The following is a 144,179-nucleotide window of genomic DNA, read 5'->3' on the forward strand; positions in this document are numbered from 1 at the left end:
TCTCACATTTTTACCAACCTGTGGAATCCCAGTCACACAAAAGCATCATTTGCACCAGGACAGTCAGGCTTAGGGGGAAATCCCAGAGCCTGGGATATTCTGCTGATTGGGAACGGTTTATTATGGAAAGGAGAGACTTGATTTTTCTCAGAATACTTTAAATGATCCCAGCTGAAAGTTGTGTTTAGACAAACCATAAATAACATTCTAAATGTACTCTTCCAATCATCTGTACAGTTTTGGTTTGATTTCATAAGTTCCAAATGCTGAAGAAATTCAGTATAAAATACAGGCACCTATTTTTAGTGGGAAATCACACACTACCATCTTTCTACGACTTAGAATGTAAGGCTGCTGACATAGATTCAAATTATCACCAAATCCTGCAATATAATATAATATTTATTATGCTTTATTAACTCATTTGCTTGGGATGATAAACTCAATCTATTTTTTGTTGATTTCACTATGGCTGCTTGCAGATGGTGGTGAACATGAAAGTCGCCTAGAGTGGGCATTTATGTTTGAAATTGGTTCCCATTTTAGATAAAATTGAGCTCGCAGGATTGTGTACAGCAGGAACACATAATTCCACTTGCCCTGTGCCTTGTGAGGAAACAGATTATCCAACCACCATTTCCTATTCAACTTTTGAAAGTGAAAAGGCTTTGAAATTTCTTTCTACAAAGCTGAAGAAACATCCAGAATATATCAGGTATTTTTCTTCTTCATTGTCATGCTGTCAAGAAATGTGTTTTACACAAGAGCAACCTTTATTAACCAAACTGAAGACATTTTCAAGAGATGTCGGACCCAAAGAGTTACTATAATTCAATGGCTTCTATTTTATTATTTATTTCATATATCTATATACTGTTTAATACTAAAGCAGCAGCTCGAAAGAACGTGAAGTGCAAGTAGATAAATAGGTACCGCTCCAGCAGAAAGGTAAACAATATTTCTGTGTGCTGCTCTGGTTCTCCAGAAGCGGCTTAATCATGCTGGCCACATGACCTGGAAAAACTGTCGGTTCCCTCGGCCAATAAAGTGAGATGAGCGCTGCAACCCGAGTCGTCCGTGACTGGACCTAATGGTCAGGGGTCCCTTTACCTTTAAACAATAAACTGGGAGAACTACAAAGTATGCGAGTCCCACTATCTGCCTTTTCGCTATATGAAAATTCACTTATCCAAACATAAATAATTATGCCCAAACCTTGCTATACACACCACAGATTCAGATATCTGAACAGCCAGAGTTTGCCTACTTCCTTCCTTGCTTGCTTGTTTATGCTTTGCTGGTTGGTGACAAGGAGGGAGCAAGCAAGATCAGACAAATCAGCCGGCAGGACAGTTGTTTCTTCTTTGCCTTTCTTTTGCTGGTTGCCTGCAGCCATTACAGAAAGAACCCATTGAAAAAGCAGGGGAGAGATCAGAAAAAAATCCAGATTAGAAATGCTCCCATAGGAATCTTTGGAAATTGTGGACTCGTTATGTGAATGCTTGCCTAACGAATGATTTCCAGGCAACACATTGTGTTTGGTAAGCAGGACCTGTGTGTACAAAATAATACAAAACTACAATATAGTACAATATTAAACAATAAAATCTCCCAAATCTCCCAAAAGTAAAACATATAGCATCACTTTGTGAAAACGTTTTGAGTCAGGGATCTCTGATCTCTGATCTCTTCACCCAATATCCTCCCCCCCAAGCAAAAATATATAACTTCTGCAAGGGTAGTTATGTTGCCCTGCAACAGCAAAAACACAGAGGCACCTTTGAAAAAACCTAATAGATTTATGGTAACATAAGCTTATAAATCACAGGCTCTTTAAAAATGTTTATAATCCAAAATAAATTTTAAAGTTCACTCTTCTATAGATGAGGACTCCTTAGTTTATCTTCATTATCACTGGAAAGGTCTCTGATTTTATCAACACTAAAAGCAGTTTTATTAATGATTATGTTATATTAATCTTGTGAAGATCAAACTATAGAAGATCCGTGCTTAGATCTCACATTTCCCCTACTGTTTATTTAATGGAGCTGGAGGAGGCTATGGCTTGGGGGAAAGTTCTTAACTCTGTTCCTCCTGTGACATTTTCTAATCTACCGTATTTTTCGCTCTATAACACGCACCCGACCATAACACGCACGTAGTTTTTAGAGGAGGAAAATCCGTAGGCATGCCACCCGTAGGCATTCCCTCCATAACACGCACAGACATTTCCCCTTATTTTCTAGGAGGAAAAAAGTGAGTGTTATGGTGCAAAAAATACGGTACTATTAGCTCTACTTGGCAGCGGGTGAGACTAGAGGAATGGCCCCCCATTGCCACTGCTCTGATCAAAATTGCACAAAACAAATGAATTCTAGGTTAATTTTTTCCTTAAACTTTTTTATTTTTGTTATTTATTTGTTATTTATTGTTTTGTGCAATTTCTTGGTTCTGTGACTGTCTTTTTTCCACTGATCAAAATTGCAGCTGCTTTTAATGAAAGTTAGAAATGCTATGGATCTTCCCCACCCTGTGCGATGGTGTCTTCATAACAACATTTTAATTTTACTCCTTCTGACATTTGATTACTGTTCACAAATGGGGTACTATCTAGCAATTAGTCACTGAAGCATGACAAATTACAGGGAAATGTTTCTGTTCCCAAGTGATTAACCAGTCAGGATCAAACAAACATATTAATGAGTTTAACATCATAAATTAACTAATAGTTATCCATTGATTTTTCAGAAACTTTAAAAGGTAGTTTCAACTATTTACAGCCCTATTCCAAATATGTATTGTGGTATTGCCTCAGCTACCTCAGGAAGCCCAAACTGTGGGATCCATTAGCAGGGTCATTATGGTAATTATAACACAACAGGTTTAAAATGGAGAAGGTCCTTGAAGAAAGGAGTGCGAGTTGAGCCTTCATTTTTAGAGCTAGGATTGCCTAACATTGATTTATTAAACAAAATTTAATGGTTCAACTAAACGTTCATAAAAAAACCTATTAGCTCAGAATTTAAGTAATAGCTAGGCCAAGGTGAAGCACTCAAAGCTGGTCACCAGCAATCATTTGAACTGAGTAAGTAAATACTTACTATCTCAATGGTGTCATTTTTCATTGTTATCTAGTGATCCTAGGAATTTTAGTACATTTTGCAGCAACAAATGAGGGTTGCCACTAAGTGTACACTCAGCCCAGAGTTTCTGCTCACCTTATCTCTTTGGCACATGTACCTAAATGAAACATTCATGTTCCCAGGCATTTATCCGTTTGTCACATCCAAACATTATATTTTTAGAATCATATTTATTTTTAAAAAACCTGTAGATATGTGCTAAAAAACCCAAGGACATTATCCAGTCTTTCTGCCTACCTGGATAATCTGTTCCATGCACAAGAGTTGCCTGCTTCCCATTGGAAGTTACCCTTCTTCCCACTGGGATATTTCTTATGAGAAGACGCAGGGGCTCATAAGAACCGATTAGGCTGACGTTATAATATGTGAAAAAAGTGTGCTGCAGAATCAAATTCTATGTTCTCTCCACCTCCCCACGATTTCGGATTATTGTTACTTTGTTTAAAGCATGAATAGTATTTTCTGCAGATGGTGATGGCTAGATTGATCATCATGATGTTAATAAAAAGTAATAAAATTGCATAATAAAAGTGTGCCTTTATTATCCATAGGCGTAACCTTGTATATATTGACATTAGATATCATGATTTGAATTACAAAATGACCCGGCAGCAGAAGGCATTGAGTGTATCTGAGCTACTTGGTAAGTGACCCAAATGCACTTTAAAAACCCCTACATTTCTGTGTGATCACAGTAATGAAGTAGTTGTTGACATAATTATTTCTATGCTGCATCACATTATCCCTGTTTTCTTAATTCACATTATTTGGATCATGAAATATAACTATCTTTACTAGAGGATGGTATTCAACAGTGGGCAGTATATAGTGGGTAGTATATATTTTTTTTACTCAGAATAGAATCAATAAACATGACTAAGTTAGGGTCAATAATTTCAGTGGGTCTACTCTGAGTAAAAAACAGTTGAATACCACCCAGTATTTCTGTATAATACATTTCAGTTTGTTTGCTAACAGAAGAATCAAGTCTTGTTTTACACTAGGTTACAGCACAATAATATTTATTTAGAAGTAATTTCCACTATGTTCAATAGGTAAGTGTGTATGGTATTTTAGTTTCACTTTGGGCCCACAGAAACCTGTAGAAGTTATTAATAGATTTCAACAGGGTTGCATAACGGAAGTGGTCGTTCTGGTGAGTATTTTGTATCTGAAGCGCAAAATTTATTGAGTTTTGAAATGGATCTTATTCAACATTGTGCAAGTACATTTCTGTTTCAGCAAGGGTCTTCCCCTTGCTCTCTGCCCCAACAATGCTTTTTGGAATGTTCTGGAGCATATTTGGGGGCATGTTGGGGTTACAGGAGGGAGGATAGGAAGGGGAAGTCCCATTGTGATGACATAAGTCCATTTCATTAGAGGGCAGCCACAGTTGGCTTTCACTCAGTGTGTCAGTGATTTCAAGACTGAAGGCTAGCATCCCAATCCTGAACACATTTAGATAGAATTAAATCATACTAATGTCGATAGTATATAGAGGCACAGAATTGCTGGACCAATCTCTTTATTTCTTTCATTACAGCTGATGTTGGTGGCCAACTTGGTTTGTTTTGTGGAGCCAGTATGATTACGATCATAGAGGTTGTGGAATATATTTTCACCAACTTCTGTTGGATGTGTGTCTTTCTTCTACTGAAAGCACCAGAAGTGCCCAACTGGAATACAACAGATCAGAATGCACAAACACACAAAAGAAGAATACAAGAATGTTAAGGGCTTGCAGAAAGGGAATGGAAGAAGGTGAAATTTTCTTTTCAGTAAATGACATTTCCTTCTGAAAATAATGCAAGATAAAACAGTATTCAGTTCATACTTATTTCTCTGATGCAAGTCCAGAAAACAGATATTAGGGAAGGCAAGTATTTATGAATGCAGGGCTTGCTTATCCTGGTAGTCTGCACCGTCACAGAGAACACAGAATTTCCTCGTGTACAATAGAATTCACATTAGTCCACATTTATGTCAGTGGGATGTAGGTGTGCCTAATTCTCATTGGAGTGCACAAAATGACATTCCCCCATCCCAACTTATAATTGGTTCACTCTCTCTAAGTTTTATTGGATAACTTTCATAGGAAACTGAGTGGGGTGGGGTGTCCTAGAATTCTCCTAAGCTTGGAAAGGTCCTCCACCATCGCTATCCCTCTGGGTGGTAGCTTCCTCCCCCACCTGCCCTGCTCCTTTCCAGCAATTTCTCAACTGAAGAGCCAAAATTGGCCAAGACAATTGACCTGATGGAGGTCATGGATTCAATATGAATTACCTTGGTTCTCGTCTCAAATGAAGGCATCTGAGCATGCCCATGTTGATAGGAGTTCTTGAAATGGCCATTTTTATTTCTGAAGATGTATTTATCAGGAGAGCAATTGTACAGCTAAAGCGCATGACACAACTTCCATGTATCCTGCCACTTAAAGGCTAGCGGGTGCTCAAAAGGATGCCTCTACCTCCATCCTTCGGTAAGGAAGTTCCTTGTCATTCAGTAGTCAAGATGCGCATGAGATGTAGTCATGTAGCAAATTCATGATTATTAGATGTACAGCTGAACACATAATAGGCATATGCACATGTGAGCATGATTGGCACATGAGTGTGTATTTGATGATGCAAGACTGTACTAATGAACCTGATAAAGGTGCAAACTGAAATTATAATTCACTGTGAATTCGGCTTCATTTGGGATAGTCTGCTAATTTTCGCATGCAAAAGTCAAGTTGGACTAGCATAGCAAACTGCAGACCGATAATGCTTGCTGTTGGGTGCAGGTCATGAATCTACACAGAAGGAAGAATGATTTGGAGTGAGGGTTTCCCACTAAATCACTCTGTCACTGCTAAATGCTATGTGCTCATGCTTCCATAGAGATACAGGACCTCAGGCACCTCCACTTGCTGCCTTTTTCTCCTCCTGCCTTTCCTTAGAAGCCTTATATTGAGTCAGACCTTTTGTCCATATAACTCAGTATTGTCCACACTGGCGGCTGCAGCTCTCTCCAGGGATTCAGGCAGAAGCTGTTCCTAGCTCTACCTGGAGATACCAGGGATTGGACCTGGGTCCTTCTGCATGCAAAGCAGGTGTTCTACTCTGGAAAGAAAGTCCTTCCATATTTTAGAGTTGCATTGCAGCATTATAGCCAGCTTCAGAATGCTTCAGTTTTCCCATTCCGCCTTCAACTGCAGACAGCAAATCCTTGAAAAGCTTCCTAAAGAGATTTGCTAGATATATGGAAGATAGTGGCATGGTCACAGGCCTTCCAAGTCAAAGGGTATTGCTTCAAAGCAGGTTTCAGCTCTAGAACCAGACCTCAACAATTTTAGGAAATTAATCTCTGAAGCAAGTGAATAATATAAAGTAGAAACTATAGACATTATAAAAATAGTAATACTTTAATCAAAGGTTTAAAAAAGGGACATGACTGCAACATTTCACATAATGCAAAAACCCTTTTGTTAGAGAGAATTTAAAATATATTGTTATAGACAGCCAACTCACCCACACCCCAACAGGGAAATATATAGCTGAGGGGAAGAATTAGGAGAATCCCTAATTGCAATTTATGACCAGCAGATGTCCTACTTAGCTTTCTCTCTTTCCAGAATAAAATGAGATCTTTTCAGGTAAAGAATGATCTTTAAAACACACAATACCCATAGGTACTTTTTTGTGCTCACTACTGACACTGCAGTCCAGTGAAGCCACGTTTATGGTGTTCGGTAAGGGGAAGATCAGGTGAGCTGTGAGCCTCCTTAGTCTGATGTCCTGGTGCTCACTGTCAAGGGGCCTGGTCTCCCTCCATATAGTTCTTAATTTTAAGTTGCACTTGGGCCAAATAAATGACTTATTCAAATAGAGGACTGTCCTCCAACAGCCCTTCAAATCAAGGCTCAACTCTGTAAAGTAGGACCCAACACACCCTATGCGCAATGTGGCCCATGTTACTCAGATATATGTATTTTTGCCATTCTCTGCTTTCACTGAGAGAAAAGTGACGGTGTAAATGGTAGCAGAATTGTTATTTTGCAATCACTTTTTCTTCAAAGAAATATCAGTGCATGATCCAGTGGACTCAATGTGTTTATATGGCCTAAATGTCCTTGCTTGTGTTGACAGATATTGCCAACTCAACCCTGAGGTAACTCTGAAACTTACTAGCTTAAACAAACTGCATTACTAGTATTTTGTTCCACAGACACAATATCAAACTGACAGTGTATGAAGATTCACAGGGGACATACCGTAACTGTATACACAAAGTCCAAACAAAACTGCCCAAGGTGCCTAAACTGAACTGAGGATGTCCATTCATGTGTTGTCTCATTGTTGCCGTCTCCTTTTTCCCATCCTGTGGCTCTGACATTTTATTTTAGCATTGTATTTAGTGCTCAGCATTTGTAAGGACATGAACACACACACACCTCTTCCACCCCCCAGACTGCATTAATCTTTGGGGTAAGCAAAATCAAAGAACTTCCAGGAATGCCTGGGCGTGCTTTAAAGACAATGTGGCTGAGGGTTCCCACACCCGCCTGCCAGAAGGCTTTAATTCAGTAGTAGAGTATCTGTTCTGCATGCAAAAGGGCCCTAGGTTTAAAACCCACTGTCTTCTGAAAGAGCTAGGGAAGACTCTTACCTGAAATCCTGGAGGGTCTCCACCAATCTGTGTAGACACTGCTGAGCTAGAAGGACCAATAGCATCAAGCTATGTAGCCCTGTTCCCATGCGGAATTATGTCCTTAATTACAAAGGGTATGCCTCAGGGAGCAGCTGAAGTAGTGATACAGCTTTTTTTTCTGTTAAAAAGGAAAAACAAATCCCCCAACTACCTCATATTCAAGGACAGCACATCTTCACTTGAAAGTTTTCAATTCCTCCTCTCCCACAAAAAATAAATATTATTTCACAGAGTGGGTGTGGGTGTGTATCTGGCCCAGCTTGAGTTGTAATACCTGCAGGTGGTGCTGTGGGTTAAACTACAGAGCCTAGGACTTGCCGATCAGAAGGTCGGCGGTTCAAATCCCCATGACGGGGTGAGCTCCCATTGCTCGGTCCCTGCTCCTGCCCACCTAGCAGTTCGAAAGCATGTCAAAGTGCAAGTAGATCAATAGGTACTGCTCTGGCGGGAAGGTAAACGGTGTTTCTGTGCGCTGCTCTGGTTCGCCAGAAGCAGCTTAGTCATGCTGACCACATGACCCGGAAGCTGTACGCCGGCTTCCTCGGCCAATAAAGCGAGATGAACGCTGCAACCCCAGAGTCGGCCATGACTGGACCTAATGGTCAGGGGTCCCTTTACCTTAATACTTATTAACATTTGATCCAAACAATCAAAGTGGCATCTTGCTCTGGGCTCTAAGAGACACATTTCTAGCCAGATGCACAGGGGCCTGGGGCAGGAGAAAGGTGTGTGCATGCACGCGCACACACCTGGATTCAGCTATCATATTTTACCATCAATTGAAACACTCAGGTGAGCAGAAATGGGTACAGTATGCTGACCAAATGATAAGGCTCTTCCATTTCCATCTCACCTAAACTCAGTTTACATATCTACACCTTTCTTGATGTATCCTCACCATTTGATGGACATCTTGCTAATTCTGAACATCTTTCCTGTCGTGATATTTGTTTGAAATACTGAAGTTTCAAAATACTTCCATGATTCAGGTTTCACTGGAACTCTTTTTAAGAGTGTTAGGTAATACTTATAGGAACACATTTTCTTGAGAGCGGTTGACATTTTTAATTGCTTGGATTTGGATCCTAGTTTTTATTATCCATTTAGAATACCAAGTGTTATATGACATTCCTTGCCGGAAACCACATACACACAAAGGCTGGGTGGAGGGGGAAGAAAGAAACAGCTGTTTCCCCAAACTTACAGATATGTAAAACATGATGTCTTTAATTGATATCACAACCATCAGTCCTCTTCATTTTGATCTGTGTTCATGAGTATCTACTAAAATGCATGCAGCTGCTAAAGGGAGCTGTTTTAAAGCAACATTTCTTCAGTCTCAATAATACCATGAAACATTAAATTTAAGAAAGCATTTCTTTACAAAGTTAAAGCCTGGGTTATTAATGCTGTGTAAATATTGTTGCAGCTGTAGACATATTGCCTTCAGCAGTGGAAGCAACTACTGATAACCTTATATTTGTTTGCGCAATTTGTCCAGCCTAGTGGCTCTAACTACCTCTTTCCTTTAAGAAAACCATTTTTATACTGAATTCCAAAATCACTGGGCAACAAAAGAGGCCCAAGACACGAGACTATCTTGTGATTAATTTCAAGAAGCACAAGGACTTTGTTCAATACCACCAACCGTACAAGGGACTCTGGAGATGGCACCATTCCTCAAAGTGAACATGGTCCATTTGCTGTACCTAGGGACCATTTTTGCTGTGATCTTCCCAAATACAGTGGTACCTCGGGTTAAGTATTTAATTCGTTCCAGAAGTCCGTTCTTAACCTGAAACTGTTCTTAACCTGAAGCACCACTTTAGCTAATGGGGCCTCCTGCTGCCACCGTGCCGCCGGAGCACGATTTCTGTTCTCATCCTGAAGCAAAGTTCTTAACCCGAGGTACTATTTCTGGGTTAGCGGAGTCTGTAACCTGAAGCGTATGTAACCTGAAGCGTATGTAACCCGAGGTACCACTGTAGATATTTCCTTGTACCCCACTATTTCTCCATGGACCTCTGCGATGTTCCAGGTGCATGCAAGCCTGTCAAACCCACATAGCTTCAAACACAGAATTTATTCAAGAACATACAAGGCTATCTTATTTTGGTCTAGCTAACTCAACACCATTATAAGCCACCCCAATCTCTGAGTGGTGCAAGATTCCAGGAGTTGCAGATGCACTTCAACCCAGGGTCTGTGTTTCCTTTTGGACAATGAGGCACAGTGGAGATTGTGGTGTCTTTATGATTTATTTACACATATACACAACCTAAGTCTACCATGGAGCATTACATTCGAAGAGACTTTGGCTTCTCCCACAGCCATAGCATTGGATTCAAAACAGACATCAGCATCCTACTTTTTGACTCTCTCTCCAGCCCCTGCTTAGTAACTCTGCTGTCATTCTGAACTCTACTGTTTCCCAAAACACTGGCATTGTCTTTTAAACTAAACCCTCAAGTTGAGGGAGGGACAAAACCCACTCATTTGCAAATGAGATTTGCTTTTGATCCTTTGAGTCGCCTAAACAGCTCATTCCCAGGCTATCACCTCAAAATAAAATAATTTTACTTAATTAGCTTTTACACTTGGCTCAGTTAAAGGATTAGCAAGGTCTAGCACATGCTTAGATACACACTGGCTCTGGCTTAAATACACACAAGTCTAGGTATCACCTCCAAGCAAATTAGCTTTCACACCCCAAACCTTAATTACTAAATTCTAGCACCCATAAGACTATAACTATGCTGATTGGAAGTAGCCCTCCAGGGTTTCATGAATGAGCCTTTTCCACTCCTGCCATAAATTACCAGACACGGAACTAAACCTCTATCCAAAGCACCTACATCCCCTTCAAGAGGATTAGGTAAAGGTAAAGGACCCCTGGATGGTTAAGTCCAATCAAAAGCAGCTATGGGGTGCGGCACTCATCTCACTTTTCAGGCCAAGGGAGCTGGCGTTCGTCCACAGACAGCTTTCCATGTCATGTGGCCAGCATGACTAAACCATTACTGGTGCACGGAGGACAGTGACAAGTGCCAGAGCACATGGAAACACCGTTAACCTTCCTGCCGCAGCGGTACCTATCTGCTCACACAGGTATGCTTTTGAACTGCTAGGTTGGCAGAAGCTGTGACAGAGCAACGGAAGTTCACCCCATCACGAGGATTTGAACCACTGACCTTCCAAGAGGCTCAGTGGTTTAGACCACAGTGCCACCCACTTTACCTTAATTTGAGGATTATTATTATATTTTCCATTACTTTCTCCTGAAGGAGCACAACATGATGATGGCATGTAGGATGTGCGACTTATTTTGAACTAGTAAGTGGTCTGGCTTTGCTGTTTTTCAGCTGAACAATTAGTTCTTTGAAATCCTTAAGGACTGAAGGGAAACATCATGACAGCCTACGGCACTTGTACAACAGTTAGCCTGTGGAGTACACTGCCACCTCTTGAAATGTAACAGCACGGTCTGTGACTTTCTGCCATAGTTTAGCTAACTCAAAAAGTCACACAAACATAACCAGTGATCAATGGAGCTTACTGTTTACTGATCAGTTAAAATAAACAGATTGGGATCCAAAGGCCAGGTTTCCCACAGAAGCTATTTACATACCCTGAAATGTTGCTCCTGAAAGTCAGGGTAACTCCAAGAGTGGCATCAAGTGCAAGTCAAAAACAAACATCAAGAAAGTCCCTGTGTGCATGCAGATGCTAAAGGTGCACACAGGGGCTATTGGGAAATATGCAGGAAGGCTTCAGTCTAGTAGATCATCCATTTATTTAAATGCTTTCAGGTTTTAAACAAGCCACTGCACAGTTCTGTTTATATGAAGAATTGTCTTTATGACACAGTTTGTAATATCAGCACCAAAATCTGAGTCACCGGTAAACACCTCACCACTTCAAAATAGTTTTAATTATGTCATGCCAGTTTTGAGGTACAAACATTGTACAGCAGAATTGATTATGCCAGCAAGAGCACACAGCAGAAGGACACATCAACTAATGGTTAAATACCATAATGACAACTCAAACAGGCCAGCTGAATAAGAGAGAACATGACTTTTACAATAGGTATTGATTCTAGCCGGTCCTCCATTCTAAAATGCCAATATGCTTTGAATAGATTGTCTGCTGGGTCTTTTACTGACTTTTTAAAATCCCGTTAATTATACATTATTATGGCTTCAGGACAATAATATATCCTTCCTTATTTAGAAATGAAACTGAGTTTTTTGTTTTGTTTTGTTTTTGTTTTGGCTTAGCAACCATCTTCATTGCAACTGCCTGATCTCACCTCAGAGTGTGAACTCTGGAACATATGTCTGCATGTGGTTTTTCACAGAACTTCTCGAAAACAGTGAGGAAATGACCTTTCAAAAAATTCAAATATGTTGTGAATTGATATCAGCTATTCTCAGTATCAGGCTTCCCCATACCTCTAAACTTAACTTGCATTTTCATAGCAAGAACCTAATTACTACTGGAAAGTTAGATATGCTCCAAATTTAAAAAAAGTGTTCACAAGTATGCACAAGCTCTCCCCATCTGCTATTATGCATATCCTTTTCTTCCATTCTGTGAAGTGTATTGTTTTAGCTCAGCACAAAGTCTGTGGAATCCCAGTATCTTGACATGACATCTATTTAAACCCTGTATGTCAGTTATTGTTTTATTTCTAACTTTACAACCCACTCACATTCAGCATTTTCACGTTGGCTATTAATTTATAGACAAGTGGCCACCTGTGAATTTTTACGGAAATGAGGGAAAGACCCATTTCAGTTTTTATAGTGCAAACAACTCAGCCAACTGTACCATTAGGCAGAGTGAGGCAGATTTTTGGGGGTTGAAGGCAGTGGCAGCTTTCCCCTGGCTGGTCCTCCTGAGGTCATCCTCCAGCAACTCTTGTGCTTGTGGACTAGTGTCCTGGTAGCAGCAATTCTTACTTGTTGCTGGCCAGAACTGGCTGGCTATCTCACTCAATTGCCTGCTGAAGAACAAGTCATTAAGCAGTGATGAGTTAGTGGTGGTCTTAAGAGGACAGAACTGAGTGTGCAACATGGGCAGCACTGCACAACCTAAGCTACTTTGCTGCCCTTGGATGTGAAGGAGGATGATGTCCCTATCACCACTGTTGAAGATTTAATTGCCACCCTGGGTAGCTTCTATTACTGGAATGTGGGTGAGGGAGCACAACTTTCTCTTCCTGCAGGAAAAGTTCTTGGGGGTGCCCCTGCATAAGGCACATACCTTAAGCATATCAGTGGTTGATAGAGAGCCAGTGTGGTGTAGTGGTTAAGAGTGGTGGACTCCTAATCTGGTGAACTGGGTTTGATTCCCCGCTTCTCCACATGCAGCTGCTGGGTGACCTTGGGCTAGTCACACTTCTTTGAAGTCTCTCAGCCCCACTCACCTCACAGAGTGTTTGTTGTGGGGGAGGAAGGGAAAGGAGAATGCTAGCCGCTTTAAGACTCCTTCGGGTAGTGATAAAGCGGAATATCAAATCCAAACTCTTCTTCTTTATGTGGCAAGGGCAGCATGACTGGTACAAATTGAACTGAGCAGCTCTTATGGGACACCTGACAGCATAGTCAGCACTGCAATTTATGCCATGCTACAATGAATCTGATTAACAGTGCATTTCTATATACACGTAGTTCAGAGTTCGCCCCATTGCACTCAAAATGATTTATTTTTAAGCGATTATGCATAGGATTGTACTGTTAGCTCTATCAATGGCATGGTTCAGACTGTTGCAAGCAGGAATTTAAAATGAGAGTGCTGACCATCTTTTTTTCAAAAGCAATTTAGTGCCCCCAGAATCATGGTTATAATTAAGAAGTGTGTAATAGATTTGCACCAATGTTAAAGGAATGATGGTGCTGGAAACCTTAAGGCTCTTCGTATCTTGTACCCACCATGATTTGTCTCCAGCAGCTACCATTCCTGTCATTTTAAAGGCTTTGAACAGTTGTTGATAGCAGCTGTTTCTGGCATTAATCAGCTCTGCAGTTCTGATGCAGTATTATAGATTGCAATGCTGGAAGAAAATAAAATATACTTAGCTGGTTTAACTTTTATAGAAACTAACCTTATGTGAGTTTCTTTTTTGATGCCTTGTTTTGCAGGTGTGGAAAATTCTAGTATTTGCCAACATAGCACACAAATACAAACACTCAGACGTCAGTCCCCTAAGCAAGTGTGTTTGGGGCTGGAACCTAAATGAATAATGCAAAATGAAAAGATGTGTGCTCTTATAGTACAAATTTAAGCGCTATTATAAACAGGCAGGCTTTGAAAATTCTACTAAAGTAGTGATGAGGGAAACCTCCCCTTCCTAGGAGATGCAAAAGCGGTGACAGAGAAAGACGGGTTAACAAACACTTTCTTCTTGCTTAGCAGAGCATCCAAATAGACCCTAAAGCAAATGCAGCATGACATACACTAGCAGGCCCAATCTGGCCTATAAAATTCTTGAGATTTTTTGGGTCCGTGATTCATAGATTTCTGGAAATCAACCATCAAAATCTCAGCTCTATGGTTTGCAATGGAATGCAGCCTACGGATTCAGTGAGTCTACGATCAAGCCATGGGCTACAATAGGGGTGAATATAACCTTCTTCAGCCTGAGGGCCATATTCACCTCTGTCCAATCTTCTATGCATCATGTGCCAATGGTTGGTGGGGGCAGAGGCAAAAGTGGGAGGAGCAACACATGTAAACATTCACCTTTCTACAGCAGGCTAGCTTCTATGCAAACTCACAAACGCCATCCGAACAAGCAAGAAGCATCACTCAAGGACACATTCCGGCCAGGCAAAAACTCTTCATATGTGAGGCAGGGCCTAAGACTCCCCACCCTTGGATTATGATCTACTTAAATAAGGGAGACTTAATTCAGAAGATAGGGGATAAATTTTATTTATTATACCATTTCCAATATTAACATATGGTTTTCCACAGGGAGAAACCCTTTCAGTGAGAAAAAGCCCATAATTTAAAGACCTTCCTTATACACCTTAACATAAAACATTTATACATATATTTTATGTTGGTTAGATATATATATGTATATAAACTAGAGACTGACAAATTTTATACATTACATTCATATTTATGTATATATACATATATGTACATGTTCATATCTTATAAAGGCATCATCAAAAAATATGAAATGAATTAGGAGTCATTGTATTATTCCTACAATATATCTAAACTGAGCTCATTAGTTCTGACAGGTTTGGAATACAAGATAAGCAGAAGTTCATAAAAATACAAGTGCAGCTCACATTTACACGGGTCTATGTAGGCACACATATGATGAACCTGGATAATGAAGGTTCTTTATATAATAATGGACATACTTTTTTTTCAAGCAATAAAACAAGGCTTGATAACTATATCCAAAACATATCTTTCACTTATCGGGAAATACTATAAAATAATACCGTTGCCTCAATTTCACCCAAGAGAGCATTCTGACCAGATCCTGGGGAAAGCAAATTTCAAGGGGAATCTTCAAGAACGCACAGCGGGTTTTGCTACCATGCTAATTGTGGAAATAGGCTTCTTGCATATTGCACATCTGATCATTCCTGGTGCTCTGCCCAGAGGGACAGGGCAACAGAAAAGACTGTATGGTAGAAGCCTAATGTTTTAAAATTCCTAGTGCCTTTGGAGAGTGACTTCTTCCTTTAAAAAGTACAAAGCATGGCATTTTCTTCAATAACAATCTTACTTGTATTCTTGGATACTTTTGTGGGGAGGAACAGCTATTTGCCTAATCCATGCTTTGTAGCCTAACCATGCTGTGCATTCAGGGTCATTTTGCACATGCCTATACTGTATATGTCACATGGGACACTCTTTGCCAATGCCTCTGTATGGGCCTTGCAAGAAGCAGAATGACAGAGACCTGTGACTTATTATAGGTCTCCTAATTTCAGAATAAACTTCTGAATTTCAGAATAAAGCCCCCCAAATTTTTCATTATTATGGACCTCAAGGTTGGGTATCCAATTTTTTCTTTGAAATGTCCCCTGGTCTAAAAAGTAATATCATTATGCATTATATTAAAAGTTGTCCAACAACCTATTATGCAAGTATGCATGAATCATCTTTACCCCCAGAATTCAGTAGGAGAAATAGGAGAGAACACAATTAGATTTAGAACAGAAATTGACTCACATTTCCTACTATAACATAATATTAAACAACCTACCCTTCTCTTCCATGTACAAAATGCGTATGTTGCATCAGCAGACAGTCAATACATAGCAAAAGAGCAACCACCAGCGTACTGAAGCTACCTTCTAGAACAAACTGCAATATTTCACAATAGCAGATTGGAGGAAAGCAGATGGATTAGTATAAACTTTACAACAAGATGCCAAATCACGGCTATAAAAATATCAGTTCTCTGAGCTCATGATGCTTGCTATCAATTGGAATTTTTTCCCTCGCAGAAACAGTTTGAGTTACAGCATCATAAAGATCGTGGTGATTAGTCACTAAAGATGTAGATGAGAAGCATATGTGTGAAGCACTATATCCCTTATGGCATGTGAAAAAGTTTGTGTTAGATAAAGAATGGGAGACCAAAGACATTGAGATACACAGACCCACAGAAGACCTACTACACTATCAAAAGGGGAGTGACCAAAGAGCAGCATGGTGGGAGGGGGGGCAGAGGAGCTTAGTGAAAATGTTATTGTTTGGCACAGTTCGGATGAACAAACAGAAGAGACACAAATGTAGCAACAGCAGTCACATCTAATTACAAACAGGCTGTATTAGTGGCAGGACACAGTGTTCCACTCTGTTCTTTGTCCTCTTGCATTTCGCCTGGCTCAGTTAGCATCATGCGTTACATCCTTGAAGGCATGCGAGAAAAGTTTGAAAAGGAAACAGTTGAGGTTGTGGTAATAATGTCTGATAAGTTAAGATATATTCTCACATGGGTGCAACAAATTAAAACGGTGTTTGAGGAAGCACATACTTTATGTATCTTGGTAGTGAAACTAACCCATATTTAACCATGGGAGTTACTCTCAAGTGCACTTGATAGTTTAAATTCCTATAAAATAAGAAAATACCTCCAATTGCCTTGTGGAATCTGGAACATTCCACAATATCCCATGTAATGCAATTCAGTATTGATGTTTGAGAAAATTCCCATTTTAAAACGGGACTCTGCTGCTGTCATATGCCAGCAATAAGACAGCAATAGGCCCAATTCAGGCAGGTTCTCTGGGAGCTGGTGTAGTGAAGGGTCATTTTATTCATGCCACCCCCTTCTTTTGTCTTGGATGGCATGAGCGTTAGGGATGGAGCACTGGCTGTGCAGCTTCATCAAGCCCTCATCCCAGCAAGCCAAGGGTTAGGACTGTACCCTAAAGCAATTAGTTAGCTACTTCTGCTAGCAGTTCACAATCTGTTAGAATATAAATCTATTGCTCTATAGTAAAGCCTGCTCATTAGGATGCCATAATTACTATGCACTTTACCACTTTAAAGCAATTTATTTGGAGTGAAGAGTTTTCAACTTTAGAGCTTCAACAAATAGTGGCTTTCAATTTTACATCAGGCTAAATTGCAAATATGTTTTGGTAAAATAAATCCATTTCTGAAAAAAAATACTAAGGGGATGTTGTGTGCATATTACAGGTGACTGACAGCAATATCATTTTAAATGAAGAGAAGCAAGGTTAGAAATTTCTGCTACTCCTAGCCACAGACATTGCATAATACCAGTTCCAGCAAAGTAGGACATAGAAAGTGTGTGAGATTAAAATTTAAAGACTTAGTGCTCTCTTGTTGACTTTTTGAAGCAGAAAGCCTGATTTCTAACAAATGCATAAACACCAGGGACAAATTAATATATTGTCAAGAAATATATTAATGGGTTTAAAAAAGAGGTTAATTTCTTCGAGGGAACATTGAATTTTGCAAGAAAAACAATGTCTGTCATGAGTCTGACTGTTCATACATATTCTGTGCATCTTCTTTTTAAAATCACTTTTTGATTAGTCATACCTCTGTCTCTGTGCACTTTCTGGACAAAAACCAAACTTGCATTGGTTCTTTTTTACCCTTCATGGAAACGGGACCTCTGTGTTCCAGATGGAATTGTGGGTCTGAATTTTCAGGAGCCATTAGACACCTGCAAATAAAAAGAGATATAACTAAATGATTAATTGCAAAATACACTTTCATGAAGTGCTTTCAGGCCAAAACTTGCAATACACTAAAGATGTCAGAATACGTCTTAAAGAGACTATAACACCCAGAGTATCTGAAGGTGATTGTCTTTCTCCATATGTAATAGTTGCTCACACTAACAATGTAACTGTAACCCCCTGATCTTTGCAGCTGGAGGGTTTTAGGATTTGGAAGAGTTGACCTTCTTATGATCTCTGATGACAGGGGAGAGCTCCATCGCTATGGAGGTCCTCATTGTACCCAGTCAGATAGGAAGCCTCCAGCAGCATTTTTCCTGCATGTGGTAGCCTTTGGGAAGGCCTAAAGTGCCAGCAATTTTGTATCTGCCAGATCCAAAGTTTTATGGATCTACCAAAGGTCATAATTTATGTACCTCTCAACTGTGGCAGCCTGGAGTTGGTACAGCAAAAAACAAAAATCTCCCACCCTGTCAGATATACTCTCTCCACTCTGTCTGACTGTTCCCCAGCCAGGGGTTAGAATTGCTCTGTGATGCAGGTAAGTATTGGCAGTGTGCCCCCCCCCAAAAAAACAGCTGATATAAGGAGCTGTCTCTAAAATCAATGAAAAAGCGAGCCCATTGTTGTAAGAAAGCTGTTTTCTGGATATTGCTATAAGCCATCTGTACACTCAATTTCTCACCTGTAGGTATATTCAGAGACATTGATTCTTCCTTTCTCTCCAGTAGTTTCTGTTCTGCTTGTTAGATTAACGGTGTTTCCAAAAAGACAGTAACGGGGCATCCTTTGGCCAATGACACCTGTGACTACTTCTCCTGTGTGGATGCCTATTGTTATCTTTTAAAATGAACAAAAATATAGATGAACAGTAACAATAATAAAAAGATGTTACCAAGTTGTTTGAAGTGAAATTGCATTGCATTGCAATTTTGCATTTGCACAATAAACAATTACATAACTAGTGGGTAGAAGGCTTAGCATTTGTGGGGAGATAAATTTAGCCATCGCACAACTACTTTTAAATTGTTTTACTGATAATTTTAATATTTCTGTAAACGACTTAGAAGCTTCACTACAACAAAGACTTCGTTAAAAAAATAAAACAAACGAAGCCACTACCTGAGTGCTTGTTAAGCAAAAGAGCTTCCAAGAGTGATCCTACAAGAGGATGGAACAATGTTGCTGTATTATCTCAACCGACTTTCTCCTAATGTCACCTTCATCTGTCCCAAGCACCAGTCTTGAGGGAAGGAACAACCTAACAACCTCAGCATGATCCAGACCACCAATCTCAATGCACACTATCAAGGGGAAGGGGAAGCGCTGATGAGAACGGTGGGAAGAAATACGGAGTAATTCTCACATGGAAGTATATTTAGTTTGGTGGTATTCCTCAACCATTCTCTATTGCATTCTGCATCAATGCCCAATACTGGTCTTGTACGATCTTGCCCCATGGTTTCTAGGCTACACACACCAGTAGCATGGACCAGTAGCATGGCTACACACACCAGTAGCACCAGTAGCATTGGACCAGTAGCATGTTGTCAATTACTAACCTGTACAGACTCTCCATCAACTTGAACCTGTCCGGCGATTTCCATCATATCCAATGCTAAGTGGCAGATAGAACGCGCATGGTGAATGCATGGCTCTGGCAAGCCACTTACTGTCATATACTTGTCGCCAACTGTCTCAACCTAATAAAATGTGAAGTTGGAAGTTATTCCATTTTCTTGGTTACGTGGAAACAGTGTTAATACAAACACTAGCCATACCTTTGAAACAGAAAGGGCCCTTGCATTAGCAGATGGTACAGTTTAAAGGTTGCACAACAAAGGAATCCAACACAACAGTTGCATTAATAAAAGTTTGTTGTGCAATCTGTTGTGCAACCATCTTTCGTATTGTGCTTGTGTTTTCCCTAGTGTATCAATGTTCCAGCAGCACCAGTATACTGCCAAGTAACTTTAATTTAGCGCTCCATTGGATGCAACCCATTGATCTGTGCCCCATCAGAGGATGCTTTCTAAAAGCAACGTATGGTATAAATATAGAAGAATCAGAGAAAAGCAGTGGCGTAGCGTGGGTTGTCAGCATCCGGGGCAAGGCAAGTAATTTGCGCCCCCTAACCCTAACCCCCAGATGTTGCGCCCGGTGCGGCCGGCCCCCCCTGCACCCCCCACGCTACGCCACTGGAGAAAAGTACATTATTTTTTAGATAGGTAGCAAGTGTAGAGGCCTAGAAAGGTTAATGAAGAAGGAAAGGAAGGGTGGCACCAAAAAGCAAACAAAAAATGAAACCCAAGCAAAATTTCAGATTGGAAAATAGCATATGATATAACCAACCAAATACATTTAGAAGACAATCTTCTTCAGGGGCAAGAGTCTTGATCTATCTAACTCGCTATCAGCTAAAACACTTGGAGACTGTTCTAGCTATTGTTGCATCAAACAAACAAAATAAATCAGGGGTGGGGAGAGGCCCAAACAAATTGTGAACAAGTAAACATGCAGGTTCCTGGAGCAAAGAATGTAGTGGCTGCATTCCTCTCTCAGTCCTCCTACTACCACACTATCCAGAAGTAGGCCATGGTTTGGGTTAGCATCTGAACATGGGCCTATGGTTTGTTTCTCAAAACATGAGTAGTAAACAAAGAACAAACCTTGGCTACAGCTGATTTCTTGTCTCAAGTGAGACAGATCATGACTTGGACATGACACTAAGACAAATCACAGCTTAGCCTCAGGTATTTGGATTCAGAAAGAAGCATCAGTAAAGTGTTTTGGAGTCAGGAGCTCACTTTCCCCAATTTCTGTAATCAACATTGATGCAGCTATTTTGTCTTCAGAATAAATTTATTTCAGTGCGATGTTTTCTCTTGCCAAGAATTAAACCATTATTTCATCAATGGGAAATTCTAATACTCCATAGAACTGAGCTCAGATAATACACCTCTTTCATAATTTCATCATTACAGGGCTGTTTCTACATTCATTTTCATTTAATGCAGCATTATCTCAAACAAACAAAAAATCAGAAATGAAGCAGTGGTGCTTACCTTATAAACAAAGGGGTTCCTTCGTGAATCAGTCAGGATATCAAATCTTGTGTAAAGGTCATTTAAGAGATTGACAATTTTCATGGCTCCCTCTCCAGAGGCATGTTTACTACAGAAGGCATTAAACCCAACAATGCCACTAAAAAGTATGGTCACATTATCATAGCGCTTTGCTGGCACAGGGCGCTTGTGCCTCAGCTCATTGGCCACAGATGGAGGAAGGACAGAATACAGCAAGCTACATAATGTTGGATAGTAATAGTAAAGAAAGAAAAAGGAAAAGAAAAGCATGAGTCATTTTTTTTGTGTAATGAGGTTTTCATGTGAAAGCGGATTTTTTACATTTTAGGTTTCCAACAGTCACTTATTTAAAAAATTATTAATGGCAGAAGTAATACACTTTAAGCACCAGACATTGGTGTGCATTAAAAATGTTCCTAGAATACTGAAAGATAAAATGGGCAAAACTATATAGGTATGAGAAAGCACTGCTAAACTCTTAAGGACATGTGCTTAAATCTCTGTAGTTGAAATTGATGGTACATAAAAATACGTAATGTTCCATGGAATGTGCCCTTAATCTTTCGCAAAGAAGTCACATACTCTAGATTTATCTGGAGAATGGTTGGGGACAGGCAATAGCTTTAAGAAAAATGAAAATGGCCCAACAGAGGCAGAGTTAACCATGTTATATGTATTCATTTCCCTTGTCACCAATGCCTATGGTCAAACAAGCAACAGTGAGATGAATATACACACCCACAAGCACTTCCAGTCTGGATAAATTGATATTTCAGCAGAGATATCCATTATCAGCTAGAGGGTTATATGCTCACATTTTATTATTTACTGTCTCCCCACCACCACCCACAAAAATTACAAAGCACAATATTCACAAAAAGCGAAATGTTTCATTCTAAAGACTACACATAAAAGGTACTTAGATTGTATGGTTCAGACTAGATGAGATGCCATTCACACAATTAGGAATTATGTGAATGGCTTTTTTAAAGCAAATTGGAAGTGTGTGGGCCCTGATACAGATCAGAATCCTGACATGCAGCGTTAACCTTTTACCCCTAATAATTGCTAATTGTGTGAATCTTGTTTAGCCCTTAAGTTATGTGCATGCAAATTAAACAAAGATCTCCCGAGCCAGCTTTTTCCTAAGTTTTTATGGTGTCCAGAAATATTTTATTATTCTGAAAGCTCAACTGATTCAGGTTGTGATAGATAGATTATGTGCCAGTAAACAAACATTAGGATCCAAGACATAAAAGCTAATGAGACATTGAGGGAAAACAGACAGAGGGAAGAAAACAGAGAGAAGAAAGATAATGAAGGGAGATAACAATAAAAGGGGATGCTTTTCTTCAAAGATTAGTACATGAAGCCTTCCAGAATGCTTTCATTTTGAGCCCATTGAAATACAGTTTACACAGCTATTCAGTGACTTAATATAGTATTCTGAATGAGTTAATAGGTATTAATTTTCATTTAACTTGTTTGTGTCCTTATTTTCACATACCAGCTCCAATTTGTAATCATATTCAGATTATCAGAAGGCATAAAACTATTAAAGAGGGTCAGTGACTATGTCAAATGCTCGCTACTGTAAACAGTGATTCCTGGCCTACCTATGACATTCAGAACAGCTTAGAATGTGGACAGCCGCCATTACAATAAAGACCTGCATGCACCTGCTGGAATCTTCTGGTGGCTGGTATCTCTACAATCAGTGTGATGTGTGAATCAGCCCCACATCACTGATACCAAGACTGAGAAAGCTATCCTGTCCAAGGTAGGAACTCCTTAAACCAAAATGTCAACATTTCTAAAACGAAACACCATAGTTTCATAATAGTGATTCATAAAATATTAACTATTCCACTAAGTTAAACTGATAATCATTAGGTGAATGGCAGCCTCATAATACAGAAGGTGGGAGGAATAATACAGGGACATGCATGATCTAAAACTTTTAATAGGTCAGAATCAGATCTTAGACAGAGGTTGACATGGACATCCATTCAAGAAGTTCATTAAGAATTATGCAAGAATTATGGCAATAATGCATGTGGTAAAGAGTCACTGACTAACAGGACAATTCAAAATCAGATGTGTTAGTGAAGCCTCAAAATACAGGTTAAGACGGAAAATAATTCCACTACTTCCACTGTTTCTCATGTAAACTTGAGAGATAAACTCTTACGTGTCTGTCTTTTTCTTCTCATCTTCCAGTGCTCTTAATGTGTGCTGAAGCCTGTCTGTTAGTATCTCCAGCTCTTGAGTCAGCTTGTATTCCTCTCTGAACTGCTCTCCCAAAAGGACCAAATCACGGGTAGCATCATGCAGTGGAATGTCACTCAGATATAGCCCTCTTCTAGTTAAGTCATCCAAATTCATCACACTGTAATACAAATAATCAAAAGACCAGTTGGGGAAATGGTGGGTTAAACCTGGCACTCAGATTTGTCTTGCACAGCCATTAAAAACACTGATCAAGTTAATTTGCAAATATATTTTGACACTACTCCAAAGTAAGAGAGAACCTCTACCTCATTATTTAATATGCACTGAATATGCCGCCTTTTCTACCCTGTCAACACAGGGAGGAGAGATAAAGCTGAGAATGGAGAAGTGCGATCAAACAATTAAAATCACTACAGAAACACCATGATGTGATAGTACTGTGAGTTTGCCTGCTGCTCAAAGACCTTCTTTCACATATCATAACAGAGGGTTATAGGGAATAAGAAGGCACAGAGCAGATGCAGATCACTATATCTGAAACTAGCAAGTTCTGCCATTAATGGGCTTATGTTACTGTGCCAGAAGAATGTTGTCCTGGAAATGTTTAAGCCAAACGGCCAAAACAGAGGTGATTAAGGAGATCCATGTCTAGACCTCCCATCAAAGCAGTGGTGGTGAGAAAGAGGCTTTGACCATTTTCCCAATCTAAATCATTTCATGAAGCTCCTTGGGGGGGAGCAGGTTGGGGGGGTTTAAATAAACAAATGGAGAGCAGAGGAAGCCCACCCTACATTTATTCATTTCCCCCTGACCCACCTGCACAAAGCTGTGATTGTGGGCTTACTTGGCTTAGGGAAGGCAGTGTAAGGCAAAGCCTCCTCCCCAAATCTGGGCAAGAACTTACTGGGCATTGGAAAGTAGGTGGGGGAGGGACTCTAGGTTCCTGGCTTTATGCATTTTTAGAACCCCTGGACGGTTAAGTCCAGTGAAAGGCAACTATGGGCTTGCAGCGCTCATCTCGCTTTCAGGTTGAGGGAGCCAGTGTTTGTCCACAGACAGCTTTCCGGGTCATGTGGCCAGCATGACTAAACCACTTCTGGCAAAACGGAACACAGTGACAGAAACCAGAGCGCATGGAAACACCATTTACCTTCCTGCCACAGCAGTACCTATTTATCAACTTGCACTGGCATGCTTTCAAACTGCTAGGATAGCAGGAGCTGGGAAAGAGCAATGGGAGCTCACTCCATTGCGGGGATTTGAACTGCTGACCTTCCAATTGGCAAGCCCAAGAGGCTTAGTGGTTTAGACCACAGCACCACCCACGTCCCTGTGCATTTTTAGATATACATGTGGACTCCTAGAACCAAACCCTCATGTAAGATGTAAGTTACTGTACAAGTTTTTGTAACAATGCACTGCAATATACACAAACTGTGTTTGCTTACCTTGGAGAACAAAGAAAGAGAATACTATCCGCTTCTGGTAGGTAGATCATTTGACCCTTAAGGCGTAAGCAGCTAATTTCTGTTCCAGTTAATTCATCTTCGCACTCTAACTTTTCCACATCCAACAGCCCTTCCTTGTAAAGAAAAAAACCAAAACCCATAACTGCAGCTAAAGGTGTCATAGTTATGTCTGTATATTTTCATATCTTTCCACAAACTACTTTAATGCTATCCGCAGTCAAAGGTTGTTTTTACTTCTGTTTCACGCAAGCAGAAACATGTCAAAATTTGGTAAAGAAATTTGAGGTTCTATTGTTTATCCAAGTAAAACATGATTATCATTGAAAAATGGCAGGTGAACAGTATGGTTACCTTGCTCCTCAGCACAAAGACTGTGTTGATATGTGAGAGGATTCCATGGAAACTAATATCAATATGAGGCCGAACCAACGAAAACACTGACAAAAGATTGCAATACCCTGGCTGGAGCTGAAATATAAATGAGACAGACAAATTTCATTTCAAAGACCTGAAATTATTTATACTCTATATCATGTGTAGCATTTGAATTCTGTTTCCCAATGCTCTATCTATGCTAATTTATCAGTACAATGTTGAGGAGTACCCCCCCACACACAAACACATATGCACAGTACTAGATTTTACCACATTAATAAACTGTCTGACTAACGAGTCATATGACTCAAAATATAGAAGGATTTGGGACCTATGTGGACCTTTGATCAATTCCAACAGATGTAAAATAAATTAAAAATAAAAATGTTAAAATATTGGTTAAAAGGCTGTTGAAATGAAGGACTATGACACTTTATGAAGACAAAGATGGAATTAGTTAAAGGCATTAATGTGAAATGTCTTTTGGAATTCTAGGAGTGCATACAAAATTTGTCCATGCATAATAAATACCACAACCAATATAAGCTAGTGAATAGCATTCACTAGTTCACTGGGTGTGGTAGTGGGAGCACCGAGGAATAAAAATGTATACGGTTTTCAGGTAAAATAAGAATTCTTACCTGTGGAAGGACTCTGTATATTGCATTGCCACACTGGGTGACAACTAGATATCTATCAAATATAATATGGAAAGGGAAAGCTTTGCAAAAAGTATAAGGACTGATGCGAGACTCTTGAGTGCCATTCTCTTCAAATCTGTCCAGGTCTTCATAAAAATCTTCTTCCTTAGACTCCTTCTCTTCAATTAAAAACTGAATATGGTCACACTCTTCATTTCTCTGTTGAATAACCTGAATAACAACAAAAAACCCCGAATTACAACAACAATTATGGGCAATTTTACTTTTTAAAACATTTTTTTTAGGGTTATTCTTCTATAGCAATGAACAAGAGCTATTCTTGATTTTTATAATTCCAGATTTTGACCCTGGATTTGAGGGTCCATTGACCACAACTCTGTTTCATTGTTTTTTTGAGCAGGATGTCTATATAGAAATATGTTCATTTTATTTATTTTTTAATGCAAACATAGCAGAGAGAGAAAAATATCACCAGCTGATATTAATACTATAAAATGCTCCATCAATCCTGACTTAAACATACAAATTAATATATACAAAGAAGATTGACACTTTTAAGATTGACACTTATGTTCAAATGTAGAAAGAGCAGTGAGAGCATCAGACCACTGAGCAGCAGAAGAAATAATAAATACATTCCAGGCCATCTGAAGGCCAAGGCTGGTTTGAAATGAAATGGAACCCTAGGCAGTGCCACAACTTTAAGAAGTATTGACCACCATGCATGGCATACCTGTCAACTACCCCGGGACAAATCAGGACAAGTGAGTTTTGGACATCGTGCTCTCAGCATGGCACCCTGAAACACATGAGATTGCGAGCTCAGAGATTTGTGATCTCGCATGGGTCATGTGACTCAAGTGGGAGCAAGCCCGGGAAGATGCATGTCCTGGTTTCCAGCGTCAATGTATTGGAGGGTACAGCATGAGGGCCAGGTGGATTAAAAGTTACCCCAGTCTTCTGAGGTCTTGTCAGACTCTCAGTTCCTTTCTCAGGATGGAGAGCAGCCAAGGGTAAGGATCCAGTTTACAGCACAGAAGGCTACAGAAGCAATTAACTGGCAAGACCAGTTCCAAAATTAACTGAACCAATTCCACCTGTGGTTCACTCCATTGTAGTTAAGTCTCATAATTAGGACTGTGGAAAAGCAGACAATGCCCTTTTAAATGCCAAGATTTTGAAAATCAAACAATTCATCTTATCAGGCAAGATATAACTGTCTTTAAAAAAAAAACTTCCTGATTATATTTTCACCCCTCTTTTAATAATCCATTAAAACATAGACTGCCACTTCATTAACAGAATCTTAGATGACTAACTTTATAAATTAGTGGGATTATTAACTGATCAATTTATAAAATCTGCATAGACTTGTATATTAAAACAAAGCTACTGAAACACACTTCGACAGTTTTTAGGCAAACATGCACATGTCACAGCTTCCACCATCTTATTATTCTGGGATATAAAAAGGGGGTGCTTTTTCTAAGATGGTGCCTGCCACCCACAGCTTTTAATAATATCAAAACAAGAAATGAATAAGGGTTTTAAAATATATAAATAATCTGCTGCCTAATTCACCGGCTGCACCTTTTTAGATAAGACATAGGTTTATTGACTCTATTAATGCAACTAATTAACTTACTAAATACTGCAGCCCTGATTAAAATAAAATAAAAACAATACAAAGGTTTTACAAAAACAATATGGCTGAAGTGCTTAGCCTGCAATGTTAACAAATATTGCTTATTGATGGTAGGTCTCTTTCTATTCAAAGTCCCTGCCGCCTGGGATAATGCTGAAAATATAACAAAAGAAAACATGCAAGCCAAATGATTTGTACATTATAAAAGCCCCTGCAGAATACTAGCAGAATCCGCCGCCCCCGCCACTAAACTTATGAAACTGTCTAGTCTGTTTCAAAAAGTGCCACTATTAAACAGCAGCAAGTCGCCACAGTTTCAGAAAACCAATCTGCTGTTTTGTTCAAGTGCTCTGCAGTCTCCAATGACCTCTACCGAATGAGTATGTGTCAATAATAGCACAGTTGCAACTGTAATTCACAGTGCTGAATTGAAATGAATAAGAGCAATTGAGATAAAGGAGGAGAGGGAAGGACATGAAGGAGTCGGAACACTAAAAAATAAGTAAGTGCTTGAGCCAAAGCACAGCTGAAATCAATAGAAACATTTCCGTTGTATTCTGGAAAAAATGAAAGCAGTTGAGTGTCTGTTTAAAAAAGATGATGTGATTGGCAGAATACATGCTGCTGGGGGTGGCGGCTCTTAAAAAAAAACCTGCACCTTAAGTAAATAATGTCTCTTAAAAAGAATACTCTAGAGTTGAATGCAAAAATGTGTTTGAAAACTCCCAGAAAAAAATTGTATTTTCCCTCAGGAGTACGGCCAGTTTCACATCTACTTCATTCTCTTGCACTTTCCATCAAGAATAATTATTGTTAATTTCATTTTAAAGACGTATGTGCCTGTGCTGCTTACATGTCTACTCAGAAGCAAGTTCCACTGAGTCCAATGAGGCTTGCTCCTGAAAATACAGAATTTCTGCCCCAAACCTCCTCGTGTAGAACACTTGACACTATTATTTGTATTAGACTTGTTACTTGCTTGTTATTCAAAGATGTTCAAGTAACTTATAACATTTTCTTTTAAAAAAAACATAAAATCAAAACACCTAAGTTACACACACACACACACACACACACACACAAAAATATCTGAAGTTCATAGAAGCAGAATTAGATAACTCTTTGCCTCTCAAGTTTTATATGACTTCAAATAGGTCTGGGAATTTGCTAAACACCTGACTGTGTAATATTAAATAAATGAAAGAGCATCACCAGCAGCGACACAGCCAGGAATAAAGTTTGATTTTTGTTTCCCTCTGTGGACCTAGTTACCAAGTTACGTCAACCAATCATGCGTACGTACTCTTTCACCATGATAACAGCAATAAAAATGAAGACAAATCACTCTTTAAGTTTCAAAGAGATATCTAGCAGATTCTTTCTCCTGTGCTTCGCAATAAAATCTTCTGCAAAACTGATGTTCCCACTTGGCTGTGTGAAAAGTGGCATTTATAAGGGAGAGAGTTTTGAAAATGCCTTCAAACCGCTATACAAAAGGCCTTCAGAACAATTTTTAGATTTTGGGGAAACATTGATAGTTTTATATTGTTTCGTGCTTATGTCCATTGAGTTGCATTAAAGTTAGCTTTTGAAAATGCTATGCAATAGTACAGTATGTCCTATGTTTTCACTTTTTTCGAGAAAAACACATTAAGTAAGATAGGTATGTGATTGTTTACCATCATGGAACTGGAGATTTGTGGGAGAGGCAAGAATATATGTGAAGCAGCATTTTTACATGAATGCATTTGCTTTGAGTGTGTGTGTTGCAGTGGAGGGAATTCGCTTGCAAAGAAGGAGCCCTGTTTAGGTCAGACTTTTTTATGTATAAAAATTATAGCCCGCCTTTCCTTAACATACTCCAAGGCAGCTCACTAACAAATGATGGTGGTGTGTGTGTGCTTTTATGGTTTAAAAGAACAGATATGCCAACTGGATTTTGAAAGAGACGTTATGCTCCTGGCTTATGCAACCAGAACAAAGCTCCTGAGCTAAATTTAACTCATTGCTCAATTGCAGTAGTTTAGATCAATGGCAGCTTCAAAAGAGACCCAGCACTAATGAAACACTTCACCAAAATGGGTGTCCTTTGATGAGACAAAAACATCTCATCAGATGTTTTTGTCTTATGGGACGTAAAGACTTATTGATTTATCATTGATTTAACACTACATAAGGTAAAGTGGATTCTAGTCCACAAATGCTTGTATTAGAATAAATCCTTTGGACATTATGGTCCCACAAGACTGTCGTTTCAGCTGCAACAGACTGACAGTGGTATTACTCTGAAATGTCATGTGAGAGGGCATTCAAGCATACTGTAACAATAAACTACAGTTTATCATTATAGGAATGAACCTTCACAAACTCTCTTCCCCTTTTCCAGAGACACCCTGAAGAAGAGAAGCTTTCACTTCAATTACATCTGAAAACAATATGTCTGTACTATGGTTTACTGTAGCAAACCAACTACAAACCTTGATTTATGAAGCTGATTTGTTTCAAAAAAAATGTTAGTTATGATTGACCATATTTTATGGCTCAATAACATTGTTGTTTGCTTGTCTGCTTGCTTCAGGTCAAAGGTGGTCAGTGTCCCTACCATAGGAGCCAACTCCAGGGGGCCGTGCGTGCCTGGGCACCCACAATAATATAATTGTGGGAGCCGGGCACCTACAAAGTCATTGAGAAAAGCCGGCAGGTGGCAGTGGTGGTGCCTTCAAGAGAGAAGTTCAGCTCTGTCCTCCAGAGTCAGCCAGCGAGGTACCCTTTTCTGGATGGGGAAACTCAGACATGGGGGCAGAGTCTGCCTCCAAGTCTGAGCACCTCCCTGTGGAAAAGGATGCTTCGCCGGCTGCAAAGAGGAGCCACTGCTGCTGCTGCCAGCCACTGCAATGTGAATGTGTGATGTCACACACACACAACTGCACATAGTGTGTGTGATGTCACATGTCCATGTTGCGGTGACGGGCACCCACATTCCCTACGTAAAACATAGCAAGCCCCCAAAATATGCAGAGAAAGTCAAATGAATAAAAAATCAACTATTTTGGCAATCTTCCTTATACCGTAATAGCCTATCCTTTTGCCCTTGCATGTCTCCCATCCTACAGCTGCCTCTGTTCATTTTTCCTGAAGCTAAATGTGACAATCAAGGTGAAATGAGTATCTAGCATTCTGATTTCTAGGTGCCCTGTCAGGCTAAATATTTTTTGTGCAATTTCCCCGAGTTTAGTGCTATTGGGATAATTTTCTTGACATTTAGCAAAAGAAATGAATAAATCCCAACCTTTTAAAAATAGAAATCTATGAAGGCTGTAGACAAAACAAACTCTTTGCCAACTGCATGAAGAAAAATAGGAAACCAACAAAGATAGGAGTATGTTCCAATCTTTGTACTGCTCCAATGTAGACTTTTTTTTGGTTCCTTTAATTTCTTATCCACTCAAAAGGCTGTGTGTGTTTACTTCCAGATCATACTAGTATTTTTGTATTTCCACAGTTATGTGTCACAATTCTATAGATTGAGTTATTAGACATACTTTGACTTTCACATGGCCTCTGTGTTTGTGGCAGGCTGTAATTTGATTTTGTCATAGCTGTCTGGTACACAGTTCATCTGGTGTGGAAAATTTGAGCCTCCTCTGCCTTATATTCTCCATTTGATCTCTCTTCTTTGTGACACACTATGATTTTGACTATATATAAAATCCATTTATATGCATTGCCCTGCTGAAAAATCCACAAAAAAATCCGAACGTGTCTCTTCCCTCCTTATTGGTATCACATTTTATGATACCAGGTGAGGATACACTGCAACACTTTGTTGCAGATCTCACTTTTTAACATTGCTGTTGCTATTCCTTTGACTTGGAAACTAGTTTAGGCTACGCTGAAACCATTCTGATGCACTCTTTCATAAAAAAAACAAGTTCTACAATGGTGGGTTGTGGTGAGTTGCCAAGCTGCCATAAAGTGGATACTGGAGAAAATTTAACATTGTGAAAAGAGTGTGGAATGAATAAATATTCTGCATCATGACCTAGGACTACTGCTGCTTCTATAAATCAGCTCTTGAACTTTTGACTATAATAATTAGAGCAATGGAAACAGGCATGTAACATATAACACAGTGCATTTTTGTGTCTAACAATGGGAGAACAGCACATTGAGAATGTGGTGTTAATTCTTTTTCCCTCTGGGAACAAAATATTTTAAGTTAAACAATATTAAAGCACCTGTGGAATATATATTTGTGGCATGTGGAAAGTTGGTGAAACTTTATGCTACAACTTACCTTCATATCTATTTCTGTGCCATGAATTTGTTGAGCGACTGTTTTGATGATTCCAATTACAATGTCTTGGAGCCCTTCTCTCTCAGAATAGTAATGCAGAATGAGTCCCTTCCCCTTTTCTGCATCAGTACATCTAAAGGATGGGGCCCGCATACCTGGGTATATTGTAGCAAGGTGGTCATGAAGAGCATCAAGGTTCTGCAAGGAGATTATTTAATAACAGAAAACGATTAGAACCTATTTTCCCAGCCCTTTCACTGTAAAAGTGAATGGTGTGTGAAGGCAACATAACTGCCTGAAGAATATTTGTTCCAAATTCTGCTCCATACAGTAGCACAAGCACTGCTACCTGCTCTGTCTCGTCCTTCTGCATTTTCTAATGCCATTAATGTTCATATGGGCACTGATGTTTTTAAAACATAATAGATGATGACAATGTTTTATAAGAGCAAGCTGTATTACAGAGCATCTGCAGATCCTCAAAACTTTAGAAATAGCTTGAACTTTATTTTCTGTGAGAAATGAAAAGCCTCAACAGCTGCTTCTTCTCTTGGGAGGTCTCCAAAGGAAATGAGCATCTTGTAAATTAATTCCTTGGGCTAAACTCAGCTTAGAGCTTCCTGGTTTACTTTATTTGCTTATTTGAAATTTACATTTTATTGAGATGGTTTTTATCAATAGCCAGCATACTAACCCATGCATTTGTCTGAATGGATTACTATGATGGCTGTAGGGAAAGATCAACCCATTCCAAAGGTCTGTTTCAAGACTCTTTTGTTATTGAGAAATTCCGCTCTCAAGACTATGCTTGTATTTTGGTTTTGTCTGACTAAGGAGCGTGGCACTCTTCCAAAGGAGTCAGAGAAAGTGACCGTATTTCAAGCTAAACCCTTCACAATAAAGAAAGCTCAAGCTTAGTATTATGGGATAGTCCAGTGGCTCCTCTCAAGAATCCTCCTCACAGTGGTGCCTGTACAGGAAAATTTGTGTATGTGGTTCTAACTGGTTCCTGAAACTTTTGTCAAATCTAATGTTAAGTAAGAAACCTTACTTAGCATTAAATTAATTCTGAGCAGTAATCAAGGAGCACCATTCAGTAAAACCCTTTCCTGGAAATTGGATTGCCTAAATTTACATTTCCTGTGAAAATGTCCCAATGCAGATAACAGCATAGTCTCATTGGCCAGACTCTCATTGGCCCCCTTGCGACCTCCCTGCCACTTTCTAACAGGAAGAATCATTTTTGGTAACTAATGATAGCTCATCACATGCCTTTTTGCCATTCAATTTCCCTTTTAGCCAGTTCTGCCCTTAATAAAATTACCCTGTGTATCAAGATTCCCCACTAACCAGGATAACAGCTTGTCCGTCAAAAAGGGAGGGGGGAAAAGTAAGTGAGAAGTAGGAGTCTGGAAGAGGGATAATGTAAGAGACATTAGTAACAAACCAATGAAATATTCTGGATACAGTTCTTTGAGCAAATTGCAACCAGTGAAAGGTGAAAATGTGGGGAGGAGAAGGAAGTCAGTGCCCCATGCTCTTATTGGCTGGTGTTGAATGGAGCCAGTAGGGCAAACATGTGGCTATAACATCACCTGGGTGCTAAAACTCACCCCAAGCAGTAGCAGCCAGTGGGGTGAAGTCATGTTCCTTACCTGGCTTCCCAACATGGAGTTCGCTGCCAGTAAGCAAGAGTACAGTGGAACCTCGGGTGGCGGACGTAATCCATGACAGAGGCACGTCCGAAACCCGCAGCGTTCGCATCCTGAAGTGCCGTGTCTGTGCAGGCGCCGGTGCAATCCAGCACTTCTGTGCATGCGCAAAGCACAATTTAGCACTTCTGCGCATGCGCGAGCTGCGAACCCCGGAAGTAATCCATTCCGGTACTTCCGGGTTTCCTGCGGTCCGTAACCCAAAAACATGTAACCTGAAGCATCTATAACATGAGGTATGACTGTACTTGCATGTTCACACTTAGCCATGGGTTAACTGGCCAGTATGCTCCTTAAGTAGATAGGTTTGGGGTATATGCAGTGAAAGATGGAAAAATAAGCTCTGGGGCACATTGTTGGACATATTCTGCAAGCAATTCTTCTGAGTGTTGTAAAATGCCATAGAACATATACTGTGTTGCTAATTTTAAAATATGAGAAGGCAAATAAATTACTCCCTAAAGTATCTTAGGTTAAGCACCACTTGGTGCCTGATTGATTTTTGTGTGTGTGGTTATAACATAATAATGCCCTTGGGATTTCTCAAATTGCACTTAACTAAAAGCTGCCTCTCTTTTACATTCTGCTTTGTATTTCCATTAGTAATGCTTTCAGCCCTACATAATATAAAAAGGAAGAATTGTATATTTAAAAAAAATACTAATGACCGCTCCCCACATCAAATGGGGGACGCCTTTTGCATGGTCACGTGCAGCCCCTCCCCCCATGGATCCCATGCGGCTCCTGGCAGTATGGGCTGGCTTCGCCCTCCCCAGGCTGGAAACCTGGAGGTATGCACCCACCTCAGCCAATTGCCCAATCCCACCTGGGGAGGCGTTGCCAGGGAATCGGCCAAGTAGGGGGAGGGACCGCCCTGCCCACACAACAGAGGATGGATCTTACCTGGGAATCGTCAGTTGGCTCCAGAATTGTATATTTTAAAAAATACTAATTATATTTCTTTCTTTCCTTTTGCTTGCCTTTCAGATTAAGTTTCACATATTTGTATTCCTTTTAATTTAAATAATGTGTTCATGTGTAATTTAGTGTGCAACTGGAGCCTTAACTTGATATGGTACAAATGCAAACTGGTAGGTAGGTTTTCCTGAATGAGTGTGTTAATTCAGTTCTTAAATGTGAATTATAAAATCAGTTTATTTATGGAATAGGAAGTGCAGCAAAGCACTAATTATTGCCTAAGAGAATAGCCATAAATAGATTTCTCATTTGAAATTCTGTGAACAGGTACCACAAGAATTAAGTCCCATGGAACTCAACAGGCTTGGTTTTACTAAACATGCAGGCTCAGATGCAACAACCCTAAGGGATATAGGAAACAATAAATGACATGGTAACCTTTGGGGGATTGAAATGGCCACAACTTTACTGATTACAGTTGCAAGAAGGCTTTGGCTTAGGCATTGGGTATGTATCCTGGATCAGCCAAACATAACTTCCATGGCCCATTAGCCCCCATGTGGGCATATGGACAGAATCCTTCCCCTTGGGCCCCTTTACTAGCTGGGGCTGATGATGCTGACCAACCAGATGCTTGGAAGGTTTTTGCCTCCGCACCTCAAGTTTGCCCAAGGCCACAGTGGGCCACAACTGCTGCTGCCATCGAGAAATTACACTGGAATTTGACCATTAATGGTTTGCCACAGATTTCTTACCTGCAAAAATTCTCTAACATTGGAGCCCAACACACGCAAGATGGTGTCATAACCAGATTCTTGACAAAACACAAAAAACATCTTCCCAAACATCTGAAGGATTTCTCCAGCGTTAAGGTCTAAAGAAAACATGAAGCATTATGTACTACCTGAAGGCACTGAAGCCCCTGCAGAACCAAAAAAAAATCACATTTAATACTTCCTCATCAGCACTGAGGAACATGAATGCATTGGGCTTTTAATATTTTATTGCAAGATTCCACTGTCATAGAATTCTGTGAGTTCTATTTTTGTGTACTTCAATTTTGTTTTGATGCATTTGAAACGCAAGCACCTTCTCTTTCTTTTAACAATGAAAACTGACATTCCCAAGATGCTTGTGTGGCATGAAAAACTACAACGCAATAAATGCATTAATGCAAATCAACAAACATTGTGAACTAACTACATGTAAACTTCAGTTTTTCCTTAAATGTTAATCAGTGCTGAAGGAAATAAAGATATACTTACTAAGGACTTTGCTTGCCGCAGCAACCAGATCGTATGTTTTTGAATCATCATAAATAATTCTAACTAGAAACTGCCCTTCTTCATCCAATTGTGCCTCCCGCCTGAAACAAAGCACAGCAAAAATATAAAATAAATATATGTATGTGGGAAACATAGCCAAATAATAAATACTGCAGTTGCTTATTAGCTGAGAAAGTTCAGAGTATGCTAGGTATAAAGATACCATACAATCCAGAGACAGCAATCTTAAATTATTTGAAGGCAGTCTGGAATAAACAAACTACAGAGTTGGTTTTCATTTTCTATCAGGAGCTAACATACTAATTGGGACGTGGGTGGCGCTGTGGTCTAAACCACAGAGCCTAGGCTTGCCGATCAGAAGGTCGGCGGTTCGAATCCCCACGACAGGGTGAGCTCCCCTTGCTCGGTCCCTGCTCCTGCCCACCTAGCAGTTTGAAAGCACGGCAAAGTGCAAGTAGATAAATAGGAAGGGAAGGTATTTCCGTGCACTGCTCTGGTTCGCCAGAAGCGGCTTAGTCATGCTGGCCACATGACCCAGAAGCTGTACGCCGACTCCCTCAGCCAATAAAGTGAAATGAGCGCTGCAACCCCAGAGTCGGTCATGACTGAACCTAATGGTCAGGGGTCCCTTTACCTTTACCTTTAACATACTAATTGCTCAAAACTGGAAGATGCTCCCTCAATAATACCTTGAGAAATTATTTTAATTTTACCAATTTTAAAAAGTTTGGATAGTGAAAGAGATAGTGTGCTGACACTATAACAATTTTTTTTCAATATAGAAATGAGAAATGGATAATAGTTGGATTGATTTTCTAATTTTGTAAGTATAATGAAGTCTGCAATGTACTGTTATTCTGTCTGCTGATGAACAGATAAAAGGAAAAAATAAAGTAGGCCAAGTCCCGGCTCTTTGGTACTATTAATATCATTATCCATTCCTATCCTGTGGACAGAAAGCAGGTTTTTTTGCAGATGGAAGGCAAGTTTCTTAATTCTCTCACATGGAAGATGCCTGTTCAGAAACAGCCAGGTTTCAACCAACTGAAGAAGAAATGGAGCAAGAGAAGCAAGTCTCGAAATGGCTGTGTCCCATTTTAGCATTTGTGTGTGTGTGTGTGTGTGAATAGTTATATGAGCCACCCCGCTTTTCAGGTGCTATAACACAACAGCATTCAGCCTCACCATTAAGGAGAATTACCAAAGTAACAGAATCTAAAACTTTCCCCAAACTACAGTATGAGGAGTTGTTTCCTTAATCACTTGGCAGTATTACAAATGTCAAGATGTGCTTAGGAGCTTCACTCATCCATATCCCAGACATTCCACATTTATCAGCTGTGCAGGGCAAGGAACTTGCATTTTTCCTAGCAACAAAATGCTAGGGAAATGCTATTTTCCTAGAGGAGTGTTATGATGGAAAAAGACATGTTCACCTCATTGCATATCCCATTTAAGAAATATTTTATGCCTTATTATGTTCATTTTGGTCAGAAATGACCTTTTTTTTATATATAAAAAAAGATACTTTTAAGAAAGCAAATGTTAAAAACAATAGCCACCATAAATGGAGTTAATTATTAACTTGCAGGCTCCTGCACCTGCTTCCATTGTTTTTTTCAACCAATAAATCAGAACACACAAGTAGCATGGCATGAAAAGCCACAGCTTTATTTATGCAAACATTTGGGGCTGAGAGTGAGGCAAGGCAGCAATGAACCCAGAAAAACATGCCACTCCCAAAGAAAAGGAATCAGTTGTAATCATAGTAACTAACTTTTTTGTTTAAGACTGGAACATGTAGATGCATGCCCTCTCCTCCAAACATGTTGCCCTTGGGCTGGGAAACCTAATAAGCTCCATCAGTGATTTCATACAACTCACTTCTATGTAGTACTTGAACATCAAAGAACTCTCATCTGACAAGCAAAAAGTTGTTATCGCTGGAAAGCGCTCATCAAAAAGGAAAGATTGCTTGAGCAAATTGTCAATCGAAAAATTATTTCAGTTTCTTGGATAAAATGCTGGCCCAGAAACCATCTCAGTGAAGCCTGAGGAACCACATGCAGAACTGCACAAATGAGCGATGCCCCAAGCAGAATAGGAATACATGTAGAAAATATAATACAATTTTATAGAATAGCTAGAACACACAAATCAGTGCTGACATATGATCTCACAAAGAATGCATGACATAAATAATTCACTGCCCTCCAAGTGTTGCCAGGAGTGTGGAATGAGAGGAGCTTCCTTTTCTTTGCAATGGGAATGTCCAGAGAGATCGTGGTTTGCAGTTTATAGGAGTTTCTCAGATATGATTTAAACAAGTGCTCACCTCTGAATATTTGCTAGCATTTCTGGCTATCATGGGCCATTGAAAAAATATCTCTACATGAATTTGGTGTTATTAAGAGGTTGCGGGCATGGAGGTAGCATGTAACTGGGAAGTATAAGCAGGTTGTGCTGCTACAGGCTGGCTTGCCAGGACATGGCAACTGACACTGTCAGAATGATTAACTCATCAGAATAGGCTGGACAGAACTTCTTAGAAATATAGAGTGGTACTCAGATATGTTTTACTGTGTGCATCTTTCCACACTAAAAAAATATCTTTGTAAGAGTTGTGGACATTAGCTGTTTGTTATTATGTCCAAAAAATATAATAAAATGCATTGGGGAAAACAAAAGAGAAGGAATGAACAGTTATCACAAGCAGGGTGGTTATGTCTATCCTCTCTCAGTGACTCCTGAACCTTAGCAGACTGTAGACAATCTCATCCTACGTCATCACAAAGAATATGGGACTAACAAATCATTAGCCAACCCTTCATATCATTGTGTCTGCTTTGGAATGAGCGTCACAATGCAACGAATCAAGGGCACTGTTTCTGAAGTAGATACACACTTTCTAAATATTTTTAAATTGTGGGAACATGTACAGGGACAAGAAGAATTGTTTGCAGTAAGGGTTTGCATAGATAAAAAACAATGGGGGGGTTACCAAGATCCTGCAGAATACTTAGGGCAGGCATTGTGGATTGCTGAAAGCAAACTTGTAAAGGATGACTGAACACCTCTGCTTTCCACACAATCATGCACACATATGATTTCCCTTCAAACATCCTATCTAGTCCATGGATTAGAGTGATCAAGGGGAAAGCATTTGTGTGTGTGTGCGCACAGGAACAGGAGGGAGTTAGCATTTTTTGGCAAAGGGTTGCATCTCCTTCTGGAGGCTATGTGCCAAAGTGGGTGTGGCTCCCCCATGTTCTAACACACACACATCAGGACATCAATAACAGGACACACACAAACACACACATGTTCAACTTTCTTCCCACCCTACCACCATTTTCTCATTATACCACCTGGGATACAAAATAACTCCAATGCAAGTCCAGGTGACTGTGAGACCTCGGTTGTGAGCAACATAAATAAAAAAACTTGGTCTTAAACAAATTTAAATACATTTACACTAGTTAAGTATGGCTATAATAGTACTAACTTGCTGTTTATGAGTAAAATGGCCCACAGCAGAAATCCAATGGCTAAACCCAGCAAAGCCTTTAATTTTTATTTCATGTACTGTCTGCTTTGGGCTTTCCATGGGAAAAAGCATTTTTGTTTGTTTTGAAATACATTGCAATGTTTCTGAAAAGCTACTCTTGGGAACATGGTGCAATTCCCACTGATTATAATAGGAATTGCAGACTAAAATGCCAATCTGGCCAGTTGGCTCATGTTGATATTAATACATTAGAGCAGTTATGGATATATATTCATAAGAAATTGAGATGGATAAGTCAAGATATTGTGCACAACAGAGTGTTTGATTCAGGCCTCAAGAGAGTTTTCAAAACCTTGCTTGGCCACAACCACATTGCAACTCTCATATTTATTTCACTCAGGATTAAAATCAGACTCGCTGGGGGCAGAACACCAGAGAGTTGACACTTCCAAGGGCAGAAGAGGAGAAGGTGATTCTTATCAATCTCTCCTTCTCCATGAAGCCCCCAGTAACTCTTGAAAATCTCCTCCTAGAACAGTCTGACAGGTGATGGAAAGCGCAGTAGGGAACAATCTATGAAAAACATCTCCTCCCTGGGTCCTACTTCCATAGAGAAGCTCTAATGGATCTTGAAGCCATTTGCAATGAAAGGAGCCCTTGAACCTGCAGAAGGGGAAGTCTGGATCCAAACCTAAATACTGTATTACAAAGAGAATATTAGGAATATTACCACATGGAAAGATACATGAAAAAAGCTTGCCATAGAAAGTAAGGCTGAAATCTCAAAATAGAAACTTTTGTGGGGATCATAGTCTTCTGAGATTTCATCCATACTTTTCAATGCAAAATATCTTCAAAAGTTAGTGATAACTGTGGTGAAATATTGGAATCCTTATACAAATTGTAGGTTCCTAACCACTGAGGTAATAAGATCAGTAACTGTGATTGTCTTAAGATGCTGGTTCAAAACTAGCCTTGGGCAGTAATCTTTGGAAAACTCCCATCTGCAGCTGAGGTTGGTTTCTCATAAAGTTCATCCAGTATAGTAGCAAGCTTTTAATTTCTACGTGTGGGAGGTTTTCTTTTAAAATGGCTGCCAAGTCAAACAAATAGAAAAACAATGTGATTTATGATTGGTGTCATCTTTCTTTTCAAAACAGGGTGTGCTTCAGTGCTTAACTAGATTAAAGCACAAAAAACCCAGTAAATGTATATGGAAGGGGGAGGGAGATTAACAACAGCTCTAGAAAGGCGAAGAAAGGAGTTTAACTCCAGATCTCTGTGCATAATCAACTTGTCTTTTGAAAACACATCTATTTTTGAGAATATACTATGTTATTATGATAACCGTGCTGTAACTAAATACAAAGTATTGGCTCTCCACAATGTACAAAATACCTGCCAAGTATTAGACTATATATATAGTGGAGGTATTAATTTACAACCATGAATAAATAGTTCACAACTGTTTTCAAACCCTGTAATGCTTTTATATGTCACAAGAACATGAGAATGAAAAAAGTAACAGGAACTGATTGTTTTCATAATTGCCTTCTAGTTTGCAGACTGTATCTGCTAAAACGCTAACAGGAATTAGCCATTAAAAGGACACTGGACTAGCAAGGCCAAGAGTAATTAGGCATCTTGCAGACCACATCTAACTCATCAAGGCATTTTCTCTTGGCCCCCACTCTCCACAGCGGGGGGGCGGGGATTAGCTTTGAGGATTTGGAGACAACAGAGTTCAGTTGCAAGTTTGGATATGCAGCATAATTTCGCTATGTGCAAAAAGGATGACTTCAGGTTTCAATCCTAAGTACATACCCTGGGAAATAACCTAATGAGACATACTCCTTCTCCACATCATTTGTTCAGCATCCAACCACTTTTTCTCTCAGTGCCCAGGTGATTTTGCTGCTTGAAGCAGAGCTCCAAATGGCAACCCCCACAGCCAAGATAAACTTTCAAAAGTTCACACATCACTTTCTACCTTCACCTGTTCCCTAAATTTTATCACACATAGCAGACTGTTTCTTCTTACTGTATGATAGGGCTGTCCTCATTTTCTTCCAATTTATCTGATTTCTCCCCTACTTCTAGATGTTTTGAGGCTTACTCTGGAAAATGCAGAGAAAGCATGAGGGTGTTTTATCTGCTGGAGTTACATGGTCACATAGTGGTCATGATCTCCTCTCCAGAAACCATCACGCTTGTGCATTTGTACTAAGCCAAGGTCTGGATTAGCATTACGTGTAAATCAATTTGCAGAACTCACTTCAATGGACACAATTCAGACAAAGCTAAGCTCATTTAAGCTGTATTAAAGTCAGTGGGAAAGCTTTAAAATATGTGATCAACTCTCACACTGTAAATATGGGACTGAAAAGTTCTTCACTTTGGTCAGATGAAATCATGCAAGGGGGGTGAAAATACAATTTTCAGCTGAGGTCAAGCCACTCTGGTTGTTTTACTGTAAAGTAAAACTTTACTGCAAGTATCTAAACACACAAACCAGATCGCAATATATTTTTTTTGCCGTACAATTGTCAAACTTCAGAGCTTGCAGTGTTTCTCCTTACTGTGATTTATGGTTATGTTAGAAGCTTTTCAGTCTTGTGACATATAACCTTGACATTTCATCTATAATACATTTCCTATTCACTATGAAACTCCCTACAATAAATGTTTAATATAAAGAGGAAGAGCTCATTTGTAGCAATGCTCCCAAGAGGGCAATTGCAACATAGAATGGCTACAATGTTAGAAGGGTAAAAGAAAGTGCTACAAACTTCATAGATGTGAATATATTCAAGCTTCCCTGGAAAAACTTACGTACTAAGCTGCCATGAACAATTAAATATAGCACAGAACTGTATTCCCTTGCAATTAAACTTTTCCTGCGTATGTGTATGGCACTTAAAACACGTTCATTTTTAAAAAAAATAAATAAATAAATCCAAGGTTGCTTTTATATGTCAGGTATTGTTTCTGTTGGGCTTTTTGCCACTATTGTGTGTAAGTAGACCTTGTTGTTCAACAGATATTATCATGCAGCCATTTCAAATCAGGTTTCTAAAAGTCACCTCAATTCAGATTAATGTTCACCTCTGAATAAACCCCAAACAGACCCAGATGCATGCATGTAACATAACCTCATGTGTTACAGACTGGCTGCCAGAAGAATCCAAACTCACCACATTGGCTGAATATCTTCCTCCTTTGTATAGAAGCACAAAGCTTTGCATCTCACTGTATGTGCATGGCACTATATTTGGATCTCACTGACTTACCAACAGCATGGTAATCCAGAAGGCAAAACGATGGAGGCACAGCACTTAGAGGTCATCAACCATGGGAAGATATGGAATTTGAAAAACTTTAACGCTGGTCACTTAAGGTCTCTCTCTGGGTTCACATCATGAAATATTTGGTGATCTCTGTATATAGTGTGCTGGAGTACGATACCAGTGCTAACACCATAACAATAGCACACACCTAAAGGTTAATCATTCTGTTACAAAGAAAGCTTCTATTCCTGCCACCCCAACACAACTGTTCCAGACCTTCCTCAGCATGTTGCTGCAGCCAAGGCATTGAGTTTCCACATGGGCAGCTTCGGCACAATTCCCCACTTGAAGAAGCTCACACTGGGCAAATAGGTCTGTCAGCCTAACTGATCCCAAAGTGCTGTTGCAAAGATAAAAAGCATATCTCTGCTCTAAGCTCCTTATATGAAGAATGGAATGCAATTTTAATCTATAATTTATTTATTTTTTAAAAAACACCAGTTTAGCATCATCAAAAAAGAAAGCAAAAATAGGGCTATGTACTGATTAGCATCACCAAGGTGCAGAATAGAGTGAGCTGCCATGTCACCATCCTTTTCCTGCTTACTAGAGGAACAAACTGCATTCATTCATTTCTGTGAGACAGTAAAGTGCTGAATGTCTGGAAGCTTTTGCGACGAGAACAAAACTTGACCTCTTCTCAACACTGGGCTCCCCAACTTCCAACGAAAAGGACACCTCAATGGGCAGGGAGCACAGAAGCCCAATGGATTGCAAGCCTGCATTCCTCATCTGTCAAAATGGCAGGCATTTTGCTTGCAACTAAAATATGAGAGTAAAGCCTGAATTCTACATGGCAGACATATACTGGAGATCACAGTGTGGCCCTGAATTGATGCCATGGGTGACTCTCCATAAATACCACTTGGGGAATTATGCTGACAAAAGCAAAGGATGGCAGGGTTTCAGTACCTGCCATATTGTGTAGGAGAGGGGAATTCAACTTCTGTCAGTTTGATATGACAAACTGCACCAGCCAAAGCACCCTTTACACAATTGTTAGAGCTACAGAAGCCCTGTTCTCTTTCACCTCCAGTTTCCCCACTGGTAGGTCAAACACAAGGTCATATATGTTTCATAAGCTGGGTGTATTGCCGGCCTCATTCCTAAAGGTTCTGTAAATATTGTAAACATTCAGTTAGTGGAAAAAATTATGAGTAACAAAATTAAATAAAAATGGGAATCTGTCCAAGGAACTGACTTTCTGCATAAAGTAAATAGTTCTATTTATAACACTCAGAATGCATGGCTATTTTTGCTGGTTCTCTGGACTGTGCATGAGTATGCTTAATGTTGGCTTTCAAAATCATATAATCTATTGATTATTTTAAAAAATCAGATGTAACATATAAAATAAACTGTGTGCTAATATTCTAAACACACATTAGCTTCCTTTATAAAACAAATTAATTTAAAAGAATGTTTCATTAAAGAAGAAAAGAGGAGGAAGAAGAAGAGTTTGGATTTGATCTCCCGCTTTATCACTACCCGAAGGAGTCTCAAAGTGGCTAACAATCTCCTTTCCCTTCCTCCCCCACAACAAACACTCTGTGAAGTGAGTGGGGCTGAGAGACTTCAGAGAAGTGTGACTAGCCCAAGGTCACCCAGCAGCTGCATGTGGAGGAGAGGGGAAGCAAACCCGGTTCACCAGATTACGAATCCACCGCTCTCAACCACTACACCACACTGGAAACCATATTTATAACTCTTCTGTAATAATAGTAATCAGTCTGCAAACATGGTGAATATAGGAAGAGCCTGGTGATGAAGCCAATGGCCCATCTGGCCCAGCACCCTGTTCCTGCTGTGGTCAACCAGAAGCCAATGAGAAGTGCAAAACCAGGGCCTGAGTGCAACTGCACTTTCTCCACCAGTGGTTCCTAGCAACTGGTTTTCAGAAGCACACTACCTCTAACAGTTGAGGTAGAAGCTCGCCGTTGTGGATAATAGGCATTGGTAGCCTTAATTATCCATGAATTTGTCTAATCTTTTAGAGCCATTAAGCTGATGTCCATCTCTACCTCTTGTAGGAGTGTATTCTATAGTTTTATACATATTGCATGAAGAAGTACTTTCTTTAATCTGCCCTGACTCTTCTAACATTCAGCTTTATTGGATGTCCCCAGGTTCTAGAGTTATGAGAGATAAAAAACTTCTCTGTCCACTTGCTCCACCATGCATATATATTCTTTCATGACTCATCTTACACTCCTTTTCTCTAAATTAACCCCCCCCCCAAATGATGCTGCCTTTCCTCACAGGGAAGTTGCTCTATTCCCTTGCTCATTTTTGTTGCTATTTCCCAACACTGCCAAGATCCTTTCTGAGGTGAAGCAACCAGTATTCCAAGTGCAATCACACCAAAAATTTGTATAATGGCGTCATGATACTGGCATTTTATTTTCAATCCCTTTCTTCATGATTCTGAGCATGCAATTTGCCTTTTTCACACCTGCCTCACACTAGGTTGACATTTTTATTGAGCTCTTCACTATGACCCAACGTCTCATTCCTGGTCCAACACCACCAAATTTTCATGAGCATTGAAAATTTAGCTCTCTCTCTCTCTTTTTTTTTTTTTTGTCCCAGTGTGCAGCACTTTAAACTTGCTTACACTCAGTCAGAAGAATCTTTTTGAAGCTCTTCACAACCCCTTTTGGTTTAATCCACCCTAAGCAAATTTTCTACCTCACTGCTCACCCCTAACTCTAAATCATTTATGAACAAGTCCCAGTATCCACTCTTGGGTGACACCATTTTCTACAATAATTTTCCAACTGGAAAACTGTCCATTTATTTCTACTCTCTGCTTCCTATTTCTTAACCAATTACTGAGCTAAAAGATAGCTCAGCAGTTGTGGAATAAGAGGAAAGGCTAACTCAGGAAATCTTTGGTAAGGTACTTTGTGTGTGTGTGTGTGTGTGAGAGAGAGAGAGAGAGAGAGGAGAGAGAGAGAGAGAGAGAGAGAGAGAGAGAGAGAGAGAGAGAGAGAGCTTTTTGAAAGTCTAAGCAGATGGTGTGAAGTGGATCACTTCTATCTATATGCTGGTTGACAGTATCAAAGAACTCAAATAGGTTCCCAAGAAATGACTTCAGCAAGACTTGTTCTTCTATATGTTTGAGAGTTTTATCTTTGTTAATACAGTACTTTTCAGCAGTTTTCCTGAAAGAGGCATTAATTGGCCTGTAATTTCTGAGGTCCCTTCTAGTTTTCAGGTATAGAGGCTGATCTTAGGAACACGCTACAATTTTTTGTTAGAAGATCAGCAATTTCACATTTGACTTCTTTAAGAACTCCTGGGTAGATACCATCTGGACCCAGCAGTTTGTCTGTTTTGTCTTTTAAGGCCTATAATTTCCATCTATTGTAACCATTATTTGCCTCAGTCCCTTAGACTCTCTTCCCCTGAAAGTCATCTTCCAGTGTGAAGACAGAGGCATGCAAGAATCCATTCAACTTCTTGCAATCTACTTACATTTCTTCAGCTAACTTTCGATTCCATATCATCCCAAGATGGAACTGTTTTCCTAGTCAGTCTACTGCTACTAATGCAAGTAAAGATTTCTTGTTTCTGTGGTCTTTGTTTTAGCAACTTGCTCCTCGATTTTTAGTTTATATTCCCTTATTGTCTACTTGCATTTCTTTTGCCAAACTTTGTGTTCCTTTTTGTTCTCCTCATTTGGAAAAGATTTCCATTTTCTAAAGGAAGCCTTCTTGCCACATTGTGTATTTTATCTATTTCAATATCAGAAAAATGCAAAGTGACACTTGGAAAAAATTCATCCAACAAAACACACAGGTTCATAGCAAGGCCTTGTGTTGAATATTTATTTTAATTCTTGGTGATTGAAAACATTCGACCAATGTAGCAAAGCTGTTTCCCTACACCAATATCTTATGATAGTGTATAACATGTAGGGAATTGTGTAATTTTTTTTATTAAGGAGCGGGCGAAGGTGTTGAACAATGATATAAAACGTTCACAGTTTACCATGATTAAAGAATGAATTACCATGCCTGAACCAAAACAAACATGTTTTTTAAAAAGTTTCTTTTAATGTGCTAAAAGGAAGTTTTGAGAGGCTGCTGGTAGGTAAACCTTTCAATCTCATGCACCTCTTTCTGGGCAAGAGTGTTTTCATCCCAAATTTCATTGAACGAACTGTCCTGATTCAGAGTTTCATAAATACTGCTATGAACAAGAGACCTGCTATGTATATATAGGTTATCTCAAACTGCTATTGCTGTATACTGTTTTGGGATTTCTAGTTAAAAGATGCATATAAATTATATGAAATGAATAAATCAAGTGATAGGGATGGAAAAATATTCACCTTGTTAGCTGCGTGCTTTAAAATCTAGTAATGCTACCTAAGAATTTATTTGTACAGTTTCTATTCCTGTATAAATTCCCAAGTATTGAATGCAAACTCTTTAAAAATATATATATCCAGTGGTGGGAAAATAGGGGGAGGGGATCCTGATCTGTGGGAGAGCCAACTCTATGAATCCATCAATTCCTTCTTTGCCCATGATAAACTGCAAGAACTGGATAGTTGGCAAAATATCCCCTATTAATATGCTCATGGGTAAGACTGATTAGATGGATAAATGTAAAGTTTAACACCTTAACCCTAACAGATGCTCACTAGTAGCTAATTAAGTCAAGCAAGAGCAGCTCTCTGCAGTCTGTACCAGTTAAAAGCTAGATAGCCCTTGAGTACATGGCTTGTAGCCCCATGGAGAGTTCTCTTACAGTGAAAATACAGGAGGTTGCCAAACTGTGGATATTTATAGCAGGTTTATTGTGCTACAGGATCAAGTCAGGTGCAGCAAGCAAATAAAGCTCAGCTGCTTAAAAGCACTCTTTGTTACAGACATCCAGAAGCAGAATGGGGTCAAGAAGCACTTCTAAAATGTGAATAAATTTGATGCTTCTAGGGCAGTGTGACCCATCCAGAACGGGCAACCCAACCTCTTCAAAACTGCATGTTAATATAATGCTGAATACATTAATATTACGTAATGGAAGCTATCAGCAACTGTATGTTCTCTGGCTCAGTTTTCATCTGATCATAGCCTCCAGGTACTGGCTTAGAACTACCAATACTGCTTCTGGATCAAGACAGCAACCAAAATACTTGGTGTCATCAGCATACTGATACCACATTCCGAATTTCTGAATGATCTCTCCCACCTGCTTCATATCAGTGTTAAAGAACAATAATAGTAGTGATGCCGCATAGGATACATCACCTGTTGTGAAAAAGTAGAGACCTTAAATGCAGTCCTTCCCAAGTCCAACTCAGCTATTTAAATTCCATGTACCAACACGTAGTGAAAGAGGACTATTTCCCCTGCCCTTGCTGTTAGTTTTTACACATTGTGATTCTACAAAGAATTTTGAACCTCTGAACATGGTTCAGAAAGAACCCAATGACTGATGGTATCAACTGAGCTCTTTAAGACTGCAATCCTATACACACTTACCTGTAAGACTCACTGAAATCAATGGTGCTTAGCTCTGAATAGACATACATAGGGTTGCAGTGCATATCTTTAAATGTTTAAAGTTTAAATATTTAAAATATTAAAAGTTTAAAAATGGAATTAACCACATTAATTTAATCAATCTTTTATTGCTGAGGAATCAGAAAATGTGGCTCTTTTGTTTCACCCTAGCAACTTTTCTAGTCATTATGAACTTGACTGATTAGTTTATATATCTGTTTAGTAAAAATAATTACAAGTCAAGGAAGACCACAAGTAATATTTTTTTACCAAAGAGCAAAAACATGTATTATATTGAGCCTAGATATACATTTTCATCTTTTATAGCTAACTGCTACAATGAAATGCAATTTAAATCTACTTTCTTTCTGCCATAGAGAAGAAATGAATTGTTCTATTGATGTATTCTGGATGGATTATTCATAGCCATTAAAACTGCATTTAAGTTGGGCACAAAGTAAAAGACTACAGGCAAAAATCCTACTCACTCTCCCAGTGCTGGGGAGAAGTAAATGGAGCAGTTTTTTAAAATTCAGCTGAAACACAGTGACTTCTATAGTCCCACCAAAAATACCCCTTTGTAGATGAGAATTGTAACAATATTATAAATATCAGAAAATGGATAGTTTTTGTATCTTTTTAGTATCCTTTAGTATCTTTGAATTATCTAATATGCAAGATGCCAGTCACAAGAAAAGGGAGCTTCTCCCCATGCAAATAAATTGCAAATGCAGGGAGCCCAATCCAGATTTGGACAACAGTGCGGGCCTGAAAGCTAAAGCTTCCAACTAACCGTGTGAGGGTTCTGATACAAATTCCTCCCCATGTGTTTGCAGTTTACTATAAGAAAGCCATTCACACAACTGAGTGGAAGAGCAAACTTTCACTTGTGTAATGGGACTTCTCCTACCTCTGCAGCCAAACCCTCCCCCAACCCCCTGGAGAAGATTGCAGGGGATACACAGGCAGGAATCCATTCCACCAACAATGTCTGCTCCATTGGTTGATAAACACTGTTGTATTTCCTCCATAGTTCTGAGATTGCTACAGCATACAGATGAGTATAGTCAAGTAAATAGGAATTGGATATGCTGTCACACTTCTGTCAATTTCTGTGTGCTTCTAAAACGTTTGAGACACATCATGTAAGAAAGTTCTCAAGCCTTCACACAAACCCCCAAATGCACATCTTACTGCAGAGCATCACCTTGTCAACTACATATTGCTGAGGTTTGTACAAAACACAGTTAGTTGTGTTAGCAAGTCTTGGAAAATCTAAACACAGAACTCTTTTGCATTTTCAACAGAAGCAAAATGTTTTCTATGTATAGAAGCCTAAACCTATAGACTATTACAGCTGGTCAAATTTCCCCAAATTCCTAAAGGCTAAATAAGCTAGTCTCAACTGGTGCCAAGTAAGCAGCATGCACTATTCTGCAACTTTAGGATAAAAATAACAGATACTGGTACCAAATAGGCAACAGCCCTAGAATCTACATGGAATCAGGGCCATTACTGAGTATGATGAGTTTAGGACTACCAAAGTATTAGGTCTACTCATGTTCAAATAACACATGCAAGGGACGCATGCTCTGCCCCCCCCCAAAAAAAATTCCATCTACTTCACTCCCAACATTCACATGATGATTTTGAACATGCTTAGAATCCTCCTTCACATCCTTGTGCATTCAGAAGTGGAGCTACCAACAGGATTAAATGTATTTGACAGGACTGGTGCATGCAGCCCTGCTCTCCTTTCATGTGTTCTTTGAATACATGCAGACCAATCATCTGAATAGGACTTTCAGATAGTTGTATCCAACTAAGTTCTACATAGAGTAGACACACTGAAATTAATGGATCTAAGTTAGTCACTTCCTGGTTTAACTATATTTTAAGTTGTCTGACACATAAACGTAGCAGGGGAAGGAACATGTGAAGATAGCTTACTGAAAAAAGCTAGTTAGGACAAGATGGGATCTCTTTGCTGGCCATGTTTCATGGTCAAAAAGAGCAGAGTACCAAATCAAACGAAATCTTCAGGGATTCTGTTATGAAACTCAACCCTGGATGCTACTGCTCTAGCCAAACCTGATTGCTATGTCTCCGCTATTTCCAGCCTTCCTTTCTGAGAATGTTTCTTGGCAGAATGGTTCACACATCTGGATTTAATCTGTTTTCTGGACCTTTGCTTGCATGCCTTTGATCTTGATGTGGCACTTCTTGACTATGGCTAACTATGTCCAGCTAGAAAATTCTAGGAGAAATTCTAGCCTTTGATCCAGCTACATCCTGATGCAGTGAGATCAGGTGGACTATAAATATGAAGATATAAATAAATGCATTTTTGTCATGGACTTCCATATACAACACTTCAAAGACAAAGATACACTGATATTCCTTCTTTTAAAAATATGATTGTACATCATGGAAAAGGTTTGAGGGGGGTGGCAATCAAGTGGTGTATAATTTTTTATGAATAAGAGAAATAAAAATTTATTTGCAGCAAGATCAAGTCTAGAAGAAGCCATCAGAGTTCTTAATTACAGGATGTGTTCAGGTAGAAGAGAAGGAACAAAGAATGAATCTGGAGAATACTGAAGTTATTCCTGGCCTGGAATTCCATACAGAGACAGCCATCTTGGTAATGGGATCCTATTGCTAGTAAATCAGATGTGCTTTTGGACTCCATATGCACAAGTAATGGCACTATCAAGACCAAATGACTTTCTAGCTCTTGAGGACAATGGGCCAGAGAACCTCTAGACCAGGAGTTGTCAACCTGGTCCCTACCACCCACTAGTGGGTGTTTCAGGATTCTAGGTGGGCGGTAGGGGGTATTACAGCACAAGCTGAAACCTCCTTCTATCAAGCACTGGTGGGTGGTAAGGAAATTTTACCATCAAGAAAGATGCATTAGTGGGCGGTAGGTATAAAAAGGTTGACTACCCCTGCTCTAGACTGTGACTTGACTTTTGAGTCCTGAATATTTAATTGTGCATGAAGAATCATTTCTACTTTGTGGGGTTTCTCCCATCACTAAATGGAAATTTGAGAGAGACCATTAAGGCTAAGAGGCAGTGGAGTGAGAGTACAAATTAAATTTACTAATTGATAAAAACTAACTAAGCTGCAACTTGGCTACAGACATTCAATATGAAATAAAATTTGGTATCATCATCTGGTGTGTGTGTGTGTATCCATCTATCTGTGTGCATACAGGGCTAAAATTATTGATTTATTGTAATTTCTAGGTAAGTAACTCTGGTACCATGATGTAAGCCCTAACTGAGGGTAAAGCAGACAGTCATGTTGGACTTCTGGGGGGGGGGACCCTGAAACAAACAGTCAGTTTGAACATGATGTATAAGGAGTGGCTATTGTAGGGTTTTTTATGTTTTATATCTCCCTTGAGGGGGGGATTCTTTGTTAGTGTCAATATTGTGTATGTTCTTGTGGTTGGTTATGTCTGAAGCCTGAAAACTGCATTATTTTGTGAATTGTAATGAAATTTAGGCTACACATCTACCTGGAAGAAAGCCCCGCTGAATTAATGTTACTTTGGAGAAAACATACATAGGATTGTATTGTTATTTCTTATGCTAATGACAGACTTAACCAGTTGAAAATATTATCATATTATCAACTGTAATGACTACATTCAGCTATAGCCAAATGGACATCTCTATGCATTCCCTCCAAGAATTAAGGTAGCATAATTCAAATCTAATTTATACCAGGCTTAGCTCAAATTTAGTTAAGAAAATTCAAGTATATATCACAAACATGTCAGTTCTTGGCAGGAATTAAAGCCATACACACTACTTCATCACCATTACAATTCACATCAGGAAAAGGAGAGTACAAGAGTTAGAGACTACATATTAGAAATATACAGCATAGTTCACTTACTGTAGGGGGGGGGATAATCTCTCAAAGGTGCTTACTCAGCACACTGCTCACAGCTACCAGAATACATAGGTGTTATGCTATCACAAGAGAAATAATTTGCCTTGTCTGCCAAAGTGACATGTGGGAAAGAGGGGCACAGTAAATAGTATATAAATGCTATTAAATATAATAAATAATAAATACAGTGTGTTTCTTTTGCTCTTGTCCAGCCTCCTGCACAATCTGGCAAAATCCTTCCATCTTCTCTCCATAATTCTTTCTCTTTCACCTCACCCTCAGTGACAATTTTTGATTGATTGTAACTGTGCTTTATGAAGGAGGGTGGGAGCAGTCTGACTTTAGGAAGCAAGATTCCCAACTTGATCACCATGCAAATCATGGGCAAGCTTAGTAGAATCAGGGAAGCATGTGATGGAGCAGCATCCACCTATTCTTTCCCCTCTTCTGAAGAACCTCTGTAAGTAGAAGCTATCATTTGGTGGAACTGAAACAGGTGGACATGAGGCTGCACACACATGGTTTATTCTAGACTCAGGGGAGACTGAGTGCTTGTTTTTCCTACATAGTCCACACACAATCTTGCATAGTTTGCCCCTGAAATGCACTTACTGAGAAATGAGTTCCGTTCTGAAAATAAAAGCTCACTGCAGATTGCCCCACAGTGTGTCCCTTTGAAAACAAATTAAGGCAATGGGTATCAGCATTGGGAGATGGGCCAAAGGCATTTTTGGTGGGCATAAACCAAGATGTTGTGGGTGGACCTGTACCAAGACTGCAATCACCAGTTCCTTCTTCATTTACCGGGGGTATGTGTAAGGAAGAAAAGGCATGGATAATCTAATCAAGGGGAGTGTTATAAAATGTGTATCAAGTAACCACATTACCCTTGTGGCCGGCAGGCTCTAGCTCAATTTTGATTGAAAGCAGCACATTCCGAGGATCAGAATGATTTCATACTGAGAAGAACTACAGTCGTACCTCCGCTTACATATCCCTCTGGATACGTAAACTTCGGGATGCGAATGCGGCAAACCCAGAAGTATTTTTCTGGGTTTTGCAGCGCACATGCGCAGAAACAATCCTCCAATTGCGAATTCCTCAGGATGCGATGTGACAGAACCTCCAGAATGGATCCCGTTCGCAACCAGAGGTACCACTGTACATTTTTGTGCTACAAATGTTAGTATGTATGGAACTAGATAGAGTAGATTTGAGAGAGGGTGTATCAGTTAAGTTCTTCTCTTTGACACACTTTCCCTGCATGATATTTAAAGTAAGCTGATATTTTTGTAAAGCAAGGTTGGCCCCCTGGACTGACAGTACTCTAGTGGCTGACTGGTGTTAGACATGCATTCTGCACATGACCAGAGGCACTGATTAAATACAAAATGGTGATTCTGAGAAGCTAGATGCATCTGTGTGTGAATTCAAGATTACGTGTTTATTTATAAAACTATTTTTGTATCACTGTTCATAAAAAAATTCAGAGCAGTTTATAACAACTTTAAATAAAACCATACAATAAATACCATGTAAAAAATTAAATTCAGAAATCAACTAACCATGGTGGGAAAATGTATTCTTAATTGTCTGCATGAGGCTGATGGAATAAAAAAGTTGTCAGTATCTGGAACAGGTAACTTGCTGGACATACCCATCGAAAGAGCCTCTATCTTCGCAGAATTCAAGCAGGTTATTGGCCCTCATTCATTCCACCATTGCGTTTAGACACCAACCCAGAGCTTTCACAACCTCTGAGTCAGATGTTATGGAGATGTAGAGCTGTATGCCATCAGCATACTGATGGCAATGTGCTCCAAAATTCCATATTTGTTCACTGTTTCAGTATATGCTTCTGAATGATGTCAAAGAGGTGTTTTTGTTTTAAATTTGGTAATGGGGAAATGGAGATCATTCTTGGGAATTAATACAGAGAACAAATCTGTAAGGCTGTGCAGATAGCATAATGTATATAGCAGAAGAATACCTCTTCACCCTTATATATGCATAGCAAACTCACGCTTTCAATTACTCACCTCACATTTAAAAGCCCTTTTCAATTTCTGTGAACTGTGCAACCTACATTGAAGGGAATGTGGATTTGATTGAAAAGCATCCTCTTATACGCTTATATTGTATTGGTGCTAATCTTCAACACTCACAAAACATGCGTGAAATAAGAGAGGTTGCTGAAGAATAATTTACAGGCCAGTTCTATGAAGAGCCCACAGTAAGATAATAATCACGATCAGAACCAACTCAAACATCATTAAGCTTTCAGATTCTCCCAAACTCTTTTTTGTGTGCATATTAAACAATGGAAGCCCCTCTTTTTTAAACACACGCATACGGCTCCCCATTTTGCTTTTAAAAACTTCAAGAAGAGTTCCAGAGACCCTGCAGTCCTTGTGTTTATGACCTTTCCTGTGTTTTTGATAAGTAAGGTATGAGTTTACTGTCACTTTTCAAGGCATATTTTCCTTCTCGGCTGTAAATGAGATGGATGGCCATCTGTCATGGATACTTTAGCTGAGATTCCTGCATTGCACAGGGTTGGACTGGACGACGCTGGGGGTCCCTTCCAACTCTACGATTCTGCAACGGAGCACAGCGGGACTTACGCGCCCCATAGGAGCCTGGGGCCTGCCTTGCGATCTGGTGGCCAAGGCGAGGCGGTGGGTAGTCGACGCCCTCATCTCCTGGAAGGCAGCCGCCGTGGGAAGTGCGGCAAGTCCACAGGCCTCCTGCTGCTGCTCCTCCTCCTCGCGGCCCACTTCGTTTTCCCACCAGCTGCGGAGCCGGGCCTCGTGGAGGCGGCTGGTTTCGCCTCTTCCCACGGGCCCGCTGCCGGCTGCGAGGACCCGGGAGACCAGGGCCGCCCTGCTGGCCCTTCGTCTCGTTCTCTCTCTCCCCCGGGAGAGGCTTCCCTCCCTCGGCCTCCTGCCGGCGCCCCTTCGGAGCGTGAGAACCCGGCGAGGAAAAAAGAGTCCCCTCAGGAGGAAGGCGGCGGGAAAGGTCGCGCCGTTCCCTCACAGGGAGCGGGGCGGGCAGGGCGCGGGAAGAAGGAGAAGGGAGCCGGCGCGCGCGCCCTTCGGGCAGGTGAAGGCGGCGCCCACTTACTTGATGTCCTCCCAGACCTCGGGGCCGTAATTCCGGATCACCAGAAGCTCCAGAGCGTGATTGACGAATCCGTACTGCCAAAGAGGGGGGGAAGCGGGAAAGCAGCGTTGGTGGAAAGCTCTCAAATGCGCAAAGGGGGCGAAGCTTATGATGTGCTTGTGCGTGGAAACACGGGGACGAATCCGGGTTGGGTTCGAGAAACGCGGAAGAAATGTAGGGATGGCAGCGATTATTCCCTCCCCCGCCTCCCCCCCCCCCCTTTCACCTGCTCCAGGTGGATGGTGCCTACAGGAGCGCCTAGCTTCAGGCAAAACCACAAAGCCAAGGAGGGGGGGTTGGAGATGGGTACCAACCCGGGTACTTCCTCTGCAAGGGAAAGGAGCGGGGTGCCAATATTCCCCCTTCACACACCCCCCGTCCCTCTTCCAGGTGGACTGTGCCCAGGAAAGGAAAGCGCGCGGCTGTGGGGGAGCCCCAACTGCGGCCGCATCTCCCCGCTCGCGACCCGCTTCGCACTCCGAAGCTATTCCCGTCCCCTGCGCCGCGCTCCTTATAGCGCATCCTTCCCTTCCCATCCCTGTCAGAATAGCCGCTTCCCTCCCCACTCCCCGAATAAAGGCGACCCGGCAGCCTGTGGCGCATCTGCCTCTCGCCTCGCACTCACCATCGCGCCTGCCGGAGCGGTGACGCCACCTCAGCAGCAGCAGCTCCGCGCGGGGATATAGGCAGGCGAGGAGAAAGACGAGGACGGCGGCGAGCAGCGGCTTCTCGCGCCGGCCTCCCTCGATGCGCCCTCTTGAGTGTCACCCGAACGCAGCCAATCGCGACGGCGGCCCGGAGGGTGGCTTCCAATCGGAAGCAGAGGAGGGAATTTGGATGCTGCCGGGGTGGGAGGGGGGAAGGGGAGGGGGTGGCGAATGATGGGGAAGGCAGGGCGATGCGGGCTGGTGGCGACAGTGCTGGGAGAGGCGACACCAGAGGCAGAGACGTGATTGCCTTGACAATGGGGGGACGAAGGAGACACTTCAGCTGATGCAAACCAGGCTGCCCTGAAGTCATCCTGAGGGATGTGCGTGTGCGCCCAGGGCCAGATTCCTCTCCCTCTCTCCAATCTCTATTCTTGGCTGCTTCCCAGGGACTTGCTCACCTGTTTGCTTTACTTTGATTAATACATCGACTCACCTTTCTAGTCGGTGGCTTTTCTGAGACTTCCATGGTAAATATTTAACAGGCACGATTGCTCTTCACGTTCCCACAGGCTTCAGTATTTTGGCTCATCATTCTTGCGTTGTTATTAAGCCTTTTCTAGAGTCCACTTTGTATTTCAGAAGAGTGGCAACTATCCTCTCTATCTGAAGAAGTGTGCATGCACACGAAAGCTCATACAAATAAGTAACTTAGTCGGTCTCTAAGGTGCTACTGGAAGGAATTTATTATTATTATTGTTTTGTTTCAACTATCCTCTCTGCATTTTCACAGCTTATAACTCCATTTAGGATTTTTGCTGTTGCTATGATGAAGATGATTCCAAAATAATTACCCAAAGGTCACCCTGGCTGCGCTGAGAGCTGTCATTCCTCTAAACCCGCTAGTCAACTGTTATTTTCCAGATTTCATTAGAACAATTGAGGTGTGGATTCTGGCAAAGTTGTCCAGCGGCAGCCCAAGCCATTTTCCCACCTGATGTGAAGGGCAAGGTGGTGCATTCCCCATTCTCTGCACAGAATCTAAGTAGAAACCAGACTGGTAGTTGATGGTGATGGAACTGAGGCCTCCATCACACCCTTAGGGCAGCAAGCTGGCTTAGAGGCTGCAGGGTAGACCACATGGCACACATTTCTAGCCACTTTCCACCCCTCAGAATTTTCTTCCTGAGGCAGCTGCCTTGCTCTGCTACATGGACAGGCTGGCCCTGCTATTGCCAATACTCCTGTCCTTTCAATAAACTGTGTATCTGTATCTTTCCAATTCCACATCTTCGTCAGGGGTGCTGACCTTGCCTCTTGGATGTGGTACCCTCATCTCCAAATGAACATTATGAAAGTAGAGTTTATAACCTTTCTGCCCACATCCTTCCTCGGTCTCTGAAGATACTGACTTTAAAAACAAACAAACCCAAAAACAATTCCAGAAGAAAAGCTGTATAGGAACTAATAATAATAATAATAATAAACCATTGGCAGTATTGCAGCTGGATAGTTGGGGCTTAAAGAGCAAAGCTGGCCAAGATTCTTCCTACGTGAAAAGGAATGATTACAGTGTAATCATTAAATTGGCCATCAAAAAATGGAGGTAATAGCTAGCAATTCTAAAACTAGGCTTCTATAAATGGGGAAAGGGCCAAAAACTGCCATGGGTATTAAAAATACTTTCTTAAACTCCCCCTTATAAGAAGATTTAAAATGAAAATGAAAATTGAGACAATGAAAAACAGGATGCTCATTACCCAAGACAGACTCTTAAGGAAAGGAATTAATTACTGTTTTCTTGCAATACATACCCGCAAGAGGCCATCATGATTACTGGGAAATGAAGGTTAAATAAACTCTTCTCTTGGCAGGAAATGTACCAATAGGGAAGTGATCCAAACTGGTGCCTTCTGGTGTTCAAATGTAGTGGATAAAGGTCAGAATGGTCAAGTGCAGTAGCAGGAATTCAAAGACATGTGAGCGTGTGCTTTGAATATTGGACTTGCATGCAGATTGTAGTGATTAACACTGCTGACCCATCCAGAGCTATGCAGGCAGAATGAGAAAAGATGGATTGTGAAATATATTAGATTCAGTCAAAGCAATTACTATGTGCTGTTTTGAGAAGCTCAGCAGACCCATCTACTAACCATCATTATCTGAATCTGCACTATTCAAATTTCTAATTGAGTTTGTTATATCCCGGTGTGCACTTAACCATGCTTTAACTTATATACGTATATAGAAATAATAGATTTAACAGTAGAACAATGTGGAGGAATTATTGAATTAGATCAGCAGGGAGGGGGTTTAAAGACAATGTTTCTGGACATTTGCTGGATAAAGCAAATTTTAGAAATGGTTAAGTTATATAGTGATCATAATTCTTAAATCATCTCTGCAGAATCAGTGTGACTTACCTGGAGGAAATGTGTTTGACTAATCCAGATCCACTCAGAAATAAGACCCACTGATGCAACTAGCACTTAACTTCTAAGGGTGTGAGCATGGGATTTCAACCTAATCCTATGTGCACGTACTTAGAAGTAAGCTGTATATAATTCATCAGTACTTATTTCAGAGTCACCATACAAAGGACTGGGCTATAAGACAAGTATATTTTATTGCAAACAGCTTCCTATAAACAGGTAGTACAATTACAATCAGATTCAATACATGTTTTTAGCCCCTCACCCTTTCCCATTGTTGCACACCTTGGCAGTTAGGAGCTCCTTTTTCCAACTTCAGTTGGTAAGACAACTGTAGGCATTCCTGGACCAGGATAACTTAACCACAGTTTTCCATGCATTGTGAACCTCACATTTGGATTACTGCAATGCACTCTATATGGGGTTAGCCTTGGGGAAGGTCCGGAGCAGAGGCTGCACGTCCCTTTTTGCCACCTGAGGCAAAACAGGAAGGTGATGCTCCCCTGCCACCCTGCTTCCTCTGCAGCCTTCCTTACCTGGGTTGCACAGTGGCAAAGTGGCAGCGATGACAATGGGTTCTGGTGAGATCTTCCCCAAATCTCACAAGATTTTGGTGAGATTTGGGGAAGACCTCCCCAGAAACTGCCACCACCATTTCTCTGCTGGTGGTGGAGATGGCAGGGGCCCCCATGGCAGCTGCCTCAGTTTTCCTCCTGGGCAGGCAGGTCTTGCTCCAGAGGCTGCAGCTGACACAGAGCACAGTGGGTAGGTTGCATATGGGGCCAAACTAACACCAGCAAATAACACCCTGCAAAAAACACCCAGGCCAACTTCAGAGTGTTGGTACTCACATGTAAGTCCCTATGCAGCTCAGGACCAGGTTACTTGAGAGACTGTCTTATCTCTTATTATACCATGGGTCGGCAAACTAAGGTCCGCGGGCCAGATCAGGCCCAATTGCCTTCTGGATCCAGCCCACGGACAGTCAGGGAATTGCCGCATGGATTGTCAGCGCGTGTGTTCTTTCCCCCTCCCTCACACAGTGGCAGCGGCATCTCCTCCCTCCCACCTCCTGGCTTCTCTCCGCCCTGCCTAAAGGAGGAAGGGGGCTGGGCTTTGTTGGTGCCAGCAGCAGCAGTGCTCGAGCAGCTGCCATTTTAAGCAGCCCCTCTCTGGAGCCCTTTTGCGTGTCATTCATCGTACCTCCACCACCACCGCCAGCCCCTGCCGCTCGCAAGACACAGGGAAGCAGCCACTGGGGCTCGTGGTACTCTTGCATCTTTCTTTCTTTTTTTCCAAAATATAGTCCGGCTCCCCACAAGGTCTGAGGGACAGTGGACCGGCCCCATGCTGAAAAAGTTTGCTGACCCCTGTCTTATACATCTTTGCAGTCTGCAGAAGAGTTCATCCTGCAAGTTCTGAAGATCTCAGCAGCCTGCTCCGCTGTAACTCAGAGCAGGGCTTTTAGTGTGGCTGCCCCTGCCCACTGTGGAACAACATTGCTGTCAAGATATTATCTGCACTTTCAGAAAGCAATTTTTGTCCCAACTGGCTTTCCCAGCTAGATAAATGGGTCTACCGCAAGTGTCCACTTGTTAGGGTTTTAGTCTTGTTTCAAAAGCTTTGCTTTTGTGCTTTTAACTCTTTATAATTATCTGATGTATAAATCACCTTGAGATACTGCTTTAGAAGGTGATTAATAATTCAATAATAATAGTGAATTGTATCATCAGAGCAGTCTTTAATTCAGGAGAACCTGGAACTGATCACAGATCATGCAACACCTTCTAAACAGACTGCCTTCAGCATATCCGGCATATTAAAGGAGAAGCCAAAATAGTCGCTGCTGAAATGCTTGAGAAAGCACTATTGCCAAGTCAATTACTCTTCTATTCAGACATCTCAACTTGGTCATCTGTACCGGATGGAAGATGAATCCATTCCAAATGAACTTCTAACATGCAGGTGTTCAAAAGCCATCGAATCAAACAAAGATCAGGTTTTAAGGATGTTTGCAAGTTAAGAAGGGCCTAAGGCTGAAAAGGAACATTGTAAGCTGGGAAATTTCAGCTGGCAACAGGCTATGTAGAAGGTCAAAATGCAGCAGACAGAAAAGAATAGAAAGAGAGGAAAGAGAAAATAAAGGAAAGGTCCACTGTGAAGTCTTTTCTCAACATACCTTCAAGGTACATAAATACCTTGAAGATACGATGTCCAGTATCTGTGTCCAAGATAACTGTGCATAGCTCAGTGATCCATATGTGCCATAAATATATTTCCCTTATTGGGGAAGGGCCATAACTCAGTGGTAGAGTATTGGCTTTGCATGCAGAAGGAGCCAGGTTCAATCCCTGGTGTCTCCAGGCAGAATTGGTAATGTCCCCTCTCTGAAATCCTGGATAGCCACTGTGGACAGTATAGACAATATTGAGATGTATGAACCAAGAGCCCCTATATTCCATAGTCCTCCTACAAGCCACAAAAACATAATACTTTGTTCAAGTGCCATCAGGAGACAGCCTTGGTAGAAGAGGACAGTGTTGCTGAGTTTGATGCTTTAGAACTGTCTCAATGTATGTTCCTCTACAAAGTTAGTAGAGCAAAGTAGTTTTCATCTGAGCTGCAGAAGAACTGTATCTTTACAGTATGCAGAACACAACCCAACATTCCCAGTTTAAGTCTCTGAAAACTGTTTTGTTGCAGTGAAGACTTTAGCAGAAGTAAGGGTTCATTACCATTTGCTTGTGTAAGCAGAAGAGATTATTTGGCTGTCAGCATCAAAACCTCTGAAGCCCATGGGACATATATCTTTAGAGGATTGTTTATTTTATTCCAGATTCCTGCACAGTTTATTATTTCTTTGACTGTATGTCTAACCTCATGTTCCAGCACAACTGCATATTTAACATTCAGATCCACCCTTTGTGGGAGAAAACACAGCTCAAACCACTGCATCTGGATATGATGGGGCAGTCAGAGCAATGGATCATCTGTGTGTACACACTTTGGCATCCTTCTAAACGAAGTAGCATCATTTTAAACAACCATCCAGCCATGCAGTTCAAGGGAAACTCTGTTAATGCGATGGACACCATTTCCATGTAGGAAAACACATTACTAACAACCAGAACTACTGCAACTATGACTCTGGCAAACACAGATGATCCACTGCTCTGAATGCCCTCCCATATCTAGAGACAGCAGCCTGAGATATGTTTTCTCTTAAATGTAAAGGATGGATCTAAAGGTTAAATATACAGTTATGCTGGAACATGAGATTAGACATACCACCAAAGTATTCTGCAATGTTTGATGGGAAGCACACATGACCCAGTGTGTGGCAGTTTTGAAAAAAAGCAAATTCCATGCTAGGGATCATTAGGAAAGGAACTGAACATTTTGACCATGTTCCTGTTACAGATGTGCCCTCCTTCCCCATGTTTAGGTGGCAATGACAGATTTTATGGGAACAGGCCAGCAGGCATGGATATGCTCTTCCCCTTCAGTGAGTACAATCATTCTGAGATCTACTGAGATCTTATACTGTCGTTGAGAAAAGTCAAAAGTGCAAAACTGGTATCAAAAGTGCAAAGATCCTAGTTGGATAGCTCAGTCAATAGTTCATGAGATTCTTAATTTCAGGGTCATGGGTTTGGGCAAAAAATCCTTCATTGCAGGGGGTTGGACTAGATGACCCTAATGGTCCCTTACAACTCTACAGTTCTGTGGTTCTATAAATCTAGCTTCAATAGATTTACCTCAAGTCATAGAATAAGACTTTGGCTCAGAACCATTTTTTGAAATCTAATTTCTTTCCAGTCCTATTACTGTTAGAAATGAAATACAGTCTTGAAAGTATGGTCATGATCAAAGGCTTTGACTTAAGATCCCTAAAAAAAACCTTCTGCTCCATGTTAGAAGTAAAAAGAGAGAGAATAAAATGCAAGATGATTCAGTGACCTGATGTAAGCCTTACTATAAATGGCAGCTGAGTTTCTATTTTTGGAGTCTCACACTCTAAGGAGATACGTTTCCTGCCTCTCTAAGCCTGAACCCTCAAAACAATTTACACTTGACTAGTCTCTGTTCAGTCACCTGGAACTGGTCCAGAGTTAAGCGGTTTCAGGTCTGCAGCCCTTTTATGCAAATAAATGAGGTGGGAAAGCAGCTATTTCTGGCCACTGTGAGGAGAGACAAATAGGATCACCAATGTAGGCCAGGCCATGCACATGCAAAAACAGTCAACATCTGGGCACAATATTGGGTTCTACACACAACAGAAGCCAGCAGTGTATCTTATGGCTTAAAGGGTAAAGGGACCCCTGACCATTAGGTCCAGTCGCGGATGAGTCTGGGGTTGCGGTGCTCATCTCATTTTACTGTCCAAGGGAGCCAGCATACAGCTTCTGGGTCATGTGGCCAGCATGATTAAGTTGCTTCTGGCAAACTAGAGCAGTGCACGGAAATGCCGTTTACCTTCCCGCTGGAGTGGTACCTATTTATCTACTAGAACTTCATGTTGGCAGGAGCAGGGACCAAGCAACAGGAGCTCACCCTGTCGTGGGAATTCAAATTGCCAACCTTCTGATTGGCAAGCCCTAGGCTCTGTGATTTAACCCACAGCACCACCCGCATCTGGGCACAATATTGGGTTCTACATACAACAGAAGCCATCAGTGTATCTTATGGCTAGAGTACACAACAGGAAAACAATTCTGTATGCTTGTTTCATCGGTAGCATTGCAAATCTATGAGGTAGCCACATTTGGAATACTATGTACAATTCTAGTTGCTCCATCTCAAAAAAGAGATAGCATAGAGCTGTAAAGGAGCAACCAAGATTGGAGCATCTTCCCTAGGAGAAAAGGCTAAAGCATTGTGTGTGCAAAGCAGGGGAGAGGAGTAATTTAGGGGGGGGGGAGTGACTGTGGTGGTGGAGTTTCTTCTACAAGTTCCAAAGATCTTAGAACTTGGAGCAGGGCTGCCCATTTTCTGTGGAATAGCATTCCTATTGAAATATGACTGACATCCACTATCCACTTTCCAGAAACAATTGAAGGCATCTTAGTTCTGACAGGCTTTCCCATTTGGATAAGTGGATCTTTATCACGAGTGTCCATTTGTTGGAATTTTGGTCTTATTTTCAATGTTCCTTTCTCTCTTTTTTGTACTTTTGAGTGTTTAACTGTGTTTAATTATTTTATATGTAAATTGCCTCGAGACAATGATTAATACATCAATGCTTGTATACACAAAGTGTTACTATTTACTAACACTCGAACTTACAGGGTCGTTCAATGAAAATGGACTGGTAGTAGATTTAGGACAGATGAAATGCAGCACTTCTTCACAAAGAATATATTAATTAAATTTATGGAATTCACAGGCACAAGATGAAAAGATGGCCACTAGCTTAGATAAATTTAAGGAAGGTTTAGACCAATTCATGGAGTGTGGAACCATCAATTAGTCATCAGGATGGAGGGATAGGATGCTTCTAGTTCAGGGGTCAGCAAACTTTTTCAACAGGGGGCCGGTCCACTGTCCCTCAGACCATGTGGGGGGCCAGACTATATTTTTTGGGGGGAAATGAACAAATTCCTATGCCCCACAAATAACCCAGAGATGCATTTTAAATAAAAGGACACATTCTACTAATGTAAGAACACGCTGATTCCTGGACCGTCTGCGGGCCAGATTTAGAATACGATTGGGCCAGATCTGGGCCCCGGGCCTTAGTTTGCCTCCCCATGTTCTAGTTACTGTATCCTAGGGAGCAACACTAGGTGAGAGCTACTGACTTTTTCTTCATTGTTGACTTCCTGGAAGCATCTAGTTGTCCATTTTGGGAAAGAGAATACTGGATCTTTGGTCTGTTCTTGTAGGGCCCCTTTGACATTTTTATCATGCTGTGGGTTCACCTACTGATTTTCCACGTCAGCAAAGTATAACTTACAATCTGTACCCATGTAGGATCACTCTCACTGGAGTTTAGCAGGGATATGCCATGGCCTGACATGGAAAACCTTTCCTCATGCAGACTGTGCCAGAGCCCTGGAATTTAGCACCATTCTGCTCCATAAGTGTTGGGCAGGATCCATAAAGAGTTGAAGGAGAAGGTTGAACTTGAATTACATGCTCTTGCTGTCTTATGATTCAACCTTACTGACCTTTACTAGGACAAGACTGGCAGGCTTCTTTGTACATTTATTATGCAGTTAGGAGCTACTGCCCCTGTTCACTTCACTCAACCTAAGCCATCCAACCCTTTTGCCACCACCACCCTTCCCTCAAATTTGGCCAGCTCCACTACCTCACCCATTCCCTCACCTATCCCTCCACTTCAGACAGTTGTATTTTGAAGTGCCCTTGTTAAACCTCACTCCAGCTACATTGAAAGGGGGTGGGGACTTCAAAGAGTAGTTTGCCAAATTGCATAGTGAAACCCCTCCTTCCATTAAACAACTTGGATAGGCTGCCTTCCACCCTGTCATTATGCTGGAGTTGACATGGCTGTTTATGCAGCGTGATGACAACCTTACATTTTTATGCATATAGGAAAAAATGTTCTGTACATTATTCAAGTGTTTTTCCTTTTATTGAAGTCATCATATATCAAAACATGAGTATACCACCCATACACACACACACACACACACACACACACACACACATATATACATATACACACACACATGCACACACACACACACAACCTCACACTTCTGTAATGAATGCAATGCAATCTGTTTAGAAATGGTCGATACTGTGGAATAGTTTACTTTACACTTTAATATAAACTTAAATAGCAATGAAAAGAAAACATTTATTGCTATAATACATAACAAGGGAGATTTGTTCCCCTTGAAATCAGATTTATAAGTTTGATTACAGAGGTTTTAGCATTTGATTATAATCACACACACATATACACACACATTGGTATAATTTATTGACAGTGAAAGAAGTTCAGGAAGCAGTAAGTGACATATCTGTATACTAGCACTGAAAACAGCTGATAACCATATATGCAAGAGCAATCAAATGTAGGCCTACTCAAAATTAAGTCCCATTAACTTCAAAGGGACTTGCAGGTATGTGTGCATAGGATTGCAGTCTAAGTGAAATGCTTGGCCTTTTAATATCTGATTAACCTGTGCCTTTCAGGAAATGGTTAATACTGAACAGAGTTTTACTTAAAATGATGCAGCAATGCAGTGAAAAAGGATGTCCCATATTTTAGGACACTTTGGCTATATTATACATTTCTCAGCTGGTAAAAGAGCATGAAACTCTTAATCAAAAATTGAGGTTGTGCCATCATGTTATGCTTCCTCTCTTTCCTAATTCTTTTGATGACACATATTCATGATGACACATACTTCTTATATCACATGAGATAAGAAATAGGAAACTGTAGGAAGTACAGAAGTCAGAGCAGTAAGTTTGAGAAAGAAGAAATTCCATTTCCAGACAGGTATGTCAAGAATAATTTCAGGGAGTTGTACAAATGAAGAGGAACAGTTACAAGTCTGAGATGGAGGGAGAGAAGGACAGAGGAAGGAGATCTTACTACATAGACTTGCTTGGACCCAGAGTGTGGCAGAAAAATGGTTCCTAAAAGGAAAAAATTCCTCCTAGCTTAGTTTCAGAATTGGTCAGTATTTTACCATCCTGACAAGAATTTTACTCTCTTTGTTAATTGCCAGGACTGAAGGATGCAAAGGCAGAAAAAAAAATCCAGCCAAGCCATTTTTGGTGTCAGTGCGAATGCATAAAGTATCACAGTGTACACATGGGGCCTAGGTCCAGATCTGTAGCGCATTCTGTATGCATGCAACGTGAAGGCCGTGCACTACAAATGCATTCTGAGCTACCGTGTGAAAATCCACCGCATAACAAAAAGCACATTGAGGTATGGTGCTGGAAGAATTAAGATTAGGAATAGTTCAGATTCATTTAAAATACTGTAATGGGGCTACTTGAATGTCAACTTTGTTTCTGCTATACATGTAAAAATACTACTATAGTAATAATGGGCTGTAAATGGAAACTAAGAAAAGGTACACTGCATCGCTTGCAGTGTGCAGTAACTGAGATTGAACATGTTTTCACTTCCCCCATTCATGAACCAAACAGCCTTCTCCCCATCAAATGAATGGTGGCCTATAGTGTCATTCCAGGCTACTCCTTAGGTGGTACTGTAGCATCTGTGAGGCCCCCTAGGCAGAATGAGGATGAGAGGCTAGACACCAATTCCACTTGCAACTAGGTAGGCATTCTCTTTGCCATGTATTCCATGTTCATGTTTAAAACTAGCAGTGGCCAATGTGGCATTGCTCACCTGGCTTTCCAATGCCAAGCATCACTGTTAGTTACCAAGAAAGAGATGAGGTGGTAGAGAGCTTGGTGTGGTGCAGACATGGCGATGGAAGCATTGAATTGGTTCTTCCAGGCATGCACCACACTCCCTGCCTACTTTGCCATTCCCCCATCCTTCTTGGTGCCAGCAGTGGCACTTGGGTGTTGAGAAGCCTGGTGAGAAACACCTCCCCACCCACCACTAGTTGGTACAACTTGGTTAAGCAACTCTATGTAACCCGAATACAGTGGTACCTCAGGTTACAGACACTTCAGGTTACGCAATTTCGGTTGAGCACTGCGCCAAACCCGGAAGTACTAGAACGGGTTACTTCCGGGTTTCGGCACTCGTGCATGCACAAAAGCACTAAATCGTGCTTTGCACATGCGCAGAAGCACCGAATCGTGACCCGTGCATGCGCAGACGCAGCACTGCAGGTTGCGAACGTGCCTCCTGCACGGATTACGTTCGCAACTCGAACGTCCACTGTATATTTCAAGAAAGAGCAGTGCTACATGTTATGCTGTTCATATAGCAAGCAGCTCAGTTCTGCTTGTTTTGAATGCTGTCCCTCCAGAAGTGATTCCTAAAGACTGGGAAGTCAAGAGAAGTGTCAAGCACATACTTTAGGGAAGGAGGGGGCCCTTATCAGACTCACCTTGGTAAAGCAGCTGTTTGCAAGAGGAAAAGAAATATTAGGTGCCTGGGCTTTCCCCCTTTCATTGTTACATGAGGTGTCACTAATATGGGCCGCTCCTGCTTCTCACCCTTCCAAACTGCCACTGACTTAATATATTTTTACATAAAATAAAAATTAAAAGTAGTATGTAATATCCCCCTTTTTTTTTTTTGGTAATTTTAATACTGGCTTTCAGGTGTTAACAAGCTAAAGTGCTGTCATGTTTCCTTTTTTTGAATGTTCAGTTCATACAGAACTCATCCTGGAAATGCAAGAAAGCACAGCTTAGTCTACTCCTGTTGGTGTCCCCAAGAAATTTGCTTTTCCATCTTCAGCGTCTTTCTTTTGAAACCAGGGCTTTGAATTTGTTCCTTGAAGGTAAGCATCAAGAAAGTAACAGATCCCGGGAATATCACTTGGAAAGTTGGGAGGAAGTTCCTGCCTTGAACGAGGAGTAAATACAAATCCTGGATAATCTTTTAGTAACCTGCAAGAAAAATTGAAATGCGGTTAAATATAATATACATGTAACCTTTAAATAATGGTGATCAATATTATCAAAACAAATTCATATTTGTTGCTTTTTTGCATGGGAGGGTGACAGTTTCACTCTGAACTAACCACTGCAATGCAAAGATCTGGAGAATTTCTTCTCACGTTTCTAATATATGCATATAACTGTCTCTGATATTGAAGAGAATGAAAGCCCGAGGACAAGTGAACTCTGCACAGCAAAGCTTTATGCATGTATTAAACTACTGCATTGGTGGTATCAATGCAAGTGACATAACGTCTTACTTCACTTCATTATGGATCACATTGTGCTGTGATCCCTAATTTTCTATGCACGATGGTGTGCTGTATCTGCCATCAACACAAATTGCTAGGTCATATAGGCTTCCCATCCAAACAAGTTTTTACTGGAATCAAAGGGTATCTGCTTGTTTTTAATTGTTGTATACGCTTTTTTTAAACAATGTTTTTCATAGAATAACAGAATTGGAAGGGACCAAAAGAGGGTCATCTAGTCCAACCCCCTGCAAAGCAGGAATCTCAACCACATGGTTCCCCATCCAATTTGAAATCATAACTGAACCTGCTTACCTTTTCAAATGTGCTAGGTTTACGTATGTGCAATTGTTTAACTATTCTTGTATCTGGAATTGTTTTATGTAAGTTTTTATTGTACTGCAAATCATACAATTGTTAATAAATGCAGTAAATAATAGGTAATAAGACTCTATTATTTGTTATTGTTTTGCTTGTTGGTTACAGCAAAAAAAAAAAGTCTCAAAGTGACTTACAATTTAAAAGGAAAATGCAAAAAGCATACAATACGAAATTAAAATACATCACTCTTTGATCATTTTATTCAACCTTCCATAACATTCAGGTTTGTCCATTCCTGACAGTGGTTCTTTTGCTGAGCATTGCACAAAGCCAACAAGCACAAAATCTAAATACAAACAGTCTCTTCCAACCTCTCCCCACAGTTTTGCTAATTCAATAGAACCATGTCATAGAATGTGACGCAGTACTTTGCAAAGGGGGGAAAGCTGCAGATAAATGTGAAAGTGATTAACAAGCCACCACTTGCATAGTATAAGAACTTTGCATAGTAAATACTGTACCTATAGGTTGTTGGGCTGACATTTATTTTCCTAGGAACGCTGCAAGACTCAAACTTGTTGGCAAGTGTTACGTTGTTTCCAAATAGGCAATACCGCGGCATTTTAACACCTACGACGCCAGCAAAGACTGAGCCGGAATGCAGACCTATGCGCATCTTTTGAAAACAAAAGAAGATATATAATGTTGTTTGACTGTTACACTTGACAAAAATCAAACTATCAAAGTCGCAGTAAGTTTTATTAGCTCATTTGCAATCATTGTGGATTATGACCAGAATATGAGCAGTGCAATTTGAAGAGCAGTAGTCAGATGGTAACAACAGAAAACTTCTTTTGATACTCTGCATAACCATTAGTCAAAACAAAGCATGCTTGTGCAGAAATGTCTGAGTGTAGTCCAACAGGCACGGTTGATGCAGAACATTAGTTTTGGTTTTGTTCTTTTCCAGCAAACCTTGTTGGGACAAATGGAGCTGGTGTTCTGTGGACCATTTTCTGAGAAATGAGTCCTTTAACCTCTAGCTTAGGAACTTGTGGGAGATCGTGTTTCTCAAATTTGAAGACTATTTCAACAGTTCTATCATCTTGGCTTCCCCTCAAATCAAGCACTTACCATGACTTACAATCCTGTTCTGTATCCTACAATTACATTTAAATGATCAATACTATGCAGCCAATTTATTCTTCCATGTCCAACAAAATACTTTGTAGCATGCTGCTTGTTTACAGCTAGAAAAAATAGTTATTTATATTGTATCCTCAAAAACAAACACCTCTCAAGAGTTACATGCACACTGTCTTCTCTTTGCAGTTTGTTCATAAACAAGGGCATATTGCATAGCAGAAATTATGTACAAAGCTGCAATCAGAATACCATTACTGTTCAAGGAATAGTCTCCTAATTTACAGGCTGGTGTTGGCAATCACTTGAAAGTTCTTACACAAACCCAAAGGATCAAGAAAACGCCTGCATTGACTGATGGAAGCATATTCAAATCACAGTTCAAACTTTTACTAATATAATCAAACAAAATACTCTGCGATGCATACGTGTTTTCCAGTTCCTAGCAGCCTGGAATCAACAGATAAATATGTAAATGTTTCTCTCAACTAGGATCCATCCACCTGCTAGTGAAGTGATCAAGCCCAGAAAACAGAAGGCAGGTGTTACCCAGGAATTGGAGGGGTCGGTGCCTTTGGAATTTTAGAGAACTGGCAAAGCCAAGTGCCTCCCATATTATAGTGAAACCACAACCAATTTAGTATTTGCTGAGTTGCAAGGTACAATATCTCATGAGGCACGGACTGCTTTTCTTCATGCTATGCCTAAAACTAGCAGATGCTTCATACTTATAGGCCACAAGAAAGCAAGGGATAAATAATAAAATTGTAGAGTTGTAGAGTTGGAACCATGAGAACCATCTGCTCCAACTGCCTGCAATGCAGGAATCTTTTGCCCAACGTGTCACTCGAACCCACGATCCTGAGATTAAGAGTCTCATACTCTCCCAACTGAGCTATCCATAGTGACATTAAAGTGGTGTTATGGGCACCAAGGGGACTTTCCAGAGGAATGCTGATTAACAGTAATGAAAACTCAATTTAGGATATTAGTAGTTTGCTTTTGAGATAGCTTTTGAGATAGAATACAATTACACAGCAAGGGTCAAATATTGTAAGAGTTAACTATTATTAAGTGTGTTGAAAACATTAAGTGTAAACAACCTCAACTGATAAGGTCCAAGAGCTAAGCCCATATGCCAGCTGCTAGGGATAGATAACACACTAGTCCCTTTTTGGGGAAATCTAACATTATGGAATAGGACTGTGGAGTCTAAGGGCTACATTTCCCAATAGCACTATCTATGACATGTACTGCTAGGTTGCATTGTGGAACTATAGTGGAATACAGTACAAGTTTAGTGCACACTTCCATGTAATTTGCTTCCAGAAGAAACCCATTTGTAAAAAAGATGGACATGAATGCTAAACATGTGCTGTATTCGACTATAGTTCACTATATTCCACTATAGTTCTGGAAGTGGCTCTTAGGTTGTCTGAAATCTCACCATTAGGAAAGCATCAAGGACATGGAATAAACTGTGAATGCAGCCTCAGGGTGGGAAACTGCCCTGCTGGGAAAAGGAGATAAAACAGAGGAAGAGACAGAAAAGTAGAGGGGATGTCAGCCTAGGATCAGGTCTGTGAGGGCTGATGAGACACCAGTGGAAACTCAAGTGGAAAAGGAGATTAATTCTAGCAGTCTGGGAAGAAAGATAGCCCTGAGATTCTGGCTAGACAAAGTGTCTTTGTGAGAAAGGCCATTGGTAACTGTACTGGAAGGCAAGAACAGTGACTGCAAGATGAGCTTAGCACACCAGCAGTGCTCTCCTGATTTTTATTAATGTCCACTTGGTGATTCATGTTCACATGCTGCCTGGGCTGAAAATAAATCTTCCAAACATAATTTTTTTCCCCTGCCAAGGCATATTTATCTTTTCTGTAGAATCTTGCAGCCAAAGAAAGTGGTGTACAGTTCAGATCAATATTTAAAACTCAGTCCTTTGCCCCTTTGGGGCTCTCATTACTCTCTAAAAGGTTTTAGAACCTCTCTAAAAGGTGATAATGCTTCCATAGAAACGGCAGCTGGAATAACTCCTATGAACTCCACACCTTGGACTGACTTTCTTTAGCAACCCTGCCCCCTGACCTTACCAGTCCTTTTGGACAGAGGTAGCCAACAGCTTTAAGCAGTTGACTTTAAACAGTGACTTGAAGCACTGTGGTCCCCCAGCCATAATTTCCTTCAGGCTGCTTATCCTCTTCTTCTCTCAGTTCCATCTCCCCTGCCCTTTTCCCAAGCCACCTATCATTCCTTCAACTTCCTGTCTTGCTTCATTTCTTACTCTGCTCTTTTTCATTTTCTTCAGCCCCCTTGGTTTTGGGCAATCTATGTCATAACTTCCCCACATCCTAGGACTATTCCTTGTCCTCAGTCTGACCCTGTGTGATGGTTTCCTTCTAGCCAAACAGGTAATAATACAGTATTCACTGTCCATTAGAATTCATTCTTGTTTGTCTACAGGGAGGTTATACAATGTTGAATCAAACATCGTTTCCTAACCTTCCAATGCGTTTCTCCATCATTTCTCCTTGCCAGAAAACGTAAATTTGAGGGAGAAAGTGCTGCACAAGAGGAAAAATCCACTTTAATTGCACAACCTGAATTTGCTGTTATGTGCTTGAATCCCACCACCCAAAATAATGACAGTCTGGAAGCGGCTTTCTCTTTCTCCACAGAATCTGGATTTCAAACTGCTTTGTACTCTGAGTGACTGAACATCCAGTGGCAACACATCAGCTAAGCCAGTATCAAAGGTGTCACCACCGCAAAATCAAGTATTTGTGGGGCAAATAGAAACTTTTGTGGGAAAGCAGCATGAGGGAAGGGTTAAAACCACCTTCTCCAGTCCTCAAAAGAACACCTCCCACCATACAAATACTATGAAACAAATTCTAAAATACAGTTGGTTTGATCATGGATCTTTCACATCACACCTGGTTTGGTCCCAATTCTGCACAGAAAAGCACAAATGAATTTAGAGCATTGGTCATGAGGTAAATTAAATCATTGTGAAAGAAAAGCATTTCAGGTAATACTTCACTAAAAAATGAAAATAAGGAACAGCTAGTATTTAAAATATCAGTAGTTTAGTGAATTTGAGATAACATGCTGACCTTGATGAGCTCTCCATGTGGAGACATCACTTCATTGGACAGCTCCATCATTTTCAAAGCCATCAATGCAATCTGAATAGCATGGGTCTCACTTTCCTTGTGTAAGCCTCCAGCCACACAGTATGCATCTCCAATGGTTTCTACCTGAACATTAAAATAAATAACTTAGAACACAAGTAAAATCACATGAAGAAAACACAGAACACACTTGGAAGGGTTGTCCATAACTCTGTCCCCTCCAAAGTGCACCCACCCACTTGAGATTCACATGAACTTGAGTTCTGATGTGCTAATTGCATGATGCAACTTGCCAGCTGCTGGAGCAGATTATTTTGAGCTGTAAAACCTGGTTTACTGTGGTGTTTCATTATGACAAAAATGTCAAAATATTTATCTTTCATCCACCATCCATGAGGTTCTATCATCAGTCCTGGAGGCATTAACTCATAAATAGTGCCAATGAAGCTAGAAGATTTACTCCACACTAAATGCACCGAGGATTGCATTCTGAGGTATATAATTCGTTAAATGACTTATTCCAGATTAACACCATCTTCTCTAAGTTGCATTATATCACTCAAATAACCTTACAAGCTTGATTCCCCTCTCGAGGAGGACAAATTGGTGCAATAAATTCTCTACCTTATAGACATCCAGCTCTCCACACTGGTAATCAAAGAGAGTGTAGAGCTCGTTGAGCATTGTGATAACCTGCATAGGTGAACACTGGGAACAGATAGCAGTGAACCCTACGATGTCAGAAAAAAGCATTGTCACATTATTAAATTTCTTGGCCTGTACAACTTGTCCTTGCCACAGCTGCTGTGCAACCTCTCCAGGGAAAATAGAGCACAGAAGATCTACTGTCTTCTTTTTCTCCTCTTCAAGGGCTTGGTGTGCCTGCTCAAGAGTAGCCTTAAGTTTTCCTAGCCTTTTCTTCAGCCCATCTTGAGCTCGGGCTTGTTCTCCTATTAAAACAACATCCCTAAGTGCATTATGAATCGGAATATCTGAAAGATAGAGGCCACGTCCTGTAAAGTCTTCTAGTCTATCCACACAGGGGGATCCCAAAAACAAGATGGTACTGGACTCAAAGATGTAGATCATCTGTCCTTTAAGGTCCATAACCTGAAACAATGAGAGAAAGATGAGGTGATGTGAGACTTCTGGAGCATTATGGAAATTTACTAATGCAGTGATAGCCAAGTTATTAAGCCATAGTACCAAACTCTCTCCAGACAACCTGCTTTGGGTTAGAAGCTCAATGATTATTATAAAATCACAAATCTCACACCTCTGAAGAGCTTTAGATAAATAGGGGCTGTCCCTCTACTAGGTGGAAACTTAACAACTATTTTTCCCACTGGGTAATTTGGTAAGGAGAGGCACCTCACATGCACAAATAGGGGTCAATAAGAGCTAGAAAACTCAGAGTAGGGTCTGGATGCAGCTTACAGGCTATCCTACAGATTTTCTGGCAAGGGCCAACACGTTTAAATGCTCTCCTGTGATGGTTTGCTTTTAAAAAACCTCCTTATTGAAATATATCTTGAGGTGGAGTTTTAACCTAGCTTTCTCCCTGAGATGCTTGTTTTCCATGAGTAGGGTCTTTTCCTCATGAGGTAATGTTAAAACATGCATTCCCTTCACCTGCAGTCCAAAGTGGAATGACCCCAAAATAAATGTAACAAGTGGAGAATAGCTTACTTCAAACAAGCATTCCATTCTTAATGGAAGCATTAACAAATAAATGCAAGAATTTTTTATGCTTTCACTTTTGCGCTTTTGCCATGAAAAGAAACTTACATGAGGAGAAGCTTCAGATTCAAAATTCCCGATGTCAAAGCCCCCCAAAATGGGAGGAGGAGTCATTCATAGTTATTCACTCATTGCCTTGTGTAATACTTCCAAAGCTACTATTGCATTTGCACACTTGAATTAGAGATGGGATGAAGAAATAAGAAATATAAATATGATAAACCTGTTCTTACCCCTGTTGACCTTTTAAGAGCGCTGTCCCCTCGTCTCACTCTTATAGTAAACTGCATGTTTAGCATTGTCATGATCCCACTAAACGTGGAGTTTATTTTAGGGGCCAGGATTTCGAACCACTCATCAAAGTTTGGCTTTGCTTGAAATTCTCTCCTGCTCAACAGTCTCCTTATACCATTGCCAACTTGCAGAATAGCCATATCCTTGTCAAACATGCAATGAAATGGGAAAGTCTTGCAGAACATGGAAGCAGGAATCACAAGAGAAGACTGAGGTTTACAGGGAGATAAAGATGGCTTTGCACTTTTGACTTGCACAGAGTACAACAGATATGGCTGGTTAATAAACTCAGCGCTATCTTTGCAGAAGCAAGGGGGCATCACCGTCACTTCAACCTCTGTTTCATACAAAATGTGAGCCGCTGCTTTGATAATGCCAGACAGGATGAGGCTGGTTGTTTTCTTGGGAAAGAAATAGTACACGTTTAAGAAATCTGGGTCCTTTTCCAAGCACAGTATTGAGACCTCTTCAAGTCTACCCTTTTTTTCTGCTTCGTGGCAGTGAGCACTCTGCTTCAGAAGAGTACTGAAACTGTTCAAGAAGTCTTTGAGGGATCCCCCGACAACCCCAAGGATATGTTCATCTTCTTCATAGCATATTTTGAAAAGCTCTTCACCAAGCGATTCCTTCATAATGTTTACTGGAACTCCTGCAAAGTTAAAACATTTTATACCAGCATTCTTCTAAACAGTATGCCTTTGATTTTTTTAAATCCTTCTGCATTTCATTTTCTTTCACCCCAAACCTGTTTTCCACTATTAAACATCTTCAAACTAACAAAGCCATTTCAGATCAGTCTCTGGAGGCATCTCCTCTCATTCTCGCAAAACCTCATATGGTAGGAGCAAAGTACTTGTTGACTTTGCTTTGCAATTTTATTTTATTTCAAATATCTTAAACTTTTAATCGTTACGCCTTTGTTTTATTGTATATGTTAATTAATGAATTAATAATTAATGAAAGTGGGACAAAATATGAAAGTGGGAAAATCTCCAGGACCAGATGGTTTGACTTCCAGATATTACAAAGCTTTGAAGGACTGGTTGATTCAACCGCTTAAGGAAGTCTGCAACGAAATATTAGAGGGGAAGAAGGCACCTGAATCGTGGAAAGAAGCGTATATTACACTTATACCAAAATCTGAGACTGAAAAGAACCAGATTAAGAACTACCGCCCTATATCATTGCTTAATGTGGATTACAAAATTTTTGCAGACATTTTGGCAAAAAGATTGAAGAGGGTTTTGGTGGGTGAGATTCATAAAGACCAGGCCGGCTTTCTCCCGGGAAGACACTTATCTGATAATGTGAGAAATATAATAGACATTATGGAGTTGCTCGAAAATAATATTAATACGAAGGCAGTATTAATATTTGTGGACACTGAGAAAGCCTTTGACAATATCTCTTGGAGTTTTATGAAAAAGAATCTCAAAGGAATGGGGGTAGGCCAGGGTTTTGAGAATGGTATAAGTGCAATTTATTCTGAACAAAAAGCAAAACTAATTGTAAATAATGTGGTTACTGAGGAAATTGCTATTGAAAAAGGGACACGACAGGGGTGCCCAATATCCCCATTACTTTTCATATCTGTTCTGGAGGTGTTACTAAATATGATTAGAGGGGACCAGCTGGTTAAAGGGATTCAGGTCGGAGCCAAACAATATAAGTTGAGAGCGTTCGCAGATGATTTAGTTCTAACTTTGCAAGAGCCAGACACTAGTACTAAAAGAGTTTTGGAGATAATACAAGCTTTTGGTCGAGTGGCAGGTTTTAAGCTTAACAAACAAAAAACAAAGGTATTGGGAAAAAATCTAACAGTGGAGGAAAGAGAGAAGTTTCAGAGTGAAACTGGATTAATGGTAGCAAACAAAGTGAAATATCTGGGGGTTAACTTAACAACTAAGAATGTGAATTTATTTAAAGATAATTATGAGAAATGTTGGACAGAAATTAAGAAAGATTTAGAAATATGGTCGAATTTGAGACTTTCCTTGTTAGGCCGAATTGCTGTTATTAAGATGAATGTTTTGCCAAGAATGTTGTTTTTGTTTCAAACATTGCAGATTGTGGACAGAATGGACTGTTTCAAGAAGTGGCAGAAAGATATATCGAGATTTGTCTGGCAGGGCAAAAAGCCCAGAATAAAATTTAAGATATTAACTGATGCAAAAGAAAGAGGGGGGGTTTGCCCTGCCGGACTTAAAACTGTACTATGAAGCAGCAGCTTTTTGCTGGCTGAAAGACTGGCTACTTCTTGAGAACACAGACATTTTGGACTTAGAAGGGTTCAATAATAGGTTTGGTTGGCATGCATATATATGGTATGACAAGGTAAAAATCCATAAAAGTTTCAAAAACCATATTGTTAGGAAAGCATTATACAATGTTTGGATTCGTTATAAAGATCTGTTGGAAAATAAAACCCCTAGGTGGTTGTCACCAATGGAGGCTAAGGAAGTTAAAAAACTTAATATGGAATCTAAATGGCCAAAATATTGGGAAATTATAGAACAAGAAGGTGGAAATGTGAAATTACAGAGTTATGAGAAACTGAAGTCTAAAGTAAGAGATTGGCTTCATTATTATCAGATAAATGAAGTTTTTAAACAGGACAGGAAAATCGGTTTCCAGGTGGAAAAGTCAAAGTTAGAAACAGAACTGTTAGAACCCAATACTAAAAATTTGTCAAGAATGTACAATCTGCTGCTGAAATGGAATACACAGGATGAAACGGTTAAATCAGCTATGATTAAATGGGCACAGGACATTGGTCATGACATTATGTTTGCTGACTGGGAACAGTTATGGACCACCGGTATAAAGTTTACGGCATGTAATGCCTTAAGAGAGAATATTATGAAAATGATTTATAGGTGGTACATGACCCCAGTCAAGCTTGCAAAAATTTATCATTTGCCCAATAACAATTGCTGGAAATGTAATGAAACTGAAGGTACTTTCTATCACCTTTCCACGTCTATTTGTTTTGAGCAAAAAATTGGTAACCATTTCTAGTGGAGGACAATGAATAAGAGTCCTTCCAAATGGACAAAAAAGACATGGATTAGAGTTTACTAAAATCTAAGAGCTGAACTAAGCATTTGGTAGCAAACATGGATTTTGGAGTCTGAGGTGGCACTTGTCCACTGGAAAGCAACACATGTGGTATGCGTGCAAGTTCTAGAGGAGAAATGCCCAAATGTTCATGTATCACCTCATGACAGAGAGATGACATTGCAGAGGAGGTGTGTACAGTGGTACCTTGGGTTACAGATGCTTCAGGTTACAGACGCTTCAGGTTACAGACTCCGCTAACCCAGAAATAGTACCTTGGGTTAAGAACTTTGCTTCAGGATGAGAACAGAAATCATGCAGTGGTGGCACGGCGGCAGTGGGAGGCCCCATTAGCTAAAATGGTACCTCAGGTTAAGAACAGTTTCAGGTTAAGAACGGACCACCAGAACGAATTAAGTTCTTAACCAGAGGTACCACTGTACTCTAATACTAATGAGGAAGGAGTGTGCAGCTACCCATCCAAAAAAGCAAAATAACAAAGCAAAAGGGATCACCAAATGACTTGGGGAGGAAGGGAGATTTCTTTATATTTAATCCCTTTAAGTATTATGGGGCTGCTTGAGAGAGTGCTCTCCTTCTAAAGCAGGGATGGAGAATCTATGACTCTCCAGATGTTGCTGGACTCCAGTTCCCATCAGTTCCAGGGCAGGGATGATGAGAGTTGGAGTTTAAGAATACATTGAAAGCCATAGGTTTCCCATTCCTGAGCTATATAATTTTTTAAAAAAAATTAAAATGAAGCTTGTTTTTAAAGGCACATATACTCACTATTGCAACAGATGTGCTTGTTTGTAATAGACACAAAGCACTTAGTATCACAATAAAGCAGAAAGGATAACATTTTCTCAGCAACCAAGTAGTTTGAGTGAATGCCTAGAAAATATAAATCCTCTGCAACACAAATATTTTCTTAAACTAAGCAACAATTGCACTAGAAAATATCTGCTCGTATTGTCAACCTCCCACAGTAGCCAAAGCCAGGTTGAATCAACACCATATAATGAAGACTGCACTGTAAGCCCTGAAAGTAATTTATTATCTCCTACTGTGTCCTCAAAATATGAACTGCATCAACATGATCCCTCACTATTGCTGGTCACAAATGTGAGTGGTGTGTGCAGAACTTATTCCACTTCAAATGTTTAATAAGCATCAACTAATTGCATTAAGTGGAATTGCTTGCCATAGATATCTCATTACCTGATGCATTTGCATGGTCAGTGATTAGCTTTTCAAAGTCTTCTCTTTCCTCAGAATTCCTATAAATGATGCAAAACAGAATTTTAAAAACTACCTAATCCACAGTAAAAATTAATTTTCAGGTAATAAAACCTGAAAAAAATAAAACAACAGATAAGCAACCCAATTCACAAAGTTAATTTGAGAAAACTTTAGATTCCCATTTACTCAAAAATTAAGTTACTCTTTCTTATCTGCTAACTAAGCAATTTTGCAGAAAAACAATTAAGCAAGCCAATGCTTTTGTGTCTCTTCCTCATACAACCTATTCTGTTCCTACACAACCACTAGCAAAAGAACTAGCACCTTTCTGTATCTTCACCACCACCGCCAAGTAACTGGAAGCAAATCCTACACTTGAATATCAGTAGGAGTCACAGCTATGTTAGCTTAAAATCATAGTGCCACAGTGTTCAAGTTCTACAAACTCAAGTTATTAAGAAAGGAATCTTAGCTTCCAGGAGTGGCAGGATCAGAGACTAGGCAAGACTGCTATGAAATTTTGCCTCCTAGTCCAATCCCTGCTTTGACTTGAATTTTCATTATAAAGATTCATGACTCCTATGCAACCCACCTCCCTTTCTTAGGGGAAATATATAGCTGAATATATTTTTAAATAAAAGTAAAAGTCAGCTACTTTTTAAAGCTATTAGTTCTCATGCCTAAGGACAACTTTGCAACTCCCATTTGTAGGAACAGGCAAACACAAAATGTCTTCGCAATAGAGAGAGGAAAACTCTAAAGGGAATACTGCTCAAAATTCAGTCTTGGTACAATGACATAATGATAAAAGTTTCCAGTGTCTTAATGTTGAATTATTGTTTGATACCTTAATACTTAAGACTGTGTTTGGCATTTATGGTACCTGATTTCACTAACATAGGGGTTTGTTATATAATCTGTGCAGTCGTTACCGTAAATGGGATCCAACTTCCTATTTGGTTTTTGCACTTGTTATTGGTTGCAAAAAGTTAACTTATTTAACTTACCTGATTTCTTTTATTTTATTATTTGCTAGCGTCCTCTGAAATGCAAGATATAACCTTTCATACTGAAAGGAGAAAAGTCATATTAATTCAAATGTCAAGTTTAAGCATTTCATATATTAGAGTTTCATATTAGAATGAGCTGCAAACCTTATACTAAAGGTAGAATGCAATTCTATCCAAAATTAGAACACACCTATTTGTAGATCATTGGAGTCCCCAACTTGTCCTGTCTACATTATGGTGTAGTGTAATGTAACTGATGTTTTCAGATGACCAGCATTCTGTGTCAAAGCACCTGCCCCTAGACTAGATATGGATCAGGGAGATCACATTGTAAGTTCCCATACTAACACAACAAGCAACTGTGGGCCCGTATCACTGTTATGGAAATTTACTACCCAGCCCATTCCATTGATAAGATGCCCAGCTACAGATGTTGCTCTCCAAATACTGCGTCCATATTCACATGCCACTGTGGACAAATGAAGATGCAGTGTGCTCATATCCATTGGATACACTTCATTACTCCTTGGCCCTTCCAACTCAGTGATTAATCATGGAGTGCTCTGATGAACACACATAGTTTCCCATTTGTATGTGCCTGTCCATTTATTTCAAGGAAGGAAGGTGATCTGTGTCTGTATTGACTCAGTTCATTGAAATGAAGGATAGATGTCACATATGAAAATGGAATACATGGAAGCTTTCAGGACTGAAGTATTTCTTTGACAGAAAGATAATGCTGCAATTCCCTTCAGTTAACACATAATGAAGTTTGGTCAACTGTATCTCAGGACTTATATATGTATCAGAATGCCCAAATTATACAATAATAGAGTTGGAGGGGACTGTGTAAGTCGCCTAGTCCAATGCCCTGCTCAGTGCAGGAAATCCCCAATAGAAGATTGAACTATTTATCTATTTAGACTCCTAATATGAGAGTCAGTATATATGAGCATATTGTGAAAATGACAGGATTTCCAAGCTTGGGCACATAATGTTTTATTGTCTTTCATTAACCTTGTTGTGTGACACACAGAACTTTGTAGACAGCAGTTTTATGGGAGGAAGAATGGAAGTATGTCCATGCTGCCTCAAGAAAAAACTACACTGGTAATGAAGGCTGTGTTCTACATTTGAAATAAAAAGAACAACTGAACGAATGTTATACCTTATTAAAACAAGATGTAATTAATATTTATATCTAAACAGAAACAATATGTGCAGCGCTTTCCAACTCCTTATTTGAGTCTGGACTTACAATCTTCTTAAAAAACAAACCAACCAACGAATTAAGAAACAAACAAAGCCCCACATGAATTTGCTAGTATCTTGAATCTCATCAAATGCTATTTTGGGCCACACTATACACTCCCCATGATATTTGCACACAACCTTTCACTGACGTCAATGGAAGCAGCATGTGTTGATCCAAGGCACGATAGTCACCTTCTCAGTTTTTTGAGTTTTCCATGTGGAAACTGCGTACATCCAGTGACGAGAGATAGTAACTTTTAAACAAATCTAAGACCATCTAAGGCAGGGGAAAGAAAGCTGGTCACAATCTACTGGGAGATCTCTGGATGCTTTGCAGTAGATCAACAAGGGTTTCTGCCTCAGTTATTTAATGACAGCAACAACTAAATGACTCCCTCTCTCTAATTTAGGATGCTGAAATAAACAAAGCTTGCTGGTAAATCCAGCAAGCCTGAAATCTCCCCGCCCCAGTTTTTATAGATAGGCATATTCCCCCCCCCACACACACACACATATAATGCAGTCAATGCGCGTGCAACAATCTGCACCTTTGAAAGCAATGTTGGGACATTTTCTCAGTCAGCGTACCAGTTCAACGAACTGCAAACCAAGTCTAGAGGCAACAATGAAGGTTCTATGGTTATATCTAAATCCTATCATTTCAGAATATACATTAACATTATGTTACATTAAATATAACAAAATGAGATGTCTCTTTTAGTATATATTTTACAGCACAATCCTATATATGTCTATTTAGAAATAGGTCTTATTGAGTTTACACTCAGGTAAATGAGCTTAAGCTTAAGTACCCTTAATTAAAAGACAGCAGCATGAATATTATACCTTACTCCTGGTAGGCAGCATACTTTGCACGTGGAAGACAACTTGCCCAATTGCTTTTTAAAGAACCGCATACAGTGGTGCAATGAAAAATATCTATGCTTCAGTGAATCCAAAAAAATGATGATATTTGGGATAGACTGCATTGAAACAGATGAACCATTAGTCTGACTCAATGTTGGGAGGCTACTTGTCTCACTAAGGAATGCTTTTAGACATTGCTGCATTGCCCACTAAAATTGCTTCTTGTCACACTCTCCCATGGATTTATAGACTGTTTTTGAGTTACGGGTGCCTTTCCTACAACTACAATGGGGAGAAGACTAAAAAAACAGACATTCCGTAAAAAGCAGGAGCCGAGATGTGTAATAAACAGCATGTAAAGATTTGGCATCCAATTAGCAAAATTGCCCTTGCCCTTAATAGTATATTGGATTTCTGGTCAGAAGGTTTGTGGTTATAATCCATAAGTTTTCATTTCCCCCTTTCCAGTTTCCACAGCTATTATTGTTATTGTTGTTGTTGTTGTTGTTGTTGTTGTTGTTGTTGTTGTTGTTATTGACCAGCAATCCTCTATCAACACTATGTCATCATTCCTTCTACAGTGCTCAGTAGATGAGATGACAGACACCACCCCCTTTGTGCTCAGTGCAAGTCACACTTATCTGCACATCAATTTTTCAATATTGTACCAATTTATATGTAGGTTGCTCCAACTGTTTTCCATTATTAGGTGGTTTCCAGTAGTTCTTTTCCATGCACCTTTTCCAGCTCTACAATATCTTTTGTTTTTTGAGATGTGGTCTAAAACATAACTTGGTGGTTGGCTGTGATAACGGGATTGCAATCCTGGGTTTTTCATTTGTTACCACAGCTGCTTCCCCATGGCTTCCTATTTTGTCATCAAAACATTAGGAAGCCAAGTGCAGCAGGCCAGTTGCAAAGATCCTTCATCTTACCTCTTCCTTACAGGATATGTTTGGTTGGGAAAGACCTATGTGATTGCGCCCACTCACATGGTTCCGAACTTTCACATGTTAGTATGCCAGAATGGCAATGAGTTCCAGAAAGCATCTCTCTCATCAATGCTGCAACAAATTCACTGCTATAATAAATTAAGGTGCCCTGACATGGAATAAATCTGAGTAAACCTGCTCCAACTAGATGTTGCCATGGTTCATCTGGCACAAAGTATTATCCACCCTTACTTCACATAGGTTGCTAACCTCTTTAAATTTTGCTAAGTAACTGCTAAATCAATGTGTGAGTAAACATTTTGTATTTGAGTTGCTTTTAATCATCCTTCTTTTCCTTTCCCTAAACACAGAAGGTGTAGTGAAATAAGATTAAATAAATGCAAAAGGTTTCAAACTACAGGATTAGGCATAATTAGAAATGAAAACAGAACCCAACGTCAAGAACAGAGTTTGAAAAGGAGCATTCATCAAGTGAAAATTGTCTTGCTTTTAAAATTATTGCTTAAAAGGCATTCCTCTAAAACCTCCCTTAGAATGGTCTTTTAGACTACTTTCATCAAAGCATCATAATAATTTATACCTCAGGAGAGATGAGTTTGCAGATGCTCTCAGCTAAAGTGTGCAGATACACTCGGCTCCTGCTGGTTTTCCTTTGTGGAAGGTTCCCGTGCGTAGTCTTTTCTCTGCAAATTGGCAAAGCCTTGGAACTATTTGGCACTTCTGCACATTCATCCTCATTTTCATCTGAAATCCCACTTTGAGTCAATAATGAAAAAGGGCACTCGCCAGTGATCTTCAGGTCTTTCAGTTTGGTACAGAACATACTGCACAAGTCTCTGTTCACCAAAGTTGTGAATTTCTCTAGTTTGGGCTGAACATGTCTGTTCTATTAACCGACAGCAGAAGATGGCAGGAACAACTGTAGCTTTATATCCCTACAACAGAAGATGAAACAGAAAAGAGAAGCACTGCATTTGTACATTTGCTGAATTTGGTTCAACTTCAGAAACATAAGCTTCCTTAATTCAGCAGGCTCTGGCTTTGCAACACACAAGCATGACTTCACAGTTGACCTAATGTTCAATTACTTCATACAACACAGAGCCAAATGGTAGATGTAATGTGTGAACTAGCCGCAAGAATACACCCAGTCCAGTACTTTGAAAGGTTAGGACAATTGCACAAAGAATTAAAAATCCACAAACCCACCTTCAGCACCATATACTTCAAAATGGCATTTATGTCAAAAGGTAGAGGGATTGCCATTTACTCTGATTCTATTTTTAAGAATTTGTTTTCATGGGGAAAACAACTCTGGAGCAAAAAAAGGAGGGTCACTTGGACATGGAGCTTTAAAGTGCAGCCACGCCTGGAAAGAGCAGAGGAAAGGCACGTGTGGATAAGCCCCAAAGGAAAACTACATTCACTCGTGTATCTTTCAAGGATTCAGTTCAGTATCACTTGTCTTTTCAGTACAAAAAAAGGAGGGGAAGGTTAGATATAAGAAATATGGGCTTCCAGTATACCACTGAGAATTAGGTCCTCTTATTCTCCTCTGGTGGATGCATATTATTCCAAAAGAAATTCACCTGGAGTCAGCTGGATAAATTATAGCTTCTCCAAATTAATTGGCACAATCCTAGCAGACCTTCACTGACCATAAAGACACTTCCAGACTTTGTGTTCTTTTGTGAGTGAGTGACAGTGTGCCTGGCATGCCCAATGGGGACAGTACCAACCTCTGCAATGATCGCTGCTGGGGGGCGAATTAACTAGCAGCATCAACTAGCACAGCCATTATGGTGCAATTACAGGGAGTAATGGCACTAAGGGCTCAGCTACACAGCTGCAAATAAAATGTTTTAAATGTGTTGCAAAGTGCAATATACAAATGTATATTGGATGGCAAGAGTGAGCTATGAAAATTTAATGTATTTTTCAAAACATTTTTTAAAAAGGCACTTTCACAGAGGTTTTTTTATATATGTGTAGATTCCACCTCTGTAACTAAAATAAGATAATATGAGTAAAGATTGGTATCTTATTTGTTGCTGCAGGCTGAAGAGCAATATTTGTCTAGTCCTATGTACCTTATGTACAGAAAATTTGGAACGTCTCCAGATCAAAAACAAAAATAACCTCCTCTATTTATGAATATAACTACTTCAATACCCTGTAAGGTAATGTACAAAACCTAACTCCCTACTTTTCTTTCACATGTTTTGGCAGTTTTGGCAGTTTTGGCACATTATTCTGAAAATAATGTGTAAAACAGATGCTAAGTACTAGCAACTACGAGCTTGGATTCTTCCATTGCTATCACTTTGCAATCATCTGGATGCATCAAAGTTTGGCTAGAACATGATAACATTTCTCATGATCTAAATGTTAATGTGGTAGAATCATATAATTGTAGAATTGCAAGGGACCACAAGGGTCATCTAGTCCAACCCACTGCAATGCACGGACATATTTGAAAAATTATAAAGGACATTATACATAGGACTGTATCCAGTGCAACAGTAAGTTAAAGTCACGTAGTGCTGGCAGAACATTGTGGTGCAAGAGAAAACACAAGTGCATGACCTAAGATGGTTCAACAAAAATCTGCTGTTGAGTAAGAAGCTTCTGCTAGTGCAATTCCTAGGTGGAATATTTTGTTGTGAAACTTTGCCCATCCATTAGCACAAGAACTCTTGCACTAGCCACTGGAGAATGATAGATATGACCCATACTACTTTGCTATGTATTAGTCAAACCATCACTGCAAGTGTGATCCACTCAATTTTACTCATTCCCAACCTACGCAAGAGATTTTAGATTGATTTGTGCAAGGCGCAGCAAAACACATTATCACTGATATGTGTAGATTGTCTTCTGTCGTCTTTAAAGTGTGCTTTGTCATAGAGGCAGACATATACAGTACAGCACTGGATATACAAATAGTTTATTTTTGCAAAAGAAGCCAGTGTAGTTGTTTGGTTATATCATCATTATGTCTCCCAACCAATCTGATTACAGTATTAACAAAGCAAAAGTACAGCCAGCCAGGTTGGCGAAAGATCTATTCATACTGAGAATATACATAAGCAAACAGAATCGCACACAACCCTCAAAAAGCACAAACTGACAAGTACTTAGATTATATAAACAAGTTGGCTTAACTTTACATGCCAGAAGAGAATATGGAGTGTGCACTCCATATGAGCTTGATATTATGTGCAAGATCCATTTGAGAGGGTGGGATAGAGTATAAGAGGCTATGCATGATTTAAATAAAGATCAAAACTCAACAAACTGAAGCACATTGTGTGTCCAAGATAAACACATTTATTTATTCTTTACTGAACTGGTTTCCACTCCACCCCCCTCATTTTTGCACCCAGTGTTATAAGAGAAATAAACAATAATGGACTCAGATAAACAGGACAGTGATAGAACCATAGAAATGTAGAAGAATTTGGTCTATTTCCTCTATCAAGATGATCCTCTGAACTCAACACTCCAGAAGAGATTCACTCAACTTATCTAGGTTTCAGCCTGCCACAAGGAAAGAGCAAGAACAAGTAAGGGCAAAAGAAGCCATATTTGTCACATAGCTACTTTCTTTAGCCTTAACTCCACCTCAATCAAACTGAATCTCTGTTGAGTACCAAGCTACCTTGCTTGCTGCTTGGAGAAAACAAGCATCTTCTCACCAAACCCAACTTGCATTGTCTATGTATCACAGATCAAAACTTACTCATTGTCTGACAAAAGGAAGTTGGCTGGTACACTGAGGTTATTATTATTTCAAAGGAGTTCTCAAAGGGTTACTTTCCATTGCCAAGTAACTGGGAAATATTCCTGGAACAAGGAGGCAGAATCAAACTATTTTGATCTATCTGGGCAACAAGTATTACAAAAATAGTTCTGAAGCCATTAGCTTTATTATTAAGATGTGTAAAAGAAAGATTTATTTGGCCTTCTTTGAAAACCATGGCTGAAGTCATTACAGCCCATAGCAAATAATTTCAGCTGGGTATGCATTGCATTCTAGGTAAACTGAGTATAAGTAAAACACAGCAGTTCACGGGGGAAACTGCAATATTTACATCTATTGCTATGTTCTATGCAGTGTTCTTTTTATTTAAGTTATGAAAATCAAGCTCCTGTAAAGTGTCAGCAAAACCTAGTCAAGAAAGGCAGCATATAGAAATGGCAGGAGATTTCAGAAGGTATGAAAAAATAATTGCCATTCTTCTACGTGTAAATATCTACACAAACAAGTATTCTGCACAGATAGAAATGTGGTCATACATGTAGGATTATAATAAACTAAGTTATATTCAGAATGGACTTAAATAGCAAGTCAATGGATTTCAAGGGATGAACACTACCCATAAAACAGGCATCAGACCTTAAATGCCAGGGATACTGGAGGGTTCAAGCCTTCCTTACTTCTCAGTAGGCACAAAACAAAGAAATGTTAACTTAATAGCTGCTTAAATAGCTGTTCTTTTATTAGTAAGGCAGTAGAGTTCTTAAAATGCTATACAGTTGCATCGGAAAACACCCAAAGAAAGAAAGTATTCACAGGCAAAACATGGTACAGTGTAACAAAGGAAGCAAAATTACTGAACCATTTGGAGGATAGTGAAGTATGGTGTTGGTAACTTAAAAACAATTAAGGGCTGCTTCCAAGTTAATATTTTGCAAGCCTGCAGGGGCAGGGGAGCTAAACTGAAACAAGAGTATAAAAACAAACAAAAAAAGAGTATCAAAGCTCTACATACATAGTTATCTCTTGTGCATGCATAACATCTGTTTGTATCACTGCCTGTTCATAAATCAGACCATTATGTTTACTCCACATAAAGCAACTAAATATAGAAACAATGTCCTCATCGAAGGCTCAGTGCGATGGTGAGACTGCCCAATAGGTCCATCCTTTCTCCCATGCTAATGTTACTACCACATGGTGTGGTAGAAACTTTCTAAAAAACAGACAGGAACAGAATATGAACAGATATCACAAGTAAAACATGAAATTAAGGAGCTCTTTAGAATTCATTTTGATTCTGACACCACAATGCATGCAATAATTTTTTGAATGGAAGAATATCTTAAGACTATTTTTCAATGTTTATCAAATTCAAGACTAATCTGTAATACTAAAATTCACACACAAAGCCTCTCCCATACCTTATTGATCTTTTGTACTTACTTCTTATTTTTATAATATAGATTAGTCATGTTCTGGAGGCACTTATTTAATTATGTATTAGGCAGAAAGTTAATTTCCAGAAATCTGGAGTCTGGGCTAACATGATTATAAATGTCTGAAGACTGCTGTGTGGAGACAAGTCTTAAGGAATCATGACAGGAACATAAACTTTACGTATATCTAGTTTTTCATTTAAAACTGCAAATGCACCTGTTAGCAAGAGGACCTCTGGTGAGGCAGGACGAACAAGGGAAGGGGGGCTTTATAAATGGGTGTTGGAGATGGGAGATACAGGTACCTGTGCCCGCTCCCCTTGCTGCTGAACCACAACTCCCATCATCCCTGGCCATTGGCCCTACTGGCTGTGGCTGATGGGAGCTGGAGTCGAAGAGCAACAGGAGCTCCCCATCTATGGTGTAAAGTGTAAAATATCATTGCTCTCACTTCCTATGTCACATTGGCTATTTGAAGCAAAGATCCTCTGCCCCAGCAGTGCCCACCCAGACACCCTTCTCCTAAAAGGCTGGAACAGGTTTCATATACCAACCAATGGGGAGGTGCATCCCACTAATTTAACTGCATCAGATGCCTGCTTTTGCTCATCTCTCCTGCTTATGCAGACTTCAGTCTTTCACATCAAAATCTGGGTGGAACAAACCAGATAATTGTTATTGCTGTGATTTGGGGAGGTTGGGGGTTAGTCTGTACAATGCCAGAGTCCCTTCTAATTTGGGGCATCCTGGATCCAGCAAGGGCTAAAATCTAATGGGAGGATTCAATTGTTGGAAGTAGCCAGACCAGCTTCTTGATGCGTTAATGGGCTTAAGCATGGTAGTTAGTATAATAATGGAAATGGCTTTGTGCCAATGGGTGGGCCCCCTCCTCCCTCACCTGGTTGATAGTGAGAAGCACAATAGGTAGTGTGTGAGGAAGCTGGGCTAGAAGCAGGCAGAAGCTAGAGAGTGAGGGCAATGCTTGATTTGTGCATGCCTCCAAAGTTGTGGCTATGGGAGAAGCTAGACCTTCTGGGGGTTTTAATGCTGTAATCCCCTCCATTTTAGGCTCAGGTTGTATATATGTAGAAATAAACCATATACTGAAAGGACACCACAGTATATCTGCTCTGCCTCATTCCAAGGAAACTGAACCCTGGGTAAACTCCTGGAACCCCCTGAAATCTCGCACCACTCAGAGATTGGGGTGGCATATTATCATTCTTGAAATGCCTAGTAAATCTAGCTTTTGGTATGCATTACTTCTGGGGATTTGGATTATTTCCTAGGCAGGAACACAATTTGAGATGCACTGGGGTGGGGAGAGGAGATGAATGATACACCACACATGTCTAAGCCTTGATGTTTTCTTTTCAACTAGAGCCAAAACATGGTGAATTCTTTTTAAAGAACTTATTTTCTATTATTATTATTTTTTCTGAAATAAAAGAACCCAATTTTCTTGGAGCGTTCAGTGACTTTGGAGAAGTCAATGTGTTATGGAAAAACAGCATCACTATAACATGTTTTGATAATTCACACACCCATCCCACACCCCACACTGGGCACAGATTCTTTAAACTTTGTTTGCAGCAGAGAATTAAATCCTACATAGCAAGTGATGCATCAAGCTGACAACAGGAGCAGATTCCAAAGCGACAAGACACTGTCACTAAAGTAGCAAAGCTGGAGCTAAGATATGAGAGCTGTTATTATTTGACTTAGAATGTCAAATGTTTCCCACCGCCTATCCAGTTACTGCTGAAATGAAATTATGGAAATACATTATAAATACACACATTTTGCCTCACACATTTTTCTTTTAATATGTGAACAACAGTCAGCTAGAGAACATAGAATGGAGCAACCAACAGAACGATTCTATAGGAACCTGCACACACCACTTAAAGGTTTGTCCCATTTTAGCAGCTGAAACTTGCAATGTAATGAAGTCAGTATTGTACATAATACTTCTGGCCTATTAGCAAATATGTTATTCATAGACTGAATTTACTATCCAAAGTATGGCTTATTGGTTACAGCAGAATGTGGAGTTTATTTAAAGAAAATGAGTCCAAATAACACGTGACTGCAGGAGATCTTTGATTAAACCTCCCAATATTTTCGTTTTCAGTTCAAGGCAGCCACAGGCAGCTCTAAATTAGTTCAGAGCTGTGGCACAAAGGAAGGAGTCAGCACCAAAACTGCTGGACTGCCCCTCCCACAGGGCCATTGATCCAACTCAAATCAAAGCACCCCATGGCTATTTTTAATTAAAAACTAAAAGTGAGAACCAGTCACAAATCTCCCACATCCCATGTAGTTTAGCTTCTGTGTCATTAGGAATAAAGTACCTTAAGATTATGCTTGTGAATGCATTGGTCTCAAAATAACTGAGTTTGAAGTTTAGAGTGGTCCCTGGGAACAAGTGAATTAATATTCATTAACTGCCATGCTTGCTCTGTGACATTAATATTCATATTCATTTGTAATCCATAACAAGTTATACAATGTATTTTAGCCCCCTTCATTGTTCAACAGCTAGGATGTTGACTTGTATCAACCACAATGGGCAAAAACAATAGGGTGTCCATATGCTCTCCTTTGCAGAGGACAGTCCTTTGTTTGAAGGAATCCTCTAGTTGGTGAGCTGTCTGGTTTTAAAAATAAAGACCCATAAGAAGGGAGAGCAGGGACCTTGAAGTTGCCCATCAAAAGCAGCTCCTGGACAGCAGATTGAGCAAGCACACAGATCACCTGTCCAGTCTTTCTCAATATATTGTACGTCTATTAAAATTTTAGTAATCAATTCTACATTTGTATCTGTACATATGAATTAGTGGAAGCAAATTTTACACAAATCAGCGTCCTCTTTTGTGGAGATGTGTTAATAAGCAAACTGTTGTTGCAGGTTGCCAATTAGTTTCCGGGCTATATTCCAGCTGACTGTACTTACATGTCCTAGGGCAGAGGTACAAGAAAAACTCCCCTTCTCTTTTGTTTTTTGTCCACATTGTTATGAAATTTTTATATCCCACCTGCCACCTTAACCAGGGCTCTGTTTCAAAATTCGACAGCACAGGTGAAACCATTTTAAAGATCTTGCTACTTGTCACTATCAATTTTGCAACCCCAAATACCTCCCTCAGTTGAGTTTAAAAGGCTGGCAATGACCTGTTTGTATTATCTGGATATTTTAAACAATTACTGTTGCATTCCTATGCACAATTTCCTGAGAGTAAGGACCACAGAATTCAGCAATATTTACTTCTGAGGAGATATGTATATGATTGCAGTGTTCAGTGTGTAAAACTATAATGAGGCTTTGATTCTTCTTGATACTCTTTTCCTTTTATAAACCATCAAAGGGCAGCATACAGATTTTAGAAATGAATGAAATTAATTGCATTAGTGTGTTTATAGTTACACTGCATTGCTTTTCAAGCACTAAATATACAACTGAGCACAATTCACATCTCAGTGTAGATAAAAGGTGAAGTATTTTGATTTACAATTATTTGCTCTTACTCATTTCAACAGAAAAAAATCATTTTCTTAGACCCAAGGAATCTGCTCAAGTTCCTTGCAAATTATTGTTTAGAAGCAGAGCCTAACAATCCAATATTGGAAGCTTCTGCACTAGAACTAATAGGAAGAAGAACAAGGATCCTAAAACTTGTGCAATTTCACAATCTACACTTTGAAGGGAATTGAACACAAACTTCAGTTTAGCACAGTACAGCTGCCAGCAGCCACCATCATTGTCGCAGTCTCCCATTCCAACGTAGAAGAACCTCGTTGTATGCACCCTGGGCTGTGGTTCAGTAAAGCACATGCCTTGCATGCGCAAAAGTCATGTTCAGTTCCTAGCATCTCCAGTTAAAAAGGATCTTGGGTAGCAGAGATGAGAAAGACCTTTCCCAGACACCCTAGAGCACCACTACTAATCAGTGGAGAGGATAATGGGCTAGATGGATCAATAGTATAAAAAAGCAGCTTTTTACAAGCCATTTTGTCTCACTAGAGCTGCCGGTGTCATACAGGCTGTGCCAGACACAGAATACAGTTTTAGCTTTTATGGAGAAGGTCAGTGTTTGTTCCATAACAGGAAAGCAGATTTGCAGGATCAAAATAAATCCTCTCCAATCTAAACAACTGTTACATCCCTTTAAAAAAGATAACCATGCAGAACAATTTTCCAATATATACTCAGTTTTCTTACTTTTCTAACACAAAAGCATGTTGTTACACCCATATAGTTCCAGTGCTTTGGGGATCCCAACAGGTATTCCCTTCCATATGATTAATCCATTGTATACAGTTTGTACTTTATAGTAGCTCCTTCCTTTCTTTTTTCATTCAGTCCACTTTGCTGTCTTTTTCCCTACTTAATATTTTATTAAGTTTACACACACACACACACACACACACTATGCACTCACTGTGAACAACAATGCATACACAAAACTGAACATCCTTCTTCGCATCCCCATTTTCCTCTGTACAGTTTTCATATACTAGAGGTTGTAAGCAGTACTTATGGAAATATAAAGCCACGATCGACATCTTGCCTAACTCCCTCATCTATCTTTGTTATGTCTTTTGCATTATAAAGCACTTTCTTTCCCCCCACCACCCCAGCCAAGACTTGTGGGGGGAAAGGATCTCACCAGACTGAACTACATTGCACTGGACCGACTGATGCTAAATGTGTCTGTTTGAAACATATATTTAGCAACCCCTTTTACTCCTGAAGGGCATATTAACTATATTAATCATCTCTAGGTCACTGGAAGCCTTTGGCTTGGAAAGAGATTATTTAATTACTATTTGCTTTGTCTAGGCCTCTAGACAATCAATGTGCTTTTGACTCAGTGCAAGCATTAACTCTTTTATAACCCTTCCTTGAGCTCAAAATGCTCCTGTTTACTGGGTACACATGAGCAGTCATTAACATTTTGGGTTTTTACTTGAGGTGATGAATTCGTGATGCCATGCCTTCTACACTGCCATGTAGATTTGCTCTTTTTAAAAAACAAAACCATCCTATTATTTCATAACATTGTCATACCACTTAAGAAGCTTGTGTGTGTACGTCTCATTGAACCAGCCATTCCACATGCACATAACAATGTAATACATTTGATAGTTTTCAAGATGCCACAAGACCGTTGTTTCTACTGCAGAAGTTTTACTCCTCTGAAAGCATAAATATTGTCCTATTCAGAATAATCATTTGACATATCACTCTTGAAAACTGTACCATTTCAAACTATATGCAGAGGGATTGCACATTTGAATACTGTACTCCTCAACAGTGGCGTAGCGTGGGGGGTGCAGGGGGGCCCGGCCGCACTGGGCGCAACATCTGGGGGTTAGGGTTAGGGGGCGCAAATCCACGGGTTAGGGGGCGCAAATCCACGGGTTAGGGGGCACAAATTACTTGCCTTGCCCCGGGTGCTGACAACCCACGCTACGCCACTGCTCCTCAATGTTATATTTATGTAAATGGTGGATGAAATCCATGTAGAAATCCTGACATAGTATCTGTGCTACTAGATTCATTTTGAGCAGTTTCGGTACACTAAGAAAAAAAGGGAAAGTACAGCATATTAACTGTTGGAACTCATCAGCATGCCAACTAGCATAAATTGCTTTGATTATAAAAAGTACTTTTAATTAACATTTTAATCAAATTCTAGTCTGTTTGGTCTCTACCTACTCCCCTTCCATGTCACAAACACACACACACACACACACACACACACACACACAGTGTAACCTTTCTGTTGGATTTTCTGGTGTGTTTTTTAGAATCTCACCCATCCTGTGATTTTTCTAATTTTTATATTTCTGTTTGTCATTCTAGAATAAACATGCAAAACATTACTGTAGTCAGTAGAGGCTGCTAACTCCCTTCAGCTTGATTTGGAACTAGGTCAGCAATTATAAGACTCACTGGATAGCTAAACTTTAAAAACTAGAGGAAAACCCCCAGACTCATCTTTTTCTAAGTTATCTAAAATGACCCTAACGTCACCTTGGCAAATTGTCTTAACATTTCACAGACCTTTAATTCACCTTTTTGACACCAAGCTCATCTCACACAAACAGATTCAAAGGATGATATCAAGGGATCAATGGAGAAGATCAAAACTTATGGAAAAGAAATTATCCAATTTCTGAATTTACCTAACCAAGCTCTAGGAAACTTCCCAGCCAAAGTAGTGCTTAACATGTGCAATCGTTTCCCCATTTTTCATCTGACACTGACACCAAAAAACATTCCTTCCATAAGCCACAGTATTTTTTTAAAATGAACTACATATATTAAATTTGTGGTTATATTTATGCTAAATATTTCTCATTAGTTATGTTTTTAGCTGTTCCTATTTTATCTGTAAGCTGAATTTAGCCCCTGTCAGGGTGGGGGTGGGGGAGGCAGGCGAATAAATAAATGTGAACAAGCTTCTCCAATTTATTTACTAACTTAGTAGCACTGGTCCATTAGTTACTTGAAATATTGTAATTCTCTTCCACAGAATGGTGACACAATTCACTGATACTGTGAAGCTTTTGGGTGATAAAGTTTGTGTTTTCATATTACACAATAGTGTTTCATGTTGCCCAATTTCCCAAGCCATAGAACATAGAACATGCCAGGGAATAGCCTTTCACAGGGTCAGTGTCCTTGTGAGGAAAGAGTCCTGGAGATTTGCACTGCTTTTGTATGCTCTGGTTATCTTCAAACAAACAAGTTATGTTGAATGGGAAGCAAGTATATAAACAGGCATCAATTGTCAAAAGCAACAGGACATCCCTAAGGCTTATACCAGTCAAGTCCAAAAACGTAGCAACTGTATCTCTCTTTGTCTAAATTCAAAAGTGTTTCTCTTTTCCCTTTCTTGGCACTACAGATGGAGAAGAATTTTGTTCAGGTCACATTTTTAAGCAAACTGACCTAATTTACACCTTCTGGACTAATGCACAGATCAGAATGTAATTATCTATTGGATTTCATGCTTCTCTGAAATAGCTAACATAGTTCTCAGCTTTAAAAATGCACCAAAATGCAAAAAGTATACATTTTTGTGATACAATATGTCAAGAAATGTGTACATTGAGCTAGAATAAGCATTTAAATATATATTTTATAAAGTATTATTAAGTGCATATCTAAATACATTTTTCTATGGACTTTAAAAAATGCAATTAATCCATGAATGGGGCAGAACAGACTCATGAATGAACACATGCAAAACTGACATGGACCAGATGTGCACTGATTTGTCCATCCCTACTTGGCGATAGATTCCCTGGGCATGGTGGGGGGCTCATCTCAAACCCCACCCTGAGAGGTATAGATATAACTAGCATTCCAAACATCTGGAAGAGCTAGCCTAGTTTAGTAAGGATCAGTAGTGACTGAGTATGTCCAAGCTTTGTAAAAGGTAGCATATTTATTGCAATGCTATTAACCTCCTTGAATTCATGGGAAAGGCAATAAAGACAAACAAACACAACTAACCTTTTTGTGAACTGTATTTCAAAGCATTTAGGGAGTGCTGTCTAAAGCATTTTAACAAACTGGGCAAATGGAAATTTCCATCCAAATTCTATCAATGCAATAAATTCATTATTGCAATATTTTTCTTGCATAATTATATAATTAATGTTATTTAAGCAATCACTTTCAAGTGGGCATGTCTGGGACCCTGGGCACTTTGAACAGAAGGAGCTAAGAAATGATACTTAGTCCCATTCATATATATATCTCCACCCACACATAAACAAACCAAATTATTCTCCAAGATTCTCCGTGTTACAAGTGACCTAATTACAATATGGGCTGGACTGTGCTCAAGGGATATAACAATACAAGTGACAAATCTGCTTTTCCAAAAACTGTTTATGTGTATTATCCCTGACTTTTTACATACGGAAATATAAAGCCATTATTCTCTTAACCTTTCATATACATATCCATGCCTATCCATGCTCCCCACTACTCTACTAAAATAAACATAAAGTGGAACTCAGATGAATTATATTGAACTCTTGTTGGTTTTAAAAGAGTTCAAAAAATTCAAAACTATTCTTTACTTAACTACTGTAATCCTCTACATGTTCTGCCTTCATACTTGCAGGAAGCTGTAAAAGTCCAGCTGTGACATCTTCAACAGATTTATTTCAATGCCCATTAAGTATGCATTTGAGGTGAGAAAATCCATAGTTGCACAAGAAAGAAAGAGTGGGGGAAACTCAGGTTACAAACATGGTTTCAGCTGCTGCCAAATGTGATTGCTGCAACAGAAGCACTTAGCAGCTGTAAACCCTGTGCAATGAAAGAGACCTCTACGACAACATCTGAGAAAGGTACATGGGCCTCCACTTTGATTTATTCTCTCTCTACACAGAAGGCAAGAAAGGTTATATCCATGAAATATGTTGCTCTTTTTTTTGGCAGAACGTTTTGCAAGATTGGTTCAGCCGATAGTTGGTTATGATTAGCTTGCTCCCTCAGGGACGCAGTCCTAAACATACTTCTCTGAAAGGAAAGGCACATTCCTAAAAGCCACAGCATTTTGGCTCCACGTGTGCTAGGATGGCTTCTCCCCTGCCCTGTATGTACAATGTGATATGTGGAATACATCCTGTCTATATACATAATGACACAAATATACTAGGCTCAAATTCCACCTATGCAACAGAAGGGAGTAGTTGCAGCATGTGGATGAGGCATATATTCTGTATCTTGTGTGTGCATGCATATATATATATATATATAGCATTGCAGGGAACATACACAAGACTGAGGCTCGTTCTACTTTATATGTGGAATCTAGCCATGTGTGGAGCCTACCTACTGGTGTGAATTGGCCCTAAGCCCCGGGGATTTCAGTGGGGTATGACTTCCAAGCAAACAAGTTTTTTTGCTTGGTGGGTTTTTCCAAACAATGCCCTCCAAAACATTATAAGGTTTAATAAACCCAGTTATCAACTTCGTTTCTCCATGATGGAGACTACATCTTATGGGGCCAAGGGAAAAGAAGGCAAGACAAATGAAAATAAAGAAATGCACCTATTGCTATTAAATAGCAATGTAACAAATGTTTGTGCCATAGGAGCCAGATTTGTGTACTTCATGGATTACCTCAAAGGAGTTCATATAGCTGATAAACTGATTAAAAAAAATTACTCAATATATTTCAAATAACTGCATTATACTCTAGTCTACTGCAATGTTAGCTTCACATTCAGTTGTCAGGGGCGGGGAAACACCAAAATAATTATCTGGCTATTATCAGTTAGTGACCTTTTCCACTTTGTTTCTTCTCCTTCCCAACTGTAGAGTGAAAGGAATCTTCTGACTGCTCTTCTATTTAGAGATAATGATCAGTTCAGCTGATTGGGGCATCTCTGCCTGCCTTTTATCTAGCAGCCTATCTGGTCTACTCATGATTGACAGAGTATAATAAAGCCTAATCTCAGTTTCAGAATCACAGCAATACACATAGGAGCAAGATTTCATTCCCTACCGTTTGATAAAAAAGTGAAAAAAAATTGACTGTTTCACTACTTTTTGATAGCAGTGAAAACAATATTTGACTTCTCCTTAATGGCATAAAAAGTATACCGGCCAATGTAACCATTTCAAACAAATATTAGTTTTATTATATAAGAAGCCATATTTTCCAGGAGCTGCCGCCTCTATCAGAGTTGTTGTCATCACCAACCTAGGAACTTCAATGTGAAGGCAGCACCTTCTGGTTTGTTCTTTTTAAATTTATTCATCCCAGTCCTCTGTATTTTCCACAAAATTACATTCATTTATCAAAGAAATGTATACGCTACCTTTTAAATAAACTGTCCCAAGATAATTAATTTTTTAAAATATACAAAATAATCCAATTACAAAACTATAATTACTACTGACAATTTTATGTCAACAACAGTTGAAAGATCCATTAGGTATTCAAAACTCACATCAGAACCCACAGGAGTGAATTCCACAGACAGATACTTGAATTTGCAACATTTCAGGTTTGATCTGTTTAATTATTCTAATCGAGTATCAACCAAAAGTGTAGTGGTGGTAGTTGTTCACTCAAAGGTCAGGCTGCATTTTGAGTGTGTTGATTTTATAACATTAAAAATGCAGAATTCACGATATTCTATGAACTCAGACAGTTGGAAGCATAACCATAAACCCTTTATCCCGACTGTCTGGATTTTAAAAACAAACCAAAATACATTGCAAGCTGTATTTTGCACATCCACATTTTTATTTTGGATCTGACATGAAAATCCACCAATAAATTATATACCTTGAAACTGATTATCTTAGTCGTCCATTAACGAAACTGTTGCCTTCCAAAAAGAATTATTGACAACAGCGTTAATTGTTGTAGTAGACACCTTTATCCTTAACCAGTGAGATGGTGAGCTAAACATTAAAACCTTCTTTTGTGACTCCATAAAGATGTATCATGAAATAATTCTCATTAACCTCACTTTCTATATTGTTCTGGTATTACACAACGTACTTTGAAAGATATTGTTCTTTCACCGTGCTTGTCTAAAGTTAGTAGAATAAAATACATGCAGTAGGTGGCCCAGACAACAAGACCCCCACTCTTGACCTCATTGATGTGGTCAAATGAAAACAGAGCAATATGTTTGGCACCAGCTTAGCTGCAGGAGTTGCTGGGAGGACCTCCATACACACTGCCCAGGCCTGTCACTAAGGTTTGACGTCCTCCCAGGAGGTGCAACCCATTGCCTCTTGAGACAGATGGATGCCAACAACAAGTAGGTGGTAAATTACAACCCATATGGAAGTATAATAAAGTCACAAAGTTTCTGGTGGTTTCTTAAAATTTATCAAATACATTCTGGCATAGGCTTTTGTGGACGAGAATCCATTTTTGTCAGATGCACCTGACAAAACAAGGACATAAAAACTTATGCCACAGTAAATACGTTAGGCTGAGCCTAAGTCCCCTTGAACTCAACGGGACTCACTTCTGTGTAGAGATGTGTGTAGAGCTGTGCTGTTAAGTCTTTAAAGTGCTACCTAAATTCCAACTACTCAATAATACAGTTAGATAATTAATAAAAACCATACTAATTTATTTGTTTTTTTACTCATATGCCAGTTGCATGTTTTCATACTGGATTAGAAAAGGGGCAAATTGGCTAAGAAACTAAGAAACTTTCAAGATTTTAAACAGTTCTTAATTTTAGCTTCACAACCATGAACACAAATGGCAGAAACAACAGCAGATTCAACAATGGAGCCTTTGACAAACATTAAAATGCTGTCCCCAAGTGCTCAATCATAAACCAGAAAAGTAATATATTTCTAACCTGTAGCGATTAATTCTACTTTAACTCTGCTTTCAATAGACATTGCCATACGATGCATGCGATAGCATCACACCAATAAGTCCAGTTGGTTTTAATGCACCAATTAGTCCAGTTGGTTTTAAAATAAGAACTTATTTTCTAAACTTGCTGGAAGTTATGTAGATGAGACCGAGGCAAAGAATTCATAAGGACAAGAAAGGAGAGTTAAAACTAGCAGCCTTTTGCCATATAGTCTACATCATGCTCAACATTGCAAGAGTTGGGATGGGGGGAGGATGTTTCTTTATAGAATATGAAGCAAGTATCAATAATTTAATGTCTGAAATCAGTCTGACTTGCACTCTAAGATGCACCCTGTGTAACTATATATTTTAGTGCTATCTCCAAGAAAGGTGGTAATGGTGAAGCAACTGGGTATTGGAATTTTGTTTTGTTTATTTTGCATACTCAGATACAATGGCCAAATAACCAGAAAAAAAACAGCCTTGGCCTGGTTTGTGCTTGATTCACAAAAATCTACAGATGAAATTTTCCACAGACCAGAGATAGCGTTGGTGCCAAAGCATGAAAACGAGCTAGTACATTTCCTTCTTTCTTCTCTAACGGGAATAAACGCCTTATTTTGGGTTGTGTCATTTCTGATGAATTTTTCCTGATCGTTTTGACACTATACCATGGTTTCATCTGCTGTTTTCCTCCTTGCTTCTGTTGACTACTGATTCTAGTTTTAGTTTCCTTATTTTAATTGATAACAAGATAGAGACAAAGTTTAAAAAAATCCTTCCAGTAGCACTTTAGAGACCAACTAAGTTTGTTATTGGTATGAGCTTTCGTGTGCATGAACACTTTTTTTTAATTTTGTTTCGACTATGGCAGACCAACACAGCTACATACCTGTAAGATAGAGACAGTGTGACATAAGTGGCTACAATGCTAAAGTTGGGGACATTCAGATCCAGCCATGGAGCACATGAAATGATTGATCCATTCTGCTTTCCTCCACACATTTTTTTTTGTTTTTAAAAAACATTTTATTTACAATTCTATCAATAGTGTGTCTTGCCTTCAAGGAGTTAAAACTTGTATATATGGTTCTACCCTTCCCTATCTTATCTTCACAATAACCCTGTGAGGTAGGCTGTGCCAAAAGACGTGATGACCCAAGGTCACTCAGTGAGTTTCATGGCTGAGTGGGGATTTTGGCCTTGATCTCAAAATGACAACTGTGAAGCTAAAAGGGGGCGAAGAAAATCGGACGCCATCCTGACCTTGGAAGAAAGGGGAGTTGTGATTTGGTTTGGTTTGGTTTTTAAATGCAACAGATCCTTGCAAACTGCTTTGAGAACCGTTACAGTTGTAAAGCGCCGAGCAAATCTTGTTACGAAACAATAACGAACAAATAACATTTAAAGAAGCAGCCATCCAGCCTATGCAAGTATTTGCACAGCATGCGAGCTGCTTTTTCGGGGCGCAGCTACGGTGGCCGCTGAGGAAGACTCTGGACAACTCTTGACTCGGCCCGAGGAAAGGCCGGCGCGGCCTCGGCAGCAACCTTCCCTCCAGCTCCTGACAGGGTGAGGGTGGAAGCAGCTCGCTCCGCCTTTTCCCACGAAGCTGCCCCGCTGCCACTGCCTGGAAGCCCGGAGCTCGTCCTGACCCCGCTGCCCTGACCCGGGACGCTTCGCCCTCTGCCGTGTTCCGGAGGCCGGAGCGTGGGAACCAGCCAGAGCGAGAGCCGGACGGGCGCGCCGAGGGGGGAAGGCGGGGCCCGCAGGCTCCCGCGGCGGCTCCGGTTACCTTCAGACCGCGCGAGCCTCTTGCCGGGCGCAGGACCTGCCTCGGCACCAGCAGGGCGGGAAAGGAGAGAGCTGCCCGTCGCGGCCCGTCTTTCCTCTGTGGAAAGGGTAGGGAGGTCCGGAGAGGAGTCCTGGCTGAGGAACCCGCTTTGCTATTGGCAGGACTTTGCGGAGCTTCCAAACCACCAACCGCGTGCGGAGGGGGGGGGCAGTGAAGGAATGGTGCGCATAGGAAGGTGAGGGAAACGGCAACAATACCCCTCGCTCCCCCCCATCACCTGCTTCAAGTGGACCATGCCCAGAGAAAGGCATTCGCGAACCAATTTAGGGCAGAAGAAGAAGGAAAGCGGTAGCGCGCGGTGAAGGTTGGGCTAGACCGAGGGAGCGGCGCAGGCACCGCTTGAGCAGGCGAAGAAGGGCGGGAGAGGGCCACACCCCGGCGCGCCAGGCAGCGCCAGCCCCTCCCCTCCGCGCCCTAGCGCTGTCCAGGGTCCCCATTTGCCCCGGCTGGCGGCGACGAGACGTCTTTCTCCTCGACGCCTCAGCGAGAGGTGGCCGCGCGCCGCCGACCCGAGCAGCCCCACCGCCGCGCGCTCGCTCCGTTGCCGCCTGCTTTGTGGCGCACGCTTCCTCCACTCACCCCGTCGCGCTGCTTCTCCCCTTTCGCTTCGCCCGGCGCTCGAGCGGCAGTCGGCGGCTCTTGCTGCTGCTTCTTCGGCGGCGGCGGTGCCTGAGGGGAAAGCGCCGCTCGCCTTCCCAGCTCGACAGCCTCTCCCCGGCGAACTCATGTTGGAAACGTGCGTTTGGACAGCTGGCTTCAGCCGCTTCTTCTGGCCCCTCCCCGGCCTCTCGCTCCAAGCGAGGAGGCGCTTTCTTGGGCGCCCAATCGGAAGAGCCGCCGCGGCAGGAGCGGAGCGGGGGGGGGGAGCAGAAGAAGCGACACAAAAGGAGGAAAGATAGCAAGGTGCGGGGGGGGGAGAGAAGAAAGAGCGAGGCACTCGTTAGGCGGCACATTTTAAGACTTCCCATCATCTTGGGTTCTACTGTGTTCAGTCGCCGATTACCGTAAATACAAACACGGATAGGTTCTTGGCTGCCACATAAAGCCTTTCCCCTTATTCTAAAATTGTTGGGAGTTAAACACCTTCACTATTCTAATTATTATTGCATTTCTATCCCATCTTTCCTCCAAGGAGCTCAAGGTGGCACCGCCTTTCTCATTTTATCCTTAGAACAACCCTGTGAGGTAGGTCGGGCTGAGAGTGAATGAGTGACTGAACCAAGGTCACACAGTGAGTTTGATGATTAAGCTGCATATGATTTGAACCCTGGTCCAGCACTCAAACCACTACACCACACTGCATCATATGTAGCTTGCCCCAAACAGATAAACATACCTGGATGCCACTGGGAACTCTTCTATTCCACCAGTCTGTGTTCCTCCCCGCCCCCAGCATCCACTATGTAATGAGAAGGCCAGCCCGGTTAATCCATCTCTTCAAGTTATATGGACCTTTCCAACTTGGCATCATGCCGGAAACTTGCTTCTGAGCCGAGAGTGGCCTGCCACAGCACTGTCAAATACTTGCAATAAAGACTATGCTCAGGAGAAGCAGAAGTGGAGATGCTTCTGGGGGCCTACAGATGAACAAGCTCCTGGGTGCTATAGATGAGACTCAAGCTGTCATGAATTGCCTGCCACTATCAGGAGTTCTACCAGGATTGGAGAACTCAGTCCCAAGATGCAAATACAGCCCTCCAGACCTCTCTATATGGCCCTCAAGACTCTCCCCATGGCACACACTTCAAGCTCTGCACCCTCAGTTGTTTTTGACTGGCTGTAATGTGATCATCCCTTTTGCATGGATAGAGGATGGAGAAGTCAGTGTGCATGTGGAAACCTCCGATTTTCAATGGTATGTGCTGAGTAAACTTCAGGTGGCTACCACCCAACATTTTTTCCATGTAAGGATAACCAAACGTAACTAAGGCCTTTGATTGTTACCAAGAAAATCTCTCTTCCTATATAGATAATACCTCTTTTTCCCTTTTCTTTTTAAGAAAAAAAATAGGGCAGCTGCTCATGAAAATGTCAAACTGATTTGTGTAGGATACAGTTTAGGATTCCTTATCCTAAGTGGGGAAATGGGTGCATACACATTAATGTGATAAGACGTAAATATTGAAAATACAAAAATGCAGAGTGCAAACATTATGGTACTGATATATTTGGTTATTCATATAACTAGAGTTGCAAACGCAAGAAAGAAAGGAAATGCTGTCATTAAAGTGAAAAAATGCATAAGGCTGACAGTGTCTTGAAACTGATCATTCTGTACATCTTTACCAGTATCTGTTTTTCTCCAGTGGAGTTGTATGCATGCAACAAGTTTTGGTTTCCTCTTCTTTGGAAAAGCAGCCCAGTTTTGGCATACCCACACAACAACTCATTATGCTTTGGCTTGTGAATTTTGCAAATAGGGAATTGTTCCTAGCTTTTTATATTGATCCCTGAGCCCTCATTTTGCTCTGGATTTTAGCATGTTCTTTTGTATGTTGTATTTTGTAACTTTATAATGCATTGTAGCTTGGCTCTAGCTGCATATAAATAAACAAACAAATGTAAATATTCAAGAAGCTGATCATGATATGCCTCCTTTTTTCTTTTTCTTTTAAAAACATCTGGATCCACTCTTCACTTTATGGGAAAATCCTCTGAGTGTGTATTAAAAAAATCATTCATTGTAAATACATGCACACAAATTGAACACAGATGAAATCCTTCTCGTTCAGGAAGCTGAATCATTAATTGGACTAACATTTGACTGGTTGCAGTTTTGAAATTACTCTGATTTATACAGATGAAAAACCTTATGTTCTTAAGTGGTAATAAATGCCAAAAACATTTTGACATCAAAATTGTATGTCATTATTATTATTATTATTGTTATTGTTATTGTTATTAGAAAATATTTGTTTTGGACTAGATTTTTCCCCCTGCTTTCAAAGTTGAACTCATTTATTTCAATCTGACTCTGTGTTATTTATCACATCTGTAATACACTGTAGTTTATAAAATGGTTTATCATTCTTATCTTCACAGCAATCTGTGAAGTAGGTTAGGATGGGAATTATTATTCCGCACCAGTCTGCCACTCTTCTTCATGGCTAAGCAGTAATGAACCACCCTAAGGAAACTTCTAAACAGTTTTGTTGGCTGGCGGTTGCAAAGGAATGAATTGCGGGGAACCAACTGAATCTTAATTGAAACTTAATACAAATAAGAAGGGGTTACTATTGGGTGGAGGAGTTTGTGGTCCAGGAATGGATTAGACCAAGGCCCGTTGAGGCCAGCATTCAGGTCTCACAGTGGCCAACCAGATGCCTATGGAGAAACTGCAAGCAGGACCTGAGTGCAGTAGCACTCTTGCCCCTTGTGATTCCCAGCAACTGGTAATCAGAAGCAGACAAGGGATGTGGGTGGTGCTGTGGTCTAAACCACTGAGCCTCTTGGGCTTGCCAATCGGAAGGTTGGCAATTCGAATCCCCATGACGGTGTGAGCTCCTGTTGCCCTGTCCCTGCTCCTGCCAACCTAGCAGTTCGAAAGCACACCAGTGCAAGTAGATAAATAGGTACCGCTGTGGCGGGAAAGTAAATGGTGTTTCTGTGCACTCTGGCTTCCGTCATGGTTTAGTTGGTTTAGTCCTGCTGGCCACATGACCTGGAAAGCTGTCTGTGGTCAAACGCCGGCTCCCTTGGCCTGAAAAGCGAGATGAGCACCACAACTCCATAGTGAAGTATGTCCTTTACCTTTACCTTTTACTCAGAAGCAAATGGCAAGGTAGTGCATGAATTCTGTGTTGCTTTTACCAAACACCTGATAGCCAAAATAAAAATAAAAATGCATCCAAACAAGGAGCTTGCATTGCTGGATATCAGATCTAATAGGTACTTGAAACATTTTTATTATTATTTAAACCACCTATTTCAGTAGCCATCACACCATCCCTGCCAATGAATCCCATAGGTAATTATACTTTCTGCAAAGAGCTGCTTCCTTTAGCCTTCCTGAACCTGCTGCCTTATCAATTTAATTGGATGACCCTGATGCAGTTCTCATGTTTTGAGGCAGTGTGCAGATTTTTCTCTATTCATTATTTCAACATAGCAAACGAGCCTACCATTAACAGTTCTTCTTAAACACCAACATTGATTGGAATGGGATTTTTAAAACACACACACACACACACAAATGCTGCTTTTGCAATAAACATGCAAAGTTCAAAGATGGATATTTTAGAATGACAATAGGCACAACTCACAACTTTGTTGGGGGGGGGATACAAAAAATGGTGCCTACCCATCTAAATATGATTTTGTAGGCACTTCATAGTAAATTGAATTTATGTCATATTGTTGTTGTCCATTTGTTTTCTGGATGCTTAACAATGAACCATTTTTATGCTGCCTTCCTCCTGTTATTTCTTTCTTGTATTAAGAAAACTTTTTCTTAATACTGTATCCTTGTACATTTTATTTTAAATCTTTAATCAGAAGATGGTGTTAACAGGAGAGCCTTTAAGGGAAGAGAATAGAGGATGGTGAGCTAGATTCCCTCTTTTCAGTGGTACCTCGGGTTAAGAACTTAATTCGTTCTGGAGGTCCGTTCTTAACCTGAAACTGTTCTTAACCCAAGGTACCACTTTAGCTAATGGGGCCTCCCGCTGCTGTCGCACGGTGGCAGAAGCAGTGGCACAATTTCTGTTCTCATCCTGAATCAAAGTTCTTAACCCGAGGTACTATTTCTGGGTTAGTGGCATCTGTAACCTGAAGCATCTGTAACCTGAAGCGTCTGTAACCCGAGGTACCACTGTACTTCCCAACATCCCATTTTCACGACCTTCCTAATACCACTCCTGCATCTGAGTCGGCTAGGAGGAAACCTGTTACTTCTCAAGGGGCCAGAGCTGTCCTTTGGGAATTATCCAATTGCTGGTGCAATTTACTTCTTTTTACCCTTGTTTTCTCTGGGTGGTTGTTTTTTTTTATTTAAAAAAAAGCTTTTAAATTCACAGTGCTATAGTTGATTAATAGGCCCACTTAGCAATGTAAACTGTTGGCAAAGACTGTTTCTTAGAACTGCTGCCATCAACAAGTCCTAGGGCAAATCTGGACACCCTAAAACAAACACCGGATGGGGAAAGTGCTTTGAGACTGGACCGCTTTGTTTGACTCAGCCAAAGTTCTGCATTTCATTTGCTAACCTGGGCATGACGTCCTTTCATACATAATCATGGATGCAATGCAGGGTCCTCGTTAAATAAAATTGCATTATTCTAGAGAGTAAGTAGACAAAAATAGCATGAAAATATAAAAAAATGCAAGATTATGTAGGTGGATGCGTTTCTTCACCACTTAGCTAAGAAAGGAATTAGCAAGCAAAGCTGTTCAGTTTATATTCCTGATCTGAATGTCCTAGGTCATTTTTATAAACATGAAATATTTTTGGCTGCATGTTATGCATCTTTAAGCCCTCCTTTAACATTAGCCCTACCCACAAATTGATTCAGGGCCCAATCTGGGGTGGGGCAGTGGGTCTCTGCATTGGGCCTGTCAGCAGGCTGTGCATAGCCAACATGGCCAATGTAAGTACAGTGATACCTCAGGTTACATACGCTTCAGGTTACATACGCTTCAGATTACAGACTCTGCTAACCCAGAAATAGTGCTTCAGGATAAGAACAGAAATTGTGCTCCAGCAGCACAGCGGCAGCGGGAGGCCCCATTAGCTAAAGTGGTGCTTCAGGTTAAGAACACTTTCAGGTTAAGAACGGACCTCCGGAACGAATTAAGTACTTAACCCGAGGTACCACTGTATAGCTCATTAAAGATACACCTTCTAATTTAGAATGTAATCTTTGGAATACAACACTGTTCACTTATAAGAAGAACTTAGTACTCATTTTTATAAGGGTGATATCTGCAGGCATACTCAGACTGTAAAGGGCAATAGAACAAAAGGAATGTTAAAACTGGGACAATGCTCACTTCTAAAGTGAATTCTCTTGTAATTACATGCAATAACCGTAAAAGGAAAATGACAGCCTTTCTCGCCTAAAGAGACAAAAATAGATGAATCTGTACAAAAATGTGACATTCTGAAAGTCACTTTGGCTTCTTAGTACAAGCAAAATAAATAGATTAAACCAAATTAAAGGTTAAAGTGTTACATCCCTAAAAGCTAGATAATTGAGAGTCTTCGCACTACAGATTTACTTATGCCAATCAAATGCTGGCTGCGTCTCCAATGCGCACCCTACCTAATACTCGTCACTCATGGTTATATAATAGGCCCTCAAAAGCTTAGGAAGCTGCCTTATACTGAATCAGACCACTGGGTCCATCTAGCTCAGTAGGGTTTACTGGCAGTGGCTCTTCAGGATTTCAGATGGAGTTTCTTCCAGCCTAACTTGAAGATACTGGGGATTGAAACAGGGACCTTCGGCAGGCAAGGCAGATGCTCTGCCCCTGAGCTATGTTCCTATTTCCTGTTTGCAACAAACATGTGTCCAAACCAATAACTGAGGTGCTGAGTCATTTTCAGAGCCAGTTCTACTTCCCTAAGCAGCAGATGCTAAGCAGTGGGCAGCAGACAGAGAAGTGACTTAGAATCTGGTGCAATTCCACACTGGCATAAGAAGCTATCAGCCTCACTGTCGCTGTACTTCAGGAGCCGTCATTGCTGCTAGAACTGTCCAGGATAGGTTAAATGCTTGTAAATCTGATTAATCATAGCAAAATAGAGATTCTGCAATCAGCGAAAAAGTTCAGCAGACGTTGGGGTTTGACTGCTTTTGCTAATATCTAACTAGAAGGTTACATATGAAATGTGTTGAAGACTTTACATGCATTTGAACCCAGTATGCATTAACCGGATACATTTTCTTTTTCTTGTTAAAGTGAAGTACGTGTCTGTTTGGAAGCTATTTATGAGGCTCCTGGTTTTGTGTGTTAAAAGTCACCAAAGGGCTGGCTGAGAAGTCTCTGCAGGAGATCAGTTCCTGTGTACACCATAATACTTTTAGATAAACTCAAAACAACTAATGTATACTTTAAAGCAACTTTAAAAATGTAAACAAATTTTTAAAAGGAGCAAATACACAAATAGCAGTGGAAGAAATTGAAAAATAGAATTGCTCACTGATGCAGTAATCAGGGACCCCAAAGCAGCAGCAATGCAGAAAATAAACCAAATAGCTTTAGCCAATCCAAATGCCTCCCAACAAAAGGCCAGGTTTTCCACCTGGCACTTGAAAACATAGAGTGTTGAGTTGTACCTTTCTGATGAAAGCATTCCTAAAGTCAGAATCATCACTGAAAAGACACTTCTCAAGCTTTGCAGGCACTTACCAATCCAGCAGGTGCTTAAGGTGTCCTGTTTTTCCTTAGGATGTCCCTATTTGCATTGGAGAAATGTTGGAAGGTATAGAGTTATGTGACCCCCAAGCCCAGGAGAGAAGGAACTATACAACCTTTAGAAGACATCTGAAGGCAGCCCTGGCTAGGGGAATTTTTAAATGTGTAATGTTTTATTAAGTTTTTATATATGTTGGAAGCCACCCAGAGTTGCTGGAGCAAGCCAGTCAGATGGGCAGGGTATTATTATTATTATTATTATTATTATTATTAATAATAATAATAGGATGTACCTATTTTCACTGGAGAAATGTTGGAGGGTATGCGAGTGAACTACATGGACAACTGTGGATTTGAACATGGGTGTTCTAAGTCCAAGTCCAGCATCCAAACCACTACACCACACTTTGAGTCTTCATGGGAATATGTGCATTCTTGGAATCTAAGTCACTGTACCTTAGCACAGGCTGAACTCAGTGACTGATCAGAGATGGGGAACTGAAGGCCAAATACAGCCCCCAAGGCCTCTTGCTGGCCCTTGTGATTCTCCCCAAGCCATATCTCCTTTTCCCAGGGTACACACCTCCCTGGCCTTGCTTTGCATTCTCCTTGAGTGTTCTTTCCTGGCTGCAATGTGTCATTGAACTCTGAAAATACCTCCTGTCTTGATGGTGGTTATAGAGCATGTGTAGAAATTAGCCAGCTGCATAACAGTGAAATTCACATGAGTTGCTCTGCCCATCTTTGCCTCTGGTCCTGCCTACCTCTGGTATGTGGTCTTTGTAAGCTTGTCCAGAAAGCAACATGGCCCTTGAACTGAAAATGTTTCCCCATTCCTGCTCTGGATTTTTCGGCAAGTAACTATTCTTTATGTTTCCAACATATGGGCAAATAATCTAGCCTAATGTGAAACTAAACATCAGGAAATGAAAATAACCATGGTGACGGAAAACACAATTATAACACTTTCTAATATATGGCAATCTGTCATGACACATTAAACAGAAATGTCGCATCCTGGAAGATTTAGTCCTGAGAACAGAAGGGAGGCCTTCTAGCTGTCTTCAAGCTCACAGATGGACAAAATTTGGAGGCTAGTGACTCGCCATGGCAACAGAGGAGTTAGCTAGAGGAAGTGGGATAAAGTTGCAGGAAGAAAGATAAGTGTAAGAGAGAGTTTTCTAAACATAAAAATATTTAGGAAATGGAACAAATTGCAAGGGAAGTTGTAACGGCCCCATCACTAGAAGTGGACTCTTTAAAAATAGCTTATTAGATAAACATGTGTCAGAGCTGGTTTTCACAGTGCAAAGACCTGGATGACCTGCTATGGCACTCACTGCTGCGTGTGAAGTTGTGCTTCAGTCATCTGGCCTTTTAGTTACTTAATATGAAATCTAATGCTTCATGTACAAGTGACAGTCATGGGCAGAATCCACAAGGAATACTTCCCATAAATCAGAGGTTGAGGCTCTGTGTGGCCCTTCAATATTGCCCAATTCCCTTCAGTCCAGCCAGCATGGCCAGTGGTTGGGAATGATGGACTCTGGAGTCCAGCAACATCTGATAGGTTAGAGATCCTCCCTAAAAAAAAATATCCAGTGAAGTGAATGGAGAAAACTTTTGGGGGAATAGCAGGGAGCATAGCTCAGTGGTAGATCACATGTTCTGCATGCAGAAGGTCCCAGGCTCAATCTCTAGCATCTCCCATGTCTAGCTGGGAAATATCATAGCCTGAACCTAGAGAGCTACTTGGCAGACCAGCCTTCCCCAGCTTGGTGCTCTCCAGAAAGTTGTTGGACTGCAACTCACCTCAGCCAACTTGGCCAAAGGGACAAGAGGAGTTGTAGTCCAAAATATCTGGAGACACCAGGTTGGAGATAGCTGATGTAGACAGGACTGTGCTAGACAGATCAATGGAAGACTAGCTTCCTGTATTCCATAGAAGTTGTTTTATGCCCGCTTTGACACAGGTGAGTCAGTGCTGTGATCCAGGGTGCTAATTTAGGCTACTCCCTTTATGATTCCCATAAAGAAAAAGTTGGCTTTTGCTTAACCAATGGAACTTTTGACTCCCCCCCCCCATTGAACAGCAAATCCTCCCCTCCCTTTGTTGCCCACTAAAACACAAACTGCTTTTGAAGCTCCCCTTGCATTCAGAAGTCTTTTGTTACGCAGCATAGAGGGGCTGTCATTCACAAAGCGCAATTCCAAAGCACCATTGGGAACACAAAAGTAGTCAGATGCTGCTTGAAAACTCAATATGATGCCTTGTGCCCAAACGCGTCCAGTCTAGGGAATATGAGCCACACAGAGTGTCATTGAAATAAATGGGGCAGAGGACACTTGGGATTGCATTCACCATCCTTCTGCTTTTGACTTGGATGATGTTATCTATAATCTTGGTGTGATCTCAGCCTGCTGTGAAGTCCTCTTCATGAAACTGAATAACCTAAAACTGAATAGATTCCCCTGCAAATATAAATTTGTTTTCAGCTGTTTGGAAGTGTATCTTCAAGCTACTTTTGTGGAGAAATGCCTTTCTTATTATGAGGAAACTTAAGGTGCTATTTGAGTTCCAGCCTATTCCAGTCTCCTCTTATACTCTGCAGATTTATTTATAGACTGTGAACATACATAACCAAACATGGATAAAGCTATTTCTAGAGAGTTTGTGTGTTTACCTGCCCCCTCCCACCATTTTGAAGAAACAGTCTTTCTTCAGGAAGCCTTAGAATCAGATATTATTACACAGTGTACTGGGAAAGACGGTCCATTTCTTTGAACTCGCAGAACATATGAATGGCATATTGACCTCTTACTATTAGACAGTAAATTCTTTTCAAAGGGTTGGGAAATCTGCATTCTTCCTGGTGATGCTGGATTAAAACTGCCACTTCGGTTGTTATATTTTGCTGTGTTCGCCCCCTCCCCGCCCGCCCCAGCAAGTGTTATATGGAAACACACTGCTTTTCAGTATGTATTTATTTAGAAGTCTTGAACACCATGTTTCAGCTGAACAGTGGTGTAATGGATGGGGAACATGGCAGAGCACAGGTCCAGAACATTTTTCATAGCATGAGGAACAGCACCATCTTCCAGAGCAGTATATGCAAGTGTTATAAGCTTGCTAGTGTCTGTATGTGCAAGACCGGACTGACTTGGGACGTGGCCATTTTGTTTGACATGGACTATAGCAGGTTCAAGATAATCCAGGACACTTCATGTCTGATCAGGGATGTGAATCCCCATCTCACCAGCCAAAGACTTTCATGCTAACCACTACACCCCCCTTTGTCAGCTTATTATTCCAGATTTACCCTTTCTGCGGGGAGGGGAAACCTTGTTGACAACTACCCATTTGTAACATCTGAACCATCTGTTTGCAATATTAATGCATTCATTGCCCCCATCTAGAAGCAATCTATAACTGCTTATTGATCCTAATCAATTGAGTATTATGTTGTGTGCTGCTGCTGCTGTGTGTAATGGATCAATAGAAATGTCTGCTCCCCCCCCCCCCATTTTACTTATGGGGATGGTTCTGGGGCAGTCATTCCTACACATCAAAATTGTCAATTGCATCACTGCAATGGATTGCTTCTCAAGGCATCTTACAACATGCTGTAATAATGTTCCTTACCAAAAGATTTGACATCCTTCCACAGGGCCTGCAAGATGGAGCTGTTCCTCCAGGCCTTTGGTCAGGGTTCAGTCTGACTCATTTTCTCTTTGTATAAGAACAAGAACGAAGGAGGTTTCCCAGCCTGCTTACAGGTCCTTATAATATCAATGGAAACAGTTGGTCCTGGTGAGTATTAACAACTTTCAATTTTAACCTGTGGATTGTCATTTGTCCAGTTTTAACTTTAACTTTAATTTATTTGAATTCATTTTGGGATGCATTTTAATTGATCGATTGCTTGTTTTCATGCATATCGTATTATTTATATGATGCTTTATATGACTGCTTGTTTTTATGCATTTGTATTACTTACCGTATATGATGTTAGCCGCTCTGAGCCCGGCTCCGGCTGGGGAGGGCCGGGTACAAATAAAAATTTATTATTATTATTATTATAAAAAAGCAACACAGATAACAATCCAGCATCACTGCTCACCTGGCTGCCTAATGCATCTGTGAAGTGACAGGGAAGTTGATGCAGCACAGGTGTAGCATCAGGAGTGCGTGGATGGCTCAGCGCTGGCACAGCAACAGAGACAACCGAATAACAACAACAATACCCCACCCATCTAACTGGGTTGCCCCAGCTAAACTGATGCACCCAATGCTGACCCCATTCTGCACTGACCTCCCACCTGCCCTGTCCCTCCTTCTCATTTACCAGCACTGAGCTCCACATTAGGAAACCAATTGAGCAATGCTGCCCCAACATAGTCTGCCCTGTCCTGCCAGCCACTACTGGTTGGGTCCAGACTAAAGGCTCATTGAAATCACTGGGACTTAGATCCTAGCTATATGGCTCCAACCCACTGCTTAAGGAACCTACACACTATATGTGGTGGGGAAAGAAATGGATGCAAACAAGAAATAATGGCAACATATGGATGGAACAGAAGGAAGACAGTTGCCAGGAGTAGAATGAGGTGTAATTACTCAAAGTGGAAAAAAGTAAGTGCAGATGCACTCAAAACATTGGCAGAAGGCTATAAAAACAGTAAAAGGAAGCTGGCAACATATAGAAGGTCAGTTTCCCACTGGTGCAGCATAAGCTATAATGCAAAGAGTAGCTACCGACACTATATTATTATTGGTGTATTTTCTAGCATATGCCATCGCCTTCTTTGGAGCCTTGAGGGTTGGTGAGGTAGTATCCAAAGTCCAACAAAATGGGACCTCCCGTGGCCTCCATTTAAATGACATTTAAATCTTCGACACCTCCCTTTCCATGGAGGCGCAGATTGCAGCTATAACAAAGGCGGCATTTTTCCATCTCCGCCAAGCAAAGCAGTTGGCTCCTTACCTCTCTCACCCTGACCTAGCCACTGTGATCCACGCGACGGTCACCTCCAGACTGGATTATTGTAACTCGCTCTACGTGGGGCTGCCCTTAAGACTGATCCAGAAACTCCAGCGGGTGCAGAATGCTGCAGCGAGACTCCTTACGGGGTCTTCGCTGCGAGATCACATTCATCTGGTGCTATATCAACTGCACTGGCTCCCGGTGGAGTACAGGATCAGGTTTAAGGTGCTGGTTTTAACCTTTAAAGCCCTATACGGCCTAGGACCCTCGTACCTACAGGACCGCCTCTCCTGGTATGCCCCACAGAGAAACTTACGGTCTTCAAATAAAAACATCTTGAAGGTCCCAGGCCACAGAGAAGTTAGGCTGGCCTCAACTAGAGCCAGGACTTTTTCGGCTGTGGCTCCGACCTGGTGGAACACTCTGTCACAAGAAACTAGGGCCCTGCGGGACTTGACATCTTTCCGCAGGGCCTGCAAGACAGAGCTGTTCTGCCAGGCCTTTGGCCAGGGCACAGCCTGACTCCCTCCCTCGGCAATCTTCGCGGAGCTCTGGCCCAATGGTGGCCAGTGGCTTGAATTTAATTAATTTTATAATGAATGATTTTAGAGTGTTGTTTGTGTTGTACTTTTGTACTGTTTTATTGTTGTTAGCCGCCCTGAGCCCGGCTTCGGCTGGGGAGGGCGGGATATAAATAAAATTTTATTATTATTATTATTATTATTATTATTATTATTATCAGAAGGTTGGCGGTTCGAATCCCCACGACAGGGTGAGCTCCTGTTGCTTGGTCCCTGCTCTTGCTGACCTAGCAGTTTGAAAGCACGTCAAAGTGCAAGTAGATAAATAGGTACTGCTTCGGCGGGAAGGTAAACGGCGTTTCCATGCACTGCTCTGGTTCGCCAGAAGCGGCTTAGTCATGCTGGCCACATGACCCTGAAGCTGTACACCAGCTCCCTAGGCCAATAAAGTGAGATGAGCGCCACAGCCCCAGAGTCGTCCGTGACTGGACCTATGGTCAGGGGTCCCTTTACCTTTACCTTTATTTGTGATTGGAGGAGCCATGGTTCCATCAACTACTCAGTCTTTTTCTTCCCATTCTTTAACTACTGTGCGCACACACAAGGCCACACCTTTAAATTCCATACTAGTTGATCTAGACATTCTATTCCCAGTAGTGGATGGTATGTTGGGGTGGTGGTACACACCTGACCTCACAACAGCTGAGTCACTACTACTAAGCAGGAAGGAAAGGGTGAGGCAGCTGGGAGGTCAGCATGGTGCAAATGCACTGGCAGAACCAATGAGTGTCACTACATCTGCTATGGTTTATCCCTGCCCCCATTTCTGTACAGTGGTACCTTGGTTCTGAAACTTGATCCATTCTGGAAGTCTGTTCCAAAACCAAAGCTTTCCAAAACCAAGGTGTGTTTTTGCATAGAAAGTAATGCAAAACAGATTAATCTGTTCCAGACTTTTAAAAACAACACCTAAAACAGCAATTTAACGTGAATTTTACTATCTAACGAGACCATTGATCCATAAAATGAAAGCAATATTGAATGTACTGTACTATAAAATAAATAAGACAGTATTGTAATGACAATAAATAAATAAAAAAACGTTTCTTACCTGCACTGATGATAGTCATTGTTTGGATGGGGGGCTTTTATCCATTTCCGCAGTCACACAATCAATCAATTAATCAATAGCTGAACTGGGTTCCACACAGTCACAAAAACAAATTAACTGAAAAGCACCAAAACAAAAACGCAAAATAAATAGAAAAAACAAAAGTGTCAAATATAGTGGTACCTTGTTTCTTGAACTTAATCCATTCCAGAAGTCTGTTTGACTTCCAAAAATGTTCGAAAACCAAGGCATGGGTTCTGATTGATGCAGGCACCCCGGAAACAATAGCCAACAGCCACATTGGACGTTCAGCTTCCAAAAAACGTTCGAAAACCAGAACACTTACTTCTGGGATTTTGGTGTTTGGGAACCAAGGCATTTGAGTACCAAGATGTTTGAGAACCAAGGTGTTTGAGAACCAAGGTACCACTGTATTTAAAAACACAAACATGAATGATTATGGAGTGTTTATTACTTCACCCATAACATGAATGGAAAGGGTAAGGGGAAAACTTTCTATCTTTTAACCACCATTATTATACATTTAACGTAATTTTTAAAGGGTACACGAGAGGCAAGATGGAAGGTAATTGTTCTGAGGTCTGCATTATGAGTATAAACTCAGAACAATGGCTCTTCACACGATCCCCACATCCTTGTATCTTTTTCTTTGTCTGGCTAGTTGATAAACCAGTTTAACATTTGAGCAAAAATAAAACAAGAGCTATATGAAATATCTTAGGGCTGAGCTACCTCTGCCTTTTTTTGTATTGTAATTACATTTCAAACCTAAAAAACAAAGTTACAATTCCCTTTGCCTGTCCAGTTGAGGTCTAAATGCCAGCTGAGATTTGGTTCCAAATGTTAGCACAGGAATTCACAATGATAAGTGAGCCATCTGAAAATGGCAAAATGCTTATAAGATTTCATTTAGAAGGCAACAAGTGCACCACCTGTATAATACATCTTCATTAACGTTGACTGCAGTTCCTCTACATTTATAAATGCCATTAGTAACATGTATAATATCCTTATCATATTTTGTTGTATGAAGGTCACCTTTCTGCAACACTGCATAATCAGCTTGGGTTTAAAAGGACTGGACTGATTCCAGCGTGTCTTTCTGACCGCTATGCCTGTACTCCAGCTTTCCTCAACTGGTTGTCCTCCAAAAGCTTCAAACTACAATTCGCATCATCCCTAACATTGGCAATACTGGCCAGGGCTGATGGGAGTTGTACTGCATAACATCTAGAGGGCACCAGATCTAGGAAGGCTGCTGTGTGCTGTTATTTAGATATGTCTATCATGGTGTGTAGGGACGCGGGTGGCGCTGTGGGTAAAACCTCAGTGCCTAGGACTTGCCGATCGCATGGTCGGCGGTTCGAATCCCCGCGGTGGGGTGACCTCCCGTCTTTCGGTCCCAGCTCCTGCCCACCTAGCAGTTCGAAAGCACCCCTAAGTGCAAGTAGATAAATAGGTACCGCTTTATAGCGGGAAGGTAAATGGCGTTTCCGTGTGCTGCGCTGGTGCCGGCTCGCCAGAGCAGCTTCGTCACGCTGGCCACGTGACCCGGAAGTGTCTCCGGACAGCGCTGGCCCCCGGCCTCTTAAGTGAGATGGGCACACAACCCTAGAGTCGGACACGACTGGCCCGTACGGGCAGGGGTACCTTTACCTTTACCTTTATCATGGTGTGTTAATTCTATGCCTACAGCAGCCATGCATTGTAAGTATCCCATGGTGAAGGAAATTAAATACTCTCTTTACAGAAACATTTCTACTATTTCATTCACCTGTTTAAGATTTAGAATATCAAGAGTGAGCAGCAGTAAAAAAGATTTGTGGGGCTTATCAATGCAACATTGTGTTTGAAATACACGTGGACATCCTGCACATAGAGAGTGCAAAAGGAAAAACAAAATTATATATTTTTTAAAAACATGCACATTTTTACTCAACCTTTTTTTGGAATTCTGATTGTTTACCCTTCTGTTCAGTAAATTTATACTGTCTCTGCTTTTAGTGATTTTACTTTGATGCTTAAAAAACCAAACAAATTGTGACATAGTTTTTTTATTATTTGTAACCAGTCCTGGAACCTTTAGATGAAAGGCAGATAATAAATGTATCTAAGAAATAATACAATAGATGAATTAATTAATATCTGGTTTTGAGGAGATTACAGTCTGCTCCTTTAAAATAGTTTCTTTTTCACTACAGCCCTTCCTCTCCACTTGAGGCTTGGAATTACTACTCTAGAAAAATGCTATTTTTCTAGAAAAACTGGTGTGGGAGCTGACCATAAACTTCTGCCTTATTCTCTTAGAATGGTAATGGTGCTCACCTGAGAGGTGCTGGAGCTGAGCTCCTGTGAGCTCCAGCTTTAAAAAAGCCCTGGTTGTAAAACTAGCATATTTTTTTCAAACCATTTTTCCCCTCCAAATAAAAATAAACTGTTTAAGATCAGGAGATGTACCTGTAGGTCAGGAATAGGAAACCTGTGGTCTTTCCAATCTGCTAGACTCCCAACAACCCCAGTCAACAACATCTGGAAGTCCAATGGTTTCTCACCCCTGCTGAAGATGAAAACAGTAGATGCAGGTCTTGAAATAATCTTACATCATGACTGCTGATGAAAACAGTTTCTGAAGGCACTGGTCTTTCATAGTCTGTCATCAGCTCCAAAACAAGGACTCACCAGCACCATGACATCACATCTTTGCAGGCTTCTCATAATGAAAGAATGTGTATGCCAAACATCTTTCATTATTTATCCTCTTTTCCTTTGTTTAGATAATGAAAGACAAGATTTTCTCTCATAATGCTATAATTCTGGGGCATCCAACAAAGCTGATTGTTGGAAGATTTGGGACAGACAAAAGGAAGCACTTTTCCACACATTGCGTAGTTAAACTTAACAATTTGCTCCCACAACAACTCAGAAGTGCCAACTTGAATAAAATATTGGGGGTGGTAGGTAAGCCCTGCCCCACTATTTGAATGGCTATGCCCATCAACTTAGGAGGGGGGCCTCAAAGATTTATTGGGAGGGCTGAAGTCCCCTTGGTCCCAAGGAGTTTGCTTCTATGCAAGAATTAGTGATTGCTACCAACTTGGACGGATTTTAAAAAGGATTAGAGTCCAGTGGTGTCCAAACTTTTTTTCAAAGAGATTTGATGAAGTGAAGGGCCATGAGGGCCGACCAAAGGGCCATCCAAAGTTGTTGACCTTTTCTTAGGATTTTACCCCAGGAAATGAACTGCCTCAGGGAGCAGATTAAACCGACCGGCAGACCGTATTAGGTTCCTGAAACGGACTTTGGACATCCCTGGATTAGACAAAATAATGGAGGGTAAGGTTATCAATGGCTACCAGCAACAATATTTGCAGGTTGCCCATGGGTATCTAGTTGGCCAACAGGATCCTGAACTTTGGACTGATCCAAATGTCTGCTATTTTTTTAAAATGTTCAGACCTTCACTCTGTATAGGATTCCATGTGAATCAAATATCAGCTTGCTGTCTGGTGAACTGCCTTAGCAATCCAAAACTGGCCAGCATAAATGAGAGAGTGATACCCAAGCATTTTAATGAATATCTTACTCACAACGAAGCTTAAGAATAAAAGCATTTATTTCCTTGATAAAAAATTTTTAAAAAAATTGTGAAAATTATTTGCAATTATCTTCCTTTATAGTTTTTTCTTTCTTTCTTTCTTTCTTGGTGAGATGGATGATTGCATTTGGTAATTGGACTGAAGAACAAGTGCGGTATGTTACATCACCTATTGTTAATTTCCAAAAGGATATTGTTCAAAGAGAGATAGATGCTTTTTATCATGCACAAGGAGTGGAATAAGAGACTAAAATTAAGATGAATAAGTTTTTCTGCCCCAAAATTCTAGCTATAGAGAAAGTTACACACCCACACATGGGCAGTTTCTTTTATCGAAGAGTATTATAATTCCCATTTCTGACTGAAGTTTGTGCTAATGGGCTTGCCAAAACCTTTTCAGGGGTCAGCAAACTTTTTCAGCAGGGGGCCGGTCCATTGTCCCTCAGACTTTGTGGGGGGCCGGACTATATTTTGAAAAAGAAATAATGAACAAATTCCTATGCCCCACAAATAACCCAGAGATGCATTTTAAACAAAAGGACACATTCTACTCATGTAAAAACACACTGATTCCCGGACTGTCCACAGGCCAGATTGAGGAGGCGATTGGGCCGCATCCGGCCCACGGGCCTTAGGTTGCCTACCCACGACTTTATGATGACATTCAATGCAAAGAGAAATGGAGAAAAAGTCACCAGCTGTGTTTTATCTTGCAGTCAGAACAGCTTCTTTACACAAGCACTTGCAACAAAATAAGTACTTGTTGGAGCCCTCACATGCCAATATACACATTTCCCCTCTACACGGATATTAAACACGTGTAGGACATAATCATATGCACATGCTTGCCACTGAAAATTTTAGGTGCAGTCATGAAAAGCTCATGGGTTCCTTTTTAGAGTTTTCTTTGGAAGATAGAATTTGTGGTTCTCTTTTTAAACAAGACTAAACAAACACTCAACTTTTACAGTCTTGGTTTGTTTAAATGCGCAGTTATGGTTAGAAGAGTAATGCTTTTTTTGGCTTCCTGTACTAAAAGAATATTTGTTAAACTCAAGAGTGATGAATTGTTTATTCGTACTCGCTGTTGCCTTACTTTATTTAACTTAAGCCGATATCTATCTCCCTATCTATTTATTTCTAAGATTATTCCCCCACCCACCCATACACACACAGAGACACCAAAAAGCTAATCACGAGCTGCTAATACAACTTCCTGGTCAATATTCTCAAATGTGGAAAATACTCATTAATCTTGGAAAGGAAATATTTTGCCTCTGGGTCCCAGTATATGTGCTTGTTATTCTTTTTCTTTTGTAGCACCAACAAGTCTAAAGGTCTATAATTGCATTGTGGAACTTGGCTATCTCTCTTCTGAGATTGTGCAGATGTGACTTCCCAACTGCTGCTTCTACTTTTATGTCTTCTATGCTAATTAAAATGCAAAAGGTTGGAAATTTGTAGGAAGTAGACTTGAGAAAGAATAGGTGTTATTGCACTGTTTTTTTTTAAAGGTTTTCTAATACACCTTATCTTAGTTACAAATCAACATTTCATTTGTGATGCCCAATGCATTGTAAGGCAGCCCTACTTGCTTGCAGTTATAGATCAAGATAATCTAAGGTGGGTGGGTAGCCTGTAGGCCCTTCACATGCTGATGGACTTGCATCATTCCTGACCATTAGTCATGCTGGCTGGAGCTGACAGAAGATGGAGCCTAGCAACATCTGGAGGGCCACCTAAGAGATGGTTGTTTTTCTTTCCTTATTTATTTAGTTTGTCAGTAGCTCTACCCTGCCCAGGGCACCCCAAAGCGAATTCCAACCAAACAAATAGACAATACATCCCACATAGATACATAAAAAAAAATCTCACCCATTTCTAAAAGGCCACCGATAATTATAGACTAAATGCCTGGTTATAGAGGAAAGCTTTTGCCTGGTGCCTAAAGATATTGTATGTTGATGTCTCTTGCTATGGCCTCACATGTTCTGGACACGGACTGATGGTTATATAGTTCTTTGGGATTGAAATGGTTCATTCTATGTGCCCCAACTGCATCTCCAGTAGCAAAAAAGCCAATTCGGTTTTGTTCACCCATGTTTTGTGGTTGAGATCTGAAAGGTAAAATATTTCAGAGTGTGTATTCAGCAAATTGTGGAAACCAACACCAAAATTTCTAGGCAGTTGTGTGCATAGGGAAAAGCAACCCCCTCACTTTAGTTTTTCTCAATTTCTAATTTTCCCAACCTTTAGTTCAGTAGCCCACATTTCTGCATCAATCTGCATTAAAAAAAATCCTCATGAAAATTCACCAGTATTCTAGTGCAAATTTGTATTATTCCTTTTTTTTGGTATGAATTTTGCCTGATACATGCATATTTTTTTCAAGCAATTTTCCCCAGTATAATGCATTTTAAAATTCTATTTTCATCAATATATGCCATTTTATCCATGTCTTACCTGACTATAAACATTTGTGTGCACATTATTTGTTTGGACATCTACATCAGAAAATTCAGAGAAGTGTGAGTTTTGTTTTGGTTTGTATCTTGTTTTCAAAATCAAAAATTATGTAGGTTTGCATTAAAATATCAACAGAACTGAATTTCCAATTGTGTGTGGCTCTGATGGACCCAGGTGGTTGCATGCAGCTCTGGTGTGGAAACGGCCAGCACCTAGGAATTGAAGTTTCGTTTTCTGTTCTTGGCAATTTAAGAAGTGTGTGACATTTTCTGTTTCTTGTAACAGCTTGCATAGCAGTAGCTATGGTATAAATCGTGCTATTATTCTTTGTGACAGAAGCAAAGCCTAAAGAGCTATATAATATTTTGCTCATTCCCATCTTCTTCTCTAAGCCAGTTCTGGAAAGCTTCAAGGAGGTTGAGTCAAAGAAGAAAAATAAGGGGTGTATACTTTGTTGCAGTATAAAGGAAATAAATCAGCCTTTCTATCTGCAGAAAGCTGCTTTGTGATGGCAACAGCAGACAAGCAGGAAAGTACTTTAATCTTATGCAAGTCTACTCAGAAGTAAGCCCCACTGAGTTCAGTGGGGCTTGCTCCCAGGCAAGTGTACACAGAATTGTTCCTTAGCACTTTTGCATGATTTATTTGAAGTATTAGGGCACTATAACTCTAAAGTTGTGGAATTTTTTTTTTTTACCTAATGCAATTGCGTTTACTGGCAAAAATGTGAACTGTTGTTTGACTTGTCTTATGTCCTCACATGACATACAGGGGGGGAGGGGTGTTTGCAGTTTATTCCCCTTAGATTGCACTCCAGAAAATCTTTCTTTGTTCTGTGTTTAAAATAGAACACAGCGCACCAGTTTGCAATGTGCCATCAATGTTTTAGTAGCTCCCTCTTGACAGCAATGAGAAGCCCATGAAAAATTGATGGTACAATATGGTCCTTAAGTATGCATAATTAAATAATTTTATTCCATGAATTTCACATTAGTTACCAACCATGTGTCAGCGTCAGTCGACCAGACAAGTGAATGATAGTCATAATAGACGCATTCTGGCAAACTATGATTGTAGCCTGGTGGTCTGAATTACCCTGTTTTCAAAACCTGCAGCCCTTAGGGACTTCATCATGCTATGACTAGGGCATAAAGCATGGATAATAATGTGTTCAACTCCAACTCAGACCCAACCAGCAGAACCAATGAGAAAGGAAGATGGGAGTAGCACTTCAACAACACATTTGCTCCCCCTGGTTTAAAGTATCAATGGCATCAATAATCATTAAAAAATATATGCATGAAATGTGTAGCTGTTCCAAAATAAACAAACCATTGTATAATACTGTACATAAATAACATATCTGAAAAATAACACATATGCCTTGTAGTGTCTTTCTAAAAACCAAATGTCCCAGGCACAACAGAAGTTGGGTTTCACAAAGAGATACATTTGGTTTTCTAGACAAAAGTCCATGGTACAAACCACTTATTCCCCCAGTCAAATCTGAAAGAGCCTTTGTTGCAGTTTAGCTGTCAGAAGGCCAAAACCAGTCTTCAGATTTAGGTCTCCCAGTGATGTCACTATAAATGAAGTCAGGGATTACAGTGCACAAACATACATTATTTTATTTTTAAAATCTACCCATATGTTTAGCCCACACAAGGCTCTCAATTTAGTTCTCTTTAATCCAATTTGTTTTTCAGGGATGCAAGATGATTTTGTTTATATTAGGAATTAGAAATGTAAGGTTGCTTACTCAGAAGTAATTCCCACTGTGTTCAGTGGGGCTTAATCCCAAATCTTGAGAGCCTTTCCCTGCAGATTATCATGTTCCATGTGTCAGTGCTAGAGGGTGGAGCTAGCTGGACCATGTGATGCAAAGGGTATGGATGCTTTGCAAGTCCCCCTATTTGCTCCCATGTTGCTCTACTGAGGAGATATAACACCTGAATAAAGCATCAGGCTGCAGTCCTAGCTCAGCTTATCTGGAAATAAGCCCCACCCACTTACTGCATGAACATACATGGTTAGGCTTGCATTAGTTAGCCTGGCTCCAACACAATACAATCTGACAGGGAAAAGAAACACAGATGGATTTAAGGTGGTGTTTCCATAAGGTCACATGCAAAGTATTTAAAGGTTCACAATACATTGAACATCTATAGAAATATAAACAGGAAAAGAAAGACAGATGACTTAAATAATTAACAGTAACTAAAAATAAAGCACAGTGTTTGCTTATTATTATTTTATGTTAACCATTTGGGCTTCGTGAGTGAAAGGCATTGCAGGCAATCCCTTCACATTCAACCAATCAGGCTTCATTCAGGGGGTGTGAGCTTGGCTTTTTCAAGTTCTCTCATTGTTCTCCAATGGAAAAATTGCCCACAAGAGAGGCATAGCTGTCAACTTTTCCCTTTTTTTAAGGGAAATCCTATTCAGAATAAGGGAATTTCCCTTTTAAAAGGGGAAACGTTGAAAGCTATGAAGAGAGGTGAGAATGTTCCTCTCTGCCAGTATTTTCAAAAAATTCTTTCCAGCGTCTAGGTTTTCTTTTGTCATGACAATATTTTTTTCTGGGTGATTGCTTTGACCAGATCTAGAATGTTAGACCCCGATAGAATCACAGAATTGTAGAGCTGAAAGGGACTCCCAAGAAAAAGGAGGCACACATCTCTTGCTAGAAAGAGAGAGATATTTTAAGCCACCATGGCCTTCATCCACTTCAACTCTGAGGAAAGTACTAAATCTGAATTAGATCTATTCCAAAAAGGACCTACAAAGTATTTCGAGAAGTTTGCTTATTGAAGTGCTACCCTGTCTTGCCAAATGCAAGGTGGTTCTTTTAATGAGATTCAGAAACACAAGTGAGTGTGAAGATTAAATATTTTATCCTAAACAGCAAGCGATATCTACATTAAAAACCAAGCACTTCGATCTGCCACTAGGAAGCCCTCAAGAAGTGGTGAAGTGACCCCCAGGTAGCTTCAGTTTGCACAGCCCTACAATCAATCAGTCCATGCATGAGCTTCCCTGAACTCCTGCCCAACACTATCTGATTTATAACTAACTAGCCTGTTAGCCTATGTGCCTTGCCCGACTAGCTAGTGTAGATTATTAATTAGCTTGCCCCCTCTTCCAATACCTCATGTACCTCCAATGTCTAACATCAAAGAAGGTCAGAAGCTACCCTGCATTATCACTTCCTTCCAACAAATTAAAGGATGTTCTCAACCATCAAAGATCAGAACAAGGGATAAAGAGGGGAAGTAAACAGAGGCAGGAAGAAATGGCCATGCTAGATAAACTAACTCCTCGAAATTACAATTGTCTTCTAGATAGATTGCCCCTACTTACCAATGGCCACCCTAACTGAAGGAGCACCACTAGAATTCTTCCTTGCTGGAAATGGTGAAGGTTATATGGATTTAAACAATGCCCTGTTATATGTGTGCTGCAAAATTGTAACTCATGAGGCAACAAACCTTGCCAGAAATGTTAATGTAGGCCTTTTTTGGGTCTGTTTCATTTTTAAAAGATGCCAGATTATTTAAATAAATGCGTCACATTCTAACAGATTTCTCATTTATTAATTTAAATTCAAGGCCACATGGCTTTTGAAATAAATATGAGACATTTGTTGAAAAGGGGGGGGAATGTTAATGCATTTTTTAAAAAAAATTAATGTGCTACCTTCTAGCAGATTAGAACCTTTTACTCTACAGTTATGGCATTTTATTGATCCGCAGTGGCATATCTTCACAGAGGGGTCAAATGGGGTGTGGATGTGCTTTAAAAGCACATGTGCTTTAAATATATTGTGTGGCCGTTACCTTTGATGGATCAGCTCAAAGACAGAAATAATAGGAAGCAGTTTTATTAAATGGCTTCCATTTGGTAATATAAATTACCGTATTTTTCGCTCTATAAGACACACTTTTTCCCTCCTAAAAAGTTAGGGGAAATGTGTGTGCGTCTTATGGAGCGAATGCAGGCTGCATTGCTTTCACTGAAGCCAGAACAGCAAGAGGGATTGCTGTGCGGCAATCCCTCTTGCTGTTCTGGCTTCAGGGCTAGCAGAGCAAAGCCTCTTCAACAACATTTGATTCAGAATTTTTGTTTTGTTTTCCTCCTCTAAAAACTAGGTGCATCTTATGGTTGGGTGTGTCTTATAGAGTGGAAAATACGGTATCCACCAGCCTGGTTGAACAAATTCAATCTAAGAAATTAACTAAACACAGGTGCCTGCTGTATTCCAAATCAGCCCATAAGTTCTGCACAGTTTCAGATAGGTGTTTTTTCCCAGCCTTATGGAGAGGTACGAGGGATTGAATCTGGGAACTTCAGCATACAAAGCAGATGCTCAACTACTGAGCTCCCACCCTCCCTAGTTAACTGTGTTGCCCCTAAAGAAAGGAAATGGTTCTGTCACACAGCACTTTGAAAGTATTCTGTGGGAAAGAAATTTCTACTGAAATGCAAGCCGAGTTCAACAGATGGTAAATTAGATGTTTGGTTTCATCTGTTGAGATTCTGGGTAAATGGTTTTGCTTGCATGGGTTGCATTCCAAGGCTTCAGTGTTTCAAAAATTTCTAGGCTGTGTTTGGGTGGCAACTATCTCAAAACATCAGTTAACTGCATGGATCTCATTTGCTTTAATCCTATATATGCATTATAGGATTAAAACATAGCACTTGTCCAATTAACACCGATTCTGGTCGAGGTTATGTAAAGGCATGCTGAAACAACCAACGGAATATCCTCATTAAAGTCTTAAAAGACGACAGCGTTGACGGCATTAATATATGTCAAAGTTTAATGCTCTCTGTCAGCCTTTCCCAACTTTGTGTCCTCCAGAGGTTTTGAACGACAGCTCCCATGAGCTCCAGCCAATCCTCATCACCCAGAGGAGCCCCAGATCATATCTCAGGATCCCATGACCCTCAAGAGCAACTTTTTCAAGGGTTGGGACCTCAGTGGGGAGGAATGAGAGGGAAAACCCTGTGGTGTGAGCAGAATGCTGGATCCAAGCCTCAGATATTATTATGTCAGGGGTTGTTTCTCAAGAGTTGTTATCCCAAGATAACAGCCCCTGTCTGCCACCAGCTTCCCCTAGAATTTATTACCTGCTCTTTTATTTATTCATGTATTTATTTGCTATCCTGACCTTCTTTTCCAAAGAAGCTCAAGGTGGCAAGTGAAAAAGTTGCAATACTATTAAAAAGAAAAGAAGAAAGTGGAGTCATTGTATGCACTTTTTCTTGTTTGTTTTGTAAAACAAGAAAATCTTTAATAAAAACTGATTTAAAAAGAAGAAAGAAAAGAAAACACCCCAAAAACATCTTGGATCACTCCCAATAATTCCCCCCAGGATCTAAAAAGCTCTTCATTGATAAAAAGCTTGCAGAAAAGAAACTCACACGGACACATTCTTTAAGTAACTCAGACTAAGGACTCGGGTGATGTTAACACAAGACAGCAAAAACTTGAGGGGGAGAATTTAAATGTATTTATGTATGAATTGGAGGGAGGACAAGCAGTCCTGCATTTCATCAATTAAGTGTGTTGATTACAACGTGGCTACATAAATAAGAATGAGACTATAACCTTAGAATATGCCCTCACCCTTCCTAGCTTGACCAGAATGTGTTTGGCTACTGACATGTGACTGCCACAGTACTGTATAGCTTGTTCTGTGTTTTGAAACCCACAGAAAGAAAATGTCATTTTAAAAAAAACAAAACCTTTTATTATTTTTCCAATGGACATAAAATTGATTATGAATTACTAAGCCAGATTTATTAACTTTTCTGCAGTTGGATCGACATTGCCAGTTGGAAATAACTTAATTGTAATGTTTCACTATTTGTTTTTAAAAAGACTGGACAACTGTTATGTGTTTGAGTCACTCCGCCGGACATGTGAAATCATCAAAGCCTGTTTGGAAAGAAATGTGCATCTTTCTCTCTGTGTTTCACGGTCTCAGATATTCACGGAAGGTGAAGCTGTCAATGGCTACAAGCCACAATGGCTATATGCAACCTCTGGGATCAGAAGCAGCTTGCTCCTGAATATCAGTCGCTGGGGGACAGCAGCCAGAGAAGGGTTTTGACCTCATACTCTGGCTTCCCATAAGCATCTGGTTGGCCTCCGTGAGAAACAGGATGTTTGACTAGATGGAGCCTTGATCTGATTCAGCAGGATTCTTCCTATGTCCTTATGAATAAAGCAGCATGCCTGTGTCCCATGTGATTAGAGCAACCAATTAAAAAATTGATCCAGAAGATGGGCAGATCCAACTTGCAAAAAGTCTTAGGGCTATTTCACATGATGGAAACACGATGTCTCCTTCTCCTTAGTGCTTACATTCAAACAATTGACACCAGTAGCACTACATTCCATTGGCATATAATATTTGCTCCAAGGAATAAAAAGAAATCCTGTAGGGAAATAGTCCAGTTTTGTTTGGTACTCTTTTTAAAGACATGTACACCCTTAGAATGGAAAGAGGAAGCACAGCATTTTAAAAAGAAACACCAAATAGAACTAGGAAAAGGATTCATTAAATTCTGTCTATAGTACTTTACTGTTCTGTGGGCAATAGGAAGGTGGAGCCTTGCTGCTACTTATTACTATTTTGTTGTTGTTATGGGGCTAGGATGCTGTGACATTCCCTGCTGCATTAGTCCTTGCTGCATAATATTAAACATTTGGAGAAGTTTTTGAAAATAACATCAAACTTTTGAAAAGTTTATAGAACAGCACAGGTGTGTGTGTGTGTGATTGTACTATCCATCACCATTGACGTCATGGGTGCTAGCCAACAAATGCACCAGCAGCACTCACACCTCTGCATTCCACATGACAGAAGCAGCCACAACAAACTTTGTTGAGTAGCAGATGGAGCAGGAGCTGAATTTTTCTAGAGATAAAATGTAGGCTTGGAAAGCGCAGTTTCCTTGTGAAAGGCATGCTCTCTGGAGGAAAACCTTGTAAGAGCTACACATTGGTTATATTAAAAATGACACCTGCAAAAACCTTCAGAGATTGCTTTCTATACATCTGGTTTTCTGGGTTTTTTTCTTTTCCCGTCTCTTCTTTTCTGCACATCATGTCTTTCGCCGAATGTCATATGACAACATTGCTGATATGATCAACCCTCTGCTATGCCTTGTGAACGTCAGCCTTGCATATAGCCACGCAGCTTATGAAGACTGCCAGCTGCATGCTAAGTGACTGCTGTGCCAGAGTGGTGGACCCTTTCCCAAGACCAGGTTGCATGAGGTGAACGCAGACTTTTCCATGCAATGGAACAAATCAGCTGTACTAATTGATTCTTTTTCTATCCCTCTGGAAGACTAATTGAAGTAGCCAGGCTTGTAATTTGCAGCACTGAAGCTCCATAGGAGTCCCAAGAGAAAGGAAAGTCACCCTCAAAAATGTATCAGTGGCATTCCCTCTGGGACAGATCACTAGACTCTGTATGAATCTCAGTTATAGAGTGCCATCTCTACATGCCCTTGAAGCTGAGCTGTGAAGGGCAACTGAAACAACTTTTTAATACATCTGCACAGTAACTGTCAATATGTATTTGTATTGTCTCAGCACTGAGCATTCTTGTTAGTTCAGAAGCATCCCATTGTCTGCAAGGAGGATGGCACCCGCCTTTGGACCTTAACCCCGGGATTTTATGGCCTAGTTTATGAGCCTCACTACCTCACCACTGTCAATTCTCATTTAAGTTCAAATTGAAAACATGCAGAGCTTTGGGAGGTAGCTTAAGTGTGTGTGTGTGTGTGTGTGTGTGTGTGTGTGTGTGTGTGTGTGTGGATTGTGACTTATCCGCCCTCTAATGCACTCTCAGTAGTGTAGAAAAGTACACACTCCCAACAGCAATACCAACAAGTTATGCAGATGTTTTTCTGGACTTTGGGTTGCCTCAGAAAAAAAGACCCAAAAGTTTCCAATTCCCATCCACCCCCCAAAGATCTTGGACTGTTTCTGAATTAATCTGAATTAATCTGAATTAATCCATTTCTAATATAACTATAGCTAATCACATCCAGAGAGAGAGGGGGGGGGTGGATGTATTCCCACAGAGCCAAAGGATATGTCATGTGACCCTAGAGTTTCCACAAATGGAAATAAACCCAGCAGCAGCAGCAAGGGAGACTACATCCATTAATTGGGTTTCAAACTTATGCGGTTAGTGGTTGCCTGTGATCCACCAAATGACAATTAATTAAGCAGCACTCATGGTTTATGGAATATTGCTTATTTGACAGTGATTACCACTTTGAGAGAGCTATCCTGTCTCATTAAAACATGCACTAGCTACATGGCAGACCACAAGGAATAAAGTACAATTTTCCAATCAATATCTCATGAAACAAACAGAAGATCAGTGAAGATTACTGGAAGATATAAAATGTGAGCCTGGAGCTTCCACCCTCACCTGTGTGCCACCAGGAAAGCTTCACATCGATACCCTGATTTTAGTTTTAGCAGACTTTCACCAACAGCAAAATGTTACCAAAAAGCTGTTTCAGAAACATCCCCCCTACTTCTTAATAAATGAAAGTGGGGAAAGAGATGTTGACATTTTAAGCCTGTGTCTATTTTTAAAATGCGATATGGCAAAATATAATTATTGGACCATGAAGCTCCTATGGTATCTTCTTGTGTCTCTCCACATTCACTAGGTGAACAGCCAGAACCAATCATTATCACATTCAGAACATGAGTCACTGCTGGCAGCCCCAGTCTCATCTTCCTCTGACTGACTGGGGCCATGACAGGCTAAGCATTCACTGACATCTCAAGTGGATGGGATGCAACCGTGAGCTGTTCTGCTGATCTTAATGGTGTATGTTTATACAGTGGTACCTCAGGTTAAGTACTTAATTTGTTCTGGAGGTCCGTTCTTAACCTGAAACTGTTCTTAACCTGAAGCACCACTTTAGCTAATGGGGCCTCCTGCTGCTCCCGCGCTGCCAGAGCACGATTTCTGTTCTCATCCTGAAGCAAAGTTCTTAACTTGAAGCACTATTTCTGGGTTAGCAGAATGTGTAACCTGAAGCATATGTAACCCGAGGTACCACTGTATGACCACATTCACACCCTGCATTCAAAACACTATGATGCCACTTGGAACAGTCATGGCTTCCCCCAAACAATCATCCTAAGTGTAGTTTGTTAAGGAGACAAGAGTTGTTAGGAGATCCCAGAACGCTTTAACAATTGATCCATTTTCACAGGGAACTCTGGGAATGTTAGCTTTGGGATGGGAATAGGGGTCTTCTAACAACGCTCAGCACCCTTAACAAACTACACTTCCTGTGATGCTTTGGGGCAGCCATGACTGTTTAAAGTGGTATCAGAGTCCTTAAAAATGTAGCACATGGTTTACCTGTGGAATTTGCTGCCATGAAATGCAATAGCAGCCAGCAACTTGGATGGTTTTATAACAGGATTAGACTAATTCATGGAGGAGGAAGCCATCAGTGGATGCTAGCCATGTGTACTATATGTTACCTCCATGACTAGAGACAGCAGGTCTCTGGCAGCAGCCAAAGAGGCCTATTGCCCTCATGTCTTCTTTTTCTGCTTCTCAGGAGTATCCAGTTAGCCATTGTAGGAAACAGAATGGTGGACAAGATCGCCCTTTGGTCTGATCTAGCAGGGTTCTTCTTAGGTAAAGGTAAAGGGACCCCTGACCATTAGGTCCAGTCATGGACGACTCTGGGGTTGTGGCGCTCATCTCGCTTTATTGGCCGAGGGAGCCGGCATACAGCTTCTGGGTCATGTGGCCAGCATGACTAAGCCGCTTCTGGCGAACCAGAGCAGCGCACGGAAACGCCGTTTACCTTCCCACCGAAGCGGTACCTATTTATCTACTTGCACTTTGTACTTTCAAACTGCTGGGTTGGCAGGACCTGGGACTGAGCAACGGGAGCTCACCCCGTCACGGAGATTCGAAGTGCCGACCTTTTGATCAGCAAGCCCTAGGCTCAGTGGTTTAACCTATAGCGCCACCCATGTCCAGGGTTCTTCTTAGGCACTTGCATAACGAAGGTTGAGGGCTAGGCTTCACATGTACCAACAGTGTGGTGTTGCTTGTTACACAACTGTGTGCTGCCTGCACCCTATTCTATTTTGTAACATTCTCATTTTGCTTGTGGATATATGGATTCATTCTGACTCATCCCTCCTGCATGGCAAAACTGCCAACTGCAATAATTAGTCTTGAAAACAAATAAATACTGCCTGAACTGAAATCTCAACCTTTATTAAGCACGGGGAGGGGGGAGAAATTTGATTGTCAATACTTCATAAGAGTATATTTCTGCCTCCCTGGGTGGTTTTTATAGTGCCTGAATTAGAACTCCTGGGAAAAACTCAGGAATACATGCATAGATGCAATTGCTGTAATGTTCTCTGACATCAGCACACAATTGCAAGCAAGGGAATGTCAGGCAGGGAAGGCTGGTTCTGGGGGGGGGGAATCTTTTTATGATTTTCCATTTTATATATTTTAATAATTTTACAATCATTTTAACATTTCGAAACTCAACTTCCTTCCCCCTCTTTCTGTGGTTCCTTAAATTTATTTTTATATTTTCTGCATATTCCTCATTAACTTAACTTAATCATTTATTCATCTACTTTAAATGTATACTCTCATCAAACTACAGGTTATTACAATAATCATGCCAATGTTCTTATCTGTTTACAGTTTATTTGTAAATATTCAACAAACCATTTCCATTCTTTTATTTAAAAAAGTTTGTTATCTTGATTTCTTATTTTTCTGGTAAGTTTTGCCATTTCTGCATATCCCATATCTGGGGGGCAGGGTGTCTTATCCAATTCAGGGTCCTTGAGATAAGTAGCCTGCTGGAAGTGAAAACTGGAAGAACTGGAGCTTGGACCTAGGTTTCACTCTGCTGACCAGGTAAAGACAAAAGTCCAGCCAACCAAGAAGCTTTCTGAGGCCAGTCCAAAAATGCCATACTGCCTGTCAGTTGCATGGTGTTAAATTTGCACATCCAGTTTATAATCCTTGCATACTTCCATTAATAAGAGCCCTGCTGGATCAAGCCAAAGACACATCTGGCCAGCCAGGTGCCTCTGGGAAGCCAGCAAATAGGGCATTAGTGGAATAACCCTCTCTCTCATAAGAGTCACTTACAATATGGGAAAACACTCCCCCCCCAGCAGACTTCTGGGAGCTGTTCGTCTTTCTTGTTCTCCTAGGTTTGAGAAGCTTCTGTCTTAAAAAGCTATAGTTTTGGGTGTGACCGCGTTTCCTAAGAGAGCAGTGAGATACTCAATTCACTTAAGCCAGCAACACTACTCCAGAACTTTGAAACCAAAAGGGTTCCGCTTGAAATACAATTGCTGCCTATTAAGATCAACTGGCACACAAGTCGTGTCCTTGCTCAACCTCATTTGAATCTATGTTGTTTATTGGCATTGTCCATTGTTACGATCTTTAGAGAATGACAGATCAAGCCCATTTAATTGCACAGCTCATTCGGAATTGATTTTTCACACAGAATGTACAAGACCTTTTTATGTAACACTCCCATTTATTGCAATCATTAACTCAACTTGGTTCCAACTGCACATTTATTCTACATGCATCTGAGATAGGAAGTGCAGTTGGCTGAATAACTGAGTTTTACCAGAACAGATCATTTATTATTATTATTTTATAGCTCCCTGGTATTTTTTAATGCATTTTTTTATTTAAAAAAGCAAAAAGCAAACATTACAATCAAATGATCAATACAAACAATAATTCTTTCAAATTATAAAGTAGGTGGCTTACTACCCAGCACTGGTTTGAGAACTGAGACATTCACAGGGAAACCAAAATGCTTGTTTACAAAGCTATTGTACTACCAACTTTACTGTACGCTTGTGAAACATGAACCACTTATGAATGCCATCTCCAGCTCCTCAAAAGATTCAATTCAATTCTCATTCTATGTTATCCTAATTACTCATCAATATACTCAGAATTAGGAAAATTCCACATATCATTCAGTTGATTGTCACTTGATGACCCTCAGTTATAGATGTGAAGCTTCTCTGTTGAAATATATTGTGTGTTTTGGGACAATGGGAGGTGATATGGTAGTTCTCCAGATGGTTTATTATCTCTGCTGGCTGTATCACACATGCAAATCATTCATTACTTGATGCAGAACTCATCAGGTGATAAACATGTGTATGTGAGCTCACCTGTGGTTTTGTTTGGACAGCAGAACCTTCCACTGTGTGTTTAGCTGGTAACTCAGGTACCCTGTTGTTTTTTCTCTACAAAGGGAAAAGAGTTTCCTTATTTCTTTCTACTTCAGTGCATTGAATCCAGAGATGAAACCAGCCAGATTGAATAAACACTGCACACAGACAGCTCATAATAGTAATAATCTTTAAGGTTTAATTTTAAACCAATGGCTAACTCAGAAACTAGACCGGTTCATTCATTTAGAGTCTTAGAAGGGTCCAAAATCTCTTCAGTTTTCATAAAACACTGCTTACACATATTTATTTTATTTTATGATCCTCTTGACTCATGTGTGTTGTGAAAAGAAAAGCACACGTCATTTATGGCTCTCTGCCCATTGACTATTCTAGGGAAATTATGGACTGAAGATCATGGATATATCATATGTAAAGCTTAAGGCTATAGGTAATAACTAAATGCTTTCATGGTTACATCTTAGAAGCAAACAAGTACACTAATTACAAATCTTGCAAGATACAGAAGCCAGAATTCTAGCATGGCCACTTCCACTGTTGTTAGGCTGATGTCTTCCAATGTGACAAACTTTGGCTTCAGAATTATACCTGTGAGTTGGCACAATTGAACTCAATGCGACTTGCTTCTGAGTAGACAAGTCTAACCTATTTCACTGTTAATTTTCATCCATGCCCTGCATAGCTGGAGTATCCATATTGAGACGAATAGCTCTGGGCAATCATATTGCTGAAGGATGAACAGACCATATATGTTCCATTTTTCTATAAAGAAAAGGAAAGGGTTTTTTCCAATATGTTGCACCAACTTTTCATTTAAATCTACTGATGTCACACTGGAATACACCACGCTATAATATCTTGCTCTACACTTAATTTTTTTAAGAATTCTTATTTCTATTTGCTACTGTTCAATAAGACTATTGAATGCGGAAGATGCTGGCTTTTTGCACCTGGAGAAAGCCTAGCTCCTTCTCAGGTACTTTCCAGACTGACAACTCTGTAGCTTTCTGGAAACAGAACTAATCGTAATAGACATGCAATTCACTGTGTTTGAATTACTGTAAAAATTCAACATGTTTATCATAATTTCTCTGTGAACTCTGACTGGGTACAATGCTTGATCTTGAAGCACACTGGTGTGACACCCTGGACTGATGTATGTGGTGGAGAATACACAAGATGGACAGTAAATGCAACGATCAATTTCTCATGACCCTCCTACGCAAGCAGGGTGGCCCATTCACCTCAGTGCAAGGGGTAACTTCCTTTGCTCAGTTGAGGAAGATCTTGTGAACATGGGAGCTTCATGTTTGCATCCCTTTCTCTACTCTTTGCAGTTGAACTAGATGACCCACGGGGTCCCTTATTCTTGCAATAAATTGTTGCCAAGAAAGTCTGATAAGGCGGTGTATTCAGACTAACCCCTCATGTGCAGATAGTAAAGCTTTCTGAGGACTCTGTTCTGTGCAATTCCTGAATGTTTAAATCAGCTCTTGCCTCTCTGTCTCCCAGTGGAATTTGGATGATTTGTTTGGGTGACATCAGTGTGTGATGCCAGCTTGAGCATAAAGACGCTGACATTTTGGGTGAGTCAACCTTCTGAACTGGGTGCCCACCAAGATGGGGTAGACTCCAACCCCCATCAGCCCCAGTCAGCACTGCCAGCGTTGAAGAAAGATGGTAGTTGTAGGTCAAAACATCTGGAGGGCACCAGGTTGGGAAGGAGCAACATTTTAATCATGCTATCAAATTGTTTGATTTTACAGAGCAACACTGAAGAGCCAGCTCAAATGGGATTATTATTATTATATTTTTTTAAAAAAGGAAGAAATGCCTACGGAACAGTTCTGACAGAAGCTGTGAAAAAGGCAGCGTGGGGCAAGGGGTGTCACACTTTCATGTTGATGCTAGGAATGATTTTTGGCACTTTGTGGCCGCTTTCTGCATGCCGACGAAGGAGGTTCTTTTCTCTCTCGGTAATCCTTTCTGACATGTGATTCACAACCTTTCATGCAAGAATTTGTCCATATTAGGTCAGCATTATTCAGGAGGATAACAAGCTTCACGCTATCTTTCAATCCAGAGTCTAAAAATGGATTGTGGAGACAAGCCAGCCTTTTTATGACTCAACACTTGCATAAACTCCTTTGGGGTGTAAGGGTCACATTATACAGCCAATCACCCATTTTAACTTTCTGTGGCTGTATGCAGTTTTTTAAAAATAAAGACAGAGTTGTCACAGACACATATGAGAAACTGGTAGAAGGAAGGAAGGAAGGAAGGAAGGAAGGAAGGAAGGAAGGAAGGAAGGAAGGAAGATTGTACAGAAATCAACTATAGTTTTTGTTGGGAGTATTGAGTCTTTAGGCAGAATAATCATAAAGTGGTTATTTTTATTTTATTATTAAATTTATATCCTACCTTTTCTCTCAAAGGAGCCCAGGGCTGAAAAAAAGAGACAAAAGGTTAGGAGACATACACAGCAATCCTAACAACAGAAAGTTGGTGGAAATTCCTCCAGCACCTGTGACAGCAAAGGATCCAGGAGTATCCCCAAGCTACAAACCTCCCATTCATAGGGAGTGTAACCCCATCAAGACCAGGCAACCTCCCATTCATCCAGTCTAGGGAACCACCCAATAACAGTGCCTCAGTCTTATCTGGATTGAGCTTCAGTTTGTTGGCTCTCATCCAGCCCATTACCAAGGCAAGACAACAGTCTAGCACAGGGGTCAGCAAACGTTTTCAGCAGGGAGCCGGTCGACTGTCCCTCAGACCTTGTGGGGGGCTTGACTATATTTTGGAGGAAAAAATGAACAAATTCCAATGCCCCACAAATAACCCACAGATGCATTTTAAATAAAAGGACGCATTCTACTCATATAAAAATACTCTGATTCCTGGACCATCCGTGGGCCGGATTTAGAAGGCGATTGGGCCAGATCTGGCCCCTGGGCCTTAGTTTGCCTACCCATGGTCTAGTACATCCACTGCCCACCTGCAGATGTAAAGGAGAAGTAGAGCTGTGTGTCATCAGCATATTGCTGACATGGCAGCATACTCCAAAACTCCAGATGACCCCACTCAGCAGTTTCATGTAGATGTGAAACAGCATAGGGGATGAAGTCAAACCCTGAGGAACCCAACAGTGAAAGCTCCATGGCACCAAAGAACACTGCCCAAGCATCTCTCTTAAGAAAGGATGAAACCGCCAACATACAGCTATGGAAAGATGAGAAGATGCCACATACCCCAAAATTACTATCTAATGAATAAACATGTTTTACACAAATATTACTGCTCAAATTTCCATGCATGATCCACAAAGATCTATGGGAACAACTCACTGTAAAGTTCTCCTGTGCAAACCTCATTATGAGGAATTGTTTTCATTTCCCTGCTTAATTTACAAGGCTGGTAGACTATGTACCCTATTTATAATTTCAGTCTAAGCCTTGCATGCTTATAGATGGGTTGTGTAATGGGGGGAAATCCTTAAGCATTAGTTAACTGGTTTTCTTTTAATTTCATTGATTACCTATAATTCTTGCATTATCACAAAAGAGCATGAGACTGTCATTGTGCCATCTCCTATAGTTTTGTAAGGCTCTGCATTATCCTCTTTTATCTGTCCCCACTTTAACTAAAGAGGATTAAAATGACATTTTAATCTCTCCACTTTTCAGGAGTTTCTCTAAACCTCTAATTTGATTTCCCCCACTTGAATTCTGTCTTTACAAACTAGTGTTACTTAGGCTATAAGGAAAAATGAAGCATACAGATTAATCTATTATTGTTATATTTGCTACATTCGTATACTCCCCTTCCTCCAAGGAACTGAAAGTAACATCCAAATAAGCCTTCCAAGTAAGTTGCACAGAGACCTGGTGTGTTGCCCAATACTATTTAAGGAGGAATTAGAACCTGGATTTCACACACCATCCAAACCCCTTACAAAAATCTAGGGAATGCCTACCCTAGTTACAAATGCTTGATGGATTGCATTTATAGTCCACCTCTTTCCCCATGGTGCTCAAGGTCACATACGTGGTTCTCTCCCATCTCATTAGTCTCCACAACAACCCTGTGAGGTAGGTTAGGCTGCAAGAGACCGTGTGTCAGGCTTCAGGGACTTGGCTTCCCCCCCCCCTTTGGCAGTAGATAAGCAGAACAAAGAGAAAGGAGTCTCTTACCAGTTAGAAATTTTAATAATCACAGCAAGAGAACAAAGAATCCATTCCTAGGAATGAAGGTGCTTCCTATTAAGGGTTCCACGCACTTTTCCTCCCTTGTCTCCCACGTCACTCCCACGTCTTGCAACCTGATCTGCTCTCCTTGACCTTGGCCTGAGCAGATGGACTCTTTCCCTACTTCTTCTCCTCCTAGCTGTTCCCCACCCAGTACTTCCCAGCTTCTGCCTTCTGATCTATGTCCCTCTACAAATCACTGTTCCAAATCTGTACTGTCCTCCTGCTCCTGTGAAGATTCAGGATCTTGATCAGGAGTAGGGGGTGTTGGGCAATAACGCCGAGACCTGGTGCCTCCCCCCAACTGCAGCATCACCCAGGAGTCACCACTCTGGTCTCCCTTCACGCTTATGTGACCCATATCCAGAGACATGAGCACACCACAGGAAGAGTTCAAAACAGAAGCTCAGCCTTGAGGAGTAACACATAAGCCTAATTTATTGCAAACTAAATCAAACGTAACAGAACAAAGAAAACATGGCTCCTCTCTCTGTTTTTCTTCCTCGGGGAGAGAGCTGCAAAAGCAAAAGCTATACAGAGTGGAAACAGCGTATCTCCCTTTCCCCCCACAAGACTCCGATAATCAGTGCTGGAATGTAAACAGACATGTGACATGTAACAATCCCACACACATCTGCAGCACAGGAGGAATGGAATCAAAGTCACCCAGCGAGCATTACTGCTGAGTGGGGAGTTGAACCCTGGCCTTCCAGATCCTAGTCTGACACTCCAACTACTATTGCATGCTGGCTTTGTGAAAGAGAAAAACTCAGACTCAATGGTAAACTATGCAATAAAACTTACAGTGCAAACCCATGGCAGGGCTATGCCAAGAGGCACATGCTTGATTCTTACCAGCTAGGGCACTGGGGGAGAGAAGAGGTTTAATATCAGAAGCCCAGCAAGGCATGCATGCCCCAGAATGCATCCTTTTACTTTCTCGTACATAAGCTAAAGTGAGCTGCTAATTCTTATGGGGAAATATGAAACATTGCAGAGGGGGGCAGACAGAAAGCCAGAGTGGTATTGGGGCAGCAACAGAGCCTGAGGAATACTGATGACAGGAAAGAGCCAAGGGTTGAAAAGAGGGCTGGTGCCAGAGTGGAGGAGAGAAAAAGGAATGCTGAAGCAGGGAAACGAGAGGAGAGCCAGGAAAACACCATTTCCTGCTGGGTTGGGCCAGCCTGAGACATTTTGCTGCCTGAGGCAAAGGGCAAGATGACACCATTTCCCCTTACATGTACAGAAGACAATGGGACTGCTTGCTAAGAATGGGGGCATGGGTGCCAACTTGGATAAAATATTGTGTGGGTCCAGGTGAGGCCCGCCTCACATAATCGATCACATGATGCAGCGTACACACAGCATTTGAATGGGAATGCCCATCAATTTTGTGAGGCCCCGGCCCCTTCAAATATTTTATTGTGGGGGCTGAAGCGCACCTAGCCCCTAGGAGTAGGCTCCTATGAATGGAGGCTTCACAGACATCAAGACCATGGCTACAAGAGACTATGCCAAATTAATTCTGATGCACCCATAGTAGATGGTTAGGAGTTCAACTAAATATTCTTTGCTCAGTGACGCTGGCATACAACGCATTTCATTTTTTGCATAATTGGTTACTGCAATGACATTGGAATGTTTTATTGCTTAGTTTTATGATGGCATTCGTGATTTATGAATCTTGCCATGACCACAAGTCTAGACAAATAAACATGTTACTTGACATAGCTTGAGCTACAGGCTGCTTCACAGTTTGGCTCAGGTTAACAACAGGTGCTTTGGCAATAATCAAAAAGTAAGGTCATTTCATGTGTTTGTTTTACTCTTTTAAATGCATTCCCTTCAGTGTCTTCTGGTAGACAATACATATCTAAAATTAAGCATTTCTAGGCTCCTGATAGTCCAATCTATAAATTTCTACAAATACATTTTTTTCTCTAGGAAAAAGCAAATTAGTATTTAGGTCATATTTTTAATTAAAAGTTATCCAGTACTCTACATAATTAGAAATAAGAATATGGGGGGGGGGGTCCTGACAACCATTCTTTATCAGCCTTTCCCAGGCCTGATTACTTAGCACTTTCCTCAGTGAAATGATGTGCTATGAATGAAAATAGTTTCATTTAACAGAATCTGCTTTCACAGGGTGGCTTTTAGAATGACAGGACGATGGAGCTAGTTCAAGTGCCCAATATTTCAAACAGAACAACAACAGCAAACCCCTACAGACCGGCATATAGGTTAAAACAGGCTTCCTCAACCTCGGCCCTCCAGATGTTTTGAGACTACAATTCCCGTCATCCTTGACCACTGGTCCTGCTAGCTAGGGATCATGGGAGTTGTAGGCCAAAAACATCTGGCAGGCCGAGGTTGAGGAAGCCTGGGTTAAAAGCTTAGGGCAGAGATGGGGAATCTGTGGCATTCCAGGTGATATTTATTTATTGCATTTTCTATCTACATTTTTTTTCCTCCAAAGAGCTCCAAGGAAGCAGGCATGGTTCGTAAGTAAGCTATTTTCCTAGACTCAGCTAGGTCACACAACCTCACCTTGGAAGGAAGGAGAGTTTCTTTGTTTCTTCTTTCTCTCTCTCTCTTTCCCACCATGTAACCAACTAGGAAGGACATCTGGGGAGATCGCTCCAAGCCCATACAGCTACATGGCTTTTGCAAAGCCATATTTGTATTTCTACATAAATAATTCAGAAAGTCTTAGTCTACCATGTGAAAAAACCTGCAGAGCTAGAGGAGGGCTCACAAGAGTTTGGATACATAGAAAGATGACCAAACTGCCAGAGTGATCAGATGTAACAATTTAGGTGTAACAATTTATTAAACTTACAGCAAAAGTCTGACAGCTTCCTGCTTGCCCCTGCTCACAGTATTCCATGGGATGGACTCCACAACAAGGAGATAGCTTCTCCATATCCAAATAAAGATACACACAATCTTTATAGACCCAGGAAGGCTATGTCACATGGGAACACGTGAATCTGAGCTTTGGAGAGTTTGTAAGTAAAAACCCATTTTAACTTACCAAACTGTGTGGTCTTTTCTATGCTAAAGAGGAAGAAATGGGAAGTTTGGGAAAGAAACATCAATGGGGATAGTCATACCTCGGGTTGAAGTAGCTTTGGGGTGAATATTTTTGGGTTGCGCTCCGCGGCGACCCAGAAGTAACAGAGTGCGGACGTTGGTTGCATTCGCTTCAGTATGTGAACGGGGCTCCGGAACGGATCCCGTTCACATCCAGAGGTACCACTGTATATACATAAAAGGAAATAAAAATGTAGCACAACTGGCAAGTTATAACTTATGCAGAGCTCTGTTTGCAGAAGAGTAACGGCTGTTGTCACCGTTTGACAACCTGACTGGACTGTTGCCCAATATCCTACCAAGTCCTCACCTGACAATGGGATACAAATTGGATTAGAAAAATCCAAGGGCGTGGCTGTGTTACTCTGTTACAGCAAGTAAAAGATCGGTGGTACCTTAAAGACTACTAGAGAGCCAATGTAGTGGTTAGAGCCTTAGACTAAGGCAAGGAAGACTTGGGTTGAAATCCCCACTTGGCCTTGAACTTCACTGGGAGGTCTTAGACAAGTTGCTATCTTTCAACAGGGATGCTGTGAGGATCAAACAAAGGTTTTACGCCCCACTACACCTTCCCTCTTGTGGTCTAAAGGTGATGTAAATTTTTCTCCACCCTTATTTTATCCTCACAGCAATTCTCATGGGATGGATCTTTGCATACCATAGACAACAAGACTAATTACATGTTGGTTCTTTGAGATTATGTATGAATTCTTTCCAAAGATTGCTCATTTGTACATATTACTGATAGTCGGAAATGTTTTGTATACACTGCATATTGTAGATCTTTTCTTTCCAGGCATGTGCCATGGAAAGCATTCATTTCAGGAAAAAATATTGGTGATAATAGCGAAGAGTGAGGTTGGGGGAAGGCGGGGGACATGTGGTGTTGCTATTTTCATTATAGCTTAATACTGTGGCACTGATGGATTGAAGAAACCAATTTAGCCCTGTATAAATGATTATCACAAATAATAAATGGTCTGAATGAAATGGCAAAAAGGAAACTTGATCGTAACATAACAGATTACCATCAGATGGGCTGCTGAATCAATCACTCTTCATACTTGGTGATGTACTTGGCAAACCCAAGGCTGTGTAATAAATTACACATTTGGTTTGCCAGGAGGATTTGGCAGCAGATAACCACCAAGCAGTTAAAAAAAAAAAAGCAATGATAATTTAATAGCAGCTTATTTGACAACATGTATGTTGCCTATAAAAATGAAGATTAATCATCAGCCCTTTTTCTTTTCCAGGGAATGCAGTTTTACTGCTGTTTACATTGCACAAAGGCAATCTCTCCTTGGCAAGCATGCAAAACTTGAGATGGCTCACCAGTTGATACATGGCTTCTTTATACATCCAGCAAAAGGAGTATCACTCTTACTATTAGCTAGAACTTGTACAAAATTCCTAAGCAGCTCGTATCAGGTTGCCAATAAATAGAAAAATAAACATCCATTATTCTTAAGGTATTTTTATTTAAAGAATACTTTCTAATTGCCAGAACCACTTATTGGCTTTACAGGCATGCTTCCAAATAGTTCAAAGGTGTAGAAAAAGCAGATATGGGTGTATTCAGATATTTACACACAGAGAGAGGGAGAGAGGGAGGGAGAGAGAGTTTTACATCTGATGTTGCTCAGGGATTCTAAGAAACCAAAAGAGCAGTGCCATTTTTAAACCAGTGGTTAAAATCTGCAGTTTTCAAAGATTCAGTTCTCCACCTTGCTTCAAAATGATATCCAATTTGTATCCAAACATAGATGGAAACCCGCTCCTTGATCTTAGGAACCATCGCACAAACGTCAGTTACGATACCTTAAGAGATGGCAAAATCTATAGCAAACAACTTTCTAAAATATATGGTAGATATTACAGTATATATAATAAACCATATATAGATTGGGTCTGCACTGAAGATCTGCACTGAAGTAGGTAATTTCAGAAAAATTCAGAGCTTGTCCAAACCAAAATGGAATCTTTCCAAAGTGTTCTGAACTGAAGCAGGGAAACTCCAAAGTATTTGGGGGCATTTCAGAGACTTAGACACTGGGCAGGGTGGAAACATTGTGGACAGTTTGTCTGCCAAAAGTGAATCTCTTTATTCAGATTTGCCTTATCAAGAAAATGTCAAGGTAGGGAGAGGGGAAGGAAGAGATATTTTGTGACCAACAGGTCTAAGCTTTAATCTGTTGTAATGATTTCACCAGGGTTCTCTAGCCACAGTGCTTGAGGGGAGGGACACTGAAATAATGTAAAATCTTGTTCTTGTCTATTCTGTGTTTGTTGCTCTTTCTGCTTTGGTTCAGAGTCCTTGCTGATGGATTAGGGCAACATCATCAAGAGCCATGATCCAAACCAATGACAGGGTGTGGGGAGAATCACATATCCAGATGAACCTTTGCTTACTATTTCTGCTGCACCTGTTCTCACTCTTATAAACAGAAAAGTAGCTATAGCAGGATTTAGATGCAGGCTTGCCATCAAGCAATTTGATGCTCCAAATTCATTGGGACCTGATCAAGCCACAGGGATGATAATTGCGCTGCATTCACTTCTCGAGTTCCGATAATTGAAACCAGCCTCTAAATAGTTTGTGGGGGTATTAGGTAGCTGCCATTTCAGCCTGTACGATGCTAGCTGATACATCAGTTGGAAGCCTTTACCTTTCCAAAGGCTAAAGCATTTCTGAAGCAATTAGTGGTTTTTAGCAGTTGACAAAGCTTCTTACAAGCCTAATAGCAATTGCTCCCTGGGTGTTCAACCTTTTCAATGAGTATTCAGTACCCCCGTGTAATTCAGGGTGTTGAGAGAGGACATGGGAAATCCAGGATCAAGCCTACTTTCAATCATGGAGCTCACAGGTGGTCTCAAGTAAGTCAATAGCTCGCTCACATTAACATACCTGGAAATTTAATTTTATTTCTGGTGAAAGTGAATGAGAAAAAACTTGTATTTTGAATCAATTATTACTGTTATTATATTTCTTACCCACCCTA

At 40.5% G+C, this 144,179-nt stretch overlaps 3 protein-coding genes across 3 annotated transcripts in view; 1 reads left to right on the plus strand and 2 right to left on the minus strand.

The window, feature by feature from the left end:
- ASIC5 (acid sensing ion channel subunit family member 5) overlaps positions 1 to 5,317 on the plus strand; it is a 12,824-nt gene extending 7,507 nt beyond the window's left edge. The window contains exons 8-10 of the mRNA XM_053402711.1: positions 547 to 715; positions 3,695 to 3,786; positions 4,687 to 5,317. Coding sequence (XP_053258686.1) covers positions 547 to 715; positions 3,695 to 3,786; positions 4,687 to 4,877 — 452 coding nt within the window. The 3' untranslated portion in view covers positions 4,878 to 5,317. The remainder of the gene's footprint in view (positions 1 to 546; positions 716 to 3,694; positions 3,787 to 4,686) is intronic.
- Positions 5,318 to 14,758: 9,441 nt separating this feature from the next.
- GUCY1B1 (guanylate cyclase 1 soluble subunit beta 1) lies at positions 14,759 to 55,896 on the minus strand. Its single transcript, XM_053403026.1, has 14 exons — positions 55,781 to 55,896; positions 55,117 to 55,190; positions 35,696 to 35,796; positions 35,186 to 35,304; positions 31,801 to 31,998; positions 25,838 to 26,068; positions 25,173 to 25,289; positions 24,801 to 24,934; positions 23,312 to 23,509; positions 21,100 to 21,337; positions 19,597 to 19,737; positions 18,720 to 18,874; positions 17,892 to 18,018; positions 14,759 to 16,729 (listed from the first exon to the last, which is right to left on the minus strand). Exons 1-14 carry the CDS (start codon positions 55,781 to 55,783, stop codon positions 16,706 to 16,708), a joined length of 1,860 nt encoding a protein of 619 aa, XP_053259001.1. The 5' UTR covers positions 55,784 to 55,896; the 3' UTR covers positions 14,759 to 16,705.
- Positions 55,897 to 67,033: 11,137 nt separating this feature from the next.
- GUCY1A1 (guanylate cyclase 1 soluble subunit alpha 1) lies at positions 67,034 to 102,289 on the minus strand. The gene is made up of 9 exons (XM_053403029.1): positions 102,085 to 102,289; positions 83,660 to 84,014; positions 80,003 to 80,064; positions 78,975 to 79,033; positions 74,636 to 75,345; positions 73,287 to 73,772; positions 72,645 to 72,788; positions 68,907 to 69,061; positions 67,034 to 67,762 (listed from the first exon to the last, which is right to left on the minus strand). Exons 2-9 carry the CDS (start codon positions 83,900 to 83,902, stop codon positions 67,561 to 67,563), a joined length of 2,061 nt encoding a protein of 686 aa, XP_053259004.1. The 5' UTR covers positions 83,903 to 84,014; positions 102,085 to 102,289; the 3' UTR covers positions 67,034 to 67,560.
- Positions 102,290 to 144,179: the final 41,890 nt, after the last annotated feature.

The sequence above is a fragment of the Podarcis raffonei genome, chromosome 9, assembly GCF_027172205.1.
Source record: "Podarcis raffonei isolate rPodRaf1 chromosome 9, rPodRaf1.pri, whole genome shotgun sequence".
Taxonomy (NCBI): Eukaryota; Metazoa; Chordata; class Lepidosauria; order Squamata; family Lacertidae; genus Podarcis; species Podarcis raffonei.

Excerpts from the sequence above, each read along its gene's own strand:
- GUCY1B1 (XM_053403026.1), bottom strand. Across the intron at positions 31,999-35,185 it reads ATGTTAGAGAATTTTTGCAG|AACCTTGATGCTCTTCATGA; the intron begins GTAAGAAATCTG and ends ATCTCCTTGCAG. Across the intron at positions 21,338-23,311 it reads GAGAAGAAAAAGACAGACAC|CTTGCTGTATTCTGTCCTTC; the intron begins GTAAGAGTTTAT and ends AACATTATGTAG.
- GUCY1A1 (XM_053403029.1), bottom strand. The coding sequence starts at position 83,902 with ATGTTCTGTACCAAACTGAAAGACCTGAAGATCACTGGCGAGTGCCCT. Across the intron at positions 75,346-78,974 it reads TGACCATGCAAATGCATCAG|GAGTTCCAGTAAACATTATG; the intron begins GTAATGAGATAT and ends TTAACTTTGCAG. Across the intron at positions 73,773-74,635 it reads CTCTTAAAAGGTCAACAGGG|GTTATGGACCTTAAAGGACA; the intron begins GTAAGAACAGGT and ends TCATTGTTTCAG.